Below are 118998 nucleotides of genomic sequence, written 5' to 3' on the forward strand. Positions count from 1 at the left end.
TTATTGTTTTTACTTAAGTTATTTTACTATTTTATTAAGGTTTATATTAAATAGTTTATATATTTTTTTTATTTATTATAGAATATTATTTACTATATTAATTTATTCCCACTTTTTATATTTAATTAATATTTATTTTTAGGTATTATTATTTATTATTATAAAAGATAATATATCTAAGTTTATATTATTTACTAAGCCTTTATTTTCTCTATTATTAATTAATAATAAATATAGTAATAAAAGTTTTTATAAAATATTTAACTATCTTTATACTTAATTCTTTAACTAGTAGTTATATATAATATATTCTATCTTATTATATTTATAATATTTCTTTTAGTTAGGCTTTTTGTAATTACTTTTACTATTATATTATAATATTAATATATCTAGCTTTATAAAGTTATTTTATAGATTAGTACTTTTTAGCTATTTTGCTTTATAATTATAATATTTTTAGTATTTTATTATATTATTACTATATTTTATAGTAATTTATTCTATATATTATCCTTATTATTTATTTTACTTTATATATTATTAATATAACTTATTATTAATTTTAATTATTACTTTTATAAAATTATTAATATCTTTAATTTCTCTATTATATTATATTAGCTTATTTTAAATATTATCTTTTAGTCCTTATTTAAATATAGATATTTAAGCTTTATTATTCTATTTTATTATTACTATATAATATTAGAAAATAGTTATATAATTAGCTATTCCTTTAGTTTATTATAATTATTATATTACTAATTTAGTATACTTTTTTTTATTAGCAAGTCTAAATATTTATTAGATTTATTTCTTAAATTTAGAATAGTTTTTAATTTATTTTTAAGTTTCTATACTAGTAGTTTTATTTATATATTTTTTAAAGTTTAAATTAATTTATAATAGTACTTTACCTTTTATATATATTGCTATAAAAGCTATTTTAATCTTACTTTTAATATTAAATATTAATTTAAAATAGTGATTTAATTAAAATAACTAGTTATTAAGCTTATTCTTTTCCTTATAAAAGAAATTAAGCTTTAAAGGTTTAGTTCTATCCTTTTTAATAGTAGTTAGTTAATATATTATATACTTTTACTAGGAATATTATTTATTTATAGTAGATTTAATTATATTTATTTTAAAAATATTTAATATATTATAACTTTAATATTTAAATTAGTAAATAGTATTAGCTAATTTAACTATAAATTAGTAAATTAGTTCTTTTAAAATATAAATAGCAGTTAGAATATAAATAAAAATAATAATAAAATAAAATTAAGTTATAACTATCTTAAATTTTATAGTAAGAAATAAAACTTATATTAAATATAAAGAAATTTATTTAAAAAAAGGAATAAAAATTTTATATATATAACTTTATTTAATTTGCTTAATAATACTTAACTTTTAATTATTTTAAATATATTTAATTTAGAAGTTACTTAGTGCTCTTAGTACTTAAGTATATTTAAATACTTTAGCTATCTTTTCTTTTTTTAGTTATTTTTCCTTATAACCTAGTATAGCTATAGTCTCTATTCTATAGCGTTTACCTAGTCACACTTATTACATAAGGTTGTAATATATATTTAACTATTCTATTTACTTATAAATAATATAATATAATAAACTTATATTTAATATTAAAATATACTATAAGTTTATTTATATAATTTTTATTTTCTAGTTTTTTATTATTAATAAATATTTTTATATAGCTATATTATATTATTACTTTTTTATAAAAAAATTTAATAATAGTTTTTAAATTATTACTATTAATTACTTTACTTTTAACTTAACTATTAAAATTATTATATATAATAATTAAGTATTACTTAGTAATATATATATTATATTAATTATTATTTTATTTTATATATTAGTAGTTTATATAGGATAAAGCTCTTTATATATATAGTTTAAAATATATTTTTAATAAGTATTATAAAATATAATATAAGATATTTTAAAATATTTTAAAATAAATCTAGTTATTAATATTTATTTATAATATAATAGTAAGTACTTTTATATTTATAGTAACTACTTTAATTATATAGCTTTTTTAGAATTTTTAGCTATTTTTTATATAGATTAACTACTTATTATAAAAGTATATTCTTTTTTACTTTTTAAAATAGTATATATTTATATATTATATATTAAAGGGTATTTAACTTAAAATACTAAAACTTATTTTTATTTTTTAAATTTAATAGTTATTTCTTTATAATTATTTATTAATAGAGATAAAGCTAGCTTAATATATATAAAATAAATATAAATATATTATAATTCCTTAATAATAAAATTATTAATATTTTCTTTTTTTACTAGCTTTTTTTTTTATTTTCTATAATAATTAGTTTTTAAAATAAGCTATTAGCTATAATATACTTTAATTTTAATATATAATAAATATTAAAATTAAATAATTAAAATTTTATAAATTATTTAATTATAAAAGTTTTTAATAAATTTATAGCTATATAATTTAATTATATAACTAATATATTTATATTAATTTTAATAATAAATTTAATATTATATAACTAAAATTATACTTATTTTAATATCTTAAATAAACTATAATATTTATATTTACTAGTATTATATTTTACTTTAGTACTAGTCTATAAGCTATTTTTATATTATAAAAAGTAATACTTTTTACTATTATTATTAATTTATATAAAAGCGCTTCCCTAGCCTTTTAAACTAGTATCTAAAGCTAAAATAATTCTATTTATATTATTACTATAGTTAAATAGTTTAAGAGTAGATACTTTAATTAATATTTTCTTTAAATAATTTATTACCTCTTACTACTTTACTTTCTAAATAAATAAAATATCTTTCTATAATAGTATATAGATTAAATTAGTAATTAAAAAAAAACCTTTTACTTATATATAATAATAAATATAAATTCCTAGAAATATATATATATTAATAATATTAAAGTAATTTAACTATTATAAAATCTTAATAATTTTTATTATATTAGGGAATCTTTTATTTATATTATATATATAATTAATAATTTTAACTCTACTTATATAAAATTATAGTTTTTTATTAAAAATAATTATACCTAAGTATTTAATATTTAATAGTATTTAATTAAAATTTTTAATATATTTTATAATAAAATATTAAATATTAAATATAATTTCCTCTTTATTATATTATATATAAAGACTTTTTATATTAATATTATTAATAAAGTACTATATAATATATAGAATTAAATCCTCTAAAATATATATTATAATATAAATAAATTATATAATTAAATTAGTCCCTTTTTATAGAAGCTAAATTATATATAATAAGCTAAGTAGTATTTATATTATTATTAAATCTTATAATTATTAAGCTAGTTTTATTTAGTTATATTTTAAGAAAAAATTAATTAAAAAAATAAGCTATATTTTTATAAACTCCCTTATAAATTCTTTTATATTTAATAGCAAATTTATATTATATATAGTTATTATATTAATATAGGTTATTATATTTATAATTTAATATTTATTATTCTTCTTTTTAATTAGGAATTAAAAATTATAATATAATTTATAGTATAGCTTTAATAATCTTTATACTAAGTATTCTTTTAATATTTTAATAATAGTTTATTATAGCTTATAAATATTAGAAAACTTGTAATTTATTATATATAATAGTTAATTATTTATATTAATTAAAATAAAGCTATATTACTATAAATATTTCTAATTTCTAAGAAATCTTAAGTTAGTATAGCTTCTTAATTTAATAATATTTATATTAATAAATTTTACTTCTATTTTAAAAGTATATTACTAATATAAAATCTTTATATATACTTAGTTATAAGTTACTATTTATATTCTATAACTAAAAACTTTAGAATAATCTAACTATTATAGTAATTACTTTTTTAAAGAATTTATAAAATATTAATATATATTATTATCTTTATATATTATTATCCTTATACTTATATTATTATATACTACTTTTAATCTATTATCTTACTAGGACTAAATCTATCTATTTTTAATATATTTACTAAATATACTTTATTTATTTTTTATCTATAAATAGTATTTATTAAAACTTTTATTATAAATTTAAAATCTAGCCTTTATAATAAATAAAATCCTTATTTAATATTTTTTATCTTATATAATTAAAATATTTTTACTTTTATACTACTTATATATAATATATATATATCTTTATTAAAAGGATATTTTAATATAATATAATTTAAATTAAATATTACTTAAAGCTTAGCACTTAATTTAATTAGCTTAGTATTTTATATATTTAAGTATATAAAATCTTAATTAGCTATATACTATTTAATAATTAAGCTAATAACTATTCTTTATAATTATATCTAGAAAATATTCCCTTGTAAATAAAGATCTTAGTATAAACCTATACTACTTTACTATATATATATATATTATATATATTCTGCTATTAATATAACTTTATTATTTAGGTCTTTTCTTTTTATACTATCTTTATATAAAGATCCTAATTATATAAGCTAAAGCTTTATAGGTCGAAGTATTTTATATAATAAAAGTATCTTTTAAAGCTTTTCTATTAAAATATTTTTTATTATTAACTATTAAAAATAATTCTTACTATTATATATATTTATTACTATATAATAGGTATTATTATTTATAGTTATCGTTTTTTATAAATAATATTTTATACCTCTATTTAATATTTTAGCTATTATATTATTTATAATTTTAAAATATTATAATTTTATTTTATTAAGCTTTTTTTTAAACCTTACTATATTTATTTTAAATTACATTTTTTTATATTTCTTTTTAGTCTATATTATTTAAATTTTTTTAAGGTTTATTATATATAATAAAATAAACTATTTTTAGATTTTTATAATAGAATATATTAAAAAGTACTTAACTTATATTAATTCTTATAATATAATTTATATTTATTGTTAAGAATATTTTATTACTATTATTATAGATATATTTTACTTGCAAAATTATTTTAAAAGTATTAAAGTATATATTTAAAACTTCTTTATTATTTAAGTTCTATAGTATTATATATAAGTTTATATTTTTAAAGTTGCTTTTTAAAGCTAATACTTTATTATTATAAAAAAATAAGCCTACTTTTATAGCTATCTATCTTATATCTTGCTATTAAAGTATAAATTTATATCTTTTTAAAAATACTTATCCTTAAGTAGGCTTTAGTTATATTTTAACTTTTTATATTTTATTTTTAGTTATATTTAATTAATTTTTTTCTATTTTAGAGTTTAATTAATTTCTAAGTTATATATCTTTTTAAATATTTTTTATATCTTTTAATTTATTAATACCTATTTTATTATTATTTATATTTCTATAATATAGTTATACTATTATATTACCTATATTTATAGTAAACTTTTATTTTTTTAATATTCTTATTTTTTAGATAATAGTATTAAATACTTATTACTATTATTTTTCCCTATAATTTACTATTTATTTAATAAAAGATTTACTAAAGATATAATTATTTTTTAAATTTACTTATAAAGTAATAACTTCTATAAAGCCTTTTAAACTATTAAAGATTTTATATTTATTTTTAAATACTTCTTAAAAGTAGTTAACTTAATTACTAAATTAAATTATTACTTAAATAATTTAATTAAATATTTTATTAATAAGGATATTTTATATAATAAATCTATTTTTAATTCTTTTTATTTTAAGTATAAGGGTATAAATATCTTGTTTTTATATAGTAGTAAGTAATATATTTTTAATATAATTATTATTAACTTTAAAAATATTATCTAGCTAGCTTTCCCCTTTTTTATATTTATTTATAGAATTTTCTTTAATAGTTTCTAATTTTATAGTTTTTTTAATATACTATAAAAAGTTTATTATTAAAGGTAAATTATTTATATTCTTTTTATAGTATAGAAATAGTAAAGTTTAATCTATATTCTATATTAGTATTCTATTATTATTTTTAATGTTAGTTATTATTATATCTCCTTTATTTATTATATTTATTATATTATTTTAATTATACTTAGTAGTAGTTATTTTTTTTTAATATACTTTATATAATAGTAATTTATATACTATAGCTTAATTAGTACTAGAGCTTTAATATATTTAATAAGCTATATTACTACTTATTTAACTTTATTTTTAAACTAATTAAAAATATTTATATTAAATAATAATTAATAAGAAAAAAGTATAAGTTTATTATTTTTAATTAAAATAAAAGTCTTTATTATTATAATTTTATATATTATATAAATAAATAGTAATAAAACTTAGTTATTAAATACTAAGCTATTATATTATATATAGAAATAATTGAAAAGTAGGAATTATATACTTTAAGTAAAAAGTAATTTTAATTTTAAAATATTATTTATTTTATTTATAATTAAAGTCTTTTATTATTACTAGTAAATAATACTACTATTTAATATTATAGTATATAATACTTGTAGGTATAAATATTTAAATAATAGATTTAGCTAGGCAGTATTTACTTATTATTAAATTAATTAAGTTTAACTTTTTTAATTTAATATACTAGTAACTATTTATTCTCTTTATTTAATAACTACTTATCTTAGATTATATTTTTCTAGCTTTAATTATAGTTATAGTTCTTAATAAGTATAGAATATATTAAATATATAATAGTATAGTATAATATTATTAACTTTATACTTACTTTTTATAAACTAGTAATTATAACCTTAAAATACTTTTTATAGCTTTCTAAACTAAGTAAATAAATAATATCTAATATATAAGGTAAAAGCTATATTTTAGCTATATAAGTAGCGAAATTATTGCTTATTACTTACAAAAGCAGTTTAAGAACTATTACTATAGCTAAAAGAAAAAATAAAGCTTAGTAATATATTAAGTATAATAAATTAGTAATGTTTTAATATTATAAATAATTTTAAAAATATTTAAAGAGTACTAGGTTACTTTATAAACAAGATACTTAAAGTATTTTAAATAAGTAAAAAGAGATTAATTTTATACTATTATTATTACTATTTTTATAGGATTATATATATTTGAAAATTCTATATATTAATAGGTTTAATAGGTTATATTTACTATAATAAAAGCTAACTAAAAAACTAAAAAGTATTAAGGAAAGAACCCCTTTAATAATATAATTATAATTTAAAGTAAAAGTAAAAAATAGTAAGGAATTATTTTAATAAATATAGGGTAGTAAATTAAAAAGTAATATAAAATATATTAAAAGGTAAAAAAAATAAGATAAAAAAAAGTAAAAAAAAAAATAAGTTAAAAAAAAGTAACAAAAAATTTAAAGTAAATAGAAGAAATATAAAAAATTAATACTATTTAATATTAAATCTATTATTAAATAAAATTGTTAATTAAATAAGAAAATAAAGTTATAATAAATTAAATAAAAATAGTATTTTAAAGCGAAATTATATACTAGTTAAATAACCTATATAATTAGTTAAATAACTTAATATACTTTATAGAATTTATATATATTCTAATAAATTAAAGTAATAATTATATCTATATAGGGTAGCTTAGTAAGTAATTTGCTAATAGGTTATTATATTCTACTTTAAGGAGTTTTATACTTTAATAATAATTAATATTATTTTTAAAAACCTAGATACTTTATTTAAAATACTTTTAATTTTTAATATTATTTTTATTAATAATAGTATCTACTATATACTAGAATTATAAGCTAATAATTCTAACGTATCTATTAATTTAAGTTAATAAAAGTTTTTATATTCTTATCCTTATTAAGGAGATTATTATAAAAGTTATATCTCCTTTATTTATTAAATATTTATTTTATACCTATTAAATTAATAGCTAGGAATTTCTTTATATAAAAAAGGTTATAATAGTTAAAATTTAAATAGTTATTAATATAATACTATAAAGGTACTATAGAGGCCCTTTTAAATATAATATAAATATTTTATAATAAGTTAAATAAATAAAAATAATAAATATTAAAAAGGGTTTTATTATATTTTATTAATAATAAATTATACTATTATAATTTATATATACTATAAATTTAGTAAGGTTAACTTTTATTTTACATTTTAAATAATTAGACTAAAACCCTAGTATATATTACTATATTTCTATTTTTATTAAGATAGTCTAGATTAGTAACTTTAAAAATTAAGTATAATTAACTTATAAATTTATTATTTTAAAAACCTAGATTTTTCTTTTTTAACCTTAATTTTTATATAAATATAAAGTCTTACTATAGGTGTCTTTTTTATTATTAATTATTAATATATCTATATAAATCTTTTTTTAGTAATTTAACTATTATAATTAATTACTTTATTTCCTACTATATTATAATATTACTATATATATAAATTAAAAACTACTTTATATTTTATATTCTAAAGTTATTTATTAGGTATATATAGCTACTTACTTTAACTTTAATAGCTTAACCTAAATATCTTTTTTATATAAAGTCTAATAATGGCGCTTAAAAGTCATTTAAATTAAAGGACTCTATAATAGAAAAGTAAAGATATTACTTTAAAAATAAAAGTTATAACTATTATAATATTTTATTTAACTTTATAGTTAAAAGATATTTATTTTTTCTTTATATTCTAGACTTTTTTAAACTATTATAATATATATACTCTATGCAGTTAATATTAGTATACCTGCCTATATAAATATAATTTTCTATATCTTTATATATTAAGACTTTTATATTATAAATATTTAACTTTAAAATCTAGTTAAGCTAATCTTCCTATTTATTAGATAATTAATAAGGAGCCTTTATTTTATCTTTATAATATACTTTTCTTATCCTTATTAAAATATAAAATAAGCTTTTAAAATCTTTAATATAGTCTATATAATATATTATAATATACTATTTTAAGAAATAGAAATTTAGAATTTTTTATTTACTAAGTCGAAAACAATATAATATCTTGCTTATAAGCTATAGTTAGAGTAAAGCTACTTTTATATACTTTAATATATATTTAATATATAAATAGTACTAAGCTAAAAGTATAAAATCGAAAATTACTTTAATATAAATAAAAATATTATTTTTATTAAGTAGGAAAGGTATAATAATAAGTATTATCTACTAAGCTATAGCTTTAAAGTTAGCTTTAGTTTACTATTTCTTATTTAAAAACTTATTAATTCTACCTAGGTTAAAATAGACTAGTACCTAATAAAAAGCTTTATTTAAAATATTCTTTAAAAAGTCCTACTTTAAGGTTTATAATATAGTAGCTACTTGCCTTTATAATATTTTATTTTTTATAGCTATATTAATTACCTTTTTAATATAAAATATAAGATAAGAGCTAAAAACTTTTTTATATAACTAGTATAAAATATTAATAAATATACCTTTATAGATATTTATTTTAAGTAATTTCTATATAAAGTTTAAAATAGCTTTCTTAATTTTAGACTTAGTATTATATACTATTTCTATAGACTTATAACTATATAAATATTAATCTTTACTATAATAAATATTATAGTCTTGCCTCTCTTAACTAAATAGCTTTTTTTAATAATTTAATTACTTTTAATTTTACTTTAGTTTAATATAGATAGGATACTTTTATAGGTTAGCTAGCTATACTAGTAATTATAGCCTATTTTTTATAGTTTTTTATAATTTTAGCTAAGATAAAATAGCATTTCCTCGCTAGGCTATTTATATATATAATAATAATATTATATTCGCTAGTATTCTTTAGCGCTGCCTAACTACTTATTAATATACCCCTAATAATTAAAAAAATTTAAGTTTAACTTATAGAATATAATCTATATTAATATTTAATAATATAATACCTTTTTAACTAATATATTTATTACTTTTAAAATAGATATTATCTTTATAAAGACTTAGCTTAGATAGCTTTATTAAAGTTAAGTCTTTTTATTTAGGTTTTTAATCATTATATAAACTAGCTAAGTAGAGATATTACCTAATAATATTATAAAAAGTATTTTATTAGAATAGAAAATATATAGAATAAATATTACTTTTAATAGTAGTTCTTTCTGTATTTTTTATTATTAATTCCCTATATATATTTTACTATATACTTGCTTTTTAGCTATACTCCTATTATAGCTTAATAAATATTAATAGACTAAAGTATAGGCAAAATTTTCCTAAAATAGCCTATAGCTAAGCAAGTATTTTATTATATTTAAGATATTTTAAAAATATATTAAATAAAAGTCTATTTTTATCTTATTTATAGTATTAATTATAATCCTCTTTTTATAGAAGTTATTACTATTTAAGCTACTTTTTATAGATACTACTATAGCTTTTATTTCCTCTATAGTTTAATAGTTAAAATATTAAGTTATATTATATATATTTAAATTTTAAAGTAACTTATTTATTTAGCTATTAAATAATTTACTTTTTATTAGCTATATAGCTATTAATTTACTATATTTGCTTTTAAATAGTTAAACTTATCTATTTTAGTTATTAGTATTATTATTTTTTAAATCTTAGCTAGGTAATTTACTTTTATTAGCCTTTTACTTATTATATTTTTCCTTTTAAATAGTTATTATATTTAAATTAAATATTAATAAATAAATATTAGTATAGCCTATAGATAAACTTATTATTTTTTTATCTAGCGCCTTTATTCCCTATAGTATTCTATTATCCTTATTATAGTCTTTAATATCTAATACTGCTTTTATCTTTTATTATATTAAATTTTCTAATTTAGTCTTAAGTTTATAAACTTTTAACCTTATTTTTCTATAAAGTTTATAAGGTAGTATTAAAGTAGAAGAATCTAGTAAATATAATTATTATGTTTAATACTTTAGCTATAATTAAGGTTTAAATAATAATAGACTTTATTCTTTTTTATATTAGTATATAGTAGTATATACTAATATACTATACTAGCTTAAAAGTAGGTTACTACTATATATAATATACTTATAAGTTATTTTAGTAGGATATAATATCTTTTAGTTTAGTAATTAGATTTTTTATCTTTATAATACCCTCTAAAGGCTTTATAAGCTTGTTTTTAAATTTCTTAAGTCTATTATAAGTATGCTTTACTATTATAATATAGATACTCTTATATAAAATAAGCTATATGGTTATTAAATAATACTTAAAGTTAAGTTTAATTATATTATTAAGAGGAAAATAAAAATAACTTTTAAACTTCTTATAAATAATTAATTAAATATATATAGCTTAGTATAACTTTTAGATAATTATTATTATATACTATATTACTACTTATACTAATCTATTATATAATAACTATTTAGGTCTAGCTATTTTAAATTGACTATTTAATATGTTTTTTAACTTGTTAAGCTAAGTTACTTAGATATTATAATAAAAAAACTTTATAAAAGTTATTATTATATTTTATCTAGCTAATACTATTATCTATTTACTAAGTTTAAGTAATTATTCTATCCCTAGGTAGCTTTTAATTAATTAGATTTTTGCTAATACTAGTTTTTAAATAATTATTAAGGTTGGAAAGGCTATCTTAAATATTATTTAAGGGATATATTATAATTTATTTAATAATAAGTTATTTATAAGTACTGCGCCCGCCTATTAGATACTAATAGCCTTATTCCTTATTATTACTTTAAATATTATCTCTTTTAATAAAAGTCCTTACTATAGAAGATATAATAAAGTATCTTATAATATATTACTATATTATAATAATTAGTACTATTTAACTTATATTAATTAATTCTTTTATAATAAATATTAAGTTTATATAAATAATATATAGTTAGTTAAATATAATTATCTATACTATAAGTATTTTAATTAACTATATAGTAGAAGTCGCTCTAAAAGTAATATAAAAAAGCTATAAAGCAAAGTAAATATTATAAAGTTACTTTAATTTAGAATTTATACTAATAAACCTATTTAATAAGTACTATAAGCTCTATATATTCTTTATATATAATATATAAAATAAACTAAATAATAAAAAATATATAAATTTTCCTTAAGTATTTTATATATTTTTATTACTAGAAAATAGCTAATATAACTTTTATATTAATATTAAATTTATATTAATACTAATAAATTAGATTCTTTTTTTAAATATATTAATTAATAGTAAAGTCTTAGTTAAATATAATTAAAGCTATTTTATATATTCTTTAAATATTATTTATATTTTAAAGAAAACTAAAGAATATATATTTTACTTTTTTTAGCTTATTAACTAGTATATATAATTCCCCTCTATTTAAAATTAAAGCTATACCCCCTATAAATAATAAGTAATTATTTTAAATAAATTAATATTATATAATCTATAGTTAATTTGAAAGTTAAATATTATTTTTAAACTAAAGTAAATAAAGTTTATATATAATTTTTATATCTATAACCTTATTTTATAATCTTTTTTTTTTACTACTACCTTTTTACTTTTACTTATATTAACTTTTAAGCTATAAGTATTTATTACTTTTATTTTTATTTAGAATTTTAATTTAATTACTATTTAAAACCTTTTTTTTATTTAGTATCTTTTATTTAGTATTTATTACTAGAAATACCCTTAACTTACTAAGAGACTATAATACTATTAATAGGTTTATATAAGTTTAAAGTTTAAAATACTATTTTTTAGATTTTAATTACTTTACTATCGCTTATTATAAGTATATTTGCTAGCCCCTTTTTTATATTTTAATATAAATAATTTAATAAAGATAAGACGCTAAATTAAGTATTTTATTAATTATTAGCTATATAAAATTTTAATTACTTTATATTTATATAATAGTTAATTAAATTTCTAGTTAAAAATTATAGCTATAGCTCCTTTATTAACTATAAAATATACTTAGCCTACTTAGTTATATATAAAGGAAAATAATAGTCTTTAAGTTTATATTAAAAATATAGAGAATACTAATTTTTTTAAGACTTAAATTTATAAAAATAAACTTTTACTTTAATATTTACTTTTTATTAAAAAGGGCCCTTATATTAGTTTTTTATTTATATTAAATAATATTTAACTTAATAATTAATTTATTTAAATTTAATAAATTATACTTCTCTTTAATTAATAGTTTACTAAAATAAAAATAAAGATTAAATATATTAAAGCTTATAAAAATCGCTAGGAAATAAACTATTATATCTTCTATATTTTATATATTATTATTTATTTTAAAACTAAGTATTTTTAATTAATAATATTCTAGTATTTAGAAAGCAATATTATTGTCCCTAATTAAAATATAGAGAATTTTTATATTAAAGCTTTTATTTTATAGAAAAATAATATATTAATATTTAATAAGAAAACTAGTAAAATATAAGCTTTTAGCTAGCTAATTAATCTTAATTTTAATATTTTGCTTTTTATAGTCTATAGTAAAGGTATTATTAATAACTTATTTATTAATTTATATTTTCATTTTTAATTACAATATTATTAGCTATATAATATATTTAATAGGGATACTTAAATCTATTTAAATATATTTTTTATTATATTAGATCTATATTTTATAAATAGTTAAGTAACTATATTCTCTAATTATATTATAGTAAAAAAATAATTATTACTTTTAAAACCTTTTTATTTTAATAGCTTATATGCCTACCTTAAAGCTAAATATTAAATAGGATAATTTATAATACTAAAAGCTAAAATTATAAACCTTTATATATAATTTTTATTCTATAATATTAATAGTATATTTATAATATTTATAGCTAATATTAAAGGCAAATAAATATTTAAAACTACTTAAGCTAAAGTATTTTTATTTATTAAATATAAACTTTACTTATTATACTTTAAAGTAAGAGGTAGGAATAAGCTACTTAGTTTTTTATAGTTATTTAATAGTAGTAACTATTGTTTCTAGGAAAGCAATCTTTTTAAAATTAATATTAATAAATATAAATAGGAAGTAGTTATCTCTAGCTATTAGTTTATATAAGCCTTACTTATAGATATAACTATTATACTTTATTATCTATATAATAAAGAAGGCAATTTTATTATATAAGAACTTCTAGTAAAAACCTTTAAAGCCTATTAATAGAAGATAATTAAGAAATATAAAGATATTATAGACTTCTACTACTTTAGTAGCTTTATAATTATTTATATTAAACTAGAAATTAAGTATAAAATATATAAAATTAAAGGCGCTGCTTTCTAAATACTTAATTTTAATTATTAATTTAATAAAAATTATTAAAAAAGAAAAGCAAAATTTAAAAAAGATAAAAATAAAGCTAAGATACTTTATAATAATAAATAAAATAGACTTTTACTTAGTTAGAATCTCTATATTTAGAAAAAAACTAATATTTTCTTTTTATTAACTTTTAACTAAATCTTATAAATCCTTACTTAGTAAGATCTTAAGCTTTCTATAAACTAGTAAAATACTATATAATATTTTATAAAAATACTAAATAATTTAAAAGTTATTATTAGCGGTTTTAGCTATAAGAAGTCTTAGTTTAATCTTATAGTTAGCTTACTATTTATATTATAAAGCAAAAAGGTTCTTTTTCTAACTATTATAAATACTATAGCGGACAACTATATCCTATAACTTAATAAAATAATAAGAATAATTTTTAAATAGCTTAGGCAATTGGGCAAATTAATTTTAAAATTATTTAAGCTATTAATTATTTATTTTTATTAATTTAGAGCAGAAATAAAATATATTAAAATATATAAAAAAAATTAACTTTAGCTAATAAAAATAAAGTTATTTCTTTTATAAATACCTAGCTTTATTTAAATATTAATAGTAGTACCTTATAAGTAGCTTTTAGTATAGCTCTTTTATTTAATAATACTTATCTATAAATAATTCCCCTTTAAGTTATTTTAACTAAAGCTTTATATAAATTTTATATACTTCCTATTAAAACGCATAGAATTAAATAGCTTTTAAAAGCTAAAAAAGTTATTTAAAAGTTATTTTCTATAGACTTTATTTATAACTTATATATTTAGAAAATTTTTAATAATACTTTACTTATCTATCTTAGGTTTTATATAAATTAAAAATTTAAATTATAGAAAGCTAGTATAGGCTACTAAATTCTAAAAGAATCTAGTTTATTAAATAAGGATATTACTAGAGTAACTTTATTATTAAGTATATATTTTTATCCCTATCCTCTATACTATTTGCTTAATAAAAATTAAAAAAAAATATAGTTAGTTTTAAGTATTTCTCTAGCAATCTAATAGGCCTAATAAGACTAAAAAATAAAGCTTTAGCTATTTATTATAAAAAGACTTAAAAGCAGATATTAGATATAAATACTATTTTTAATACTTTTAAGTAGGCGCGAAAAAAGTATTATAAGTATATCTATAAAATAAAAGCTAAAGACTCTATAGATAAAGTAGAGCATTAAAAGCTTATTATTAAAAATAATACTTTTTTTAATAAAATTTTAAAAATTAAAGTTAATATTATTATTTATACTATTATTAATTTAGTAAGCTAATATATTTAGCTATTTAAACTATATTATATTATTTTTATTAAAGGGGTGTACTTTATATAAAGCGAAGTCTATATTAGACTAATATACTATTAAAATATTATTTATTTTTCTAAAAATATAAAGTAGCTAGCTAGCTAGAAGCTAAAAGTAAGTTAGACTCTAATTTATAGTTAAACTATAATTAGTTTAATAAAAAAACTTTATATTTAAAGGTAGCCTTATATATAATTAATAAATTAGTAATGCTTAGTTAGCCTAATAAGATAAATACTTTTTTTTATATTTTATAAAAAGAAGCTATAAAATTTAATATTAGTTTTTAAATAACTAAACTATTAGATAGTAAGTAAAGTTCTATTAAATTATATTAATATTAAGTAACTATTTATTTTCTTTAATATATAAGGAACTAAGTTAAATAAAATAAATTTAATATATTTATATAGGAATATAAGTAAAATAAAGATTATATATTATTTTACTTATTAGTATATTTAGAAAGGCTTTAAACTAAAAGATATTATTATTTTAACCCTTTATAGTAACTAAAAGCAAATTCTTAACTATAATTTTATTTAGTTATTTAATAAATTAAGCTATAAAGAGATAGTATATATAAAAGCCTTTATAATTAAAGTATATTAAAGTTATAAAAAAAAATTTTTTTATTATTTATTAATACCTTTTCACTTAAATAGATAAAGGACTTTAAATACTAGTTAATAAGGTTTAGCTAGTCGAGGGACTCTCTAGTAATACTATATATATATAATAGTCTAGATATTAAAAGTTATAAAAAGTAAGAAATAACTATTCTTAAAAATATTAAAATAGAATTTTTAAAACTTAAAGCTTATAAAATACATAATAATTATTTAAATATTTTTTATTAAATAGATAATAATATTATTAATAATACTTTATAAGCTAATAATAATATTACTAGTTTAGCTAATCTTTTATCTTAATTAGCTTATTTAATAGCGGACGTAAGTATATTAGTAGCCAAAGTAGCTATATAGTCTACTTTATAAAGCTATAGCTAAAACTTATTATAAAGCAATAGTTAATAGTACTTAGAATTATAGTTTAAAAGTTTCTTTTAAAATATTAATAAATAAAGCTAACTTATAAGCAACTAAAGCTTATAAATCCCTATAAAAGCTAAGCCCTTGCTATATTTAGCTATATACTTATTTAAATAAATAATAACCTAATAGTTTTAAAAAATCTTAATAAAATTAATTTTAATCTATATTTTATATATAGGGCTTTAAAATAGGAGAAATACAATAGATAATTAAATAAATAAGAACTTTTCTTTAAAGTCTTCTACCCTTTTTATATAATATATATTTCTTAGTTTAATATATTTATTCTCTTTTTTTAATAATACTAAAATTAAGTACTATCTAGCTTAAATTAAAGATATTTTAAATTAATCTTTTATAGACTTTACTTTAGGCGCTATTTTAAGTTATTATAGTATTATTATTACTTGCTTATTTATTTTAAATTTTATATAATATTTATCTATTACTAAGTATATATAGCTAAAATAATATTTTTTATATAAATTTATTTATATTAATCATAATAATAACTATACTTTTAAAAAGCTTAGAGCTCTTTTATTTAATTTATTAAATAAAGTAATTTAATTAAAAAAATTATTATTATTTAAAAATAATATAAAAACAAATCTTCTTATTACTTTACTTTTAATCTCTTATTAGCTAAATAGCTTTTCTATCTTCTATTTTCTATTATATTTATTTAAGTTATATATTATATTAAATATACTAGAATAATATTATATAAGTATATTACTTTTTAGCTAGGATTTAAAGATAAATACTCTATTTCTAATATTGGATATTATAATAATATTAATAGTAAAAAGCTTATAAAAAGCAAAAATAATAGACTAGCTACTTATTTTATATTATAATAATAAGTATTAAGGAAAAAATTAAGCTAGATCTCTTATTTATTAATATTAATATAAAAGATAGTAGCTAAGTCTTTCTTATATCCTTATTAAAAAAGCAAAGCTTAAATATTATAGAATAAGAGAATATTAACTAAAAAATTATTTATTATAATTTTTTAAAAATACTTTATAATTTTAATTTTTTTAATAGTAAAAAAGAACTATTTAATATTTATAATTATTCTATAATACTAGTTAATAAAAGCAACTTACTTTATCTAAATTCTAAATATAGTTATAAATAATAGTTATTAATTAATACTAATAATATAATAGTATATATAAAATAAAAATACTTTAATAAAAAAAGTAATAAATAAGTATATAATCTAATAAATTTAGGTAAGTTAATTATAACTTTTTTTAACTTTTTCTCTATTAATTATAGCTTAAAATAGCTTTAACTATATTAATAACTATATTATTAAGTTCTATAAATAATAATATTATAGAAAATAAATATTTATATAACTTTCTAATAAAGAAAATATAATTTAATTAAATAATATTAAATAAGGCACTTACTACTTATTAAATATATTTACTTTTAAATAAAGCTACTATAATAGCTAAAAAGCTTATACTAGGCAATCTAATAAAATCCTATACTATATTTATTAATATATTAAAAGTTTCTTTAACTAAAGTAATTAAAAGTAAATTTATATATACTTTTAATTAAATATAGTATATTAATATTAATAGAAGCTACTAATAAGTAGAAAGCTAGTATTAATATTAAGTACTCTATTATAAAGATATATAATTAAATTGCAAATATAGATAAATTTATTATTATCCTAGATAATAATTAAAATATTATAAAAAAGGATTTCAACTATTATATTATCTTATATATTATAAATACTAACTATAGTAGTATATTTATTAAAGTAAGCGGAAACACTATTAATATTTTAAAGAAAGAAAGATTAGAATACTAAAAACGATATATAATAGCTTATATTACGCTAGAGATTAAAAGAACTATATAATATAAAGTATTATAAACTAAGCAGCTTAAGAAGCTTAAATAATTTGAAGTAAATAGGTTTTAATTAAAAAAAAATATAGATTTTAAAGTAAATAAGAAAAAGTAAGTTACTCTTATCTTTATAAGCTTTAATAGTATAAGCAGATACTAAAAGTTACTACCTAGGTTTTAGTTTACTAATATTTATAATATAGGTATATAATATATAATATTCTACTTACTAGCTACTATACTATTTAAACTAGATTTAGATAAAAAGCGTAACAAATACCTTAAAGCTTATATAAAAATTAAAAAGCTTTTATATAGAATTTATATATATTAGTTCTATACTATTATTACTATAATATTTATAAAGATTATTCTTAATAGCAGTTATATAGTAGATAATATAGGAATTAGTAAAATTTATTTTTAAAACTATATAAAGGATTTATACTAACTATCCTTAGACAACTATATAATAGGTCTATAGTATATTATTACTTGCTAAGCTTATAATAAAAAATAAAGTTATAGAAGCTTAAAATATAGGCTATTTGCATAAGTATCTTTTTAAAAGAACTAAAGATAACCCTTAGCTTAATAATATACAATGCCTTTCTACTACTTATTAAAAATAGGGATATATTTATTTTTATATTAATAATAGCTTTTTAAATAAATTTAACTTCTCTATTAATCCTAATCTTATTATTATCCCTAAATATATAATAAAGTAATAGTTAAGGGAAACTTAAAAGATCCTTAACTAGAATAACCTAGATTTTAATTAGAAAGTTAGTTTCCTATATTATAAAGCTAATAATATAATTAAAAAAGTAATTTATTTTAATATAAAGATTTTTAAAAAGTAAAGAATAATATATTTTTATAAGGAAAATAGTAGCTAAAAGTTTACTATAAAATAGATAAAATATTATATTATTACTACCCCTAAAATAATAATTAATTAATTATATTTATACTTTTTTAACTATAAAATTATATATACTTTTAATAGTATAACTATAGATAAAGCTTATAATATACTTAAAAAAAAGACTTAAACTTTAAAGATAATTTAGTTAATTAATTTAAAACATATTATATTAGCTATAATTAAAATACTATTTAAGTAGAATATAATAAATATAAGTATATAAGTTAAAACTATCTAGGATAAAAATTAGGAAATACTTACAAAAAGATTAAATTATATAGAAAAAAAAAATATTTTATAAAATATTACTATTTTTATATTTCTTTTAAGCTTACTAAGCTTAATAAAAAGAGGAAAATTATATTTAATCTAAAAGGTATACTTTCTAATATCTATATAATTAAAACTAGAATTATTAATACTATATTTATATTATTTACTAGGCAGGATAAAACTATATTTTATAATAGTTATTTTATCTTAAATACTTTAAATTATATAAATATCTATATAGGAGTAAAACTAAAAGCTATTAATATTAAAATATTATAAGGAAAGATAAATAAAATATATAAAAATATAAATATTATTAAGAACTACGCTATAAATATAGTTAGGATTATATCTATTATATATAATATATATATACTTAATATTACTCTAAGATTAATAAAACTAAAGTAAAATAAAAAGCTTAAAAGTTTAGCTACTAACCTAGCTATAAAGAAAAAGTAATTTAAATAAAAAGATTATAATAACTTTATAAAAAATAAAAAAAGAAAACCTAGCAAACTCCCTCTTTATATAAGTAATATATTATATTTCTCTATAATATTAATTTAAATCTAAAATAATATATTATAAAATAGCTTATTAAAAATTTTATTTCCCTTAAGAGTAAAGTAGTAATTTATAACTTCTTACTAGTAACTTATTTAATATTATATTAAATATATTTTATAATCTCATTAGAGTAAAGTAAATATTTATTAACTATATATATTATAGGATATTATTTTAATTTTTAAATAGAAAGTAGTATTAATAATATTAGATTTCTTTAAGGATTAACTTAGTATTAATATTATATATTTTATAGCTAAGAGAAAAGGCTTAGTATTAAATTTATATTTTATTATTAATATTATTAAAATTTTTAAAAAAAAACTTTAACTTATAAAAAACCTATATATATATTTAAATAATATTAAAATAGATATATTATAATATAGTATAAGATAAAAGGTATATTAACTATAATTAATAGAAAAAATATATTTTAGTCTACTATTTTTTAGTTAATTCTAAAATTAAATAATTAACTATTATATATTATAAAAAATATAAAAAATTAATATAAATAGTATTTAAATTAAAAGCTTATTAAAATAAATTATTTAATAAAGAATTATTAGCAAATAAAAGGTTAAATACTTATAACTCTAATATAATTAATATTTTATTAATAATAAAATTATTTAAAAAAAGATATTAAATTAAAAATTAAAAATTTAAAATTATTTTAACTTTATAATAGCTTCTAATAAGCTTATTATATTTATTTCTAAAGGCATAAATATATATTAATTATAATATAAATAAAGAGTATAAATAATAATATTGAAAAGAACTAAAAAAAGCTTAAAGTATATAATATATCTTTCCTAAATAAATTTAATTGCCTTAATTCTATATATATTTTAGTTTAGTTTAGTTTATATTTATATCTAACTTCTACTAATAAAATAAAACTTTATATATTAGAGTTTTTTTTATAAATTTCTTATAAAGACTTAGAATAATAGCTAGATAATCTGCTTTAAATAATTTAACTATTTAATTTAATAGATTTTAAAGTCTAATTAAAAATATAAGTAATTAGTATATAAAAGCTTTTTTAACCTATTTTTAGTTAGCTTATAATAATCTAATATTAATTTTATAAAGCTTTTATATTAATATAAAAATATAATATAACTTCCAACTTTTATAGTAAATAATAATTCTATAAACTTTAATTATAAATTATAAAGAATAAGCTATTTTATATAAAAAGAGGGAAATCTAGTAAGATTTAAAAATAGAATATTAAAAAGATAAAGTCTTTATATATAGTTTTAAGTATAATAAAGAAAAGTTTAAGGCTATTATAAATATAGTTAATAAAAAATATATTTATTTTAATCTTTTTATTTATTAATTAAATAGGAAAATATTAAAAAATATTATTAATCTTATTATTAACTCTATTTATAAATAATTCTTTACTATTTTAAGCGACCTACCCTATAGCTATAGCGCTAGTTTAAAAGATAATATAAAATAAAAATAGATTATTTAAAAGGAATTCTATATATAAAAGTTTATTATAAAAATAAAAATAAATAAAAAATAGAAAAGGGGTAAAAAAAAAGATAAAAATAATATAAAAGCAATATTAAGCCTTAGCAAAGACTAATAAAACTATATAAATATAAAAGTATTATTAATAAGGAAAAAAAAGAATTTAAGAACAAATAAAATTTTCTTTATAATAAGCTATTTTTATAGCTAGGAGCACTTATTTAGGAGATTTTTTACTTTAATAAAAAAAGATATTAAATTTAATTAAAGAACTAAGTAATTAATATATAATTATAGTAATAGAAATCTAAAAATCTTTAATAATAAGTAATAATAGTATATAATAATAATAATAATAAATAATAATAATAATAAATATATCTTTATAATAGAATATATCCCTAGCTGCGCCCTAGTAAAGCATAAGTTTACTAACTAGTTTAAAGACAATTTAATTTTTTTTACTATATAATTTACTATTAATTTATTAATAGCTAGTTATAAGTGAAGGCAAATAGATAATAGAATAATAATAGAATATATATAAGATATTAATAAAAAAAATAGCTTTTAATAATAAATAAACTTTAATAATTTATAAATAATTATTTCCTTTATCTCTATAAATAATTAGATAAGAAAATTAAGTTTCTAAACTTAATAATAGCTATAGCTTTTTATAAATTTACTAATATATATTATATTTTATTACTTAGATCCTATATAACTAGATTTAAAGACTTTTTTATATTAAACTCTTATTTATTATTAAATATATTATTATAGGTTAAAGTATTTAAATAAATATAGTTAGGGTTAGATTCTACTTTACTAATTTTCCTTAGCTAGTTAGCTTGCTAAAGTATTATATAGAGTAACCTCTTTTATATTTAATTTATTAAATTTCTTTAATTATATAAGTTTTAGTTATTATTAGAAATCTTATTCTATAAGTATATAAAATATTAATATAGAATTTAAATATTATAATTAATATTATAAAGCTTTATTTAATACTCTACTATTATTTTTTTATTAGCTTAAGCTTTTTAAGCTGCCTTTAGGATTTTATTATAGAGAACACTCTTATTATAAGATATTATTATAAAGTTTATTTTATTTTTTAATCCTTAATCTATATCTTATTTAAATCTTTTAATAAGATACTTAAAATATTATTAAAGTTCTAATTATAAAGCTAAGCTAAACTATATATAATTAATAAATAAAGTAATCTACTTTAAATATTAATATTAGAAGTATAGTTAATATTAATTAAATAAAATATTTAAAGCAAATAAAGGACTTAGCTTAAAAAGTAGGTATCTAGTAAGCTAGTTAATAATAATATTTTAAGTAATAGTAGACTTAGCTAAATACTACTTTTATATATAAATTTAAAAAATAGATTTTAAGTAATAAAAAAGATTATTATATTACTAGATAGGTTTATAGAAGCTAAAAATGCTATATAAAGGAGGTATATATATTTTAATTATATATTAATAAGATATTAGGGAAGCAAGTCTATTTAGGATAAAATAGGTAAGAGCCCTAAAAACTAACTAAGATAATTAATATAGAATAGTTAATATTAAGAGTAAAAAAATATTTTTATTAAAAGTTAAATAGCTAGTAATTTACTAAAACTTTAGATTATAAATATTAATATTTAATAATATTTAATAAGAAAAAATAATAAAAAAATACTTAATAATTAAATATAGCTAATAGCATTTAATAGAAAATTACTATTATTAGACTTATAAAGGAAGAACTATAATCTATAAGGGTTTAATATATTTTAGTAATATTAATAACTATATTAATATTAAAGTAGCAAAATTATAATTAAAAAATTCTATTTATAATTATATTTACTTTTAAATTTATATTATTTTTTATTTTTATAATAGGGAATTAACTACTTTTAAAAATAGGATTTAATTTAAATTTTCTATATTATAACTATCCCCTAAGCTATATAAATATAGTTTTAAAAATATACTTAGATTTATTATACCTTTTCCTTAGTAGTATATAAAGGATTTAACTATTAAACTAACCTATAAATAAAAACTAAGTAAACTTTATAGACTTTTAAACTTTTTTTATTTTATAGGACTTATATCTTAGTAATAATATTATAAGGAGTATATAGTAGTTAATACTTATAGTCTATTAATATTAAAAAGTAAATAAGTACTTTAAATTAAGTAGTATAATAGTAGGGTTAACGCTTTTAATATAAAAAATATAAAAGTTAAAGTTATATAATTGCTAAAAATAATTATAGGTTTTTAGACTACTTTTATATTTACTACTTATATATTTAAAACTTAAATATTAATAGTCTAAAGTTATAAAGTTTAAAAGCAGCGAAACGCTTTTTAAATAATTTTAAAAATAATATTTTAAAAGATAATAAAGAACTTATTAAGTTTTAAGGTAGAAAATTAAAGAAATAAATAAATACTAAAAAGAAAGGTAAAAAAGCTTAGCTAATAAGAAGTATATATAGCAATATTTTAGTCCTTAGAAAAGTAGTTATAATTATATTTTACTAAATATAATATTAGGTAATTACGCTTAAAACCTATTTTTTTTATAATCTTTAGAGTATAGTAGAGCTATAAGTAACTTTTAATTTAAATTTAAAAATAAAAAGAATAATAATAATATAATAAGCTTTATATAGGGAGATTGCTAATAGCGTAAGTATAACCTATTTATATTAGGGTATAAATAAGTAATAAAAAAAGCTATACTTTATTTTATTATATTTATTTTAAATAATAAAATAAATATTATTAAAGATCTTTAACTAAAAAAAGTATTATATAAGCAAATTCATAGGTATTTTATATTTAAATATATATGCGATAATAGTACTTAAAGAAGAAGCCTAACTTATTAATAAAGAATATATCTATATAACTAGAAAACTATAAAGTAAAAAAAGTAAATTACTTAAATAGTTATAGTATTAGTTTTTTATCTAATAAGGATAAGATATTAAATAGTATAGGAAATAATTATAGCTATATAATAACTAAAATAAAGACAATTATAGCAATAGAATATAAATTCTATTTATATAAAAAAATATATAATAAAATTTAGAATTTATTATAAAATTAGAACTTTACCTTAAAAAACTTTTAAAACTAAATAATAGATATTATTAAACTCTTTACTAGATACTTATTGCAATAGTCTTAATGTATTTAAAGATAAAAACAATTCTTAGCTAATATTATAATAACTACCTTAGTATTATAGACTATTTCTTTAAAGCCTTAAGTAAGAGTTTTATATATATAATAATATATAAAGGTCTTTTTAATCTATTAAATCTAAAGTTAATCTACTTTATTATAATAATAATATAATATATAATTAAGGAATAAAGTAGTAATATTTATTAAACTATAAACTTTAAAGGCTAAGATATAGAAAATAAATTAATTTAAAAATCTTAACTCTTACTAATAAGGAAGTATAGACGCCTATAATTTTATTTGTAATTACTAGAGCAATTAGAAAAATAGTTACTAAATAGCGCTATTAAAAATTATTAGAGATTAGGTAATAGCGAATTAAAAAAGGTTAAAATACTTTAACTTTAATATTATAATAAGTATATAATATACTAATTATATAGATAATTTTAAAAATATTATATATATAATTCTAAAGGCTATAAATAAAGAATAAAAAAGCTTTAAAATTAAATAAAATAAGATTAGCTTTATTAAGTAGTTAGATACTATAATAAATAAAGAAATATATAAATAAAATTATAGTTTATATATAGACCTAGTAGACAATAATAAGAGAAAACTATTAAAAATATTTTTATTATATAATATATTATAAGATAAATAATATAAAATACTTAAGATAGAAACTGTAAATATAATATAAATAAAATAGAAAAGTAAAAGTTGTTTAAATAAGTAACTAATAAAGGAAAATTATAATAATTAGCTAAAGAAAATAGAAGCTAATAGTAAATTTTATTTTATTAATATTAAAATTAAAGAATAAGTAAAAATAGTATAAAAATAGGGAATTATATAATTTAAATAATAAGTATAAAGTTTTTATTATATTAGTTTTAATTTATAATTATTTAAGAAATACTTTATAGCTAATAAATAATTATAATACTTAATTATAGTTAAAATTAAAATATTTTAAATATATATTTATAGTTAATTAATAAATTATAATAAGCGCAATAAATTTTATATATAAGTATATAAATTATATAATAAAAGAGATTAGCTATATAGAATATATAAATATATTTACCTAAAATATATTAATATTTATAAATATTAAATTTATTAATAGTTTATATATACTATAATATTATATAGTAAGAGTAGTATTAGCCTCTATATATATATAAACTTATTAGATATAACTATAATATAAACTTTAAAAAAGCTTTAAAAATAGACTATAAAAGATAAGTCTATTAGCTATAAAGGCTAGCAAAGATATAAAATATTAAGTAATATAAACTAGAAATATAGTTAAGTAAACTACTAAGTATATATAACCTAGGGGTAAAGTACTTATATTTTACACTAATTATATAAGAAAATATTTTATAGATATATTAATAAATATAAAGTTTTTAATTATTACTAAGTAATATTATAATTAATTATTTAGCTAGTTATTTAAATAATTTTTATAAAAGATCTTATAGTTTATTTAACTTTATTAGCTATTTTTAATAATATTTTTAAATCTAACTTTAATTATATTATTATTAGAAATAATAATATATTTATAAGTTTAATTATTTATATATATAATAATTAATTTTAATTTAACTTGCTAAGGCTATTTAAGAATATAATCTTATAAAGTATAACTTAATATAAAAAAAAGAATAATTATTATAGTTTTACTAACTTTTATTATTATTTTTTTAATAATCTTAAGCTATTATTTATACTTTATATTTATAGAAACTATATATAAGTATATTTAGTTTTTATATAATTAAAATATTAGTTCTATATATAATATTTTAATTTATTATATTAACTTCTATATTAGTATTTACTAGTATATTTATTTATAAGCTATTAATTTTAATAACTATTATTAAGTAAATATTTATATATATATTATTATAAAAACTATAGGTTTTAACTATAGAAACTTTAATTAGTACTAGATTTTATTTATTATATTACTTATTTATTTCTAAATATATATTTATTAAATTTTTATATAAAAAAGGTAATAATTTAATTGCCTATTTTATTAATAAGTTAATATTTTTATTTAAGATTATATTTAAACTTAAATATAATACTAAACTAGTAGTCTTTATCTTTTAATTATTAGTTTTCTTCTTTTATAACTTTATAAAATATATTAAAATTATAAATATATTCTTTATTTTTACTTCTATAAATTTATTAATAATTATAAAGCTAATATTATTATTATTCCTACCTATATTAATAATAAATTTATATTCCCTAGCTTTTAATATTTTAAAAGTGCCTTTATACTTTATATACTTATTTAATTAGCTTATTAATATATATATATTTATATTTAGCTTTTACTTCTTTTAATTATTTTAAACCTTATATAAATAAACTAGATTTTTAAGTTTTACTTCTAATTCTTTATTTATCTCCCTAACTTAACTATAATTACTTTTAAATTAAATAAAATTAAAATTAACTTTTAGACTCTTTTATATAATAATTTATTTTAATACTTCTATTATATAATTATTAAGCTTTTATAAAAAAATAAGTTTTAGTTTTAAGTTTTTAAGTATTTTAGTATTTATTTAGCTATATTTATTTTAATATATATAATTAGTAAATAGCTAGCTAATTATAAATAAATCTTTTTAAATATTATAAAGTATATTATAAATAAAATACTTTTTAATAGGAATTATATTTACTTTTATTTTATACCCTATTTACTAAGTAGGTATTATATTTATATATATACCTCCTTATTACTATAAATAATAAAGGCTAAAGTTTTATTATATAGCTTTTATTTTTACTAAGTTAAAATATAATTTTTAAAACTAATAAAATAAATTATTAATTTAGCTTAATATAGCTAGTATTTATAATAATAACTTAATATAATATAATATATAAGTTAATTTATTTAATATAATTTAAATAGTAAAAGTAATTATAGCTATAAATATTAATATTAAATATTAGTTTATTATTAATAAAATAATAATTATAAATATAATTATATTTATATTTATTAATCTTATTATAAATATTAATATAGAAAAGTTTATATACTATAAGTTTAATTTAAAATACTAAAGTTACTTCTCCTATATTACTAGCTTATTTATAAACTTATAAATACTTTAATAGTTTATAGTTTTAAGATTATTTAAATTATATTTTAACTTATAAATAATATAAGTTCTTATACCTTTAAAAAGCTTTTTTGGAAATAATTATATATAATTATAGTTATTTAAGAGATTTTTTATTATAAGTTTATATATAATAAAATAGAAATAATAATAATATTATACTAGGCTTTTAATATACTTTTATATAATAGATCTTTTTAGAAACCTATAAATAAACTATTTTTACTTATTATTTTAAATATAATATTTTTATTTTATATTTTTATATATACTTTCTTAGTTACTATATATATTATAGATTATAATAAGAGTAGGATAAGAATATCCTAATTAGGCTTAGCTTAGCCTTAACTAGCTTAGTATAAGGCCCTACTTTTATCATAGCTTATTAGATAGCTTTTAATTAATTTATTATTAACTAACTATATTATATATATTACTTATTAAGATTTCTACGTACTACGTTTCCTTATAAATAGTAGTAATACTAAAAAATTAAGTATTATTATTATCCTATTAAAAGTAGTATCTAGAAATAGCCTTAATATCTTAGTTAAATAACTACTAAAAAACCGCCTTTTTTTTAACCCTTTTACTAGGCTAGTTAGCTTAAAATAATAGAAAAAGATAATTATCCTAGTATAGCTTTAAAGCCAATATAAGGAGTAATAATATACTTATAAAACAACTAATTAAAAGCTCTTCTAAATATAGCTTAGCTTATAGAAATAATAAAAGTAATTAATAATAAGTTATAAGAGTTTAAACTAATTAAAAACTAGTTAAAGGAGCTTAAACTAATTAAAGATAAGCTATAAAAGCTAGATATAAAAGCTTTAAAGTATAAATTATATAAGCTATTACTTAAATATAATTCCTAGGGTTAAATAGGATAAAAAGAGATAGAGAAAATAGTTATAACTATTCCTCTAAGCTTATTACTTTAAAATGTATCTTCCTAAGACTAAATATATATAAAAGAGATAGAGAAAATAGTTATATTATTAATAGACTACTTTTACTAATTAGATATTAGCTACTTTAATAGAAATAATTATAATAATATCTATAGCTTTATTAAATATATTAAAACTATAATAAAAGTTAAAAAAATAAAAGTAATATTAGATTATATTATAATTTTATTTTTAAATAAAGATCCTTTAATAAGTAGCTTAAATAAGGTTTATATTTAATAGTAATATAAGCTTATAAATGAATATAGACACTAGGTTTTAAATATAAATAACTTAAGTATCTTAGTTAAAAATTTATAAAAATACTTTAAGTAGACTAATAGCTAGTTTTTAAATAATTTACTAAAGAATCGCTATATAAAATAGGATACCACTAGTAATAAAGACGCTATTAAGTAGGCTAACACTTTTATAGTTACTATTAAGTGCTTTAAACTCCTAAATTATAATACTATTATAATAGTTTATAATTGCTTTAATAATAAGCTAAAAACTAGCTTCTAGCTTTTATATTCCTATATAAATTATATTAATTTCCTAAAAAAGTTAGCTTATCTCTAGCTAATTTAGTATAATATCTATATATATAAATAATAATAATAATCTAAGCCTAGTCCCCCTAGTAACCAACTATTTTATTATCTATTATAGTAATAAAACTAGTTAATAAAAGTTCTTCTTACTCCTTCTACTTATTTTAACTAAAATTAAATATAATTGCAAAATTATCCTCTTCCTTAAAATTAAAATTTCTAGCTTTAGTATTAATAATACTAATTAGCGCTATTATATTAGTAGATATAGCTAGCTTACTATATAAATATAAAAAAAAGAATACTATTTACTACTATTTATTTTATTAATAGATTTAGATAAAAGTAGAAATATAATATAGTAATAAATATATATATTAATATAACTAGTTTTATAGCTTATAGTCTTAATTATATATTATATAATATAGGAAATATATATAATAATAAAGAATATATATCTATAAATACTTAGTTTACTATAAGGAACAATTATTGCTATAATTATATAGGCTATATATACTATTATAATAATTAATAGCTTAATAATTTATATAGCTCCTAGCTTATTAATTACTTTTAAACTATTTTTAAATAATTTAAACCTTAGTTTTTTAGTTATATAGCTATTCTATACTATTTTCTAGCTTTATTAAAATAATAATTTTCTACCTCTAATTTTTAATACTTTTTTCTAACTAATTAGCTTCTACTTACTATTACTCCTTTTATATATTTAGATACCCCTTTAATATAATCCATAGCCTAATTAGCTTAACTTTACTATCGCTATAGCTTTCTATAAAATAAGCTTTTTTCTTAATATAATAAGATTAAATCTTAGCTAAAACTTAACTAAATCTTAATAAAATTAAGCTAAAATAGTTTCTTTTAAAAGCTAGAATATAAATAGATAAAGATAAGGCTATATATATAATAAGGATGTTATTTTTTATTATTTTTAGTAGTATACTATTATAGATTATAATAAGAGCAGGATAAGAATATCCTAATTAAGCTTAGCTTAGCTTTAACTAGCTTAGTATAAGGCCTTACTTCTATTATAGCTTATTAAATAGCTTTTAATTAATTTATTATTAACTAACTATATTATATATATTACTTATTAAAGTCTTTATATACTATATTTCCTTATAATATAGGTACTTTATTCTTATTTATACTTCCTTTATAATTTATAGTCTATAATAATAAAAGAGCTAATTAAAGTATTTTATATCTAGTACTTAATAATTTTTATATATTTAGATATATATATTTAAAAACTTAGTAATATTTATTTTATTAAAGTATAATATATTAAATATTCTAAGAACTAATATTTAATTAATTATATATATTATAAGTATTTTTCCTATAAAAGAAAATAGAATTATTATTTAAATAGCTATATTGAAGTTAATATTATTAATAATTATAAAAAGTTAAATAATTAGCTATTTTATTTTATTAGCTTATTATCTTTTATCTATAATATTCCCTAAAAAAGATAAATTATTATTAAGTATAATAAGCTACTAGTAATAACTATTCTAAATAAGGATCTAGTTTAATATAATTAATATAAATATTAATTATAAACTAGAAATAAGCTATATAAATTATATAATAAAAAAAATATAAATATTAAAGAAATTAAGCTATAAAGTATTTAATTAATTAAAAACTTAATTTATAATTTAATTCTTTTTTTTCTTTTATATATATAGTTTATAGCTTTTATAATTATAATTTACTTTCTAATTTTTATATTACTTTACTTATTAAGTTTATTAAATTCCTTAAAATTATTAAAGCTTATATTATTATAATTACTTCTACTTTATTAAATATATAATATATATTATAGCTATTTAACTAGTATAACTTTTATTTTCTAATTAATAAGCTATTAAATCTAAGAAATATTTTTAATATAATTACTTACTTAATTTTATTTATAAAAATAATTTAATTATATATTTAGCTTCTAACTTCTAAGCTTATTATATTTTTATTAACTAATTTAATAATACTTTCCTTAAAAGTAGAGTTAAAATTATAAGCTTCTTTATTTTTACTTTTATTATTTATAACTTAGACTAGTATTCTATATAGCTACTTTTCTTAGTATTTTAGTAGCTTATTAAGATTTCTTAAGATTATACTTTAATATTTTTTTAGAATCTTTATAACCCTTATAATTATTTTTATTTTATATTTTATTATAAATTAAATAATAAGTTAATATAATAAAGTATACTTATTTTATTTTTTTTAAGAAAAAAGAAATAAAATTTAAATAAATAAATAAGCTATTTAAATAATAATAGAGAATATATTAATAATAAATATTAACTATTTACTATACTATACTGTTTTTTAACTTTAACTTATATACTTATATTACTTTTTTTAAATACTTTACTTTTAACTTTATTATAAAGGTATAAAATATATAATATAGCAGTAAAGCTAGCGTAGAGAAAGTAGAAAAGTATATATAATAGTTTATCTAATTAATAATAATATATATATAATAAAAGAATTATAATATACTTAAATATATACTTTTAAAGATATTAATTTTTAAAAAAATAATAAATAATTAATTCTTTACTACTTATATTAAGTTTATTTATATTCTATAAACTAATTAAATCATATACTTAAGGGGCTATATTATAATAATATTATTTTTTATTAATAAATTTAAATATTTATTAGATTTATTTTTTAAATTTAAAATAATTTTTAATTTAATTATAAGTTTCTATATTAATAATTTTATTTATATATTTTCTAAAGTCTAAATTAATTTATAATAATATTTTATCTTTTATATATATTATTATAAAAGTTATTTTATATTTATTTTTAATATTAAATATTAATTTAAAATAGAAATTTTATTTAAATAACTAGTTATTAAGTTTATTCTTTTTTAATAGAAAAAGTTAAACTTTAAAAGTTTAATTTTATCCCTTTTAATAGTAGTTAGTTAATATATTATATACTTTTATTAAAAGTATTACTTACTTATTATAAATCTAGTTATATTTATTTTAAAAGTATTTAATATATTATAATTCTAATATCTAAACTAGTAAATAATATTAATTAATTTAATTATAAATATATAAATTAGTTTTCCTAAAATATAAATAATAATTAAAAGATAAATAAAAATAAGATAATAAAAAAGAATTAAGTTATAATTATTTTAGATTTTATAATAAAAAATAAAATCTATATTAAATATAAAAAAATTTATTTAAAAAAGGAATAAAAAGTTTTATATATATAATTTTATTTAACTTATATAATAATATTTAACTTTTAATTTTTTTAAGTTTATTTAATCTAGAAGTTACTTAATATCTTTAGTACTTAAATATATTTAAGTACTTTAGCTATTTTTTCCTTTTTATAATTATTCTTCCTTATAACCTAGTATAGCTATAGTCTCTATTCTATAATAATTATCTAGTTATATTTATTATATAAGGTTATAATATTATAGTAGTAAAGTAAGGTTAGCTAAGTAAATTAATAAAGTATTAATAATAAATAATTATTTAAAGAAAAAATATTTAAATAATAATTATTAAAGAAGCTAGTATAAGAAATAAATATAATAAATAAAATATCTTTTACTAGTAAGTTAAATTAATTAATTAATAAAAATAATATAATAAGTAAATACTTATAATAAATTAATAATTAATAAAAAGAAACTAATAATAAAGCTATTAACTACTTTAGTAGAGGAAGACTAGTAAATTAATTAAAAGAGTTAATAGTTTTTAATAAAACTAGTTTTAATATAAACTAGGTATTATTACTATTAATATAAAAATAAGTACTAGAGTATAGTTATAAAAGAGATATTTTTTAATTATATAATAATTAATATAATAATAATAAGAAAGTCTTCTTATTTTATATAAAAGCTATTTACTTATATTAAGATATTTTTACTAGCTATATTTATATTAATATTATTTCTTAAAAAGAAAATAATAATTATATTATAATTTATTATATATATAATAATATAAATTAGTAATTTAATTTATTAAAAAATAGAAAAATATTCTAAAAACTAATTATTAAAAGTAAAAAAGTTTATATTAAATAATAAAAATCTTTACTTTCTTATAATAAAAGTTAAGTTTTTTTTTAAAATTTTTTTAAAATTATTATAAATTAAATACTTATTAAAAATTTATTAGAATCTAGTAAAAGTCTTTTTTAAGTATATTTTTAATATTATTTAATATTATATATTTAAGTTTTAATTATAAAAATTAAATATTATTATTAAAATTATAAAGAAATTATAATAAAATATAATAATAATATATAAAAGTTTAGAATTATAAAATATAATCTTTTTTTAATAATTAATTAAATTTAAAGTTAATTATTAAAAAGGAATTTTATTTTTCTATTAATATTATATAATAATTTTAATTTTATTATTATATAACTAAAGTATATTTTTAATTTTTAAATTACTTTTATTTTACTATAAAAAATATTATTATATAATATAAGTTATTAATATTAAATACTATATTAATAAATATATTAATCTTTTTAATTAAAAAAAAACTTTAATTATTTAATATTTTATTTACTTAGTTAAAAATAACTTTAAAACTAATAAATAGTATTTAATAAAAAGTTTTTATAATTTATATAAACTAGTATAAGAATATAAAAAAATTATAGGAAATTACTTAATTATTAATATTATAATTAAAAGACTAATATATAATAGATTATTCTTATTTTATTAGTATATAGCTAAAAGCATTTTTAGACTAAAACCATGTAGGCGTTGTCTCTCTTCTTCTGTTGGGATAGTCTATCGCAGTATAGTCGTTAGCGCGGTGCATATTAATACTGCAAGCTACATAGATTCCTACACAATCAAGACAACATTCACGCATTGCCGTTTTCACTCCTTTATCGCTTTGGTTTGCGACAATGTGTTTGTCTATAGACACCGTGTCCATACTTGCTCTATTGGCTCCGCCGACGGAAGTTTCTGCTATGGATTCTCACCGTGTAGACAAAATGGCCACCTATACGATAGTTGCAATAGACTTGCAGGCAAACTTAATGAGATGGCCTTGGCCAAGGTGCGAGACCTTTTTGAGGTCGATGATGAGAGGCTACTCTTTGTTGCGAGCGATCGTATATCTGCGTTCAACGTTATCATGAAAAATCTAAGCTTTACCCAGTTTTTCTCCTAGCATATGCCTTGACTAAGTGTGACTAGCATAGTGATTGGAGGAAGTCGGCCTAGCTTGACTGTTGATGGCGAGAGTGATGGGCGATTTTGACCTATCGCATGATCTCACTATCAATCTTAGGGAATCCCGGGAAAGGCGCTCTACTTACTAAAATGAGGTAAGAAGACTTCACCATTCAGCAGGCCCGGAAATGGGTCCGCTTTTCACAAGCCAGACATCTGAGATGGTGCAAACACCATAGTCAGCTGCGCAGTGTCGAAGGAGTCACTGGACAACTACCGTTCATGTCTTAACATCCTAGGCTTAGATCTAGAGAACCCTGCGAGATGCTGTATCAGTATTCCTCCTTCGGGCTCACTTCCGGGCATCAAGGCCCTAGACTATCACATCGACAGACAACTGATATATTTTTCCACAGCGTATACTGCTTTGAGTATCTTCAGGATAGAATCGGGAATCTGAAAACTCATCCTTTGAGCCCTAATTTACCATCCAGCCCAGCCTGCTTGCCATTAGATCTTCATGATTCCGTTCGATCATGTAGCATACTAGTCCGGAGCTTGGAAATGTTCCCCATCGAGTCAATTATGCGAGGAAATATTACTGGGATAGCCTGGGTAGAGTACAGTAAATCCAGGACAGTCAATGGCATGCCTCTCCCAGCTGGCCTTGTATATGAACAGAAGTTACCGACTCCACTGTGGAATCCATCCACTAAGGCTGCGATTAGAGATGAGGATGAGAACTCCACAAAAGAACAAGCCTATGAGATTCTAGGCGAGAGAGTCGGGAGGAAAATCGAGAAGCTCAGCCTTGAAATCTACAGCATAGCGGCGAAACAGATAGAGGAAGCTGGTATCATTCTTGCCGATACGAAGCTTGAGTTTGGCACGGAGGAGGAAATGTTGTGCTTGCGGCTAAGGCGCTAACAACCGATAGCAGTCGTTTCCGGGTCAAAGATATTTGGGAGCAGAGCCTTGGACAAGCGCAACCTAGCGTCGATAAGCAATATCTAAGAGACTGGTTGTTGGCGAATGGGTCGCAGGGACAGGAGCCCATCACGATTCCCGAGGTTGTCGTTATAAAGACTGACGCTATGTATCACGAAGCGTGTAAGAAACTCATGGGATAAAGTCATTTACCACAGCCCACCTAAAATCTTCTCAGAAGGAGAAGATTGCCTTTGTTGAGAGATCTCATCAACAGAAGTGCTGGTAAGGAGGAGCACTAACTAGGATTGAACAATAACGATGTGAGCTCCATCCCGAGTGTGACTAATTATCACGACCCGAGCCGGTGAAAGGGCCACTGAGCTATCGTGAGCTTTCTGAATGAGGTGGAGGAGTTGCAATGAGATAGAGTATCACTGCCAGGACACAGACAGTGACGGCTTGGGCAAAACGGTAGGCGAGAAAGCTCGTAGACACACAGCCTGGAGCAAGCATACTAGAGCTATAGGCATTGTTTGGGGCATCCTACAGTCCTTTTTCCGCGCCGAGAAAGAAATAGAAAACCACGCAGTGTACTTTTCAATCTTTTGGCGCAAGAGATCTTGGACTGTAATTGCCCTCGACATAACAAAGATATTGCAGAATGCAGAGGTGACTAGCTTAGAACCCGAGACATGTCCCGGACTCGCGCATCACTAGCGGCATGCACATGAGAGCAAGAGGTTAGCGTAGGAGGTTTGGCTCGGCTGAAGTGGCAAGTCAGCTGTGGGCCGGTGGACTTGGGCTGAAAAGGGGAAAAGCGAAAAGAGACGAGGTGTTGCATGCGGGGGTGAAGCTAAAGGCGAACCGAGGGTCAGTAGTACGGTAATAAGCTTGGTCACTGGTCAGGTAAGGGTAAGGAATTTCCCCCCCCCACCCGGTATTTTCCTCTCCCGCCGCTTCCCCCTTTTCATCCCTTTGGCACCAGTTGGTGCTTGTACTTATCCTCTTTCGTTTCGAATTCTCGATGAGCACATCTTTCCCCAGTTACACCTAACCCAACCCAGTAACTCCCCCCATTCTATCTCTAAAACAGTAACCAGAAGGCATACATCCACCCCTTACCGCTTTGGGTGACTTCTTCACTTTGCCTTCCCTTGTACAACCTTTGTTGACTCCGAAGCAATGGCCGACATCACCGACCCCAACAATCACTCTCCGGACCTTGGCGACGCGACAGGCAACGGCAATGGGGCTGAGGCTCGCGGCGTCAAACGCCCTCGCGTCAGTGCTGCCGCCGATGACGACGACGACGATGATGACAAGCCGGGCCGCGAGAGAAGGAAGATTGACATTAAATTCATACAAGACAAGTCTCGCCGACACATTACCTTTTCAAAGCGCAAGGCCGGGATCATGAAGAAGGTACGTGCAACTTGCTCAGGATAGTTGCGCATGCATGCAAGCGTGCGAAATGCCACCGCCATCCAGGAGACTAATGTTGTTGCCCCGTAGGCCTATGAGCTGTCTGTCCTTACCGGTACCCAAGTTCTCCTGCTGGTCGTCTCCGAGACTGGCTTGGTCTATACTTTCACCACTCCCAAACTGCAACCACTCGTCACGAAAGCTGAGGGCAAAAACCTTATTCAAGTATGTGTCTTATTGAAACCCAGGACCTAGGTGCTTATGCTAACACGATCTTTCAGGCGTGCCTGAATGCGCCCGAGCCAGCTTCAGGAAATGAGAATGGTGTTGACGCCGAACAAGAAGATTCAGCGGAAGACGTGAGCCACGCCCAGATGCAAGCGCCTCAGGCCAACATGCCTCGCGGTGGATCAGGAGGGATGCCTCAATACATCTCGCCAGCCGAGCAACAACAGATGGCCTACCAGCAGTACATGCAGCAGCAATCACAAGGCATCGGCGGACAGTACCCCATGCCCCCCAGGGTACGATGTCCCAATAAATCGCCGCTTCGCATGGATTGCTGAAATGACCCGACCTCAGAGTAATAGACGACTCTATGTTGCGACAAGTATTGTGGCGCACACAGAGAACATGACGAAAAGATTTGAGAAATAACGGCTAGCTTTTTTAATCGGAAATGATTGATCGTGCTAAAACAACCATAATCCCGACCTTGCGTGTGGCTTTTGAAAAGCAGGATATATTTAAACATTGGGGCGGGACGGAGGAATGGTGTTTGGGAGTAGATGCAGGATGTCAGCCTTGACTTTGCTTTCAATTCTTCCAGCATATTCTGCGCAAAGATCAATGAACATCAAGCGGGTGGGTCATTGCGGGGCCGATAGCCACCGACCGGCATCGTGAAGATGACCGCTTGCACTCGCTCGTTGGGCCTATTTGGTGCTGTATGATAGAGGCTTTAGGTAACTTGCGGGTTGAAATCCATATTTGAAGCGTGCGAGATAGCTATCAGCCCCTGTCATTCCTTTCAAGTCTATTGATGGTCCATGCTATCATACAAGGTCTCGCAAGGCGCATAGCTCAGTAACAAATCCCCACATCTCTTGTCATTCGGCCTAGGTCTGATCTTTCAGACACCCAAAAATTCGCTCTCATATCTCGAGTGACCCTGCGCAAGATGCTGACAAGAAATGACGATTTGATCACCTGATCTAGTATCAATCCCTATCTGGATCAGCATCGACGATGACGAGGCTGGCTCGCTCTTGCTTATCCCACACCTTCCAACCCGACCGGTCATTCAAAATGCCCTCAGTCCCGAAATTTTCGGTTTTCATTTTGTCCGAAGAGTGTCCTTCGTACCAATGGTAACGCATCCGTCTCCGACAGCTTCAATCGTTCTTCGAGCGTGTTGTTGATATCAATCTTGCCAGATCCCCCAATAATGAAGACACCCCCGGCACTTTTGAAAACTCGTTAGAACATGTAGGGCTAAGATAGAGATGTTAACAGCTTACGAGCTTTCCGGTAGTGGATTTTTCTCGTCTAAGATGATCTCCACCTTTCCCCCAATATTCTCTGTGTACTCTTGCTTCGCGCTCTCCGCTGCGCTCTTCACCGTCTTAAAATCCTGCTGTCGCGCTCTAAGCGCTACTTTGTTCTCATTTAACGCGTACAGTCCTTCAAGCACTAGGCCCCGGCACATTTCCTCGTACTTGCTTGCATCTTTGCTGGCAGAACTTAATTCATTCCTCACTTTTTCGAATAAGTCGTCCAACAATTCTTGCCCTCGCCCGAGAACCTTTAGGCGAGTCTTGTTGGCTAGTGTACTGCGTGTAACTTGTTGGCTCATGGATGCCTGTTTGTGCTTTTTGGCATAGGCAGAGTCGATTGAGGCTGTCTCCTGGCGAACGAGCTTAGACTTTTCGATGGCGAATTCTTCGTCTGCTTTTATCTGGATCTCGCGCGCTTTCTCTAAGGCTTCTTGACGGATGAAAGCTGTCATCTTCTTGAGCTCTTCCGCGACCTATATTTTGTGGGCCGTCGTTAGACACTCGGTCGCAACATGCGGAAGGCTCTGAAGTACCTGGTCATCCGACATGGCGTGAGACATTCTTGAAGATTTATACGGTAATGTTTAGTGCAATAGACAAGGTGAAAGATCTTTGGAGGAATTGCAGCTAGGATAGCAAGTGTTCTAAGCATCTAGCGAGCAGATAAGGAGAGGAAAAGGTGAAAGGGAAACCCCTGCTTGGCAAACGAGTGACGTGTGAGCTCTTGATACAGTGATACCGTCTTGAAAGGCGGTGGTAGCTCCTGCAACTTTTGGTCCCTCTAGCTGATTGAATGGTTCTGGACTGCGGCTAATATCAGGTATCACCCGGAGAAGCCCTACCGGAGATCCTAGCGTCGAATCTAAGATGCCAAGCATGCGTGTTTTCTACTAGGGTCAGAAACATGGAGAGACCGTTTTCATCGCAAGTTCTGCAACATACGAGCTAGGTCGTGTGTATACCTTTGATGTTAGTTGGTCATAGCTCTTTCCCATCCTGCCTGCTGTCGGACTGACGCGCCTTCCGTCTTTCATCCAGCTGGTCCTCGAATGACTTGTTCACTACCATGAACTCCCTGACGCTCTCCTGTGCTCAAACATGTCCTCACGTCGCATCCCTCTTCTTACACAAATAGCATGTCGCCAATTGGGAGTCTGTCCCCAAAAGGAAGCATTGCAGTAAGTCCCCTCAATCTACATACTGGCAACTCATCTGCTCATCATCCGAATTGCCCAGCTCGGCATCTTCGTTGGCCTCCTCTCGACGTCTGTGCAGTCGCTAGGCCTAACCTTACAACGGAAGTCTCATATGCTAGAAGACGAGAAAGACGTGACTGAATACAGACGGCCGCCGTTCAAGCGGAGAAGATGGCAGGTCAGCAGAGCAAAACTCTGGAGCCTACAGCGAATAACTGGATTGAAAAGCTGAAACGCTCTTTAGCTCGGAATGCTCATGTTCATCATCAGCAATCTCGTCGGAAGTTCAATCCAAATTACAACCCTGCCACTTCCGGTCCTCTCAACCTTACAGGCGGTGAGGATGAGAGCCTTCCACGTGAAAAAGGGTATTTTGGCTAAAGTCCATTGCAGTCGGGCCTCGTGTTCAACTCGGCATGCGCCACGGTCATCTTGGGCGAACCATTCACACGCTGGTCCCTCTTTGGCACGATATTGGTTTGCGCCGGCGCAGTCCTCATTGCTATATTCGGAGCGATTGGTGAACCTGCCCATAATTTGGATCAGCTGCTTGCATTACTACAACGTCAGCAATTCATTCTGTGGATGATTGGAACAGCCATGGTCGTGATAGCTATAGTGGCTAGTGCTAAACTCACCAAATACGTCAGACCCTGGGCGAAAAATAGCCCTAGCATGCGCCTATTCAGGGGAATGTCTTATGGCGGTGTCAGCGGTATACTTTCTGCGCATTCTTTGCTGGTTGCAAAGTCTGCGGTGGAGCTACTGGTACGGACAATCGTGGATCAACATAATGAGTTCAATCGCTGGCAATCCTGGGTGATCTTACTCGGCCTGCTTGGACTTGCACTATCACAACTGTATTACTTGCACAGAGGCTTGAAGCTCTGCTCGACTAGCGTTTTATACCCCTTTGTATTTTGTGTTTACAACATTATTGCTATATTAGATGGTTTGATCTACTTCCACCAGACGGATCGAATTTCTATTCTGCGCGCTCTTTTGGTAGGAGTTCAGATATTGATCTATCGAGGCCTGTGACACGCTAACAATCACTGACAGATCGCTCTAGGGACGGCGATTCTCCTTGCTGGCGTTCTGGGACTGTCCTGGCGTCTCCATGGCGATCCAGTGTCACGTCCCTCTGCTGCTCAGGCACCTCTAACACCGGGTGTTCACTTTACTGCCGAGGACATCTCGGAAACGGAAAGTCTGTCTCCAACGCTTCCGGCGGAAGAAACGGAGCTTCTGGACAAGGAGTCACCTCGTTCAAGCCAGGAAGCTCATACGCCCACCCTTCAACATACTGATGTTCTTCGTGCTCACAGACTTCGACGGAGGGGTATCACAGAACAAGAGGAAATATGGCAAGAGCTTGAAAATGACACGCTGCCACCGCTATCGCCTTCTGCCAACCGACGTGTCAGCTTTCGGACTGTGTCGCATCCGTCGTCTACCCGTCAATCGCAGATGGAACTTCCCGTTATCGACGATGACGCGACGACAGAGGCGACAGCTTTGCTAGCACGGTCAAGTACTGGGAGGACTTATCGTGACCGTAGAAGGCGGAGCTCGGCCCCAGGCTTTGAGGCACCGGGAAGGGAAAGCAGCCGAAGGTCAAGTTCCGCTCAGCACAGCTTCACCGGCTGGCTGAGGGCCAATTTGTGGAAGATATATCCAACATCAAGGGGTGAAGCAATAGACGAAGCGTCAGTCGAAGGGGTGCGGAGGTAAGATTCCGCCTAGGTATCATTTGGTCCCTCTCGAGCCAGTCATTAGATCCTTAGAGCTACAGAACCTTTTCGGAACAAGATGAGCATTACCTCTCACCCATGACATGCCAGGGAAGAGCATCACACTCCTGACAAAAACTCCAAGCTCTGATCTTTCTTTAATGCCATTTAGCTCTAGTGTGTTGATGTGTCTTTGAGGACTTGACCTGAAGTCTAAAGAATCAACCGCCAGCATCCACATGAGATGTCCGAGCGTCGCAAGAAAGAGTGTTCTTGTGTGCCGCGCCAATCCAGCCATTCAAAACCTCCTTCTCGCCCATGTATTCTTCAAAGTCATTGCCAAACACGTTCTTCCTTCGCCGCGGCTTCGTTCGTACGGTGTACAGTAATCTAGACTGCAACCCCTCGAGAACCTCCTTTGCTTCTGTGCGGCGCATGTCGCTTGCTCCGCAATCAATTATTTTCATAAACATACCCTTGACCATAGCGGCAAGTTCATCAACTGCATCGTTGAATGCCTTCTCTTTGTGAGGACTTATCGTGATTGTTGGATGCAGTCGACTGCAACTGTCTAGAGCGAAATCCAAGATCTGAATAGATGAGGTGAAGAGTGCAAAGTCGGTAGTTCTATCGAGGGCAAAGGTGGGCGTTGAGAGTCGTTTACAGACGTCGTGAATCGAGAATTGATTTTGATCACTAGGGCGAATGTATGAATCGTCCTCGAAAAACCAAACGAGTGCCAGTTGGCGCCGAATCATAAGCCAGTCGGGGGAGAGCAGAGGTAGATTGCGGAGAAGTTGGACACGGAGCTTTGGGTGTTTGGTTGTTTTGCGAAGGCTGCACAATACAGTCGAGACTGGCGAGGAATCAGATGATGCATTGGGGCTGTCCAAAGCGTATGCTAGGATCGCTGTGAGTGCTGGCTCTAGAACGCCATGAAAGTGTCTGTTGCTTGCGAGACTTGTGTCCATAAGCAAGCGACAGAGAACGATTATGGCTCGGATCTGTGCTGATAGGCAAAGATTTGGAGCAAGGTGATGCATTATATCTACCAGAGATTCGAGACTTAAGCTTTGTTGCTTGGTACAAAAGCTTTCTGGACCGGACCGAGCTTCTATGCATGAATCAACCTGTAAGGCCTCTTGACTTGCACCTATCCATGTGAACAGAGCTTCAATTCGGTTGGCAGTGATTCTCTGTATCATGTCGGGCGATACTTTGCTAAGAATCCCCTTATAAGCCTGTCTGAGATCGTCTCTTGGTTCTGTACAGGCCGCTTCAATTGTCCACGCTAGGAGCTCTCGAGGAAGGCAGCCTTTCATCGCGTAGTCGTCAACCAAACCACCGAGAAATGCCTGCTGTTGGCTCTTCAAATCTGATAGGAGTGTACATAGACTAGGGTCTTCTGTGAGAGGACACAGGGCTGTTTGTGGGAGCTCAACATCTGGAGCAAACCAGGACCAATGTACATCGTGGAGAAGTGCCTCCGTCCTATTGATTGCAGCCTTAAGTCTAGCTATGTCTTCGTGATCACCACAGTTCTGCATGACGTTCTCCAGGACACCAGCATCATCAACCGTCCGTCGCGCTTCTTCGCTTGAGCGCTCTTCTACTACCTGTTTCGTCCTGACAATATCCTCTTTCGAAGATTCATACGCCTTTCTCTGCTTCGCTAAAGTCTGCAGTGAGAATTTGTGGACTTTTTGAGGTTGAGGTGAAGATGTGTCCCTCTGTGCTACTCGTTTCGGCCTCTTTGGCTCACCGTTTAGATCGAGTGACGTGACCGCTAGGCAATGGTCCCGTGGGGTTGAACTTTGGGGGACATGTCTTTTCATGAGTATTTCGTCAAGATCCTCAAGAGATGAAGTGTCAGATTGTCTCTCGTCGTCAGAGTCCAATATCTTGACTTCGCCATTTTTGACAACCCGTTGGCTGCTAGGTAGGGTAGGTGTTGACCCTGGCTCCTCGCCGAGGAAGTCTTGCCCCTTCATGCTCCCTACTGGTTGATATGTGAGTCGCTGGGGCAAGCCCATTGGAGAAGGACTAGCTTCGCTTCCTTCCCGTGTCGTGGAATTCGGTGCCAGTGACGTTTGTCGGTCTAGAGTCAACACAGAGAGACTCCCTGGAGCTGGAGGGAGAGCTGTACACCCTTCGTGATTGGACACATGTCGCTTGGGTGGGGACCTCGAATACGCCTTGAAGAAATCCGTTATGGTGCGACCTTTGTATTCTACCATAATTCCGAGGTTCGATTGATTAAATCATGTCGAAGCTCAAATATGGGTGATGTCCAGCCTCCTTTCACAAGCAATTCACATCAATTTGAATTCCGCCTGGCTTGGATGGTCCAGGCAAGGTGCAGAGCCATAGGCTCGAGACTAGATGGTAGCAATGGTGGGAAGGTACATGCTCTCAAAAGCAGATTCTCAAAACAGCGTAGAACCATCGAGAGTCGCAACAAACATAGCCGACAGGGGAAAGCGTGTGTTCAGCTTATTACAGCCTGGTGCAGCTGATGGGTAAGCAAAAAAGGTAGAACTAGTCCTGCCCTGCGCCGCTGTAAGCTGTGGCCACTGATCTTACGCCCAATTGATTCACCTCGTAATGCTTTCGCCGATGGGTGACGATGATGACAGGACAGATCGACTCACTATATGTTTGGCAGCCTATCTGTTTTATGAAAGTGACTCCGTCATGAAATTTGAGTTCGTCTAGGTCCTTTATTTTTCTGTCGGCATCTCGCCGGAAAGCCCGAAAATTTGGGCCGCTGAAAATCCGCCCGAGTCCGCCGCCGCTCAAACTGTTTGTCTTCCTTCCTTGTCCCTTTCACGACTATAACTACTTAGCTCTACCGGCGAGGAACCTCCTTTGCGCATTCTCAAAAGCTGCCCAAGCCTCTGCACGATCAGGCCTCTACAATCCTTCCGCTACGGTCCGGGCCTCAATCTTCACCAGCCCCGAATGCAACCTGTCCAGCAACTGTGCTATCATTTGGTATCGCTGCCATATTCCGAAATCATCGACCACATGGTCTTAGTGAATTGTGGCTTTGAAGTACAATAAAGCTTGGGGCTCGAGATCGAAACCAATGTCATATATCAGTCCAGCTGAAAGATCCTCAGCCCAATCGTACTCGGCTTATACAGAGGTATTGGTGCTCAAACGAGGTAGGCCGAGCCGAAAACTGAGTAGGTAGCGAAAGCTTGTAGAGCTTGTGCGCATGGGACCTTGAAGGGAAGACTACACGACTGCCGGCATGGCGATCCAGCCGTATCAGGAAGATTCCAATGTCTCGAATCCAATCAAAAGGATGCGGTGGGCAACGCAGAGAGCCAGTGGAGTTACGGGCCAGCGCAAGCGCCACAGTATCATGAATCGCTTTCATCATAAGCGTTCAGGCTCAGGCGAAAAGCGGTCCCAAGATGCTGGCTCACCCACTCTAGGTGATATACCGGAGGAGGCGGAATTTTCCAGAGATGATAGAGAAGGGCAGGAGACAAGGCGGCGCATTTTCTTCAATATGGCCTTGCCAGACGACGCAAAGGATGCCGAAGGGCACCCAACCCAGAATTTTGGCCGGAATAAGATCAGAACAGCAAAATATACGCCATTGAGTTTCATTCCGAAGAACTTATGGTTTCAATTCCATAATGTTGCGAACATTTATTTCCTGTTCGTCATCATACTAGCGGTGGGTACACATTCAAATTCATTTTAGAGTAGCTTCTGATATCGAGCAGTTCTTTGCTATCTTTGGGGCTTCAAATCCTGGTCTTGGGAGTGTACCTCTCATTGTCATTCTCTTTGTCACAGCGGTCAAGGACGGGATTGAGGATTGGCGAAGGACCGTGTTGGATAACGAATTGAACAACTCACCGGTCCATCTTCTAATTGATTGGAACAACGTCAACAGCTCGGCAGACGATATTTCCTTATGGCGGAGGTCGAAGAAGGCCACAACACGTGGCATCATCTCCAGCTACAAATTTTGGAAAGCCAGGCTTTTTAAAAAGGAGCGCTTGCATAAGTCTTACACGGAACGTGCTCTTGATGAGCCCCGCCTGTCTCAAGAAACCATCAAGACTCGCAATTCAATGATGACGTCTCGTACCTCATTACATGCAGACAATACTACTGCTAGTGACATTCAGATGACGCCAGTGCCCTCACCGCAGCCTCAGCAGACCGGGGCCCCTACTTCTGGAGTCAATAGCGGTGGCGAACGACCTGCAACTGCCTTTTCGTACGAGGAGGAGCGTGCTTCGAATGGTGACCTGCAGAGTTCCAAAAATACCGAAAGCCACGGCGACCCGGCTCCTGCAAAATCTTATGGTAGCTTGATCAACCCTCTGAAGACTATACCTCAGAAAGCAAGGTTTAAGAAAGGCTATTGGAAGAGTGTACAGGTCGGAGACTTCGTGCGTATATATAATGATGATCAGATCCCGGCCGACGTGGTCATATTATCCACGTCCGATCCTGACGGTGCCTGTTACGTGGAAACTAAAAACTTGGACGGTGAGACTAATTTAAAAGTCAGGCAAGCGCTACACAGCGGACGTCGAATCAGACATGCCAAGGATTGTGAACAGACCGAATTTTTCATCGAGAGTGAGCCTCCTCATGCTAACCTTTATCAGTACAGCGGAGTGGCACGTTGGTCTCAACGGAATTTGAAGGAGCCTCAAAGCTCACCGACCTCCATGACAGAACCCATCTCGATCAACAACTTGTTGCTGCGCGGATGCAGTCTGAGGAACACCGAATGGGTTCTCGGCGTAGTCGTCTTTACAGGTCAAGAGACCAAGATCATGCTCAATGCAGGAATCACACCTAGCAAGCGAGCACGCATAGCAAGAGAGCTCAACTGGAACGTCATCTACAATTTCATAATTCTTTTCTTCATGTGTCTGGTATCTGGCATCATCCAAGGTGTTGTATGGTCTCAAGGCAACAATTCCTTGGACTACTTTGAGTTCGGTTCTATAGGAGGATCTCCTGCACTGGACGGCTTTGTTACCTTCTGGGCATCGGTCATTCTTTTCCAGAATTTGGTACCAATTTCGTTATACATTTCTCTTGAAATCATCAGAACTGCTCAAGCCTTCTTCATCTACAGCGACACCTACATGTATTACGATAAGCTCGACTATCCCTGCACGCCCAAATCATGGAATATTTCAGACGATTTGGGGCAAATCGAGTACATATTTTCCGACAAAACTGGCACGCTAACTCAGAATGTCATGGAATTCAAAAAGTGTTCAATCAATGGCGTGCCTTATGGCGAGGCGTATACGGAGGCTCAGGCTGGACTTCAAAGAAGACAGGGCATTGACATCGAAATAGAGGCTGCAAAGGCACATAAGCAGATTGCAGAGGATCGCGTTAAAATGCTCGCAGATCTCCGAAAATTGCACCCAAATCCGTACCTATCTGTTGATGCTCTGACATTCGTAGCGCCGGACTTTGTCAGTGATTTGCAGGGCGCATCTGGAAAAGGGCAGACCGAGGCGAACGAACAATTTATGCTTGCTCTTGCTCTATGTCATACAGTCATCACGGAAAGGACGCCTGGCGACCCTCCCAGAATAGAATTCAAAGCACAGTCGCCCGATGAAGCTGCTCTCGTTGCAACGGCGAGAGATTGCGGCTTTACCGTTATCGGCCGATCAAACGAGGGTATTATACTGAACATTCAAGGCCAGGAGAAGGAGTACACGGTCCTCAACACCTTAGAATTCAATTCATCGAGAAAGCGTATGAGTGCAATCATCCGGATGCCTGACGGCAAAATCTTGCTCTTCTGCAAAGGAGCTGATAGTGTTATATATTCCCGTTTACGGAAAGGCGAGCAACAAGAGCTCAGGAAAAGTACTGCGGAACATCTCGAGATGTTCGCCCGCGAAGGCTTACGTACATTATGCATTGCCCAGAAGGAGATCGACGAGGACACCTATCAGAAATGGAACATCGAGCACGATCTTGCGGCAGCAGCCATCGAGAACCGCGAAGACAAGCTTGAGACGGTATCTGACGCAATCGAGAGGGACCTCATCTTGCTTGGAGGGACTGCAATAGAAGACAGACTGCAGAATGGGGTACCGGATACTATCTCGCTTCTCGGTGACGCTGGTATTAAGCTTTGGGTTCTTACAGGTGACAAGGTTGAGACGGCCATTAATATCGGGTTCTCCTGTAATCTTCTGAGTAATGATATGGATCTTATCGTGCTAAAGGTTGATGACGACAGTATTGAATCAGCAGCAGCAGAGCTCGACAAAAATCTCAAAACCTTCAACATCACTGGTTCTGATGAGGAGTTAGAGGCTGCACGTAAAAACCATGAAGCTCCTGCGCCAACCCATGCAATCATTATTGACGGAGACTCCTTGAAATTAGTGCTAGAAGAAGAGCTTCGCCAAAAGTTCCTTCTGCTCTGCAAGCAATGCAAATCTGTCTTGTGCTGCCGAGTTAGCCCGAGTCAAAAAGCAGCAGTGGTGCAAATGGTCAAGGATGGTCTGGACGTGATGACGCTTTCAATCGGCGATGGGGCTAACGACGTAGCCATGATTCAAGAAGCTGACGTCGGCGTTGGTATTGCTGGAGAAGAGGGAAGGCAAGCAGTAATGTCTTCTGATTATGCTATTGGGCAATTCCGTTTTCTTCAACGCCTCGTTCTGGTCCATGGGCGCTGGTCCTACCGCCGCCTAGCAGAGACTATAGCGAACTTTTTCTACAAGGTCTGTTGGTCAACTTACGTTACTCTTGCACTGGATACTAAAATCTGATAGAACATTGTCTGGACCTTCGCGCTTTTTTGGTACCAAATCTATAACGATTTCGACTGTTCCTATCTCTTCGATTACACCTACATCCTACTAGTCAACTTAGCCTTTACATCGCTACCCGTCATCTTCATGGGCATCCTCGATCAAGATGTCAACGACAAAGTGTCTCTTGCGGTACCTCAGCTTTACAGAAGAGGCATCGAACGCAAAGAATGGTCCCAGCTTAAATTCTGGTCAGTGAATTGGTCACGATTAAAGTAAGAAGGCTAATGTTTACAGGCTCTACATGTTTGATGGCATTTATCAATCTCTAATCTGTTTCTTTATGCCCTATCTCCTCTTCAAAGCAGCTACATTTGTCACAAAGGACGGGCTTGATGTGAACGACAATTATCGGATTGGCGTGTATACCGCCTGCGCCACCATAGTCGTGGTCAACATCTACATCCTGATGAATACCTATCGATGGGATTGGCTAATGCTTCTCCTGGTGGCTATTAGCATCCTCCTGATCTGGTTCTGGACTGGTGTTTACACTGCTTCGTCTTCCTCGGCTCTCTTCTACAAAGCAGCGCCTCAAGTCTATGGACAGCTTTCATTCTGGGCGTTGACACTGTTGACTACAATTATTTGTTTAATGCCGCGCTTCTTCATCAAAGCCTTTCAAAAATTGTATCTACCACTGGATGTGGATATCATAAGGGAGCAAGTTCGTCAGGGAAAGTTCAGCTACTTGAATAAATATGAGGCATACGTCCCTGCTGGAAAGATCGCGTCACTATCGTCATCGGACATGTCCCAGCCCCCGAAGAAACCTCCAGAACGAAAAGCCCACCAAGATGATGAAGAGCGTCCAATCTATCCTCCTTCACTTGCGGCAACGGGTACAACACACAATCCGCGGAGCCAAAATGGCAGCGACGGCACTGACTACACTCGACACTCTCTGGAGAGGCCAGTCAGACCGTCTTTCGACCGGCCCCGGCCTTCCTTCGATCGATTGAGGTCATCAATGGATCAAATTCGGCCAAGTTTCGAGGCAACCAATGATTTCACGTCCGCAGCTCTGCTAACGAGAATGGAGTCTAGTCATTCGGATGTACCTCAGCGCAAGCTGCCCCACGGTTCCTCATCATTGCGATAGCACATATATCCATCAGACTATCCTGATACATGTACATACAAATCTAGCATCCTAGATACGAGGTGTCTTCCGTCTACGTATGGGAACGACTTACTCAACGACTTCTAAGGCGCTGGCGGAGTTGTTGGACCGTCTATGACTATCTAATAGAGCGATGAAAGACGGCGCTGGGTCCTTATTTGCCCCTGTGCCCCAACAAGGTGTTTAGTAGGCTCCATGTGGGCTATGTGGGCAAGCGTACGCCGGGTATATCTTTTATTTAGATTTGCACAGAATTTACCGAGAAATCCAATTTGGCTGGTTCATCGTAGTGCTAAGGGCTGAGCCAGGACCACCGTGCAGCATTGACAGGAGCCTTAAGACAGAATTTTTCTAGCCAGATAGACCTCATTACGCGTATCCATGATCAGAAGTACGCACTGCCCGGCGGGAATTCCAGACTCGTCATTCCATTTGGCATTTCTGAAGAAGTTCTGGAAATCATGTAAGAAGTAAGTCACTTATTGACGTGACTTCACGTGTCAGACATGCCCTCAACACTCAGGACTTGGCATCACATGTTACCTGGCTCGAACAGCATAGGCCCCCTAAGACTTTGCATTCGTTAGATCTTGGTTCTACACAAGACCTTGAGTCGCTCACATACCTTCCAGTTCCTATTTTGACTTCACCATTCTCCCACGCTCGTACTGCGAGATTTTGCCTACGTACTTCTAGGCTCTGCCTTAGCTAACAATAAACATGAACTCGAATGCAATTAGTAAGATTCAGACCAGTCTACCCTTACTCGCCAGTGCAAGATGGCTGAGCTGGTAGCTAAGCTTCAGTAAGTGTTTTAAAACTCTGCAAGGATTCCTCCTTCTGACTCGATATGACTTTTAGGGATCTTCAGGCATTACCTTCCGAGCTTCATTGGTTTTGTGAATCTTGGTCACATGACGATGGGACTACATCACTTGGGTCTCCCATCATCCTTGATAGCGCCCTTGGAAATGATGTGGAGCTTCGCCGTAGCCAGGCAACCGAGTGTTTACTGCTCTATTCGTATGACGACGCACAGCACTTTCAAATTCGGCTAGGGCAAGCGATAGATCTACATTTGGGGAGATGTGACATCTGCATCGAAGAATACTACAAAGCGAAACAAAGACAGCTAGAAAATCTGCGCCACGATTACGAAGAAGATGAAGTACGTTCACTAGAACATGTGTTCAACGATCGAGATTTAGAGAGAATCAGCCGAGGGCTCGACCATGCCACTCGAACATTACAAAGATTAGAGTCTGCTCAACGGCACAAAAACTCGTTAAAGCTGCATTCTCAGCTTGCTCTCTTTGAAGCATTGTGCAATGATGCATTTTTAGCAGACGAAAATGCGCTCAGCTCCTACTTTCAAGAACCTTTCAAATTGGTTCAAACTAATAAGAGATTGAATATTACCCGGTTCACACCTGCAGTCACTGCCTTCTTGTTTGACGCGAATGATGATCGACGCTCCTGGGCGACAGCAACATGGCGCAGGTATCGGCAACCACCTTCGAAAGAGGACTTTGATTATGCTATTAGAGTCCCCTTGTCACGAAACATGCAAAAAGTTCACGGGTCTGTATCTGGAGAAGAGGTCTTTCAAAGGACGTGGTTTGGAATCGGTCTTATCATCGAGAACATGAACAACGAGCTCGTGACACATTCACTTCGAGCTATGGAGATTGACATATTCAAGCTAGCATTGGATCACTTAAAATACGAGTTTTCAAGCTTTCGGTGCCTCGTTGAAACCATCCAGAAAATGCTTGAATTGGCGCCTAAAGACTTCTGGGAAGCTATGGGAGCTATGTCTCCGACCACTTTTGTCGAGCAGATATTCAGCAACAAACAATATGACCGCTTCATAGAGCAGTCGAAGCCCGCTGATGTCGAGAATCCATCTGCCCTCAAGGACATGCTCTCTTGGATCAAACCGTTCATGACGTCTCTCGATCCTGCCCATCAGGCTGGTGTTTCTAGATTCTTGGCTTCTCAGCTCCTGAACCGGTTACAAGCAGACCGCTTTCCGGAGTCTGCGAGGATCGAGTGCTACAGGACCGGACTTGCTACCCTCGCTTGGACCCTTAGTGTCATTCACGGGGAAGGTGAGATCATGAGCTCGACCGGCCGTTTTGCCGCGAAAGACGCATTAGAGGTTGTTGGTGAGCATGTCAGCGAAATTATAAGGATAATCACATTAGCCAACGACAATCGCAAGAAGTCGTCATGCTCCGAGCTCTGTCTACGAATAGTGAAATTTGCACTTGCACTCGAGTGCAAATCTGTCAAATATGATTACGAGTTGCTCACCCAAGCAAAAGCATCAAGTGAAGTGTCTGCTGGCTACGGATCGTATGTTGCTGCACTTTGGGATGCTGTCATTCAGAGCATGGATTTTGGCAACGTGGAACTCGCCAAAGCGGCCTTGGTCGGTATCAATGATCTGAATGGGCTGGAAAGGCTTAGAGCAAGTTCTGAAGAGCCATGTTGGAAGGAAAAGAGCGCCTATAATATCAAATTAACTCGTCTTATCCACTTGGTATGTCAGATACTGGAGCGAATAAACGACTTCAGTCCACGCCATTTAGATGGTCTCTATGGAACGCCAGATTCCGCAAACGCTTTGATCTCTTCTCTCTTATCTACAGATGCCAACCTACATGAAGCTAGTGTCAACCTCGTAAAAACCATCAGTCACGAGACCGCAAGAAGAGAAGCGCTGGGGCACTTGCTCAAGAGTTTCTTTGAGCCGACCGCTAATGCTTTCTCATGGGCTATCTTTCGAATTGCGAAAAGCAGGTCCTATAATTATTGTCCAAGGATGTTGAAAATTGCTTCAGACGTACTCAGTGTACTTTGCGATTCTCAGGATGGGACATTTCGTACGAAAGAGCTGATCGTAGCCACAGAGATCAAAGCAGCCGAAAATCTTTGGCAATCATTCTGGAAAGCGCTCCAAATGATATTCCAGATGACAGAACAGTGGGGGAGAAAAAGGTAGACGACTCTAACGCTCTAAAAGAATTTTGCCGCGACACCATGCAGTTTTGCGAGAATTTATTTGATCAATATGGCATCTTTGCCAACGCCATGAAGTCTCCGCTCTACATCAAGAACGAAGAGCTTTCGGATTTCGTAAGTGGATCTGTCACCGGTGTTGAGCTGTTGAAACCTGCTGCTTCGACTTTACAAGTCATGGTTAAATGGCTTCGACTGCGCGATTCGTTTTTGGTTGAGATTGCGGTCAAATTGACAAAGAAAGTCTTGAATCGCTTGACAGAGCTGAATATGGCCGTAGAAGAAAGCACCTCAAAGGTACTTGAGCACATCATCATTGGCGGCAGTCAAGGTCGGACGCACCTTACGCCTCAGGAGAAAGCCGAACTTGCCCAGTCACTCGAGGCCAACCTGGGGCGTCCAGTAAAACAAATTCTAGACGTAGACTCAGAGACTCTTTCGGATCTTAGTAACGATTCGTATACGGCCCACAAAACTACCAAGAAGACTAAATTAGCATGTCTTGATATCAGTGCTTGGAGAGCAAAGGCAAAATCCTCGACGCTGAGGCCTACAGGTGATGCTGATGAAGTCTTCAAGAACGGAGACTTCGTACACCAAGATGCTATGGATCATGAGCTACTGTCTGTCAGTAGATCGGTGGACACTATGCAAAAAATGATGAAGCAGCAGGCTCATTCATCAACACCGAAAAACGGTTTGCCACAACACGAAAAAAGAAAAGTGGAAGCTGCAAGCCAGTTGAAAGAGCCAGGCAAGCTCGGCAGACCCTTACAAACAGATATTGAGAGAATCCAGTTTCGTGAGAAACGAGAACGAGAGAGAGAAGCAAAAAAGAGGAGAGATGCCGAGAATCTTGCCATGGTCAAGAAGCGAGCCAACGGGCAAGCGCTGGGCGAAGGCTCTGGTCTAAATGGTATTGGAGTCAAGGGCAAGGATCATCGGCCTCAAGGTCCAAGTATGATGTTCTCATCGGGCTCGGAATCTACATCTGAAGATGAATTGGATGCGAAACTTTTTAGCGGAAATGCAAAGCCTTCCAAGACATCTGCTAGAATACTTGATATTCATCCTGGTAAGAGTATAAAAGTATTGAGAGGGCCGGTCAAAAAATCGAGACAAGTTAGATCAGCAAAAGATATGCGAGCCAGACTGGTCCCAGATCTCACAGCCTTGCACAACGAGATTCTGGGCTGGGATTTCTTTCATAATGATGAATACCCCCTGGCCATAATCAGGTACATTATCAGATCGTCGCTAACGAATTTCGAAATCCTCAAGAGTACAGAGAGACATTTGCTCCCTTGTTGCTTCTTGAAGCGTGGCGAAGTTTTTGTCAATCCAGGGAAGAGGGAAATTTTAGGGTTTTTGAAGTAAAGGTCGCGAACAGAATGAATGTTGATGCATTCTTAGAAATCAGCGCTACCATTGCCACTAATGATGCCAGGGAAGCTGGGATCGGCGAAGCAGACATCGTGCTGTTGTCAAAGAGCGAGTCTCCAGCCAGAAACGCCAATCAGCCGCATTGCTTTGCTCGGGTATGGAAGATCAATAGGAAGAAGAACACTGTTGAGATTACCTGTCGTGCCAACGTCAATAACAATCTCGTACCTTTCACCATCCCTAATACGACATTTCACTGCGTGAGGATCTTATCGATTACGCCACTAGAAAGGGAGTTCGGGGCGCTCCATGGCCTTCAATATTTCGATTTATGCGAAGAGATCATCAAAGCAAGACCCTCACCTTTGCTTGATTATTCTGAAAAGCAGCTTATTCTTCTTAAAGAGTTGTATACAATCAACAGTGCCCAGGCCAAGGCTGTCAAGTCTGCAATTGATAATGATGCCTTTACATTGATCCAAGGACCGCCTGGATCTGGTAAAACCAAGACCATTGTGGCCATCGTTGGGTCTTTGTTGACAGGGCAATTTGACAGTCAGGGGCACGCAATCTCTCGTCCTCACGGGGAGACTCACGGACCACGCATTGCAGCGTTCGCCGCGAAGAAGCTCCTCGTTTGTGCTCCTAGCAACGCTGCAGTCGATGAACTAGTGATGAGATTCAAGCAAGGCGTCAAGACTGCCGATGGTCGACACCAGACTCTTTCCGTGGTCAGACTAGGGCGTAGCGAAGCAATAAATTCGAATGTCAAAGATGTGACGCTTGAGGAGTTGGTCAATGCGAAGATCAACGTCGCCAGCAAAACCAATTCGGCAGGAAAAGATGGAATGGGTAGTCTGATAGAGGCACATAAAGCTACTTGTGATGATTTTAACCGTCTTCGAAACCTTGTCGATGAGTGGAAAGCTGTTGGTAAGCCCGTCAATCCAGAGCAAAACCGGGACATGGAGCTTTTGAAAAGGAAGAAGCAGCAAATCAGTAATCAAATCGATCAAGCGCGAGATCAGGGCAACATTGCCGCTAGGGACGCCGAAATCAGCAGACGACAAATTCAGCAAGAAATTCTTAACAACGCTCATGTCATCTGTGCTACACTCAGCGGAAGTGGCCATGAGATGTTCCATGGTCTAAATGTGGAATTCGAGACAGTTGTTATTGATGAAGCTGCCCAGTCCATCGAGCTTAGTGCACTGATTCCGCTCAAATATGGCTGTTCCAAGTGCATCCTCGTTGGTGATCCAAAACAATTGCCACCGACGGTGCTTTCCCGCGAGGCTGCCAAGTTTCAATTTGAACAGAGCCTGTTCGTACGCATGCAGGCAAATCATCCACATTGTGTCCATTTATTGGACACGCAGTATCGGATGCACCCTGAGATAAGTGTGTTCCCAAGCAATGCCTTTTATGATGGACGCTTGGTGGATGGGCCAAGCATGGCGGAAGAGCGCATCCGACCGTGGCACCAGAGCAGCATTCTAAGCCCTTACCGCTTCTTCGACGTCAAGGGTTTCCATCAAACTGCACCTAAAGGTCATTCTTTGATAAATCATGCAGAGATTGATGTCGCTCTCAGACTCTACGACCGTCTCATCAATGACTGCAAGCAGTATGATTTCCATGGTAATGTTGCAATAATCACACCGTACAAGAGCCAGCTGCGAGAATTGCGATCTCGATTTAGTAGACAGTATGGCGATACAATCTTGACCTCCATTGAGTTCAACACTACAGATGCATTTCAAGGTAGAGAAAGTGAGGTTGTGATCTTTTCATGTGTCCGAGCTTCCAACGGAAGTGGAATAGGCTTCTTATCAGATATTCGGAGAATGAACGTCGGTATCACTCGGGCCAAGGCATCGTTATGGGTGCTTGGTAACTCGCATTCCTTGATGCAGGGGGAGTTCTGGCGCCATATGATTGAAGACGCGAAGCGACGCAACCTATACTCTCAGGGTGATTTAGTATCGCAATTGCAAAAACCTTTACTTGTTGCTCCAGCTCAACGCTCTTCTCGAGAAGTCTTGCCACAAGGTGGAGGTCAAGACATAGATACGTCTAATGCTCCACCAACATCGGAGCCTCCAGCCATTAGCATTGATATCCTTGAGAGACCAAACAATAGCCCCGGAGATCACGATCTCAACAATGCCAGTCCAGAAAAGAAAACCCCTCTGGCGGGGGCAATGGCCTCAACGACAATCTGAAGTGTAAAGCTTGTGGTGGCTTCGACCACACAACGCCTCAGTGTGACAACACTGACGCTGTGAAGATTGCACAAGGCTGTTGTCATCGGTGCGGCAACATAGGTCATCTGAAGCGAGATTGCACCGCAGAGCGTTGCATGTCATGCGGTGGGATTGGTCACATTCAAGGACAATGTAAAAGCACAAGAAGATTATCAAAAGCAGATCAACGCAGCCTTGAAAGACAAGAAGTTAATCATAGAACTATCAGAAATACGCTACCTGAAGCGCAGCGTAAGCGGCAACTAGGTGATCATGATATTAAGGTACCAGCGGTAGTAACGACTACTGATAACCGTTCAACGCGTAAGTCACATAAACGGAAAAGGGCAATATCGCCTGCATCACATCTCCAAGTAACTTCTGAGCATGTGAATTTTAACACAATAGACAATCCTCCAACGAGGGTCAGCGATGAAAGAATTTCTTGGAAGGTCTCTAACCAAACCCCGATGGCAGCGTTAGTCCCAACAACAAATTCTGACAGCACAACGATAAGGCACCCTGCTACAACACCGGCTCCCCAAGGTTCTCGCTTGCCCAACAATGATATCAGATCAAAGCCCTCGGATATAAGCAATGGATCCTCCAGTAATATCATCCAATTAGGCGAGAGTAATCCTAGCAAGAAATTCCCACCGCAGCCCTCGTTCGCAACGCCACACATGGTGAGACCTCCAAAGAGAAAGAAGGAAGCTAGCCTGTTCATTAAAGCTAAGAACAAGCGTTGATTATTTCTACTTTCGAAAGTTTAAGATCGTACGACTATGTTTTTCGACTTGCATTTGGAGCGTTGTCGCACCCGCATTTTCCCGGTCGAATAGTTCTATGTGGTACCCTAAATACTGATGAAGATTACATGTTATATCACAAGTAATCACTTCTCGGAACCAACATCATATCATGTGGCATCACGAAATATCCAGACCACCTCTTGTGTGCCCGCTCCGCTTGCTTTTTTAAATGGCTATCAACCCCTCATTACTCTTCATTTTCTCTTCGTTACCTAACAAGGCTTGCGTTGATCTTTGCTCATTTCTTATTCTGTTCTAGAATAGTTTGAAGCGGTCTTTCCTTCCCTGGCAGTAGCCATATCCAGTCAGTGTCCAATGATGATTTGGTGAATCACGGAAGAGAGTGTCTATTGACTTCTGCCACAACCATTCCAGATTTAAGTCATGTTCAATAACTTCCCTGTATGGAGCCACGTGCTAGATGGTCAGCTTCGAGTAAGGTAGCCAAATCAAAAGTCCATAGAAGAGATCCTCATCTACTATGATGATGCTTGCAGGAGATTTAGGACCATTTGCTGTCTTCAAGCAGCATGTGATGGGAAGATTTCTGGTACTTTCAAGAACCGGCTGAATTCGAGCTGCCAGGCAAAGTGTAGGCCACAAATTGTTGGACCGCTGGTACTTCAAGCCAAGCAGCTACTAGATTGAAAGAGGTGTTGCAATCAATGGAGGGTTGGTCCTCCTAATGAACCATAAGTAGTTCCAACGGCTTCATTTTTGGAGGGTTGGTCTACTTCAAGGGTCGAACCGACTGCTAGTGGTCCAAATAAACCTTTGACCCAATGTCGGTCTTGGGCCAGTGATAATTCATTCTGCCTACGTTGGTCAGGTATTTGAAGAGGATAATAGGCGCAAAGGCAGTCTTATAAAAAGAGTCTAAGACTATCACGGTGGTATTTCTTTTCCTTGCCAATCCCAACATCTACCTCTACCGTTTAATCCCTTTGATCGAACAACCTCACATATCCTCTCCGCCGCGAACTCGGGGCTGAACAGCTTCTCCTTTGGCATGCTTTTCCAGAAGTCTTTACTTAGATCTGTCATTACAGACCCGGGATGTAGTGCGACACAGGTTGCTTGATCACCACATCGTTGCTTCAGAAAAATATCAACACTTTTGGTAATCGAATTCAAGGCCGCTTTACTTGCTCGGTAAGAATACCAGCCCCCAAGGGCGTTATCTGTAATGCTCCCAACACGAGCGGACATAAAAGCTAGGACTGCAGAGTTTGGCAAAGTGTCGATAGCTTCAACTTTCGCAGATTTACGTGGTAAGAGTGGCAAAAAATGTTTGGCAAGGAGTAAAGGCCCCATGGTATTAATCCGAAAGCTTGTGATTGCATCCTCTAACTGAACCTGCATCGGAGACTTTTCTGGGTACAGTACACCAGGAATGCAGAATGCAAGACGAAGATAAGAGTCCGAGAAACGGGATTTACAAACATTGGCTACGTGAGATATGGTGCCCTCATCCATCACGTCAAGTGGTAGGACATCTAGCCGGTCGTCATCGACATTCAACCCTTCTAAAATGCGTGCTCTGGCGCTGGAGATATCGGTTCTGGCAGTTGCAACCACAGGAAAATATGTGGTCTTCAGTAGGCGTCGAGCCAAATGTAGCCCAATTCCTCGAGAGGCAGGTGTTACTAATATCCATGGCCTCATCATATTAGACTTGGTCAGTCCGAAACACTGACACAAATCCGTTGTGAAAGATGTGGCTTAGGTTCGTTAGAGATCACCCCTGAGAGGTCTTGGCGAATCTTCAAAAAGTAGTCTAAACTTCATTCTAAGGTTTTTCCGAGTGCTTAGTGACCTCTTATACGCTACTATGATTACGTCTGCGCTCCTTGGAGAGACTAACCCCTCTAGAAGAGAAAAACGTCCTAGCATTTTGCATTGATTTGATCATTGCCTAGTGTAGTCAGTCGCTGAGAGGCTTAGTAAAACTGACATTGCACAATGCCCTCCGTACTTTCGGATGCTGACAAGGAGACTGTCAAGAGGACTGTTCCAAAAGCAGCCAACAAGATCCAAGCTGTGGCTGTCGCCCGCTTGTACGTTGCCTACCCTGACAGGCAAAGATGGGCTTATACGGGCTTACAAGGCGCTACGGTGCTCGCCAATGACCTCGTCGGAAATACGTATTGGGTAAAGATGGTAGACATCTCGGTATGTCCTTTACCTGAGATGGAGAGTGTCGAGTCTGGAGCTGATTGAATGACGAGGGCTCCAATCGTGGGGTGATATGGGATCAAGAGATATACGATCCATTCTACTACAACCAAGATAGAACGTTCTTCTTCTCCTTTGAGCTCGAGGAATGTCTCGCCGGTCTTTCATTTGTCAACGAGAAAGAGGCAAAGACCTTCAAAAAGAAGATGGACGATCGAGAGAAGAATGCAAGTAAGGAGACAAGGGCCACTCCGTTCCAGGGTGCTGGGCAAGTAGGTGGTACTGCCACAAATAACAAAACTCATGGTCGTTTTGGACTTGGGAGTCTGTTACACGGCAGTCAACGCCATTCTTCAGCTCCGCAAGTTACATTATCTCAACAACCTTCATCGATCATACCCCGAGAGCCTGCCGTGCAACTTCCAAAGAGCCCAACGAGAGATAGAGCGTCATCTCTTGATGATGTCGATCCCTCATGGCGAGGCATTTTAGGGGAGCTTTTGGAAATGGGCGTCACTGAAGATCAAATTGCACAGAACCAGGATTTCATCAAGAGCTACATCGAGCAGAGCAAAACAAACGGTGATCAGAACAGTGCAAACATTACTCCTTCATCCAATGGTTTCGGTAACGACCGCCGTGCAAACCCTCCTCCGCCGCCACCCCTGGTCCCATCAAATGGGCGATTCAATTCCATCAGCCCACAAACCACAGGCAATAGCTTGTCGAAAAGAGGTCCAGCTCCTGCACCTCCTCAACCACGTAGAAGTCGTCAGGAGAACCAGTCGATTTCATTAACCCGACCCAGGTCTCCTTCTTCGCTTGAGGAGCGAACCCCTTCTCCACCACGGCAGCAGTACCAATTCAGAGCGCCACCTCCAATTGCAGATGCAGGCAAGTTTGCCCAGGTTCCCCCGCCAGCAACACCCGCACGACCTAGGAACGTTTCAAATGTTGCCAATCCTGGCCCTCCACCGCCGCCTCGACCTCCGAAAACACCAATCGAAGATGGAGACGAGGCTAGACCTAAGTTTGGGGTGCCTCCTGCGTTCCTCGGTGAGAGAAGCGCCTCAGCAAAACCTCCACCTCCTCCAAGTCGAGCACCGTTGGCTTCCACATCCGCACACTCAAAAGAAATTAGTCACGGCCACGCTGTTCCACCGGCTGCTGCAGCTCCTCCATTACCTCCGAAACAAACATCCGCTCCAGCTCCCTCTGCAGGTCCACCACCACCGCCGCCAGCGAGACCAAATGCCGCCCCACCACCTCCTCCCCTACCTTCGGCACCACGACCTCTCAACACTCAGCCACCATCATCCATGTCTGGAGTGCCTCCCTCTCCGCCTTCAATACCATCGAACAGCGCACCTCCGCTGCCTCCATTGCCAGCTGCTGGGCCACCGCCACCGCCGCTGCCACCAGGTGGACCCGGCGCGGCTGTACCACCCCTACTCAAGCCTTCCGGGGGCAGGACGATGTTCTAGCATCGATACGTGCTAGTGGAGGCATCGGAGGAGCCGCGCTAAAAAAGTCAATGACAGCGAGAAACGAGACAGAAGCGCCGCAGCGGTCCCGGGCGCAGAAGCAAGTGTCCCCAGTGGTGGCGCTCAGGTACCTTCCTCTGGCGGGGCTGGTTTGCAAAATGCGCTCGCAGTGGCGCTGAGCAAAAGGAATAAGAAAGTCAGTGCAAGTGGTACGTATCTTTTACAAATTTAACTACTGAAGTACTCGTCTAACCTACGTGCTGTCTAGATGACGAAGACGATGATGAAGATGAATGGGACGATGACCCAAAGCGCAAGTAAAGCCACATCGAATTGGAGAGGCGATTCCCCTTCAGCTATGTAATATATGACTGAGCGATGGCGCCTGGCGTTGTGGAAGCAATAGGGACGAGGGTTGGGTAATCGGAAGGTGGCCACGCCAAATCTAGCTAGGCGCCAGTTTTTAGGGGACTGGTCCCCGGGGAGAGCCCTATAAGGCTGGCCTCTTAGGTAGACCATGCCCCAATCTTCTCCCTATAAATTTAGCGTGGCCACCTTCCGATTACCCAACCCTCGGGAGGAGTTTTGCACCTTATCTTATCTGTAAGAACTGACGCCAAGACGACTTAATCTTAGCTCCAAACCTTAGAATCCTATCGACGCCGCGAGTCTTGGCTCGAATCGAGCTTCAATGGAAATGTTTCTGGTGCATGAGTCCAAACTTGCCTGACTTGCGTTGTACCCACCTGAAATGCGATTGGCTACAGTGCCGGCCGCCCCTCCATCCATACCATTACTGCGATATCTCACGCAACAGGCTGGCGAAGATTGGTTCTTTACATCTAGTCCTACTGCTCGCCTCTGTCCCAAATCCCCCAACCGAGCACCGGCAGTACATGGTAAGCGGAAGCTCCTGGCTGCCGCCAGATATAGAAACACCAGCTGCTCTCGCCATGTAGACATCATCCACTCTTCTGTTGGGCCTGAAAATGATTACACTGCCCAACTCGCCACTTGCCAGAGCAGGATACTCGGAAGCTTTACAACGGTGAGGCCTCGCTCCATCATAGCAAATCGCATATATATATCGCGTCAAGCATCGAACGCCTCTAAGCACCTGCTCAAGCGGCTATGGAAAAGAAGTGGCGGAAGCGATGATGATGGAGACATCACGGCCCACGGGCTTCCGCCTCTCCCAAGTTTCCTCGATGATGCCGCTGGTACTAGCCTAGGTAGAAGTAAGGCGGGCAAAGCGAGCAGCGAGTTGAAGCTTCGATGTACAGAAATAGATGAGAGCGGGAACGTTACTACTGTGAATGGTGAATTCAAGAAAAGTGAACTGATCGCTAAGGTGTGTGGGACTGCCGGAGCCGCTTCAGACCTCGCAGGAAACTGATGAGGCAAATAGTATGGACTGCTACCTCGCGACTTACGAAAAATTGATTCGTCTCTCCTTCCTCACATGTTGGTCCGCCCATCGGCGATACTCATCAATCTTTTGCATCTTCGCGTTTTGATCAAGCACAATCGTGTCCTTGTTCTTGATGCCTATGGATCTACAGACTCGTTCACGCAATCTCAATTTATGTATGACCTCTCGGGTAAATTAAGTCAGAAAGAAACTCGACAAGCCGCAGGGCTGCCGTATGAATTCCGGGCTTTGGAAGCCGTCCTCGTCAGTGTCACAACTGGGTTAGAGGCAGAATTTGAGGGTGTCTCGGAACCTGTCGTAAGAGTTTTAAGGGAGCTCGAGGAAGATATTGATAGAGACAAGCTTCGACACCTGCTGGTCTTTTCAAAAAAGCTAGGCACGTTCGAACAAAAGGCTCGACTTGTACGAGACGCCATCGATGATTTGTTAGAGGCTGACGATGATCTGGTGACTATGTACTTGACTGAGCGTTCGCAAGGCAAGATCCGAGAGGAGCATGATCATACCGAAGTTGAGATGTTGTTGGAGTCGTATCACAAGTTGTGCGACGAGGTCGTTCAAGTCAGTGGGAACTTAGTCAATAGTATTCGCAACACCGAAGAAATGTGCGTTGGACTCCCTCTTTTTCGAACCCGCCCGTTTGTTATATTGCTAATGGTTCGATGCTCCCTTATAGAGTCAAAGCGATTCTAGACGCCAATCGCAATTCCCTCATGCTACTGGACCTCAAATTCTCGATTGGTACTCTAGGGATCGGATCGGGGGCATTCGTTGCATCACTTTATGGCATGAATCTCAAGAACTTCATAGAAGAGTCTGATCTTGGTTTTGTCGGAGTCACAGGCTGGTCGCTTGTCTTTGCAATTGCGGTTTGCGCCTACGGATTGAAAAAGCTGAGGAAGGTGCAGAGAGTTAGTATGTGGGGAGAACGGGGTAGAGGTGAGAAAGGCAGCTGGAGGGACGTTAGCGGTCCTGTCAGATCAAGGATGGAGACAGAGGCGAGGAAGGAGAAAATGGAAAGGCTCAAGACAGGGTACAATGTTGGGTATGAGGACAAGCCTACAGAGAGCCTATTACCGCCGCTCAAGGAGTGAGAGCTGAATGGTCCAGCTCTGATGAATGCACAGCATTGGCGTTTTTGGATTGCATTGCTGGCGCATGATGAATAGATACCCATCTTCATACAATCTAGGTGACAATACCCCACTCAAAAGATGTGAACAGTTAGTAGCCTGGAACAAGATACTGCTCATTCTGTTTGAACATGCAGCTCGGCCTGGAAAAGGTGTCTGAGTGTTTCCATTCTATGCTTGCATTGGTAAAAATGCCACCCCCCGGTACCGGTCAATGAGATCTCACTGATCCTGTATCTGCCGTATGATTGCAATCGGTAATCCTCATCCGCACCTCTTTCCGTAAGATAGGAGCAACAAAGCCTCTAGAAATGCGCATGCGTTCAAGAGCGGGAGCATCGTCTTACGATTTCATTTGCCAAAGCTTGGATCTGACACTGCACAGCCTCCCGCTCAATTTGGCAAAACCTCTCGAGAAGCAAGACTTGAACAAAGCCTTTAATTTCGCTTTGCCTTGAGACAGGTCGTTGCGGTTTCTGCGACGCCGAAGTCTCTACCGATAGTAGTCGCTGTTCAAGAACCTGAGAGGGTTTTCCTTCCGCATTAAAACCCCGCCTCCCTAACTCCTTGACCAACAACTGTTTGACGCGTCGCCTGGCATTATTCCTTACGACTTTCTTGTACTGCAAACCCATCGTATTTCCACTCACACTAAGGTGAAGACGGTCTGCATATCTTGACGAAGGACTACCGAGCATTTTCGCTCGGAACCGTTCCATGCGAGGCCGAAGTACGTGCGTAGGATCGGCCAAAATGTGACGCACGGTATGAGGAAGCTGAGGGCCGGGCGAGATCAACAAGGCAACACATTTCAGTGGCCGAGCCTTCATAGATCTGGAAATTGGATATGCTCAGAGCATGAAAAGCGTCCGTTGCGGAAGCGATGTCCCTTAGTGACAATGATCTTACCAAGAACGGTCGTCAGGCTATAGAAAAGAAAACAAGTGGATGATGAGTCAGCGTGGCTGTAGGCGGTCTTGGCGCCCCGCCAAAGCGACCTTTGCCCCACTGGTTGCAAGAATTCTTGGATTTGAAGCAACTAGACATTCCAGACCGAAGCCGCAAGCCTTTTTAAAGTCTGTTTGAAGCTCACTGAGTCAATATGCCGAAGAATAAAGGAAAAGTAATACACGAGCAACCTCCATTTGCTGTGCTTTCGTTCTGACCGTAACTCATTAGGGCGGTAAAAACCGACGTCGTGGAAAGAATGAAAATGACAACGAAAAACGAGAGCTGACGTTCAAAGAGGACGGGCAAGGTAATATCAGACAAAGTCAACAAAGAATGTAAATGAGTTCATCTTACCTCACAGAGTACGCACAAGTCGTAAAAATGTTAGGCAACGGTCGGCTAGAAGCTCTCTGCTTCGACGGAGAAAAGCGTCTTGCGCACATCCGTGGAAAATTACGGAAGAAGGTCTGGTCAGTATACACCAGAACTGGTCACGATCTTACGCTATTTCACGTTGAACTGATCCAAAGCTCTGTAGGATAAACCAAGGCGATATCATACTGCTCTCTCTCCGGGACTATCAAGACGAAAAGGGAGACGTTATACTAAAGTATTCGGCGGACGAGGCAAGAAGTCTGAAAGCGTACGGAGAATTACCGGAAAATGCCAAGATCAACGAGACTGATACGTATGTTACACGGCTGCTTTCTTCAGTGTCCGGCGAGTATTAACATTGTGTTGCAGGTATGGTCATGAAGGGGTAGACGACAACGTGGAATTCGACGAGGACCGAGGCAACAGTAGTGATGACAAGGAGCTTGATGTGGACGAGATCTGACGGAACAATGCCTTGCAAGCGTAACAGCGCGCATCGCGATATGCATTGGCGTACAAAGAGCGTAGGGTCGGCGGGAGACCGAGTGTCAGGGGGCGATCTGCGTGCCTGTCGTATGCACTAGCATCGTGGGAAAGCGGCTTCAAGTCTGCAGGCGGATTCAAATGGATTCACGACCGGGTCGAAGGGAAGCCATGCACAAAGCACTAGAGCGTGAACAGATCAATGAATGAATGAACAAATGAATAGAATTGTATGTTTACGTACATGCACCTGGCATTTATGTGCGAGTCTGGAGGGGTCTAGCTCGAACGTATAATTTAGGTAATTCTCTAAAAACACCGTATTGCTTTTTCCAACCCCGCCTGATCTGCTCGTTAGACATCACCAATGCCCTCCGCAAGCACATCGACTCCGGTCAAATTGTCACTACCACTGGTGAGGACGCATGTTCCCAAGACGCATCGCATACAAAAACACTAAGATTCCGCCAGGAGTACCAGCAAGATTTGTATGCGGAGCTTGACGATGAGGATGAACTTATCATCCTTGCACGTGGACTGGGTCTTCTTCGAATCGTCACGAATGTTTTACACTCCTATGACGCAGCAGGAAACAACCTTGTCGTTATTGTTGGCGCCGATGAGAGGGAGAATGGGTGGATTGGAGAGGCTCTCGCTGAACATGCCGCCGTGAGCGGCAGCCCAGCTGCGAGAGGCCTAAATCTGGTAAATACGGACATGGTAAGCGTAGGCACACGGTGGGTGTGAGGACAGAATTGATTTCAGCACACAATACTTACGGCTGGATAGTGAGAAGATGTATGTACAAGGAGGTGTTTTTAGCATTACGTCCAGGATTCTAGTTGTCGATCTACTCTCGAGTATGTGATCAGCGAAAGGGGATGGGTATCACGAAGCTGACTTCACAGAGCTCCTGAACCCGGAAGCTGTGACCGGACTGATCGTCTTGCACTCTGAAAGGTAACTCCTTACGTCTCCATGGTTATTAGACTAGGAAATTCACATCACGCAGGATAGTGGCTACATCCGTCGAAGCCTTCATTGTGCGCATCTATCGGCAAGGGAACAAAGTTGGCTTCCTCAAGGCCTTCTCAGACAGCCCGGAGCCATTCATTGGAGGATTTGCCCCATTGTCGAGCATGATGCGCAACCTTTTCATTCGAAAGACATCCCTATGGCCACGCTTCCACGTCACTGTGGCTAAGTCGTTGGAGGGGCGTAAGAAAGCCGAAGTCATTGAACTCGACGTCCCAATGACTGATACCATGCGAGACATCCAGAACGCGATCTTGGAGTGTGTCGAGGTAAGTATTGGTGAACTCAGGAAGACAGGTACGGGCCTGGAATTGGACGACTGGACGCTTGATAGTGCACTTCATAAGAATTTTGATGTCATTGTCAGAAGACAGTTGGATCCTATATGGCATCGCGTCAGCTACAGAATCAGGCAGATTGTCAATGACCTCACCGTTCTCCGAAGCATCTTGCAGTACGTAGAAAACTCGCTGTAAGGTTCAAAGATTTTGACCCTCCATAGTGCACTCCTCACCTACGACTGTGTTTCTTTCAACAAATACCTGGACACTATTCTCGCAGCGCATCAGCCTCCTCCAGGCTCGAACCGTCAAAATCAATCACCTTGGCTTTTTCTAGATGCAGCAAATACTATTTTTGAGACCGCTAAGCGTAGAGTCTATGCTGGGAGGCCGACGGAAGGCGACACTTCGGGTCTGTCTAGCAACCTGCCAGGTTCCCTCCATCCTGTGCTTGAGGAGCAGCCAAAGTGGGCGTTACTAGCTGAGGTTCTCGACGAAATAGAACGAGATGCTTACTTCAACCCAAGTCTTCGTGATGACTCAAATAATATAGTTCTAATCATGTGCTCAGATCAGGGAACGTGCCGTCAGCTGCGTGAATACATTCAAAACATGCATATCCATCTCAGACCGGACGGAGAAAGTACCGCAGGAGAAGACGAAGACTATTTCAAACCTTCTGCAGACTTCACGATGAGGAGAAAGCTGCGCAAATACTTGGACTGGAAAAGAGACTTCGCCAAAATTAGTGCCTCGCTTTTCGCTGAAAATCAAAAGGCCTTAGAAGGTTTCACTTCCGTGAGTGATCAACGAGGCTCAAAAGGCTATCGGGGCAAGGGTCCCCCAAACAAGAGACGCCGCGTTCGAGGGGGAGCTGCTACGGCTGCTGGTGGAGGAAGACCACTTTCTAGTGCGATGCAGGTTGCTGAGGAAAAGGGATCCCATGTTGCTACGTTGATGGCGGAAATACAACCAGATGAAGCAGATCGAGAATTGAAAGATGAGACTGTGATCGATGACCTTGACGATTTGGAAGACTTTTACGAACTCTATGATATGAGCGAACTTGTTGTGATTCACCCATATGATGGAGACATGGACGAACACTTGCTTGACGAAGTGAGGCCAAGATACGTCATTATGTATGAGCCTGATGGGGCGTTCATTCGGCGCGTTGAAGTTTATCGGAGCTCGCACAACGATCGAAACGTGCGGGTGTACTTTCTCTATTATGGAGGCTCAGTCGAAGAGCAACGGTACTTGAGCGCAGTCAGGAGGGAGAAAGACGCCTTCACAAGGCTGATTAAAGAGAAAGGGGCAAGTATCTGCCGTTCAGAGCTGCAAACCAACGCTAACAAGGTCTTTAGAACATGGCAATCACAATTACCCATGATCCGACAGCTGATGATCCTCAAGAGGCTTTTCTGCGCACGGTGAATACCCGTATTGCTGGGGGCGGCCGAATTGCAGCTACTGCTGAGCCACCACGCATTGTGGTAGACGTCCGCGAGTTTCGCTCGTCACTGCCCTCTTTATTGCATGGGCGTTCCAACATCGTTGTACCTTGTATGCTCACTGTGGCGGACTACGTCTTGACTCCCAGCATCTGCATTGAGCGAAAGTCCGTCCGCGACCTCATCTCCTCCTTCAAAAGCGGCCGCCTATTCAACCAAGCGGAGACAATGCTCCAGCATTACAAATTTCCAATGCTTCTGATCGAATTCGACCAGAACAAGTCGTTCACGTTTGACACATTTGGCACCGACCATACGACGGCCTCGCTTAAGGCCGACAATCCATCCGACTTGCAATCCAAGATCACGCTGCTCACATTAGCCTTCCCACGACTAAAGATCATTTGGTCCAGCAGCCCATATCAGACAGCTGAGATCTTTGAGGAACTGAAGAAGCAGCAAGAGGAGCCTGATCCGATCAAAGCCGTCCAGATTGGCCTTGTTGCAGGTGAAGATCCTAGTGACCAGAGCTTCAATCAGACACCGCAGGACATGATGCGCGCCATTCCTGGCGTCACGGAGAAGAACCTCAGCAGAATCACTCTAGAAGTGCAGAGTCTCCAGGAAGTCAGCAACCTGACGGAAGATGAGCTGGATTTGATCGTTGGCAAAGAAGCAGGCAGGCAAATCCATCGATTCTTGAATCGAAGCGTATTAGATGACTGATGGACAATCTATACTTTTCGGCAACCTCGTGAACCGACTGGTTAGGGAAGTCGGTGTCCTACTGCGCTCTTTGGTCGGCTGCTGGAACCCCGCAAGGAGGCCCCACCAAGGCCCAGGCTCCAATTCTTCTGATGTATGACGTATCCTTCACCCTCAGCAACCGAAAACATCAGAAGCAACAGCATCCTCGACCTTCACTCCTCCACGGAATCCTATCACATCCTATCACACTCTATTGCGTAGTCCAGTACCTTATCAGCTTACAAGGCTTCGCCGATAATCATGCCTGTCCACCCCTCGGAAGAAGATGCACCCTCTGGGCTCACTGAGAAAGTGGCCAAAGATCCCTCCTCTGCTACTAATTCGACGGCCTCCGAGCATCCAGGCCATTCAAACGAACACAGCCCAGGCGGAGCCACGGCTCAGGACTTTATGAGCAAGGGTCCGCAAATTCCGAAAAATATGCAAGGTAAGCCTCAGCTTTTTGGACACCTTTCCGTGAAAATCACTGATCAGTGAACCTTACAGATCTGCCGCCCAAGGCTAGCCGGGAGGAGACGGAGCAGAAGTTGAAGGAATTGAATCAGTAGGAATCAGGTGACGACCAAAGCTATGATGGGATATGAGTAATGTTCTGCAAGATTCTCTTGATGCACACATCATGTGCGGTTGCGACGCCACCGCAATCAAGATCTGTGCTTTGAGTAGTTCAAATACTTGTTACTGCCGCCATTCTGCCCTCGGAAAGAAATACATTTACTTCCTTGCTTCGAAATGCTCCGTCAACAGAGGTGACGTTCACGTTTTGCTTGATTTCTTCCCCAATTTTCCTGGGATGATGGCAAAGATAGCGCTTACCCGGTCGTTACCTTTTTACAGAGACACCATCCCATGTCTCATTGCTGTTCTTTCAATTTCTACCCGAGCAGGCGCGCATACACTGCACCAGCTCCTTTGCCTCCACCTGAGCAAAAACCCCACCCTCATCGTCCACCCCAATTGCAAGAATGACTTCATCATCAAGATAACCCATGTGCATATCCTCACTCCGATCCCCATGACTCGCCTTTCTTGGTTTCCTTCCCCACGCATATGAAATGCTTACCGTGTAGGTGAAGCTGGCCCAATGACCTTTCCCACCATACGGCTCACTAGCATTCTTTGGAATTCGCGCCTTGGTCGCCGCCACAATCTTTGCGTTCTCTGGATCGTCGTCCCAACTCTCAGATGGTGTCCAACCTAACGCCGACTCATTCCGCATCAGGATAGGATGCTGTGATATGCCGATCATATGGAAAGGTGGGGTGGATGACCAAGCGATGAAGAACCGTTCGTACCGCATTGGAAGTTTCAGCGCGTTCGATACTTTGCGGTGGACGAGTGCGAAGAATATCGAATTCTCTGGTGTGTCCTTGCATTTTTGGTCGGACCGATTGCAGAGGACCAAGCGGAGGGCGTTAGTTGCTTGATGCCATTTCATGAGCTTCCGCTTGTCGTGTTCTACTTCGCGCTTAGGCTTGTTGGTGCTATTGTAAGAGGCATGCTGCTTCGCAATCTCCTCCTCGAAGGCGTTGTGCAAGCAAGGACTTTCCAGTGGGTCCGTCAAATTCGGAGTGGTCAGGCCGTTCCCGAGCATTTTGGCGAGAGTACGACCGCGTGTGCTGTCGGATGTGGCGGGAAGATCGTAGTGGATGAAGGCTTCACCGCTGGGTAAGAAAAACAGCATCCAATTCTTCTCGATTGGAGAGCGGGACTTGCGGGGGTTTCGTGTGAGTTCAGTCATGGACGGATAGGACTTCAAAGGCCCCAGTGACGGTTGATCAGGAGCAGATGACAGTAGGGCGTCCAAGGGACTGTAGGTGCTACGAAGGTCAATCACCCAAAGCCCGAAGCACGCATAACGAGACCTATTACATAGTCAATTTGGCGAGAAATCGGCTTAGGCTGGGCGGTGACACACTGAGTATTCATCATCATGAGAGGCTCACCTTTTCCACTCCAAAATATCCTGGGATCGTGGAAACCTGGGATATCGGCGTATGCGGTGAACTTTCCGTCGCACCGCTCGGCCGGTGTGGGTGGCACGCTGATGGAGACTGGACTGTGAACGCATCTTAAACCTCCAGACGGTCCAAGCTGCCTCAAGTCATCAGTATTGCATTCTTTCTCTCCCGTTCTGGCATTCTCCAATCTCCCCACTTGGCACAAATTGGCTTCACAAAGTACGTTTTCTTGATGATTTCCATTCGTAAGGATTCTTTCAACAAGGAGGTATTGGTTAGACGACCAATATGGCAGGGCGATTATGGTTGGATTCCAGAATGTTCGAGTCTCGGATATAGTTGGGTTGGGTGGTATCTGGGAGATATTTCTCAAAATGTTTGGTAATCGTATGTGCCCTGTAAAGCGGTTTGGTGTCCCAGAGCATTGAAACAAAACCTGCAGATGTGGGTCATCTTTGGATGTCGGCCTGAAATTATAAGACGCGTGCTTATTGCTGAACTTGTTGGACTGGTGGCTTGGTATTGTTAAAGAAAGCTTAGAAGCATTTCTGATGGAAAGGATGTCGTAGGAAGGATGCCTCACGACACGCACGCCTTGAGACGAAACTCGCTCTGGGTGGAACGTGAAAGTCGGAAGGTCTGGAGACGGAAATGTGCGGTAGAGAATAGTGAAAGTGACAAAGACCAGAGCGGGAAGTAGGAACCTCCGGAAGGGAGGGAGGTAAATCATTCTTCGTTGGCATTTGATAGAATGTTTATGGCTGTGGGAGCTTAAAGTGAGTGTCAAGGCAACAATTAACAACACTAGACAAGACGCAATGACGATTGCCACATACCATCCCATCTAGGCCGAAATGAAAGAGATTAAGGAGTCTGGTCATGTAATGAGGACTGTCAAACGGGTTATATGCTTACCAGAGCCATTCGTACTTAATCACAAACATAGCCAAAACCATTGTATGTCTCTAAAATCCTCCAACGCCACGCTTCGGCAATACGCCAACTTTTACAGCCAATTTACAGCCCTTCCTTGCGCCGTCACTGATCATCTAAAAGTGGCGTAATGTTTCATCATCACTATGGTCATAGCTGTCTTGTCTGTCCAGACCTTCTGCTTCAAGCGTCTGACCTCGAATACCAAAACTTAGGAGAAACCCAAGAAAGGCAACGCCAGCGAAGACACCAAATGCGACGGCCTCACCTTTCGGCTCGACGTGCGTAGTCAGAGAGAAGAGTCCTCCCGCCAAGAAAGGGCCAATAGCACGACCAGCTGCTGAAAGTGTTTGTGCTAATCCATTCAGAGTGCCTAAAACAGAGTGCGTGGGCGCGGAATTTGTAAGCTAGTACGAATAGAAAGTTAGGTGCAGTCCTCAAAGGAGGCGCGCAGGACTCACTAATAGAAGGAAACTCGTCAGGCAGCCTACAGCGGCGAGTGATTTGATTAACAGGACGACTCCAAGCTCGACCCACAACCAGCCTTTGCCACTAGGTATGCCTCCGTCGCCGTTTCCTATCTTCTTGTAGCCAACCCAAGGTGTTAACAGAAAGGCGAGGGCTATGCCAGCAATGCAAACACGATATGTGACCTTGTTACCCATGTTGTCTCTCACTCTCCCAAAAACTCCGAGTTGAAAAACGATGGTTGCAGCTCCCGCAAAAGCGAGCGTGAATCCGATTTCTCCAGGTGATAAATCACGTCCGCGAGGGGCAATGCTTGCCCGAAGATAGGATATAAAGCGTTGTATGATATGTTTGAGAACTGAAAAATCAAGTACGTAGTTAACAATAAGACAGTATCGCGACGGAAAATATGGGAGGACGAATGCTCAGAGTTTCGATGCGGTAAAAATTCTGGAATCGACTCTTCTGAGTCTGCGTCTGAATCAGTATCGTCTCCCAGAAGAGCCGAATCCTCGCCGTACGATGGCTTGTGTGAGCCATTTGGCGCGTTGACAAGACTTGTCCTTGACGATTTTGCAAATTGCCACACCTGCGAGAAGCCATTGACCACTCGTTTGCCCAGAGGTGGCAGCTTCCTGGCTTCTTCTAGACTTTCGTCGAGAAATATCATGCTGACAATTAGGTCGACGACCAGAACACCAACAGCCACCAGATTTGGCCTCAGGTAAGGATAGGGGTTTCTGGTGGAAAAATGTGCGTCCCTAGCTACGAGCAAGCCACCCAGCACGGGCCCTGTGATTCCACCCAGACCGTATATGATAGGAAGGTATATGAAGGCACGACTCTGATTACTTCGATCCGTGATCTCTCCCAAGCACGTGCTCACGACTCCTTGATTTCCGTTGCCCAAGCCCATGATCACTTGCACTACTACCGCCTGCCATAAGGTCCTAACGAAGCCGAAGGCCAAGAAACAAGCAGCTGTGATCAGAGTTCCCAACAGAACGACGGGTTTGCGGCCAATCTGATCCGAGAGCCACCCCCAGAAGAAATTGGTGGTGAATTGGGCAAGAGCGAACGTCGAAGCGATGGTACCAACGTAGAGGCCAACCTGTCCCGGGCCTACCTCTGGGAATGTGGAAGCCATTTTTGGAAGATAGGGGCCGATACTATTCAAGGCAGTCTGCTCACAGAGCGAGATAAATGCCAGGACACACAATTGTTTCACTGGTAATGGGGAAGCATCCTCTGACTCGTGAGAGGACGCTCGTTGGTGGCGGTACAATGCATCTGTTGAGGAAGCGTTCGAAGGAGGTTGTCCCTTGGATTTTGGAGGAGGGGTGGGGAACGTTTGGTAGTGAATTGCAGAGGGTTGACGGCGAAAGTCATTGATGCTGGGGCGAACCATGGCTCGTCCAAGGGAGGACGAGAGCAAATCACGAGTCTCTGGTGAGGGCGCCGACACCGCCCCAGCAAATAAATTTATGGAGGGAGTGGCGGCACACGGATACTGAATCGACTCATCTGTGTTGTCCGTTGTGCCAGGCTACGAACCCAAGAAACTGGCTCGCGGAGAAGGTCGCTGCTCATTGTCCAGAAAACCACTAGCTCTAAGCGCGGAATCTTAGCCCTAGAACTATGCTGAACCTATCTGACGAAGCCTACCTACCATCAACCTCAGACTTCGTTTTCACATAGCATCACTTATGTCTCCTTTGGTCTACGACTATACGAGAGCTCGTTTTTGCATATGCTGCATTCCACCCAGCCTTTGTACCCTACGAATCCGCGTATCAGCCGTCCCGCGTCCCTCAGCATCACATTGAGCGGATATCTGCCGCCGATGCTTCGCTCTCCTTTTTTTCTTGCTGTCCAGTCAACCAGAACAACTCTCGTAGTCTTTGTTCCTTCTCAGCCTCTAGGTATCGATTAAAATTAGCCTCTTCTTGGTCGTACGCTGTGCCCTGGTAGACCTCCTGCGGGAGGAACGCGCATTCGTCTCCAACAGACGCAAGGTGCTGGCAAACGTGAGCGTGTAGGAACATTGCTACGCGTTGATTTCCGAGCTCCGTCAGTCGCATTCGTGCCGGGTCCAAGCTTTCATCGAGGTACAAGTCCCCTGCAACTTCGTGGGTCACGTCCGAATCGAGCCAGCCAGAAGTATCTACCCAGAAGACTGATCGGTCTCCGTGCGCTCTAAGTCTGTTGACTATGTTTTGTGTTGCGTGCTCAAGGCGCCCAGTCAGGGGACGCATGATAAATATGGGTACCGAGGCCGGTACATTATGAGGAATAACTCCAGGGAAGCCTAGTCGCTCGCTCAGAACTATGGCTGGATGTCTCTCGTAGCCTAACCTTCGGATTCCCTGGACCAAAGAAATATAAGTATTTTCAAAGGACTCCGATAGCTGCCACATAGTTTGATTGTATTCGGCCTGATATCTTTTGAATGAGAAATGATCGGACTCGCCAAGATTAATAACCTGTGAATGATGAGCATCGACCGTAAAGCCTACAAAGGGAGACTTTGTACGTACTAATACGTCTGGAATGTAGCTTGTAAACATCCAAGGAAGTTTAAAGTATTCGGTGCTATATGGTCCACTGCGTGGTTGATCAGTATTCGAGATGATTGTGTAGGGCTTGACAGACAAGACCTGCGAAAGAACACATCACCAACCCCTACTGGGAAGCCGTTGCCTCCAATGCATTCTTGAATCAAACACATACCGTCCACCCAGATACCAACGTGATCTGCCTTGAACATCTCTCCAAGTAGATACTCCCATCCTGTTACGCCAGCCAGCAACCTTTCTGTTGCTCCTGTGCGGGCGGAGGAGCCAGGGAAATCGGTCACAACCTCCAATATCTTCTTCCTATCTTGGTTGGCGACCACGAGATCTGATTCGATTTCGTGAGTTTGATGGAAATGCTTAAGTCGATTCGTCCCGTCATTTTCAAGCTCACTGAGCCCAGCTCTATGCTTTTCCCCAACATTAGAATTCTCGGGTCGCAGTATGTCTTCATCAATGTAGACATCGTCCAACATCGATCCAGCGACCTTGATCAAGAAGCCACCTTTACTGAGCCAAAGACCTTCCAACTCCACAATCCCGCGCCCACCGTCATCGATCATTGGTGCTACTATACGGATATGGTGCTCATGATGTCGAGAAAGAGTGTTGAAAGAAACAGTCACGAGCTTAGATGCATTGGATAGGATTACATACTCAGCGTCATCAATACGAGCTAGGAGGGATACTGGTGGAGATGGCGCCTGATTTGCAGCTAAAGGGTGAAATGAGAGATGGTCCGGAGCTTTGTAGATGGTTGGTGATGTTTGCGCAGCAGTTGAGGTCGCTGAGTTCGACGTAGGTCCAACAGGGGCATTGTGAAGCGCGATAAAGAGCGAAGTTGTGTTCTTTACCACGATGTCAAAATATACACCTTAAAATTGGTCAGAGCGGCAACTTTTTGTGAGATCGTAAGTAGGATGTACCCGGAAATGTACCGTCTTTGCGCAAGTGATTTGGTGTTGCCGTCCAGCGGCCCATGAACTTGTGTGCATTAGCTAGGTCGATCTCACGTAGAGGTCGCGAGCATACATGGATTTTGGGATTCGTAACAGGGTAGAATTGGTAATTGTGCATCCGTCTCTCGGTCAACAGGCCTTTTCCTAGCCCGGCAGCATTCAGTTTGACCTCATCCAATTCTTGTCTCCCACCATTGAACCACCAGATTGTCAGTACTAGAGCTGCAAAGAACAAAAAAATAGATTTGTTGCCGATCCGTTGCATTCTGCGGTGCCAACTAATCCGATTTCTAGATTCGCGATGACGAGACGGAAAGGGGAATGGAGTCGGAACTTTAAGACTTGCTGAGCGAAGGGGAGAATAGCTGGTAATGCCAAAAGGTGTCTCTGAACCAAAGGGCGTCCCTCCCGGTGTTGATGCTGGAGTACATGCATATGGGGTCCTGATCGGGGTGGCTGAGCCTGAATGGCGAGGGGAGCCGGTGCTATTTAGGGCAAGGGCAAGTTGTAGATTCGGCCGCTGTCGAAAAGGTGGTGGTTGCGACATTATCTCACACTTACTCCACAAATCAGTCCTGGATGGTGTGGGGCGAGGAGTTGCAAGTTAGATGTGATGAAATTTGATGGCGAAGCGCGATTTGCCTGGACTGTCAACACTCGGGAAGGGACCGGCCGCGACACTTTGCTAAGGTAGAACATTGAGAAATGGCTTCGAGCACACAGATTGATCAATTGATCGGATGTCTCAGACAAATACCAGCACCAACGCTCTTGCCTTACCGTCAGAGTCTCCAACCAAAGTCGTACCTGCCTCATAACACTTGCGGCAGATGCTTCTCCTTATCACGGATTTGAACACCCTCTGACCTCACTACACATAATTATGGCGAATCTCCACTTGCATCATCTTGCTGCCTTTAAGGCGAGAAATGTTCCCCACCCTAACCCGACAAGGCTTCCAGCCACGGTCCTGTATTGGACAGGCAAAAGAGAATGCTGGAGGATGTTGACTGCTGGCCACAATTTATAGCCTGCAAGCATGATTGGTACCGTTTGCTATTGACGTCAGGCCTCTGTTCACGCAGCAATCGTACCAGGACCCACCTCCTTTACAGCAGCCCAACACATCTTTGGAGGGACACCTCTTAATAAACGAGTGACTCCAATGTAACCAACAACGTTCGGAAGGGCAGCCACAGTCTGATCTAGCACGACCTTAATTAAGGTGTTTTTCGCACTCAATTTTTTCTCCACTTCAGCGCCGTTGCCTCCCTCGTCAACCTTGACCTTCTTCAGTTTGTAGGATGGAAAGATTTGTTCTATTTTCTGCTGCCAAAGAAAGTTTGGAGACGTGGCGAGCAATCCATAGACAAGGAGTGAGAAGTAATGGGGGGGATCCCCGGGATTCAGATAGTGGGCAATGAAGCATGAGCAAAGCGTAATGAAGAAAGATTGAATGGAAACTGAGACCAACGGCGAGGGCATAGCTGTTGTGGTATGGCTCATGGATTAGAGGCGTAACATGTAGTACTCAAGCATCTAGACGAGGCAGATTGAATGCGTCGCACTTTGCAATTGGAGTAGACTTCGCTGATGTTCAGGTACCATCTGCCTCCAATTTTTCCGCGCCTAAACCGCAGGTCGGAAGAATGCCAAGATGCAAGGCTCAGGCAGCTGCATATCGATGGGAAAGCGAACAATTTATCGACAAGGGATGATCGATCTAGAGTACACTACTTCTATAGTCTTGTCTAAAATATAAATGCTTTGAAATGTTGGCCTAGGCTTAAATAGCATTTATTAGCAAATAATCTACAAGGCGCCTCACTTGTCGTGTACAAAACGATCGTTGTCGGCTGTTTTAACCAGGCATCGAGAGGTACTACTCTTCACAGGGCACAGTGAGTGCCTGTTCTTGCCGAGAGCTCTAGCGAGTATCTTGGTCAGCAGTGAAACTTGCAGAAGTACTGACAGGATGAGATAGATCTTTCCCCTCAGTGATCTTGGTGTAAAACAGTGAGATCATGCTCTTGAAGAGTCACGTACTATCTAGTGCATTTGTTGTTTAATCATAGGGGGAGACAGATAAAAAGCATGGTACCAACCTCTGAAGATTTTAAATGTTGTAATAGCCAAGAATCAGCACATTCTGCAACGTGAGATTCTACTCAAGAGCCTGGTAAGTCAACCTGTTAGCGGTGGACGTCTATTTTCGTCCATACGTGCACTCAGTGACGCAGAGTATAAGAAAATTCATATCAGAATATGTAAGTTTAAATATCATTCGTCTCCCTCCCGTGTGAGCCTCCGGCGAGAGACCCCGAGCGAAAGTGTCAACCGCAAATTATGGCATCATGAGATCTCAAATCCATATAAGAGAACGTAGAAGTGGCACTCACGATGTCTACCCGGGTAGTAATTACAAGCGTATGACCCACATGATCACTGATCTTGCCCAACATAGACGGTGCAATAGTCTATGAACTTGTAAAGTCGAAATGAACGTGAAGCAAATTCCAGAGTCTTGAAACAAATTTTGTTGCCAAGCTTCAAAGCGCTAAATTAGTGCGCAATCTTAGCCGAGCTCCCACGTCTGATTGCAAGCCCTCTGCGCTGCGTCAGATTATCACCACTTTCGACAAAGGCAAGTATATGAGTTGTGTAGCATGTTGATTTGGGTGCTGACAAGATGCGCAGAACAACCTTTTCGCTATGGCAGACATCAATATTTCAGCCTCAAAGTGGAGACTCATTGAAGTCGGTCGTGTCGTGCTTTTCACTAACGGCCCCAACAATGGACGGCTGGCAGTCATAGTCCAGATCATAGACCACAAGCGAGTATGTAAAATTGTCTCTCAATGATAGAGACAATGCTAAGAGCCGCAACAGGTTCTCGTCGACGGCCCGTCACACAAATTCGGGGAAGTCGTTCGCCAGTCTGCGCCCCTCAACCACATTTTGATCACCCATATCGTCATCTCAAAGATGCCGAGAGCAGCTGGACGTGGTCCTGTGGCGAAGAAGTGGGAAGAAGCTAAAGTTGATGAGCAATGGGAACAAAGTGCGTGGGCAAAAAGGAGAGACCAGCAGGACAAGAGAAAAGCTCTATCGGATTTCGAGCGATTCAAGGTCATGAGGTTAAAGAAACAGGTTAGTTACCAGTTCATGGGGCCTTTGAGGACCTTACTTTTTGCCCCGTGAGGCGTGTTGACTGATTTGGTTGATTTCCAGACACGATTCGAGGTTCGAAAAGCGCACGCGAAGGTTCGAGAGGCTGCGAAAGCATGATGGCGATGTATTTGTAGATGTCGAACGATCCATAGAGCAGGAAATCTGTGAAGTGCCATTCAAATGACGCGTCAGATGCCGCTCTGAAGGAATGCTCGTGGATCAATTCGCATTGAGCATGAGAGCCCCCATACCGCACAAATCAGGTACTCCAAGAGCCACAAGGCCACTACCTCATCCGTCCGATCCTGATCAATCCTTTAGGTTTTCATGCCTTCCTGCAATGGGGCAAATAATTAGCACGCAGATGTCATCTACTAAACGACCCCTCGCGGTTCTACGGCGACGCTTAACATTTTGACTCTCAACACAAATTAGAGTCCGACTGTCCCGTTAACCCATCAATGCCTTATGTAACAAGAGAGAGTCGTGCCAGCATCAGCTTTATATAGACAGTGCCATGATACTATTCACAATATCGTTGTCGTTTTCTTTCAGAGCTTTGACAGCTTTCTTTCTGGAGACGTTGGCTTGGCCCATGACTAGCTCAATGTCCTTTGCCTCTAGACCCGTGTCGTCCACTTCCTCCCCATCGTCTTCCTCCTCTTCTTTCTTTGCCTCTCCGCCCTCAATTGCCTTGCCCTTGTCTGCAGCGTGGTTGTGTCCGGCGTGGTCACCTGCATTGTCTGTTGGGGCCATGTTTTTAAGCGCACTGTCAGAGATCTGGGAAGATAAGTCTTCAATCTTGGCTTCACCGAAAATACTGTAGCAGCATTAACGCATTTCAATGATCATGGAACACTTGACGACGCACATCCAGGTGTTGCTTGATGGTGACTTGTAAACGTCTGGTTGATTGATGACGAACAGGATCTATGGGTCAAAGTTAACAACTTTTATGGGTCGTCTGGTGAAGCAAGCGAAAGGGTTTCAAGTAATAAGAGATTTTCGCACATTTTTCGGCCTCCTTAATGTGACCCTCGTGATACCTGGCACATGCTTCAAACCCAATTTGGCAATCGACTTCCGAGCTTTCTTTTCGTTGCGAGAATGTACTGTGACGGACGATCCTCCTGGTATGCTTTCTCCACCTTCGCCTTTTTCGGCCTCTCCTTCTTCAGAATCCGAGCTGCTTGATGCATCCTCAACATCGGCACCCTTTTTGCTTGGTTCATCATCAGGGAGCTCCTCAATGCGAGGATTCGACATCGTCTACAATTACTACGTAGACCAAATTTAGTACATGTTGTTGAAAGCCCTCGAACAATCCGCGGACGCAATCACGCATATCGCTGGGTACTACGTGAAATGCAAGGAGTTGGAGTCGATAGCAGAAATTCTGCTAGATTCAAAGATGACAGTGAAAGTTCATAAACTTACAATAGAGGCGCTGATTCTTACGCAAGTATCGACTGGCAACCTTTATGAAGACTTCCAATTTGCCAATTACCAGAACTTGTGCGCTAGTGGTTTGTTTCTCAGCCTTACGGCGGGCTCCTAAACCCTGTCTTGGCTTCCGGTCCTCTTCTCCTTCATCCAGCAGATTACGCCAGCATTAAGCAATTGGGATCTTCAACATGGCCGCCGCTGCAGTACGTATCCCTTACTTCCATTATAACGCTCACATACCCTCCGAGCTTGTCACTGACGCATCCGTAGCGCCCTGCGGCTATGAAAGTCGACTGGAACAGAATCACGTCCTCCCTCGGGCTGAAAGGTCAAACAGCAGCCTCTCTTCAGGCCTTCAAGAAACGTAATGATGACGCACGGCGAAGAGTAAATAACCTGTCGGCTCTACCTCAAACAGTGGATTTTCAGGCCTACCGCGATCAGCTCAAGAATACCACCGTGGTTGACAACATTGAGAAGGAGATGAAAAACTTCAGTCCACGAACGTATGACGTGAATAAGCAGATCAAGGCAATCGAGACTTTTGAGGTGCAGGCGGTGAAAAGCGCAGAGGAGACGAAGGAGAAGGTCGACGAGGAGTTGAAGAGTCTGCATGCTACGCTGGACAATATTGACAAGACGAGGCGATGGGAGGACATCACCACTGTAAGTGTTAAAGCTGATGATAGGCGTAAGATTAGCCTGCTGAGAGCTTGGTGATATAGGACGACGTTTTCGCGGCTAAACCAGGATGGGAAAAGAGATTTGAGAAGATGATGGAAAAGGGTATTTGGATGCCTCCAGGCTACAAAGTAAGTTGATATGCGGAAAAACCTCTGTTGTTGATTACTGACACGCTTTCGAAGGAGAAATTTGGCGATTTGTCTGTCATGTAGGCCATATTGTGCGCTTCACTTAGGGACGGGAATATCCTGAAAATACATCTCTTTGCTTCGCTCGTCTGCCTTTCGAGCTGTGTGCATCTACGGTCGAGAGTACCAACAAGACGTTTGTTCCCACAAGGAACCCTAACCAGGTTGTCACAAACAATAGTCGTTGACTATCCTTGCAATTGGGGATGGAATTGCAACACATCCCGGGTCTCCAATCTATACCAGAGAGGTTGCAACAGTCGCAGACAGCTCATACTACGGACATGATTCAACCAGCACAAGAGCTCATCGAAGGGTAAGTACAATTGCTTACATGGAATTCGTTGCCCGTCACAATTGTCACGTTGTGTACTTCAAAACCGACCAACGATTTCTGCTTCAATATCTGTTCAAGATTAAAGGCCTTCTCTAAGGTGGACTCACCTTTTTCTTGAATCCACTATGTCTTCAGTTTTCGACTCAGTAAGACATCAAGTCAAGATTCTGTTGCAATTCTTTTGAATGTGGACAGAGATAGCTATTGTCTGATTGACCAAACCAAAATAGGCTTCAAGACTGTGATTGTGGAACGCAAGTCGACCATTGCGAGCTTGCTAAGATCATCGGATTTCTCGTGCATCTTATGATCGGTATCGAATCTCATTGTCGTCCTTTGCAAGCCACTACGATCTAGACTTACACTGAGATAAACAGTATGAACACTATCGCAGATACTTTGGTCGTCTTTGACCTTTTGCGTCTAGGAGAGATACTCTGCCTACAGTATTTTCAGACAAAGTTCTTGTATCAGGACGAGGCACATTGCCTAGAATATCGTCTTGGTGGTTGAATTATATGGCACTCTGTCAGACGAGGCTGCTTTTTGCGTCAGTTTCCAGGTCAAAGCGTTTTCACCAAGGCTTCATGATCTCGAAATCTACTCTTGTTAATGTTTCGTTTGTAATATAAATGTTCACAAAATTTAGCTTGGAGGGTGGTGCTTGCCAAATGTAAAATTACAGAGTCCTAATCCTATTACATTATGCGGCATCTGGCATGTAAGGTTTCGACAGCCAGAGTTCCTAGAGGCGATCAGCCATAGAGTACATGGACGGTCTTCAGTCGCGACTGTTTCGTCGAGGAAAGCAGAAGGGCTCCACTCAACTAACTTCCTTCTTTGATTCATAATCAAATATTTGATATATAAACCACTCTATCTTGTGACTGAATGAATTGCGACATTTAGCCATCAAACGGTTGATCTGTCGCCGGCTGTTCAAATTGATTTTATCGTCCTCGGTCGCTCGTGTGAGCACAAGCATCATGAGGTCCCAGATTCTTCATTACTTTGTGACACAAAGGGGGTTTCTTCCTACCTTTTCAACCTCCAACCCGAATGATCTGGTTTTACGAAAACATCGACGAAGATGTCCGAGCAACAAATCTGTTTAACATCAAGCAAGGTTGAAATGGTCTCTTCCAACACAGTCGTGGCAATATTCTTGACTCCTCAGTACACGCACAAATACCCCAACCTTATACACTTTATAATCTTAACGTACACGATCGTGACTAATCTGATAGCCTAAATGTACAAGTTGAAGTTTGCCATATTTCTCAACACTTTTCGACATATGCAGCTCTGTCGTTCAGGCCGACAGTTACTACAGCCAGTGGTAGAATCGAGAGGGAAAGTGGATATCGAAGCAAGACGTCATGCGAAGAGCAGTATGTGTATTCTTCAAACTTACTTTCCCAACAAAAGCACTGGGTATCTTGAGGACAGGTGGCTTAAAGAGTTTGGATTGAAGAAAGGGGTTGGAAAGACTGGAAAGGTCTAAGAACTCATTGATTCCTTTGGCTTCTGAAAGCCTGACTTGATGTCGTCCAAAGGATGAGGCGACGTGAAATAATCTTTCAAGTCTTGGTAAGCGGTATGTCAAGACATTCTTAAAGAAGTAGGCTTCAATAAAAATGGAATACAGAGAAGGGGAGTAAGGGAAGGCGCTCTGGATGTATAGGCGACGAGGAAGGATCAAGATCACGCAATAAATGCATGGAACTGGCAGACTCAGCCCATGGGGCTCTTGAACAAAATGGAACTCATGGTTTTCATGAGACAAGTCTAGAGAAGCACAGTAACAGCAAAAAGGCACCGGGGTTTCCAGGCATTAGAAGTACGACAGTCATGGTTGACGTGCGACAAGGAAAAGGCGTGAGTGCTTTTGACCTCGCCAAGGTATACATATTGAAGTTGAGACAAAAGCATGACTTGGTCCCGGCACTTTGTAGTCCATCCGTGTGGCGGCTTGTCACGGGGATGTTGAGTTCACAGTATTGAAAAGGATAGTCTCTCGACCGATACCTGGCTCCGTATCGATTGAATCCGACGATAGGAGTGCTCCGGTTGTCTCTATGTGTAGGTGGTATGAGATTCGGAAGCCTCCAGCATATGAAGCAGGGTTACATCATGGAAAGGTCCCTCATCGTATGAGCAGCACCCAAGCTGTGGTGTATCATCGAAGCCAGCCGTGGGCTAAACCTGATTAGAGCATTCCTGCGATCCTGCCGCAGAATCGTCACCGCCGGCCTTAAGTCCAAGACGGCCATTGCTGAGTGCTGGGGTGGGGTTTAGTAGCGCATAAAGGGGAAAGACTTGATGACGCGCGTGGCTGGCTAGAGTAGGGTCCGATCTCATGGCTCAGTCTCCCCATGACACTGTGATCCTACTTTCCTCGCTTATCTAAGTCTACACCCGTCACTAGACTTGGCTTGGGTTAGAGACCACATACCGTTGGCAGCTGTGAAAGTTTGAGCTTGTGGATTCGTTCTGGAAGAGATAAGGTTCAACAGATATGAAATATCAAATGCAAATAGTCTTGCGTAGCTGAACATCTTGATCATTCCACTGAAGAAGCAATTGATGCAGACTTCAACAATACCTTGCAGGTGTCTTGTAGCGTGCTATTGAAATTCGAGCTTAAAATGAGCGAATGAGAACATCACATCCGAGGCCAGCCCTGGAGAGTCTCACGATCCAGCTATGGTACACATGCCAAACGAAGGTTTTCTTCCACCGCTTTCCATCCAGAAGACCAGGTGCTGGAGGTCGTCGGATAATCTATTGATACATAATCCCAATACGCGCAAAAATGCACAAAACAAACACCAACCGCAAACAGGCAAGAAGGACTTGAACGCCGTCCATATGCTTTTCCCTTCCTTCGCAATGCATCGCTCAAACCACTGTTACTTCGGCCATGACATTTAACCAAAAAATGACTTGGCCGTTATTTGCCGGGGGTCTTTGGTGGTGCTGTCCACTGCTTCAGCATGTTGTCGATGGCCCTCGTCCACTCGGCCACACATGCGGTGGCCAATTTGTCCACGTTAGCGGTGTTCGGGGTCTTTCCGCCCCACATAGCAGGCTTGGTAGCTAGCTGACGCGCATGCTTTTTGATGAGTGATCTGTTCCAGAAATTTCGTTAGTATCTGAGGGCGACAGAAGCGTTTCTTGGAAAATAAGAATGGCCACCGATGAGGATGGCCTTCGGACTTACTCATTCTTTATCTTCGACAGGATGAGCCAGCAATAGTTCCAACTCTTAGTACTCGCAGGATCTCCAATGACTTGCCACTTGGCCTCATCAAGGCATTCAGAGCTGAAGGGGTAATTCTTGGTCATGCCTCTCAGCTCGCTGAGTAAGTTGTTGGAGTTGACGTAGTGTGCCCAGCCGGTGGTTAAGGCTTCGATGACATCTTTCGAGCCATCACCGTTGAGTGACTTTTCGATCCGGCGAAGTTCAGTCAACGTGTTGACGCGGTGGGTGCGCAATGTACGGAGCATTTGGTCTTTGTCGGCCTAAGAGATCAATAACCCGATTAGTAATTGTGCAGGTTTTCCCAAGTTCTGATAGTGAAGAGATAAGACGATCGTGGTAAAGCGCCGGGCTACCAAGCTTCTAGCGTAGGGTGGCTGCTCGGGAACAATTTGGAAGCGAATGGTACCCTCACAACATCACGTTGTAAGCTTGCTTCTACCAGACTTGCTGGCGCAGGCTCCCTTCTTATAATGAAAAAAAAGACGCAAATGCCAATGACAAATAATTGGTAAAGACTTACCGAACTAACCCCCTTTTGATTACTCATTCTGAATGAAGCCGTGTTCTGTGCCGACCTTGGTGAACTGTACGCTGAACTGCTCTGTGATGACGAAGAGTACGTTGACATATTTTCCTCAAGAGGTGATGGAGGATTTGCAGTAGAAATGAAAGGAGCTGACCTTGCCTCTGCGCGTGATGCGTGTGAGGATCGTTGGCGTGGTATGGGGTTTTCTTCTTGTGCGTAGGGCGAGATGTATGCCTTTTCGGTGTTCGTCAAGTTCGAGAAGTATCTGGTACTTGGCGTCTCTGTTGTCTGCAAATAAAGCGAGCTTGTAGAGGTGTAGGTTGGGGAATTCGAAGTCGACGTGGTAGGTGAAGTCTCTGAAGATTGATAGTCCATTTTGAATGGGAAGATAGCCAGATATATATCTTCAATCGGCAAACCCAGAATATTCGGAAACAAAGATGAATGTGCTAGCGGCGAGCTTAGAGCGGTTCAACAACTTCGATTAGCGTGAATCTTCCCAAGATCTTGAGATGCGTAGGGCAGGGCCTGCTGCCTGACAAACGATTGCAAAGAGACTGATTGAGATAGCTTAGAAGTAGAGAAATGTTTAAAAAGTTGAAACTCGAACCGTAGGAGGTGTGATATTAATGATTACTATGCATGGAAGAAGCGTAGCAAGTGAGGCATTGCAAGATGCTGTAACTCCAAGGAACGGACTCTTGACCCTCACAGGACTGACAGGTCCCTTATACTGGGTCATGAGTATCAGTGTCAGGTTAAGCTCTGACATGACTCCGTGGTTTTTGGGATAAGAAGTGAAGACCCCGTCTTGGAAGTAAACGGTCATGTCAGCACAGCTCTCACAAGCTACAAGCCACAAGCACCGTATTGCATTACTCTTGCGATCTCTCACTGATTGGGCAACGATTTAGCTGCCGAGATCCCTATGGAGGTGAGAACGCTGATGAGGCGCGCAGCCGCACACGTGGCTAGGATGTCGAGTAGAGGGTGAGCCCTATGACGGACGTCACCCACGGGCTAGACCAAAGGCAGGCCCGGCGAGCTCTGTCTCACGTGCTGTAAAGTAATCTGATATTTCTAGGGCTGACAACTAGAAGGAGACTTGCAGATTCCCATGAGGTAATCCGGAAGGATACTGGATCTGGCAGGCGTAAGCCGAGCGGCGCCGGGACTAGCTTCATCGAGCACAGATGACATTTCAAAAGGGGTAATTCTGATACTCCTGCGTCCAAAACTGTCGTCAGGGTTGAGCAATGTGTGTCTGAATAAGTTAGAAAGAAAAGATCCAAAATTTGTCAAATCGCGAGCGGCCTTGGCGCGGCTGCGGCTCCACCCAAAAATAGCCCGTACTCTAAATCTTTAGCTTGTTTAGCAAAAATTCAAAATAGCAATCTGCTTCCCAAGCTTTCCACACCTCAAATGTCAGCATACATTTTCGTCCTTCAACCAAGTCAATCCTTTCCAGGGCGCAGTCGTTCCTTGCCTGTTCACTGACTGAATATTGAAGGTGTAAGCAATGATCATGATCATAATCATTGTTGCGACGATGAAAAGCTTGGAGACAGACCGTGCGGCGTGTGATGTACTTGTCTAATGAGTTCACCAGTGCTTACCCCTGATGTCTGTATGAAAAGGCATCTGAGCTCTCAACACCCCTGTCGGCTCATAGGTACTGCAGCCGCAGAACCTAGAGGCGTTAGCTTTGTGGGCTGGCGGGTTACAATATGCGGATCTGACGTTGGATCATCCATGATGAAGCGGTGCTTATACCCATAGGCGATAGCGCGAGGTCATTGGCTAAACATTGTTCTCTCCTTGATGCAATTGGCGGATGGCTTGAGACTACTTCGGTGCTCCGGGCGCGAACGCAGAAGATTGGGGTACAATGATGATACCCTAACCTGCAACGCAACCTTCACCGATGCCAGGAAGACCGTGGCCTGTCTCGACGTCCTGCACTTGCCCCACAAGATCTAATGCAGAGCCACCACCTCGACTGAGCCTCCTCGGGTTGAAAACAAATAATCTGTTGAGAGCCTGGTTTGCCAGCGTGGCGACGCCATCTCGAAAGGTCTCAAAATCAGCACAAACGTTGTCCCAAGCCGCCGTCAGTACTTCACCAGCAACTTCGAAAATGCTCCATATAGCATTCAGCACGAAAGCCTGTACGTAAGAGATATAGCCGTTTGTCTGCAGTCGGAAGATTGTTGTGACAGCAATGTATTCAGCTACCGCAGTTGCTGTCAAGATGTAGACTTGCTGGTCTACTGTGATATTTGCTGCTGACCCCGGGTGCGCAACACCAACGTGCAAACCAGTCCACCCAACAACAGCGGTACTCACTCCAGCTAGGATATACGCGACCCAGAACCCTTCCAAGTCTTGACTGTGCCAACCATCGTACGTGAGCACTCGTCCACCATTTGGTGTAGGCTTGCAGAGAATGTTGTTTAATTTGTCGCTGATCGAGCGTTGGAAAATATCGGCTCTATACACCGTATACTCAGCCAATCTATTTGGTGGAAGTCGAAGTTGTTGAGCAAGATCACCAAGGGATCCATTGGTGATTTCTTCGCCGCTGGGAGCCGTCCAGTCTCCAAGCAAAATGTCCGCGCACAGCCATGCAGGGAGCCTGAGGTCATATCCATATCCACTGTTATTGTAGAATGACTTGAATTCCCTTTGTGAAAGACCACTCATGGGTTTGGAATTACTGGGCACGATTCCAAGCTTTTTATTGTTAGTGTTTACACCGTTCTGTCCAAGACTTGGTTATTACCGGGTGCGCCGCTGCGGGTTCCTCATAGTAGGATGTCTGAATGGAGACCGTCTCATCTGCAAAGGTGTTGTCCTTCCCCATGAGATCACCGATCGACATGCCATAATTGCTTGCAACGGCGACGGATGAGAGTCTATAGACTATACTGATAGCTGTCAAAATTCGCATCGTTAAGCGATCTGTGATTGATATGTTATTTGAGAGACTCCTTCGTTACAATCTGAGTCTAAAGAGACTACGACATATCAACAAGCACTTCCCCTTTTCCATCGTCATCCAGAGCCTTGCTTACGATGGAGCTTAGGTAAGTAGTATGAAAACGACAAGGCCTATAAGCGATCTTCCGAGATCTGGCAGGCAATCGTGGAGCAAATGAGACTTTTCAATATAGGGAACGACGTACGGGGCAAGGCAATTGATTTTTGAATGAGATATTTCACTGGTCTAACATGGGTCTAGTTCTCAATCTCAACCACATAGAGACACCTCAAAGGATGCTTGTAAGCCAAATGAGAATGTGAGACGACAACGTATCGCATATCTAAGATTTCAATAGGACGTATCTGCGATCCGTTCCTCTCAAAAGTAAGCCACGAGATTTGATGTTGCGGTCTCTATTTTGTATTAGCTCTATATTTTACGATGCAAGATCGAGCGTTCACAGCTTTGCAAAATGCCGCAATCCGAGAATCAGAAGGGCATGGCTGATCAAGTGGATGAGATACAAAGACAAGCGTTATGACAGTCACCGCGCATAAATGTCGTTCAGATGGCTTTACCGTCTGACACGCACGTTGACTAAGGTGCTTACATGTCAGCGTATCAAATCAGAAATGATTTAGTCTTCGAGCCCCACATCAGCTTTTGAAAGAACATTGTCACATCTTCTACGGACAATTAGACAGAGAACATAACCTGTGCTCTGAGTGCGTCGACCGCTCTGAGCTCGGACCTTGTCTGCCTCCTGCGAGCGATTGGGTAACGCCCATCCTACGGTCTCTCCGAGCCTCACAATATGATTCATACAGTCTTAGCCGCGCCTCATGTTCACCAGATCTCGCCAAGTCGTCGATCCGATTCGGATGAAGGGCATTGATTCAGATCTGGCCATTTGGATTTGCTGTCATTTTCAAATACCATCAGAAGCCAAACTCTAGCCACCTGAACCCTTCCCCCTGAATCTGAATCATCATGTAAATGGCAATGGCGAATAGTGAAGGAAAGGCGAAGGCTAGCTTGTTAGGAAAGCCTTCTTTCCTTGGCGAGTGATCGATGTCATCGTCCAAGAAGCAGTTGACGATGGCTACCAGGCTCAAAGCCTTGCCTCGGGACACTTATCCTGACTCCCTAGGGACTATTCATAGCACTGCCAACGTATTAGATTCGATGTCGACTCGCGAGAAAAGCATCGTTGCCCACTCGACATGGCGATGCAGACTGCTCTGCTAGCCCTCTTGTCGGATCGTAGCGCGAGTGCTGCAATGAGATCAAAGTTTACGGGTATTGCAAACAAGACATCTGGTGGACTGGTGGACTGGAACTGGTAGTAAGAACTCCATACGCTTGCACTATCCAGCATACCATCTCTTCACCCATCCGACCTACTCTCTCCTCGTCCTTGAAATCGAGAATTAGCCAATCTTTCTACCGAGTACCTGGTTTTCATCCACTACCTATTATCTTGGCCTGCTCTCTATTATTCGCGCCCTCTTATTCGCTCAATGTAGCCGCTAGAACCGTCGGCAGGCAAATGTATGTCTCTATGTTCTAAGTTTAGTATAAATCGGAGCATTGCTTCATTACGCATTTGGGCGTTGTCCTAAACGCTCTAAAACACATAGCGATCAGTGCTACTAATAATTACCTTCTTATGATTTGAGACTCAACATTGGCTTTTCACAGTGTGGTGGTTTAGCTTTGCTGCGCTCTACAATCCATGAGAGAACAAGATAAGGTTGCAAGTCATCAAGAGTCTATCTATAGGCAGTAGTAAGAGACTCTTCAATCATGCTTTAATGTAAACCATCAATACACAGAGTTGACCACTGAAGTTTCGTGGTCATTTGAATCAAACAATTCAAAGGGAACGAATATTTGATGAGGATGGGGATCGTGAACGTTGTTTTGATCTACTACCGACCTTCCATTACCTTACAAAGTTATGACAGATCGATCGATCTATGAAAGCCAAGGGCCAGCAGGTACACTCTGTTTCGAAGTCTTTTCGGATCTCGCGCGCATGCAGCTCAGATTTACCGAGCGGAATTCTTGGGTGGCTCTGTTCCTGGTCCTTCAGGTGTGACATACGCCTATAAAGTCCCAGTGTCAATCAGGTTTGAAGCAAGGAAGGCCTCTCTCGCTGGATATGACATCGAAGAGGAGCATTCATACCTTCGTCATACCTCCGTCGACAGTGAAATCAGTCCCATTAACAAAGCTGCTCTCATCGCTGGCAAGGAAGAGAACAGCCTGCGCCTGCTCAATAGCCTCACCAAATCGTCCCGTGGGAAAATGAACCTCCCGTCGATTTCGTTTGGCGGCATCATCACCGAGCCAATCCTGTAGCAGAGGTGTACTTATACATCAACAATCATCAGCATGACTTCTCACAGGACGTATTACGATCTATCGGGACATTGGAAAGGTAAAGCTCGGAACACTTACTTCAAAGGCGCCGGGCAAAGTGCATTGAATCTGATTCCCTCCCTCGCATGCACAATTGCCAGTTCTCTGGTCATCGCTAAAACCGCCCCTTTACTTGCTGTGTACGCCAATTGAGGCGTCGCACTGCCTACCATCGCAACAACGCTTGCTGTGTTAATAATACTGCCCTTCCTCTTCCCATGCTTCCGCATGCTCAGTACTGCATGCTTGCTCCCAAACCATACGCCTTTTACGTTGATATTGTGCGTGAGGTCCCAGATTTTCTCAGGTGTTTCGATGGCGTCAGCGTCGTCGGCATGCATTATTCCAGCGTTGTTGTACATTATGTCGACGCCACCCCATGATTCAAGATGGGAGACTACGGCTTCAACGTCCTTCTCCGATGACACGTCGCACTTGACGATTTCGAGCTTTGTGGTGAGGGAGGGGAATATGGAGCGGACTTTCTCAATGGCTTTCTCAAGAGCGGGTGGAGAGATATCAGACATGAGAACATTGGCGCCTTCTCGTACGAAAAGAATGGCTGTTTCAAGGCCAATCCCACTGTAGGATCCGTGATATCAGTGTTTCGAAAGAGGGAACATGATGAAGTGAGGCTGCGGGAGATCGCGAACACAATAAAGTCGTTATCGAGAAATAGAAGAACAAATCGACATCTCAATATCTGACACGCATGTAATGACAAGCTACAAGTTTCGGAGTCTAGAAGGTGGCGACAGTAGAATCTAGCCTTTATTTTCCCACGGAGGAAATCATGATCTAGCAGCTACTGAATGATGGAACTACTCACCCAGCGGCGCCGGTGATGATTGCATTCTTCCCTTCAAGACGGCCAGGTCTGGATGAGTTGGACATATCTCACGCCTGCCTCTTCAGTGAGCAGTCGGCAGAGCTAGAATAATGAATGAGAGTGAGCGAAGTTGAATGATGTTCGCAAAGCAGACTTACACTAAACTTTGATCAAATTAGATCCATATGGTCAACAGACTATCGTTAAGGTATCTCAAAAATGGTTCGCTGGCCAGAATAAGAGCGCTTTGGGAATTGCATTCTCAATCACGAATGCGTAGCTGTCAGATTAGCTTTATTATATTCTAGGGATTCCTGGAAGCGACTCCCTCGGTCCTTTGCAGACCCCAATTTGGAAGCTTGCAAATGTTCCAATGACAGCTCAGGGCCGTAGAAGTCCCTTGGGATTGTCGGCAAGCTTTCTGAGTCATTTGTGAGAGCGATAGACCGGCACTCCAAAGACTTGTTGCAAATAGCCCGTAATGGTGTCCTCTACCGCCTTGGAAGTGAAGGCTTCCGACTTGCCACAGATTCTCGAGAATGATACGAAAGTCAAAGTCGCTGGCTTCGACATTGATGGCATACTACGTGGTAAGCTGATGGCGAAGCAAAAGTTTCTCTCCATAGCAGAGGACGGATTCGGCTTTTGCTCCGTTATCTTTGGCTGGGATATGCATGACCAGACCTATTTCAGAGAACTCAAAATATCGAACGCAGAGAACGGCTACCGAGACATCATTGCTGTGCCTGACCTCAACAGCTTCAGAAGGATACCATGGGAAGCTGACGTCCCTTTCTTCCTGGTCAGCTTCATGGATCCTGATCATGGAGGGCCGCTTAGTGCATGCCCGAGGGGATTGTTGAAGTCCGTAACAAATCGCGTGCAGAGTAAGAGCTGGAGAGCAATGGCTGGAGGTGAGCAGTCCCTATATCGGACTGTAGGGTGAGCAGGTGGTACATTTGAGCTCCTGCTCGTTCTGTTGACCGAAGAAGCTGATCTCTGGTGCAAGCCGAGTACGAATTCTTCCAATTCCGAGCACCCCCAGATTCGGATGATGTACCTTCCAAGCAAACACCGCCGTCCGCAGCGAAATACTTGAAAAACAATCCCGTCAACAGTTTACCGTCCTTGACAGAGGGTATGTTTGGATACAGTCTGACCCGCCCAGTGCACAATCAAGACTACTACTATGGTGTCTTTGATACGTGTGGAAAGTTCAAATGCGGGATTGAGGGGTGGCACACCGAAAGCGGGCCTGGTGTCTTTGAAGCCGTATGCTAGTCCCATAGCCTCGACGAGTATGTTCACGACTGAAAATCGTACAGGCACTAGAGTTTGATGAAATCCAGCAGATGGCTGACAAGGCTGGGCTTTTCAAGTTTGTCTTCTCGGAATGATTTCACTTGGAGCACGCGCTAATGAGTGAAGGTACGTTGTGAAATCAGTAGGAACTAGATACGGCATCACACCTTGCTTCATGGCAAAGCCTCGTGAGGGGTTGCCGGGTAATTCCGGCCACATACATGTATCTCTTGTGGACAAATCCGGCAACAACCTCTTTTATCGCCGTGAGAAAGATTTGAAGCCTCCATTTGAGGGCCTGGCATACGTTTCGGATATTGGACGGCAATTTCTGGCTGGACTGCTTGATGGGCTGCCGGACATCATGCCTATCGTTGCACCAACCATCAATTCTTACAAGCGACTTGTCGAAAACTTCTGGGCCCCCGTGACGGTATCCTGGGGTCTGGAACACCGTGCAGCGTCGATACGGCTCATTGCACCACCCACAGGTAGCGCCAAGGCAACTAGATTTGAAGTCAGGGTTGCTGGCGCAGATGCTAATCCCTTCCTCGTCTTAGCTGCAGTACTCGGGCTTGGATGGAGAGGGGTGGAAAAGAAAATGGCGATCAAGACGCCCCCCTTAGGCAAAGGAGAGGATGTAGGAGGGGCATCTGATCAGGGACTGAGACTGGCCAAGTCATTGAAAGAGGCAACGACGCAGATGATGCGGGAAGGCAGCGTGGCCAGGGAAGTCTTTGGGAACGATTTTGTGGAACATTTTGGAGGAACAAGAGAGCATGAGATTCGTCTGTGGGATGAAGCTGTGACGGACTGGTAAGACAGTACCTCCGAGCGATACTGCTGATTTGAGGTAGGCTAACAATTTTTAGGGAAGTGAGGAGATATATTGAGACCGTTTAGGCGATACATGACACAGACCTGTACTCATACGGTGGCGTCCCCTAGAATCCTTCATTGGCTCGAACAGCATTGCTCCCAAGGTAGTCTACAATGGTGAAGCTGATCCTACCTACACGGAAAGGGCGCCATTGAAGCAGTGTTCTTACTGGATCCAATGTTCGCTTGTGAGTGCAACATGGACCTCACCTACCGCAGGCTACTCGAAGCTTCTAGTGGCACTAACAAAGAACACCGTAACGAGTCTGCGGTTGCCTGCACTGTCTACCGATCAATTTGGAGCATCTTTCGCAATATTGGCAGACTTCATCTTCCGGCTTGCTGATCCGGCTGCACGAGCCGACCAATCACCACTATGACATCACTGTCCCTTCGCTGGCGTCCCCACCATTTTTGATATACTTATTTCCTCTGTCCGTTTCTGTCATAGAAATCCTTTCAATGCAACCTTGTGAGGCTTTTTGAACACAGCTGTTGATCTGGAAAGACTGTGACATCTAGACAACCAGAGACTTCACCAGATTTCAATAGGCTATCTTCAAAGATACAATGGCGCAACAACCTAGCGAGGTTGTCCTCGCTGAACAATTCTGAATTCAACGACTGACGTTTATCGCACAGGCCTGCTGCACTGTTCCTCCCGCTCAAGTCGACAACTACAAAGCGAAAGGCAAATACTTCGATCTCAGTGACGGAATGAAATGCTGTGCGTGCCCCTTTTCGTCAATTGAACCTTGGGTGCCACACTCATGCTTATGTCGTAGACGCGACTGGCCCCTCCGACGCCACCTCTGCTATCCTTATCATCTATGATGTCTTTGGCTACTCAGATCAAGCGATACAGGGAGCTGACATCCTCGCACATGCCGATGGGCCCGACCATCAGTACCGCGTCTTCATGCCCGACTTCTTCTACGGTAAACCGCTAGCCTTGGAGGTTTTCCCTCCCAACACGGAGGAGAAACAGAAGCAATTTGGTGATTTCTTTGCCGGACCAGCGGAGCCTGGGATGACTTCCAAAAAGGTTCTAGATCTGGTCAAAGAGATCGGTGGCACTTCTGAAGGGAAGGGTATCCAGAAATGGGGCAGCCTGGGAGCGTGCTGGGGAGGCAAGGTAGGCGCAACAAACAAATTTATAGAAGTGCAAAGCTGAATAGCGCGCCTTCGCGACAGATCGTTTCCCTAACCGCCCAATCTGGCACCCCCTTCAGTGTGGGCGCCGAGGTACATCCGGCGATGATTGATCCCAATGATGCCAAGGGCATTCAGATTCCAGTGTGCATGCTGGCGTCTGGAGACGAAGATAAGGAGGCCGTGCAGAAGTGGAAGGAGGCGCATCCGGGGGAGAACCATGTAGAGACTTTTGAGGATCAGGTCCATGGCTGGATGGGTGCTAGAGGTGACTTAAAGGACGCGCGGGTGAAAGCAGAATATGAGAGAGGCTATAAGACTTTGTTGGAGTTTTACCATAAATATCTATAGTCCTACGGGCGTTTCTTTCGCAGCAGATCTGGACCTGAAGCGCAAGAAAAGGGCAGACGATTTTTAGCAAATGGGAAATAAAATTCTTAAGATTCATTCTGCAAATCAAGTTGGTAAAAGATGCACGCCGCATACATCATTAAACGCTCTTGCTTGCACTCCCATCCAAATACGCAATGGGCTGACCTCCATAAAAAGTTGCCGAAGCCTTACTTTCCGCCACCGAAGTATCCACCGCTGAGCGTACTTGTCCAGCTTCCTTGGTTCTTCTTCTGTGCTTGCTGCGCATCCAAATTTCCCTTCTCCACCCTCGTCACACCTTCTTTGCTACTGGCATCCCCGACGCTGCCCAAAATGCCACCAGAGGAGAGTGTACCACCCACACCTTCAGCCACGCCACCTTGGATAGCGTTGATGTTCTTATCGCCGGTCACGTCTGTAGAGAGCTTATCTGAAAGGGAAACATCAGCGAGTGTTGATGGGAAAAGGTACTTAGAAAGGCCAGAGCGATGGGGGGAGCAAGGTGTGGAGACAAACCTTTCGCGGTATACGACGTCTTGTTCTCACCCCAGTATCCGAGGACCTTGTCCTCGACCCATGGAACGTAGTTGTTGTAGGCGTTGTTGTACTTTTCAGATACCCAGGAAGTCATGTTGATGGGTATATTTGGCGGTGGGGTTGTAAATTAGTCGGTCTTAGGAAGATTGCCTGAAGGTAAGACGGAGTCTTCAAGATGGCTGGTTAGTGGGCAAAGAAGAAAAGCTTTGGGAGGGCCTGGAGAGTATCACGACTTCAGGGCAAGCCTGATCCATCCCCATGACGTAGTCTCGCGCTAGATTCACGCGACGTGGAGGACATGCGTCACAGGCCACATTGATAGGCCAGCAGCTCCTAACAATATTCGGAATAAATACTCTAGACACTTCATATCAAGTGCGGCTTCACAGGTATATACACATTGCCGTCGTTGCTTCTAGGCAGTTGTTTGTAACAATGGCTTTAGACAACTCCATAGAGGGTCACCTCGAGAGGTACAGTCATACACACAACAGCGACAATTACAGCTCTAGACTTACAATCATGAAGGCGTTCAGCTCATCAACATCTTTACAGCCCATGATACGTTCTGTCAACGGTCAGCATTACGATATAAGCTTCTGTAACAATGACAGGACTCACCAAAGTTCTGAGATCCCCATAATGCTGTCCAACCCCCAGAAACACCACCGGAATCCCAGTCGCATGCACCATGCTAACCAATGTCCCAACCATCTCTCCAACCGTGTCGCATTTACTTATGATAAATCCATCTAACCGCCTTCCTCGCCCGAATGCAGTGTCAAAGGCCCTGGCCTGCGCCACGCTGTCGGTACCAACTAATGCCTCGCCGACCATGAGGATCTTATCCGGCTTCGCGAATTGCGCAAACTTTTCGAGGGAAGACATCAATCGAGTGTCATTGTGCCGCCTGCCCGCTGTATCTATCAGAACCACATCAAAGCCTTGCGTGTCCGCGTAGCTGATGGCGTCTTTGGCAATGTTCGCCGCGTCTTTGCCGTAACCACGCTCATATAGCTCCACTTTGCCAAGATGCTCTCGATCGCTGAGTTCCTTCAGGTTACGGGCATGAACTCGGAGCTGCTCGACCGCGCCCGAGCGGAATGTATCGCATGCTGCAACTAAGAGAGAGAATTTGTTCTGGAGAAGGAAGAAAGCGAGCTTGCTCAGATTCGTCGATTTTCCAACTCCATTGACTCCAACTATAGAAATCACGTAAGGTCTGCGTTTAACTGCGAACGGCGTCCGAGGCGGTTGGGTGATGGACGTGATAGCACGGAGGATATCAAGTGAAGTCGTTGGAGTAAGCAGCTGGCGAAGGGAGTTTGACAGAGATGTTCGGACTGTGGCTTCAATGGCTGAACATGCGATGTTAGTGAGGCAAAGATGAAGGGTAAAGGAAAGGGAGGCTACAGTACATTCAAAATTCCCAGTCCTCACTCCTATCAATTCCCGCTCAACGCTCTCACATAGTCGCACGGCGGCTTCTCGAGCCACGTTCTTCTTGAGTAGATGCTCTTCCATACCTCTCATTGGTTTCTCAAGGTCAGCCTTGGTCAAAACTTTCCCCCTACAACATTCCTGAACAATCCGCTAATCGCTCCAAATCCTGAGCCCAGGATTCCTCTTGGCTCGATTGGATCTTGTTGCGCTTTTCTTTCCTCGGCATCTTGGAGCATTGAGTGTACCTCGCTATCAAGATCCTTTAAGACGTATTGGCCCTGCTTTGTTCTGGTGCCAGCATGCTCCACACTCACTGATTCTTGGGCTAACGATGTTATTTCATTCTTATCTGTTGTGCCATTTCTCTGTGTGGAATAATCTAATGTCTCGCCGTCATCTTCACCAGCTGCGCCAGTATCATCCCATCTACGCATTCTCTTCTTGGTGTCTTTCTTGGTCTTCGATTTGGTCTCATCGCCCGAGGAAGCAACATTCTGAATATTCGAAGCAGCTTTTCGGGCTCGTCTCGATGTACCTTTAGGGTATTGGCTCCCTGACAAGACTTGGCCTCCTGGCGTAGAGGGCCGTGAAGTATCTGGTGTAGACGTTACGGATAAATCTTCGCCAGCGACTAAGTTTCGATCATCCTGTTGGTGGAAACTAGGTGTGTTTTGTAAAGAATCGTGAGGATTATCAGCTTGGTGAGGGGGAGGGGCGGATCTTGAATGTTTATCTGTGGCACTTGTTCGTTGAAGGACGCAGAGCCTTCTAATTCTCTCCTTTGTTGCTCAAAATAATCGCCAAAGTCACACTCGACAACGCTCGTATGTGGTTTCCTTAATTGATCACCATACAAGTCTGTGAATATGACTCGAACATTATCGAGTAGCTGGTCGATCCATGTGAGATGTAGCAGCGACTGGTAGACTGCCTAGCACCACATCAGAACACCCTTCGTACCAGATGCATACCAGATGCATACGACAAAAATTAAACCTAAGTCTTTGACACTTGTCCATCGTAATGTATATTTCTCTTTCTTGTAACTTGGATTCTGCGTAGCCGACGCTTCGTTGGCCAGATTCCCTCCGGGCACCGTCTCTTCGATGAAGACATCTTTGATGAAACCATTGATCAGACCGTCCTTCACAGGAGCGTATGATTTTGACCAAAGGACGACACCCGAGGTAGTTAGGATCTCGAAACTGTCCAGCATTGTAGAAGTTTGAGTGTATAGAGTGGGGAATCCGAGGCGCATGCGAACGGTTTTCGGCTGAGTTTCCTTGGGTGGATTTTCTTGGAGACAGCAGACAAGATTTGTTTCCCTCCTACAACCGCAGCAAGAAGGCTATCGCAACGCTTTACTGGCGCATTGACAGGTGAAAACCCTCATATTGGAACACTCAACGTAATGCAAAGACCTGGATATGGCCCCCCTCCAGCACAGTCCCCCCCTTTGCACCACCCTGTCCCTCAGCATGTCTCTACAGTACCCATGATGCGCTCTCCTCCTCCCTCGCAGTCCCAAGGCAGTAACTATGCTGGCTCTCCATATGGCGGGCAACAGCCAGCACACGGAGCTACAGGCCAATTCGCGCCCAACTTCAATTTCGGTGGCATGATGAACGACCAAACAGCCCAAATAGGCCTCCAAATCGGTCAACAGGCTATGACGAAGGGAGGAGCGTACATGGAACAAAGCGTAGTCCTCCCCTTTCCCCATTCTTCATGGTCTTACCCACTTAGCTAACTCCAATTTGACAGCTAAACCGCTATGTCTCCATTCCAGCCCTGAAACACTATTTCAATGTATCGACCCCCTACGTCCTCCGCAAGCTCCTCCTCGTCCTCTTCCCGTGGAGGCACAAACCTTGGACGCGAGCTCAACGCTCCGCCTCTTCCGCCGATGATGTTGGGCCCGTCCCCAACACTGAAGGAAAGCCAGCTTCAAACAGCTACCAATACTACTTCCTTCCTCCGTCCGCCGACCTCAACTCCCCCGACCTCTACATCCCCACGATGGCTGTTGTGACATATATTCTTCTAACGACCTTACTGGCCGGGTTGCGAGGGCAATTCAAGCCGGAGATCATGGGCTTGACCGCTACGACGGCATTCGTGGTTGTAGCGCTAGAGATCCTAGGGCTAAAATTCGGGACGTACATATTGAGCATCAGCAATGATAGCCAGCTTATGGATCTAGTCGCCTATTCAGGATACAAATTTGTTGGCGTGATTGTCACTCTCGTGGCTGCGGAATTGATCAATCGTGGACAAGGGACCGGGGGCTGGGCCGGCTGGTTGCTATTTGGCTACACGTTTCTCGCAAATGCGTTTTTCTTGCTTCGGAGTCTGAAATACGTCCTTTTGCCAGACTCTGCGGGAACGGGGAGTGGGGCGGGTGGAGGCAGCATGACAGTGGCAAGGAGCCAACGAAATCGGAGAACGCAGTTTTTATTTCTGTACAGTTATGTGGTGCAATTTCTGTTTATGTGGATATTGAGTCGAGCGGACTCTGGGGCCGTCAAGGCAGTAGCACCAAAGGCATAGTTCTCAATCGATGACACAATCAATTGGTTAGACTTTATTTATTCAAGTTTATACATTAGCCGGACGTTATGTAGATCTGGCCTTCTTCTTTCACAACCACATCTAGTCCTCTGTCATGACAATGATATGACGGACAGAATTTTTCCACTTCACAAGGTAGAACGTGCCACATAGCCAAGCTACCTTCATTCATATTCCAAGCAATAATCTGTGTAAAGAATGGTTATCCCAAGTCCTAATGTCTCGTTGAACCCTTTCTGTGCATCCACCTGTCCAAGGCCAGCGAGATTATCAAGAGTCGATAGCTATATCAAGAGCTGGGGTATCGTAAGTCTAGATTTGCAAAAAAACCCGAAAATTAATGACAAGAAGCAATGTTTCCGTTCGCTGACTCAACTCCTTGTATGGAAGATTGACTATGTTTAGACACCTTTACATAGACATATTAGTTTTCAGAATTTGATGTGGTGTCACCAGACTTGTAACCAATGCGTATACTAGGGCTGCGGCACTAGAGCGGTTTTATACTGGAATGGAAGCCCTTTTCCCCTGGGCGTTGTAGCGTTGCCAAGTCCCGCTCCATACCATGAACTTGACACTCTTGAAAGCTGCGTCAAAGACATGGGAATTGAATTCAGCAGGGACCATATAATCCGCAAGTGGGTCGTCCAAGTCATGTAGTTGTCTAGTTGTCACAATAGCCTCCCTGCTTTCGTTGTCGCTCGATTTGCGTGTCGTCGCCTTCATTTGATAACTCTCTGCGCCTTTCATGGCGGTTGTCTCGTCAAGCTCGTCCCAGGGAGTAGCATGGGAGCTAGTCAAGGAAGCTGTTCGCCCGTTGTGGCCACGAAGTAGGTCCACCGCTTCCCCGAACGTGGTTTCCAGCCGCTTGTATAACAAGCTTTCGATGTTAATGGGATATGGTGAAACCTTCTCCTGTACCGAGCCAAGATAGATATTGAGAGCTGCTTTGAACATCAATCTTCGAGCTGCAATTGCATCGATGCCCCCAGATGAGAAGACAAACTTCCACTCTCCCAGAAAATGCATCACTCGGTTGAGGAAGAGGATGTTTTCCCCGTTGAATTCCACCTTGGAGGCATAGGCCTGAAGTTCGACGGCCCCTTTCTTGAGGCATTGGTCAAGGGAGTCCATCGTGGACATCTTTCCCTTTGAGCCAGTTGAGCCAGTGGTCATCGACGTGGCATCGCCTTTTAGGAGGCGCTTTGCGTCGAATTCCGCGAGATCTAGTTCTCGTTGTTTTGCGTTGGCAGTTTCTCGGTAGTGTTTCAGTATCTGATGAATAGGAAAGACCAATGTGATGAGTTCCATGGTGACCAAGCCTGGCACAAACCTGACAGAGATCTTAGCATGCTCTCTCCAGAGTATCCCTATACATACCACATAGCGGGCGCCCAGTATTTGTTTACGGGAGCGAAGGAATCGGTATAGACTCCGGCGAGCCAGAGGGGTGTGCCTGGCAATCTTCGTAGTGTTAGTATGTTACATTGTGGGAAAAAAGTCTGCCTTGACTAACCCAGCAACAACTGCTAAAGTCGTTTGAAGACGCCAATGATAGATGTCATGGATTCCACGAATTTTCCATAGTAGATACGGTCCGAAGAAATAATTCCACAAGAATTGCCAGAGAATGGAAGGGGCCCTATCGACTGTTAGTAATTCGGAAGGAAGTCATGTTATTTGGCGTAGTCCTACCATTCCCATCCTCGACGACATAGACCTGGCGATTGTGCCTCGCCAACGATGCCGTAGCTGTTGAACTTTCTCGAGATAGTATAAAGTACCAATGAAACAATGAACTGATGGTTTCAGTCAGTGGCCAGGGTCTCGTCGATGGGTACTCACCTGGACAACGATGCCCGCGAGGATGAAAGCTTCATATTTCCCTTGCATTGTCGCGCCACTCCACCACAGCTTGAAGCGGAAGAGCCAATATGACGGCGTTCCAACGCCATTGGCCTTCCCAAGATTTCCATGCAGAGGCTTGTAGGGCGCAGAGAGGTGCTTCATCTCGTCCTGTTCCTGGCTGACGATCAGAAGCTGTTGGTTCTGCGCTTGAAAGAGTCCGATGCCAATGGGAAGATAGACGGACATGATCCAGAACTCGACTCCGCATGGAAAAGCGCCGTTGAGCGGATAGACCATGAATACCATGAATTGATATACATGAAGAACGAGAATGGATGCTAGTGCAAGATTGATCTTGCGCATCCGAATGACAGGGAGATGGCGGTGTAGCCATACGAAGACACAACCGGCCAGGAACAACAGTGTGTAGGTCACTGCCACAACGATGAAGGAAATACCATATCCATCAAGGTTGGGTTTGGCCCAATTGTGACCGCCAGGGTTCAGGTACCGGACCATGGCGATCGAATGAGCGGTGTCGCTGGCTTCGCGTCTGGGAGTGTTGTGGGCCTTGCTCGATAGAATAAAGGATGCCGTCTGTGACGTTCTTTCCAAAAACGAGCGTGGAGGGTAAAGAGAGAGCGAGAGAGAGAGAGAGAGAAAGTAAGAGTAAGTAAAGGAGTGAATGAAGGATTGAACGCGCAGTGTCGTCACCGAGTGTTGATGGCGAAAGGGGGGAAACGGTAGGCCTCCAATTGAGCCTGCTAGATTTGTTTGCGCAGTTTCGGATAGGTTTGGTGACACGTCCTTTTTCCCAGTCACCGCATGATGGCTCTACAGGCAGGTTTGCGTGGGCAAGAAACGAAGAAATTGACGGGGAAAGAAGAGCCCAAGCATATGTATGAGATGGCACGGCATGAAGCTAGGTTGAGCCTCCTTGCACGGTCCAAGCTACTACCCCTTGATTGGAATTCCCAAAGTCTCTTCTCCTAAGACTGAAGGTGATGGACGGCACGAGTAATCCAGAACGCGACCATCAAGACAAATGACACGGGCGAGAGACCCGTACCAGACAAACAAACACTGACTTATTATTTGCACTAGTGAAAGGCAGAGACCCTGGATTTCTGTTCACATCATGTTCTGCACCGTCCCACGATTTCAACGGTTGGTCTAACCGTGTTGAGGCAAAAGCTCAGGGGGAACATCTGGGAAATCTGGTCAGAACCTTGACCGTCTTTCCGAATCTTCCGACCCTTTGCTAGGCTAGATTCCTTCATCTCGCTATTTATTGCGAGCATGGGACTGAGGATCCTGATCGTGGCTGGCTGAACGGTATGGTCTAGATGCCCTTTGCTGCCTTCAAAGTTCAGACCAATCAATTACGCACCAGGTGAATAATGAACGTCGGTATAGCAGTCGGGTTGATACTCCGTGAGGTACGCACTGCCGTGCCCCTTGCACGGAGGCATACTTGTGCAAACTGTCTTCAAATACCTTGCATAACCATTGCTCCGCCCACCAATACCAGAATGAGGTGTCAGGAGTAGTAGTATATGCTGGCGAGTGGGCTGCTGGCCGGCGTGGCCGCAGCTTTGATGTGTGATTCCACTACTGCTGTGAGTCTGTGAGAAGGTCACAGGAGGTGTGGACGCTGGCGATCGGCACTACGGCAACGATTTTCCTTGGCTAGCGCGGTATGTAAGGTACCATACTAGTTCGAACTCTTAGTGCAATCTGCATGTGGCTGGCCCTCTTTCTAGAAGTGGCCAAGTATAGGGCTGCGATGGAAGTCAATTTTGACTAGCTTCCAGCTTTCGACGCTCCAAGGTTCCAGTGAGTATAAGGTAGAGTAATAAATGGAGGCAGGAGAAAGATTTACTTACTCTTAAAATGCTCGTGTCCCTCACCGTCGGCAAGGTCGATGCCGGCGTTGCCGTGCTCCTCACAGAAGACAAACGCCTGATCGAATTTCCATCCATCCTCCTCCCATCCTCCATCACTTCCGGCAGCATAGTCGACATAACCGTCTCGCGCAATCCTTCGCTCGAATCCGACAACACCGCATCCTTTCAAAACCTCCAAGCCTCCATTCTCGACACCTACGGCCTTCGATCTCCCTCACCGCCTGTCCTCCGCCTTCGCAATGCCACCCAAACCTCTATAGTCCTCGAATGGGATTCCCTATCACTTGAAACAGCCACCTTACGGTCCCTCTCCCTGTTCCGTAATGGCGCCAAAGCAGGTCTCATCCCCCGCTACTCCCGTGATGGGGAAGAAGTTCTCGCCACCAAGGTCTCTGGTCTCGCCATCGACACAGAATACACATTTCACCTCGTAATGCGCACTAGCGCCGGTACATACACCTCTTCTCGCCTCACCGTCTGCACACAGAAGATGACAGATTTGACCGGCATCACTGTCACACCCGGACCCCTACCACCACCTCTACGCTCCTCCCTCTCCGGCGCTGTCGAGCGTATAGGCGCTAAGCTAGTCGACGGTGTCCGGATCGACACTACGCACTTTGTCTGCACCGAAGGCCGCGGTCGGGAATGGGAGCGCGCAGTTGAAATGAACATTCCTGTCGTGCGGCCCGAATGGATTGAAGGCTGCGAGCGAGAAGGCAGGATTGTCGGCGTCAGAGCTTACTATCTTGGCGCAGACCCGAAATTGAGACAAGTAGGTCAGGGCGTAGCTATGCAGCAGCAGCCACCGACGCCCCAGCCACAGCAGAGGGACAGTCCGAGGCAGCAACCGTTGGCAAGGGAAAGTCAGCAGTCATTGCCCATTAGGGAACAGACGGAAAGACCAAGGAGCCCGATTACGCCGTTTCCTGGGGCTCAACAACAGCAGAGCGGGGAAAGGGACGCGGATGACGCAAGTGGGCTATCAGAGGGTGAAGAGCCGCCACCGCAGCCGCCGGCAAAGGATCAGCCAAGGGCGGGAGAGGGAGCGAGGGAAAGAAGTGTCAGTTCGGAGTCCTCGGAAGTGGAAGACGGGCACGCGGGGGATGACGAAGATCAAGCAAGTGAGGCTGTGAGTCCGAGAGACGAAGGTGCGGGTAGTATTGTGAAGCCGCCTCTATCCAGCAACAAAGTGGTAGGTCAGAGTCAGCCGAACTTCAGCGATGTACAACTGTAGACTACGAGAGCAGAAATTCTAGGACTTGATATTGGCATGGATGCTCCAGGGACTTTTTGCTATGAAGCGATAGCTGATAGCTTAATCTTTCAATAAAATCTTCTTCATCCAAGCGTCTGCTGCGATACGTAATGTCTTCTCAGAAATATGCCTGTGACCTGTTAGCCTTACGTGCAAGTCGTATATATGTTGAAGCTCCACTGAGAACAGTCGAGTTCAAAGACCTTTTCATTTGACTGTGCCATTGGTTCAGTACGTTCTTAGGCTTTTCACTGTTGAATCTGGATGTTGAACTCCCTCCGACTTGATGGAATGACAGAACAAATTTAGAAGCCACGAATGGGTTTGAGGATAGAGTAAATCTCCCGTATCATGATTGACGATCTTCTTGGAGATCAGACACTGTGAGCCCGTCTGCTTTAAACAAGGCTTTCTTGATCTCCTCTAATAGGATGCTGGAGAAAAGGGGCGGCACTGCATTACCAATTTGCTTCTTGACGCCAAATTCGCCAAACTTATGACACAAAGGAAACCCTTGTATGCAAGCCAGCTCACGGTGAGTGAAGTCTCTCTTCCCGCTAGGATGGTAAGTCTTGCCCTGAATGCCGGTCGTAGTAACGCAAGTCGCAATTCCGTCACCCGAATACGAAGGCTTATCGCGGAAGATGGCTCCATGCACATCGTGATCTGGCCAGTCGTTTGGAATGTTAGAGATGGATGTATTGATAGAGACCCATGGTTTCAGACCTGTCTCGCTAGGGATTTTGGTATGTGTCGGCTGCGGAAACTCTGGTAGCACTTCTCCTGAGCTTCTATTGTTAGTCATTAATAAGAGCAGGTATACATTTGACTCACCAGGCGGCAATAATCACAAGACGGAGACGCCTCTGTGGTAGCCCATAGTTTACAAAGTTGATGAGCTTCCAGCGAATACTGTAGTCCAACGTGGTAAACATATGAATCAAGCTGTTGAAGTAGTGACGGTGCTTTTCAAATTGTACGAGCCCAGCTGTCTGCTCCAAAGTAACCACTCTTGGTCTTACCTTTTGAAGGATATCAAAAATCGCGAATTGCGAGGCTGTATTCATCTCATCATTCTTTCCCTCGCGAGTGTGAGCTGGCGAAAAGGCTGGACACGGGGGAGACCCATGTAGGACATCTACTCTGAGATCCACGGGGAGGGAGACGAGATCATTCGCCCATAGGCTGTAAACCCTAGTCCCGAAGAAGTTGTAGCTATATGATTCACAAGCTGAATTAGAGAAGTCGAATGCCCAGTTGACTCGATAGCCAGCCATGACCGCGCCGCGAGAGACACCACCAGCTCCACAAAAACAGTCCGCAAATGTGTAACGTTGTTCGTTTGACAGCGACGATCTTTCGACGGAAGGCCGCTTAGTCGTTGCGTACGATTTCGAGGAAGTATTAAAGAGTCTCGGATGATACAAGCTGCTCTGAACTTGAGGATCCGTCAGGTCTATGACATCAACCTGCGCGCGAAGACGTGCAGGATTTTCTTTGCCTGGAATTTTCTGATCACTCCCAGTAGTACTTGGGTCCTTAGCTACAATAAGACGTCCTCCGTATTCACTTTGAAGTACTCTGGCGTTGGTACGGCTACCAGCGTATTTCTGCGACTTGCAGTCATTTTCAGTGATCAATTTGCCGACGCATCCGCGCTCCATTGGGTCCCCAAGGGGCCATTGATCGGTACTAGTCTCTAAAGACTGCCAAAGTCTGAGACCCTCATCACACTGTTGTTCCTGGCTCAAGAACAACTTTTCATTAAGCAGCCAATTCTGGCAAGCTCCACCTCGAATCGTCTTCCCTCGCCAGAGTTGACGTAGATCGTCATCCGGTTGACTGCTGTTCTGACTTGAATCGCACTCTGATTCACGGAGGCGTATTAAGGCTCGCTCGCTCCATTTCCCGTTAGTCCTAGCCAACGAATTGGTATAGAGTGTAATATACTTCCACCTGCAAACAAGAACCCGAGATTCATATACTGTATCGATGTCCTCTTTTGGATCATCGCGAAAACTCAGATCTGGCCATTGCCTGTTAGTCAATCGCAGGCCACGCCGTCTTAAGACTTCAGACATTTCAACTGCCTCTATGGCTTGCTCACGTGGCTCACGACTGTCATCGATGTCCACGTCCACGATCCAGCAGGTCTCATTAACCTTATTAGGTAGAAAGCCATAGACTTCCTTAGTCCGAAGAAATCGCCAGCCCCATAACGTGACTTCGGAAGACATAGTGTTTCTGATGATCTTCGAGACTCTTAAGAAAGAGCCGTCTTGCAGCTCGACAGCGGTTCCGCGGTAGATCTTAAAGCTTAGTACATCACAACTCTCGATTTCGGCGAGTGGGCTCAAGATTGGAGGGTTCCGTGGAGGTATGTTGGCCCTTTTTGCTCGTCTGAAATGGGACCGAGAGTCTTTGGACGAGCTGGTAGATGCAGTTTCTGCGAGCCAAGCGGCAATCGCATCATCGTCCATGAAGTCACGCTCATGAAAGCGGTGCCCATCTGGTGAGAAGCCTGTATTGGATAGCTTTGTCTCACTAGAGTCATCATCATATGGTACTGATGCGTCCATTATGTCGCTCGATGCTGATTACTTTTCAGAAACGCACTGAAGACCACAACGTGGGAGCTCTGGTCTCGCACTTTGAATATCAATCTAGCGTGGACCCTGACAGATACGGATTCCTTAGGCTTTTCAGTCAATCATTACACCTTGCTGACACTCGAGGTATAGAGAAAATAAGATAGATTCTTCATCACCATAGCTCCGTGATGAAGTGTTGTAATATAAGGAAAATCCAGAACGATGAAAATGTGCCCCACCATAAACGACTATTCACGGAGTCATAAATGACTTGCTTGAAATCAGAGTTGGATAAGACTGACTGTCTTGAAATGTCAACAACGAGAATCACGCCGCCAGACACCTAAGGAGAAAGGAGTTTTACAGAAGACATTGACCACAGAAGCTGCCAGATGTAACACATCTCGAAGTAGCTACACCACAGCCTGGAGACAGTAGAAATAGCGTTGAAAGTGAAGGCTATTCATTCACTTGACTATTTTGTCACTTCTCTCACGATCTGTTGTATCAATTAGAACTAGGCAAGCAAATGGGACTTCTCTCTCATTGAACGCTAACACTGATACCCTCAAACGTGGGGCTAGCCAGACGGAAGTGCATAGCCCCGAGGACTTCTATCCTCAGGAAAGCCGCGAGGCTCAAAGCAGCATGCATGCAGTGCCGTGGGCTGCGAGGGGAGCACCTTCAGTTGCAGAAACGCGAAATGCAAGCAATTCGTAGCGGCTTGGCGTTTAAGCGGCGCCACTTCTCCGTCTTTCGGCAGTGGGGTTGAAAAAAAGTTTCATGAGATGCTCTTCCGGTGTTGCAATGATCCAAAAGATGCCTCCTTCAAGCTTTTCCGCAATTCGCTTGTCTTCATCTTTTCGAGACCGCACGAGCCTCTACCTACTCAGCCACATCAGCGACTGGCCAACCTGAAGTCGAATGATAGCTAGTCAATGGTGAATTACGCGGAGAGCCAAGTGAGTAGAAAAGTTCCATTGGTCGTTGGCGTGATAACGTATGATGTTGGGATGAGCAATACTTTAGGTGTTAGACTGCTGAGCATACCTTGCGGACAATCAAATTCTGAACATCACCCTTCTTCTTCAGCACACAGGCTTCAATCTGACGATTATCGTACTAACAGCGGCCTCCAGCTTGTCTAAGCCCCAAATGGCGGCTGTCTAGCTTGTTTGTACGAAGAGACAAAAGAGGGTACACAAAAAATGTGCGGCATTCTGGCTGTTCTCCATGCCCGGGCTGAAGGTAATGCCGTTGCTGCTGAATTACAGTAAGTTGTGTCGATTTCAATGTGGTAATTGATATCATTGACCGTATTGTAGTGAAGCGCTTTATCTACTCGTTAGTCTGAAATGATATTATTTTGTCGACCACTACCTAAAGCAAAGCAGCAACACCGAGGGCAGGACGCTTGTGGGATCTCGACCTGTGCCTCTGAGGGGAGAATATACCAATGCAAAGGCAACGGTCTAGCTGCAAAGGTTTTCAGGGATGGTGCCCGTGTGCAGGATCTGCCTGGTTATATGGGTACAGCAGGTCATGTCGTTGATATGCAATTGCTGAGTACGCTTTCAGGTCTGGGACACTTGAGATATCCTACGGCTGGTACCAGTGCCAACGCAGAAGCTCAGCCCTTTTTCGTGAACTCGCCGTAGTCAGTGCTGTTCTGGGCCTCGGTCCAGTCAATCAACACTGACCCTATGCCGCTCTAGTGGAATATGCTTTGCTCACAACGGCAACCTCATCAACGCCCCCGAGCTGAAAGACTACCTTGACCGTGTAGCGCACAGGCACATAAACACGGATTCGGACAGCGAGTTGATGTTGAACGTCTTAGCCAGCGAACTGAATATTACAGGCAAAGCTCGAGTCAATTGTGATGTAAGTACAATGTTGAGCTTTCAGAACATTACTTTACCTCCCCAAACAAGCACCTAATACATAATTCGGACTCGGTGAGTTTGTCTGGGGTCCCACTAACCTCGATGTGCGCTCAGGATGTATTCGCTGCCCTGGGACGCATGTATGACCGTTTGGAAGGAGGATGGGCATGTACTGCAATGATCGCAGGTATGGACAACAATTGGTTCCAACTCACGTAAAATCTAACGATTTCAAAGGATTTGGTATTGTCGGCTTTCGAGATGCATGGGGTATTCGCCCTCTAGTACTCGGGTCTCGGCCGTCTGCCTCGGGACAGGGAGAGGGCAAGGACTATATGATGGCTTCAGAGTCAGTGGCCTTGCAACAATGCGGCTTCAAGAGCTCGGACATGCAGGATATTCTGCCGGGTCAAGCAGTCATCATACCAAAGGGCAAACCCCCCGTGTTTGCCACCGTTCAGACTCAGAAAGCGTACTGCCCTGTAAGTCTTGCCTTGGAGCCGAAGTGTGTAAAGGACAATATTGAGTTGGGACTATTCTCAGGATATCTTTGAATACTGCTATTTCGCCCGGCCGGATACGGTACGGATCCACCTCATCTGAATCTTTTGGGCACGCATCCGTGCTGCCTCAGCAGCCCAGAATAAAATCATGGCTATGCTAACATCGTAAGGTCATGGACGGTATTAGTGTCCATTCCAGCAGAGAAAACATGGGTTATGCGCTCGCGGCCCGTATCAAAAAGATCTTGTCCCCAGAACAGCTCGCAGAAATTCAGGTGGTGATGCCGATTCCAGAGACGAGTAACACAATCGCGCCTTGTGTAGCTGAAGCCTTGAAGAAAACTTATACCCAGGGTTTCATCAAATCTAGATATGTGAGTCATGGTTTTCTAGATTAAAAACATCCTAAAGATTGTGAGGTTGGGCGTAATTGTTCTAAAACCAGGCCATAAAATTCGTACCTCAACGCTTGAATCCGTTACTGACTTCGATCTCCCGCAGGTCTATCGCACATTTCTCATGTAAGTAGGATCCCGCAAGTTCCTCCTTGATTTGAGATGTCTTCTTCCCCGAGGCCAAATTAGATCTCTATCCGAACGAAAGGCTGAATTACACACCGCAGGCCGGGTCAAAAAGCAAGAGAGCGAGGTGTTCGGCGAAAGTTGAGTCTGATAACTCCTCAGTTCACGAATAAGAACGTCCTTTTAGTGGATGAGTAAGTGTAGATCAAAAAGTTCGAGCTCTGAGAAACCAGCCTGACCGTAGGAAACAGCTCCATCGTTCGTGGGACAACGAGCAGAGAGATAGTCTCTATGGCGAGGGAAGCGGGAGCTAAAAAGATCTTCTTCGCCAGTGCTGCTCCTCGAATCAGATACCCTCATATCTATGGCGTGGATCTTGCGAGTCCTTCGGAGCTCATTTCTCAAGGGCGCACCGTCGAGGAAATAGCCAATCACGTGAGTCAAAGTCCTGTAGCCTTATCACACCATTGGGATGTTCTAGCTTAGAATTTTAAGCCCTCTGGCTTTGGGGCTGTGGGAAGTAGAACACTCGTGACACGTTGAAGTGCTTGCTCCCCTTGGAAGGCAATTTTGCTGACTCCAAGGTTTCTTAGATCGGTGCAGAGGCTGTCGTCTTCCAGGATTTAGATGACTTGCAGAATGCATGCCGTCAGGCAGCATCTGACAACAGAGAAAAGCAGGCTTTTGAGATAGGAGTCTTCAACGGTCATTACACAACACCAGTTCCTAGCGGTTATTTTGAACACCTCGAGAGAGTTCGTGGCGAGACGAAAAAAATGAAAGTGATTGAAAGCGCGCGAGAAGCGGTGGCGAAAGGTTCAGCTGGCGAGACAGAATTTCAGATTGCTGCAAATGGCGCCGAAGTCACATTCGATGGCAATATAGTTCCATCATATTCTCCCGCTACGAATGGTGTAGCTCACGGGGGAGGACAAGCTCTTCCGAAGACAAACGACAAGAGAAAGCGTTCAATAGACGGAGGCGAAAGAGCTCCACGTCGTCGGCAAGACATCTCGATACACAATCCGCCTGACTTCGAGGATGAATGATCAGGGTTGACTTCGCAACATGATAGAGACCTTTTCAGTGTACAATCATGTGTCAGCTTTGCAGATGAGCTAATCATTCGATCGATAGCTAGCTATGAGCTTTGTTGCGAGTTCACAATACACGCGTGTAACGCCGTAGCCTTCTCGACTGAAAATCAATAATTGTGAAGCTAATTGACTTTAACGATGCATTGCTTCCACGGTATCTAGCTGCTAAATACCTATCTACGTCATCAGCGAAGCTTTCGGGACTAGTCGCATCAGCCGCATATGTCTTTAGGACTGGTACTGAATGTCGTTCTCATAGTCTCTTCGACGAACTGAATTGAGACTTGTAACCAGTTGATCTCTTTGGCTTGCTGGCGCCGACTCAATGCTATCCTGCATGGCGGCGGTTTAGAGTCAATTGCATCGTCTCGTCTTGTAATCGCAATCCCCTCATATATTCCCCCAGGGCAGTGATTATGACAAGTCGTGTGACACGCGCGACGCTGGCCAAAGAAGCAGCCTTCCTGAACTCTGATAAGGAAAATGCCACGCCAATAGTTTCAAGTCCGCCTCCCACGCCCAAACATCCTGTTCGGTCAGTCCCCTTATCGCGCACCAAGACGTCCAAGAAGCTGCAAGCTCCTCATACGCAGGTCAAACTCGAAGACTCGGCTGCGCCCCAGACGCCATCAGCGTGTGAAGAGAGGAGCGCTTTGAAAGGCAGACATGAGGTTGCGGAACACGATCATTCTTTGGCGGACGGGGAAACGAGTGATAGCTATCCATCAGGGGAGTCGGTTGGACGAAAGCGCAAGAGAGCAGTGAAGCACGAGGACAGCGATGAATACCTTGGCGTACCGCACAATCTCGGTCCTTTGGCCACAACCAAACGAGGAAGTAGCAAATCTGAAGACGACCAACCCATCAAAAGCCCAGGAAAGAAAAGCGCAGTACAGAAGAGAACGTCGAGGCTTTCTGATAAGTCCGTCGTAAAAACAGCAAAGGACGAAAAAGACGCGGAGAGGGCTGTGCTCCAGCTGGCCCAGGTGAAGACAAAATTTACGGATGAAGCTGAGCGAAGGCAAAGGGCGATCTCCAGTGGAAAGAAATCCAAGAGCGAGACCTATGGTCTTTGCGAAGGCGAAACTCCGTTTCCGCGATGGCAGCACCCTACTCCGGAGGAATGTCAAGAAGTTCATGAATTACTCTTGAAGCATCATCCAGACACAAATCCGCAACCTCAGACGATACCACCCCCGTCTGAATTTGTTGCTGGTTGTGGCGAAGTCCGGTCAATACTTGATGCCTTGGTTCGGACTAGGCTGAGCGCGTCAACAACAGGCCGGAACTCCAATGCAGCGTATCAGGGCATGGTGCAAAGATATGGACTTTTAAAGTCAGGCGTCGGCAAGGGCAGTGTCAACTACAATGCAGTTCGTATAGCCCCAGTGCAAGATTTATTCTATGCAATCAAGGGCGGCGGCCTTGCCGTTTCGAAAAGTGCAGACATTAAAGCCGTCCTCGATATTGTGTTTGACGAAAATCAAGCTCGGCGTGAAGAACTGCTTGCTGCTAAGGACGACAGCATTTCATACAAGGGCCCTAAAGGGGCAAGTGTAGAGAATGAAAAGCAGAAAGCGACGGAGATCAAGCTAGCAGAAGATGAGAACCTTTCCCTCGATCACTTCTATACTCTACCTACATACGATGCTATCTACAAATTCATGACATTCCCTGGTATTGGTGTCAAGACTGCTGCCTGCGTAGCCATGTTTTCCATGCAACGGCCTGTATTTGCAGTCGATACGCATGTATTTCGCTTGGCCAAGTGGCTTGGCTGGGTACCTCCCCCAGAAGAAAAGCAGAAAGGCGATAAGTCCGTGGACAGAGACACGACTTTCTCCCATCTCGAGATACGCATCCCGGATGACTTGAAATATATGCTTCACCAGCTGTTCATTAAACATGGCAAGACCTGTCCAAGGTGCAGGGGTAACACCGGAGAAGGCAGCCAAGGCTGGGCAAAGGGATGCCCAATAGACCATCTGGTGCAGCGATCAGGACCGCGGAAAAGTAATATAGACAGTCCTGCAAGTACGAAAAGCCTGGCGAAGAAAAGGAAGACCGCGGAGGAGAGTGAAGAAGATGATGAGAGCGAGGAAATGCCGGATCTCGATGACCAGGACGAAGGCGACGGAGGACCGATTCCGATGAAGAAAAAGGCCAAGGCGCCAACAAAGGCGCCAACAACATCAGCGGCCGCTGTTCGAAGTACTCGAGCAAAGGACACGGCGGATGTGCCTTCTCCAAAGGGGCCAACGATGGCGACCAAGCGGAAGCGCAAATCTGCTCCCCGGAACGGGTGGCGAGGTGGGAAAGCGATCTCCTCTCGCGAGGCTAGCACAGACAGATGACAACATCGCAACGTGAAAAGAGTACATTGTTTTGCTTTGCATATATATGGCTGGGGAGAGCGGCTGGCTTTACGCTCGACTCACTCGATTATTGTATATGAATAGGCCACTTGTAAAAATACTTGCTGTGTCGGGTGGCGAGAAGATTTAAATGTGTTGACATGATTAGCTTGAGACAAAACCCAAAGTGGCTTTTGAAATAGATGTTGAGCGAGAATGGGACCGAAGGCAGCCATTGAGTGAACAACTTCGGCTACAAAGCTATGATTGCAGTGTCTCATGACGTCTTGACCGCTTACAATCATACGGCTAGTACCACCTAGACGACATGCAAACCTCACCTTCGTGAGTCCTTTACTGCTCACGGACTTTTAAAAGCGACTCCAACCATACTCCCTTTTCATCCCCTAGGCCTTTTCGCTGATGAACCCAACCCCAAACAGCCTTGTCTCTCCGGTCCATATCACTCGACTCAACACGCAGTAGACATTCCACTATTTCATGATGGCAACCGGCTCTCAAGACTGCAGTTTGAAGGTGCTCTGAGGTAGGCTGAACCCCGCCAGCAGCAGCAGGCGCCTTTTGTAATCCGTCAATACGAGCGAGGCGAGGAACGGGAAGTAATGACCGAACAGCAGACACATCACTGTCAAGTATCGCATGTGTCAGGCTATTGCATGCGATCTCATAGTCAGTCGAGTCGGTTTTGTCAATGTAGGCGTCAGAGCGAAAGAGCAGGCCAAGGAAACGACATTTATCATCTGTCCACGGCGGTTGTAATAATTTGACTGGGATCCGCACAGTGTCGAGATAAGGCTCCCCTTCCTTCATACAAACGAACGCTTGCGGGTTGCGCTTTAGAAGAGCCATGATCCAAGGATACGTTAGCCATTTGAGATTTAATAGCGCTGCTTGCAAGTCAGAGACGTCTGTCGAGGAACCAAGGTGGAATGAAGACACGTTGCCAGTTACAGCCTGTTGCATCCGTCTGGAGAACACATCGATGAAGACTGTTGACTGTAAGCCATCGTTTGATAGCTTTTTGCTTAGAGGCAGTGAAGCTGCTAGAAGCGCGAGGTTGTTGGCGCTGAGACGGAAGATGTACTGGAGCAATTCAGGAGGTAGAGCTTCCAACAGCGATTGCCGATGTCTTTCGGCGGCCTGTGACTTCTCTACATTCAGGACGAGGGGAGTCGCGGAAATGCGCTTGGGCTTTAGCTTGGACCGTGTCTTCCTCAAGTCTTGTGCCGGTTTTTGCCCATGTGCGTAACGCTTGCCTCGGATTTTCACAGACGTAGGATCCATACGAATGCCGATCACTCTTGTTATACCTGATCAATGCATGTGTTGTTTGGTCCGGCTATAGCATCGTAAAATGGTGCGGTGACCATCTGCGACAACAAGGACCCACGGACGCCACATATACAGAAGATCGGCACCGCTAATCCTAAACAGGCTTAGACTACCTGTGGCTGTGGTGGCTTGAACTGCCGATCTGATTTAGCTTGCCAGTCTGTGATGCCGCATGATGCTTGCTCTTACACGTCCTTTGCCTTGGCTACCACTCGGTCCCATGACTTTCAAAGGAAAGCGTGTGATTTGCGCAAGATTGTGTTGCGCGAGCACCGATATCCGGATGAGTGACGTCCGTTGCAGTCGCCCAAGTGATCCTATAAGAAGGTAGGCTTTCCCAGATTCAGAAAGGGAAATTGCACCTTCCGTACCCTGCGCGCTTGAAACCTTGGAAATCTGTTCCCATTCTCAGAAGGAAGGGACAAAGCATCTTCACTACATCAACCTCCCAATACTATTACAAGTCGACATCTGCATCACGTCCTTCATAAGCTGTAGCTTCTTTTGGCTACGGGATTCCATTGTTTACTTTTCATAAATCCCAATAGTAACAGCTCAACAACATTTCCAGCACCTTTCACCTCACAATCCGCAAGCTACTAGACATCTCTCATCATGGGTGCTGTACTCTCCTGCGTAAGTATACATTTATTGTTTCGACGATAGCGATGATGCTGACTGTCAACCGTCATAGATTCAAGATGTCTTCCGCTCTATCGGCCGCTGCATTATGGCTGTCGTCAACGCCATTGCCTCAGGTCTTATGGCCATCATCAATGGCATAGTCAGTGTCTTCGGCATCATCATCGGCTGCCTCACTTGCCAGCGCTGTGGAGGCCGACGCAGGAAAACCACGAGTGCAGTCTAATCCCTCGAGTGATGAGCAGCCAAGGATGATGGAGCAGATATCGTTGGGCCTTGCTCGAGGGAGTGCGTGGGAGAAGCGAGAGTGGAGAGTGGAGAGTGGAGAGTGATACCCCGTTGAAGATAGCGCTGCATGGACAATGGAGTCGTTCTACATGAGACGGAAGCGTTGAGATAGCATCAGTTCAGGGACGTGCAGGGCACTCAGGAATACGTTTTCCCTAATTAATGGTAGCATCCTAATCAAAATCATTTGAAGATCGGATTCGAATTTGAGATGAGAACTTTTGCATTTTGTTCTACTCCAATACGTTGGAAATTATGCAAACCCTTCACCTGCCAAACGGACTTCTTCCGCTTAAGCTGTCATGGACCCTTTTTACCAGCGCTCGATTTTCCAGCATGGCATACCATTACTGGCCCTTGCCACATTTGTTATTTCCGTCACATTCGTAGTTGTCGTCTTCAAGCTGGTAGTCCTGAACAATGGAGATGAGCGCGCAGTAAAATTCATAATACCTATCCCAGAGCAATGCTCTCCAACTTGGAAAGGTGAGACCTTGAAATTTCCAAGTGTGAAGGTGCGACTTTGCCAATGAGAGGTGTGACGTTCATCTGATTTAAAAAGCAGATTTCCGGTTCTACTTCCATACAATGCTATTGTCCTGCTCGTGGACAACTTCTTGGTCGAGTGAACCCTGCATCCCTTGATGGGATCGATAGGGCCGTTGCTAGGGCAAAAGATGCACAAAAGCTTTGGGCGAAGACTACATGGACGCAGAGGAGGAAGGTGTTGAAGACCCTACTGAAGTGAGAGCTCATGGGGATCACAGCGAACAGCAGCTTGTGCTAATCGATCGCTCACGAAGATATGTCCTCGAGAATCAAGAGTCTATTACAACTGTAGCCTGTCTAGACTCTGGAAAAACCAAAATAGACGCCTCATTGGGGGAGATACTCGTGACGACTGAAAAGTTGAAATGGACTATCCAGCATGGAGAGAAGGCATTGAGCCCGGAAAAGAGACCACTGAACTTTCTTATGATGTACAAGCATAATGAGGTCAGATGGGAGCCATTGGGCGTTGTCACCGCTTGCGTTAGCTGGAAGTAAGCTATATCTAGTACTCCAGATATGACCCTTGCTGATATCGGTCGTAGCTATCCCTTCCATAACTTCATCTCGCCGTTCATATCAACGCTCTTCACTGGCTCAGCCTTGATTTTGAAAGCCTCCGAGAATACAGCATGGAGCACACAACATTTCGCACAAATAGCCAGAGGGGCTCTCAAAGCCTGCGGTCATTCTCCAGACCTCATCCAACCCATTGTGTGCTGGCCACAGAATGCCAACCATCTCACTTCCCACCCAGACATTGCTCACATCACATTCATCGGCTCTCGCCCCGTCGCTCACCATGTGGCAAGCTCAGCCGCAAAATCTTTGACACCCCTCTGCGTTGAATTAGGAGGCAAGGACTCCGCTGTAATTCTTGATGACATCAAAGACGTCTCCAAAGTCGCTAGCATACTCCTCCGAGGGACTTTTCAATCGGCCGGCCAGAATTGTATCGGCATTGAGCGCATCATCTGTTTGCCCAATATCTATCCACAGTTGGTATCCGTTCTCGAGCGACGTATTCGCAACCTTCGCGTCGACACCTCTCTTGACGATGATAATATAGATGTTGGTGCTATGATCGACTCAACTCGCTTCTCGCACCTTGAAAGCCTCATTACCGAAGCCGTTAATCAAGGAGCCCGATGTCTCGTTGGTGGTCAGCGCTACCGTCATTCCAAGTACCCTTCAGGCCATTACTTCGCTCCCACGCTCGTCGTAGACGTTACCCCCAGCATGAAGCTAGCACAAGAAGAAGTCTTCGCGCCAATCTGCACGCTGATGCGCGCCTCATCACTTCCTGATGCAATCGAAATCGCAAATTCCACGCCCTACGCTCTTGGCGCTTCTGTCTTTGGCGCCAGTCGCTCCGATCTCGAAACCGTGACTTCGGGTGTGCACGCGGGTATGGTCAGCATCAACGACTTCGGCGTTACGTACGCGGTATCTCTGCCATTTGGCGGGATGAAAGGAAGTGGTTATGGGAGATTTGGTGGCGAAGAAGGACTGAGGGTATTATGTAACCAGAAGGCTGTCTGTAGAGACCGTTGGCCTGCTTGGGTGAGCACCAGTATCCCGCCCTCGTTAGATTATCCAATTAGAGGTGCGAGGAAAGGGTGGGAGACTTGTGAGGGAGTCGTGGAGCTGGGGTACGCAGAGGGATGGAAGAGATTAGGGGGTTTTGTTGAAGATCATGAGGAACGCATAAGCCGAGAGCAAGCAGTGCCTGTTTACGTGACGACTTTGAGGGAGGATATTAGAGAAATGGAGAATCAAAGAATGGACTTAGCTGTACAATAGAGACCTGCACTCGTACATGGGAGATGGATCGCTTTCATAGGAGGGAAAACATCTAGCTTTTCCTGATTCCGCTTGATGGAGTGTAAGCGTTTCCTCAGTTATGAACGATCGCTAGGCTAAGTTTGAATATTGTCTATATTTCAGTCATATGTATTGTTCTCGCAAGGAAGTTGAGTCCCACCTCGCACTTTGTATGTATTTCTCTATTTCGGGGGTCTTGTCTGGTCGAGGATGTCTGTTGCCTTTGAGAGTGGACGCTAACTTTCCTTTTCCAGCTTCGCACACAAGACACCGAGATGAGATTAGGGAGAGATATCTTTGCAAGGAAATAGAGGGGGAAAGTGGTCCACTCATGGGTAAATCACTACAAAATGACGAAATCTACATTCCTATACTAAGCGTGTTCGTCTTTGCTTCGGGAATCACTCAGAAAGAATTTGGTGAACATTATATGAGACAGGTGCGACACGGACTCCTCGAAACATAGATAGCGAAGCCTAAT

At 38.6% G+C, this 118998-nt stretch overlaps 33 protein-coding genes across 33 annotated transcripts; 17 read left to right on the top strand and 16 right to left on the bottom strand.

Moving 5' to 3' along the window:
* Nucleotides 1-35649: 35649 nt before the first annotated feature.
* Nucleotides 35650-36194, top strand: KY384_006414 (uncharacterized protein; the record flags this gene model as incomplete). The annotated part of the gene is made up of 2 exons (XM_044814910.1): nt 35650-35969; nt 36005-36194. 2 exons carry the CDS (start codon nt 35650-35652, stop codon nt 36192-36194), a joined length of 510 nt encoding a protein of 169 aa, XP_044668010.1.
* Nucleotides 36195-37176: 982 nt separating this feature from the next.
* Nucleotides 37177-38073, top strand: KY384_006415 (uncharacterized protein; the record flags this gene model as incomplete). Its single annotated transcript, XM_044814911.1, has 3 exons — nt 37177-37416; nt 37698-37940; nt 37999-38073. 3 exons carry the CDS (start codon nt 37177-37179, stop codon nt 38071-38073), a joined length of 558 nt encoding a protein of 185 aa, XP_044668011.1.
* A 657-nt stretch (nt 38074-38730) lies between these two features.
* VMA4 (V-ATPase V1 sector subunit E) lies at nt 38731-39532 on the bottom strand (the record flags this gene model as incomplete). The annotated part of the gene is made up of 3 exons (XM_044814912.1): nt 38731-38881; nt 38937-39445; nt 39506-39532. The coding sequence occupies 3 exons, from the start codon at nt 39530-39532 to the stop codon at nt 38731-38733; spliced, it is 687 nt and encodes a 228-aa protein (XP_044668012.1).
* An 807-nt stretch (nt 39533-40339) lies between these two features.
* KY384_006417 (uncharacterized protein) lies at nt 40340-41051 on the top strand (the record flags this gene model as incomplete). Its single annotated transcript, XM_044814913.1, is given in 3 exon segments — nt 40340-40536; nt 40552-40733; nt 41044-41051. 3 exon segments carry the CDS (start codon nt 40340-40342, stop codon nt 41049-41051), a joined length of 387 nt encoding a protein of 128 aa, XP_044668013.1.
* Nucleotides 41052-42122: 1071 nt separating this feature from the next.
* Nucleotides 42123-44138, bottom strand: KY384_006418 (uncharacterized protein; the record flags this gene model as incomplete). The annotated part of the gene is made up of 1 exon (XM_044814914.1): nt 42123-44138. The coding sequence occupies one exon, from the start codon at nt 44136-44138 to the stop codon at nt 42123-42125; it is 2016 nt and encodes a 671-aa protein (XP_044668014.1).
* A 1019-nt stretch (nt 44139-45157) lies between these two features.
* Nucleotides 45158-49836, top strand: KY384_006419 (uncharacterized protein; the record flags this gene model as incomplete). The annotated part of the gene is made up of 4 exons (XM_044814915.1): nt 45158-45592; nt 45642-48644; nt 48696-48925; nt 48972-49836. The coding sequence occupies 4 exons, from the start codon at nt 45158-45160 to the stop codon at nt 49834-49836; spliced, it is 4533 nt and encodes a 1510-aa protein (XP_044668015.1).
* An 800-nt stretch (nt 49837-50636) lies between these two features.
* Nucleotides 50637-56489, top strand: KY384_006420 (uncharacterized protein; the record flags this gene model as incomplete). Its single annotated transcript, XM_044814916.1, has 4 exons — nt 50637-50662; nt 50719-52402; nt 52714-54119; nt 54272-56489. The coding sequence occupies 4 exons, from the start codon at nt 50637-50639 to the stop codon at nt 56487-56489; spliced, it is 5334 nt and encodes a 1777-aa protein (XP_044668016.1).
* Nucleotides 56490-59284: 2795 nt separating this feature from the next.
* Nucleotides 59285-63507, top strand: KY384_006421 (uncharacterized protein; the record flags this gene model as incomplete). The annotated part of the gene is made up of 8 exons (XM_044814917.1): nt 59285-59494; nt 59551-60936; nt 60998-61190; nt 61250-61298; nt 61799-61880; nt 62108-62332; nt 62390-63018; nt 63090-63507. The coding sequence occupies 8 exons, from the start codon at nt 59285-59287 to the stop codon at nt 63505-63507; spliced, it is 3192 nt and encodes a 1063-aa protein (XP_044668017.1).
* Nucleotides 63508-64648: 1141 nt separating this feature from the next.
* EIF1AY (Eukaryotic translation initiation factor 1A, Y-chromosomal) lies at nt 64649-65335 on the top strand (the record flags this gene model as incomplete). Its single annotated transcript, XM_044814918.1, has 5 exons — nt 64649-64669; nt 64726-64804; nt 64859-64967; nt 65036-65185; nt 65242-65335. 5 exons carry the CDS (start codon nt 64649-64651, stop codon nt 65333-65335), a joined length of 453 nt encoding a protein of 150 aa, XP_044668018.1.
* A 387-nt stretch (nt 65336-65722) lies between these two features.
* On the top strand, nt 65723-68851 carry KY384_006423 (uncharacterized protein; the record flags this gene model as incomplete). The annotated part of the gene is made up of 7 exons (XM_044814919.1): nt 65723-65770; nt 65827-66092; nt 66145-66215; nt 66264-66315; nt 66368-66844; nt 66893-67940; nt 68039-68851. The coding sequence occupies 7 exons, from the start codon at nt 65723-65725 to the stop codon at nt 68849-68851; spliced, it is 2775 nt and encodes a 924-aa protein (XP_044668019.1).
* Nucleotides 68852-69761: 910 nt separating this feature from the next.
* KY384_006424 (uncharacterized protein) lies at nt 69762-70634 on the bottom strand (the record flags this gene model as incomplete). Its single annotated transcript, XM_044814920.1, has 1 exon — nt 69762-70634. The coding sequence occupies one exon, from the start codon at nt 70632-70634 to the stop codon at nt 69762-69764; it is 873 nt and encodes a 290-aa protein (XP_044668020.1).
* A 1269-nt stretch (nt 70635-71903) lies between these two features.
* Nucleotides 71904-72452, bottom strand: KY384_006425 (uncharacterized protein; the record flags this gene model as incomplete). The annotated part of the gene is made up of 2 exons (XM_044814921.1): nt 71904-72194; nt 72249-72452. 2 exons carry the CDS (start codon nt 72450-72452, stop codon nt 71904-71906), a joined length of 495 nt encoding a protein of 164 aa, XP_044668021.1.
* Nucleotides 72453-72460: 8 nt separating this feature from the next.
* On the bottom strand, nt 72461-73663 carry KY384_006426 (uncharacterized protein; the record flags this gene model as incomplete). Its single annotated transcript, XM_044814922.1, has 1 exon — nt 72461-73663. The coding sequence occupies one exon, from the start codon at nt 73661-73663 to the stop codon at nt 72461-72463; it is 1203 nt and encodes a 400-aa protein (XP_044668022.1).
* Nucleotides 73664-74072: 409 nt separating this feature from the next.
* On the bottom strand, nt 74073-77272 carry KY384_006427 (uncharacterized protein; the record flags this gene model as incomplete). The annotated part of the gene is made up of 5 exons (XM_044814923.1): nt 74073-74859; nt 74913-75702; nt 75755-75812; nt 75861-76009; nt 76882-77272. 5 exons carry the CDS (start codon nt 77270-77272, stop codon nt 74073-74075), a joined length of 2175 nt encoding a protein of 724 aa, XP_044668023.1.
* A 1227-nt stretch (nt 77273-78499) lies between these two features.
* KY384_006428 (uncharacterized protein) lies at nt 78500-79075 on the top strand (the record flags this gene model as incomplete). The annotated part of the gene is made up of 3 exons (XM_044814924.1): nt 78500-78625; nt 78677-78937; nt 79019-79075. The coding sequence occupies 3 exons, from the start codon at nt 78500-78502 to the stop codon at nt 79073-79075; spliced, it is 444 nt and encodes a 147-aa protein (XP_044668024.1).
* A 384-nt stretch (nt 79076-79459) lies between these two features.
* On the bottom strand, nt 79460-80224 carry EGD2 (GAL4 enhancer protein; the record flags this gene model as incomplete). The annotated part of the gene is made up of 3 exons (XM_044814925.1): nt 79460-79778; nt 79830-79888; nt 79970-80224. The coding sequence occupies 3 exons, from the start codon at nt 80222-80224 to the stop codon at nt 79460-79462; spliced, it is 633 nt and encodes a 210-aa protein (XP_044668025.1).
* Nucleotides 80225-80686: 462 nt separating this feature from the next.
* Nucleotides 80687-81300, top strand: ATP7 (ATP synthase d subunit; the record flags this gene model as incomplete). The annotated part of the gene is made up of 3 exons (XM_044814926.1): nt 80687-81070; nt 81130-81216; nt 81271-81300. The coding sequence occupies 3 exons, from the start codon at nt 80687-80689 to the stop codon at nt 81298-81300; spliced, it is 501 nt and encodes a 166-aa protein (XP_044668026.1).
* Nucleotides 81301-84566: 3266 nt separating this feature from the next.
* Nucleotides 84567-85123, bottom strand: KY384_006431 (uncharacterized protein; the record flags this gene model as incomplete). The annotated part of the gene is made up of 2 exons (XM_044814927.1): nt 84567-84744; nt 84837-85123. The coding sequence occupies 2 exons, from the start codon at nt 85121-85123 to the stop codon at nt 84567-84569; spliced, it is 465 nt and encodes a 154-aa protein (XP_044668027.1).
* Nucleotides 85124-86484: 1361 nt separating this feature from the next.
* On the bottom strand, nt 86485-86943 carry KY384_006432 (uncharacterized protein; the record flags this gene model as incomplete). Its single annotated transcript, XM_044814928.1, has 2 exons — nt 86485-86668; nt 86903-86943. 2 exons carry the CDS (start codon nt 86941-86943, stop codon nt 86485-86487), a joined length of 225 nt encoding a protein of 74 aa, XP_044668028.1.
* Nucleotides 86944-87303: 360 nt separating this feature from the next.
* Nucleotides 87304-88354, bottom strand: KY384_006433 (uncharacterized protein; the record flags this gene model as incomplete). Its single annotated transcript, XM_044814929.1, has 2 exons — nt 87304-88164; nt 88187-88354. The coding sequence occupies 2 exons, from the start codon at nt 88352-88354 to the stop codon at nt 87304-87306; spliced, it is 1029 nt and encodes a 342-aa protein (XP_044668029.1).
* A 2492-nt stretch (nt 88355-90846) lies between these two features.
* KY384_006434 (uncharacterized protein) lies at nt 90847-91705 on the bottom strand (the record flags this gene model as incomplete). Its single annotated transcript, XM_044814930.1, has 2 exons — nt 90847-91393; nt 91641-91705. 2 exons carry the CDS (start codon nt 91703-91705, stop codon nt 90847-90849), a joined length of 612 nt encoding a protein of 203 aa, XP_044668030.1.
* Nucleotides 91706-92121: 416 nt separating this feature from the next.
* KY384_006435 (uncharacterized protein) lies at nt 92122-93037 on the top strand (the record flags this gene model as incomplete). The annotated part of the gene is made up of 3 exons (XM_044814931.1): nt 92122-92554; nt 92650-92912; nt 92966-93037. 3 exons carry the CDS (start codon nt 92122-92124, stop codon nt 93035-93037), a joined length of 768 nt encoding a protein of 255 aa, XP_044668031.1.
* Nucleotides 93038-93117: 80 nt separating this feature from the next.
* KY384_006436 (uncharacterized protein) lies at nt 93118-95324 on the top strand (the record flags this gene model as incomplete). The annotated part of the gene is made up of 3 exons (XM_044814932.1): nt 93118-93730; nt 94607-94956; nt 95016-95324. The coding sequence occupies 3 exons, from the start codon at nt 93118-93120 to the stop codon at nt 95322-95324; spliced, it is 1272 nt and encodes a 423-aa protein (XP_044668032.1).
* A 209-nt stretch (nt 95325-95533) lies between these two features.
* On the bottom strand, nt 95534-95976 carry KY384_006437 (uncharacterized protein; the record flags this gene model as incomplete). The annotated part of the gene is made up of 2 exons (XM_044814933.1): nt 95534-95775; nt 95862-95976. The coding sequence occupies 2 exons, from the start codon at nt 95974-95976 to the stop codon at nt 95534-95536; spliced, it is 357 nt and encodes a 118-aa protein (XP_044668033.1).
* Nucleotides 95977-96431: 455 nt separating this feature from the next.
* On the bottom strand, nt 96432-98541 carry KY384_006438 (uncharacterized protein; the record flags this gene model as incomplete). The annotated part of the gene is made up of 4 exons (XM_044814934.1): nt 96432-97463; nt 97640-97972; nt 98068-98256; nt 98308-98541. The coding sequence occupies 4 exons, from the start codon at nt 98539-98541 to the stop codon at nt 96432-96434; spliced, it is 1788 nt and encodes a 595-aa protein (XP_044668034.1).
* Nucleotides 98542-98820: 279 nt separating this feature from the next.
* KY384_006439 (uncharacterized protein) lies at nt 98821-99875 on the top strand (the record flags this gene model as incomplete). Its single annotated transcript, XM_044814935.1, has 2 exons — nt 98821-99027; nt 99090-99875. 2 exons carry the CDS (start codon nt 98821-98823, stop codon nt 99873-99875), a joined length of 993 nt encoding a protein of 330 aa, XP_044668035.1.
* A 291-nt stretch (nt 99876-100166) lies between these two features.
* KY384_006440 (uncharacterized protein) lies at nt 100167-102263 on the bottom strand (the record flags this gene model as incomplete). Its single annotated transcript, XM_044814936.1, has 4 exons — nt 100167-100208; nt 100461-101360; nt 101592-101648; nt 101742-102263. The coding sequence occupies 4 exons, from the start codon at nt 102261-102263 to the stop codon at nt 100167-100169; spliced, it is 1521 nt and encodes a 506-aa protein (XP_044668036.1).
* A 1374-nt stretch (nt 102264-103637) lies between these two features.
* KY384_006441 (uncharacterized protein) lies at nt 103638-104888 on the top strand (the record flags this gene model as incomplete). Its single annotated transcript, XM_044814937.1, has 1 exon — nt 103638-104888. One exon carries the CDS (start codon nt 103638-103640, stop codon nt 104886-104888), a length of 1251 nt encoding a protein of 416 aa, XP_044668037.1.
* A 370-nt stretch (nt 104889-105258) lies between these two features.
* On the bottom strand, nt 105259-107488 carry KY384_006442 (uncharacterized protein; the record flags this gene model as incomplete). Its single annotated transcript, XM_044814938.1, has 2 exons — nt 105259-105697; nt 105744-107488. 2 exons carry the CDS (start codon nt 107486-107488, stop codon nt 105259-105261), a joined length of 2184 nt encoding a protein of 727 aa, XP_044668038.1.
* A 1220-nt stretch (nt 107489-108708) lies between these two features.
* KY384_006443 (uncharacterized protein) lies at nt 108709-111459 on the top strand (the record flags this gene model as incomplete). The annotated part of the gene is made up of 11 exons (XM_044814939.1): nt 108709-108773; nt 108826-108844; nt 108895-109157; nt 109216-109384; nt 109501-109526; nt 109574-109868; nt 110060-110263; nt 110391-110410; nt 110512-110604; nt 110662-110845; nt 111004-111459. 11 exons carry the CDS (start codon nt 108709-108711, stop codon nt 111457-111459), a joined length of 1794 nt encoding a protein of 597 aa, XP_044668039.1.
* Nucleotides 111460-111923: 464 nt separating this feature from the next.
* KY384_006444 (uncharacterized protein) lies at nt 111924-113861 on the top strand (the record flags this gene model as incomplete). Its single annotated transcript, XM_044814940.1, has 1 exon — nt 111924-113861. One exon carries the CDS (start codon nt 111924-111926, stop codon nt 113859-113861), a length of 1938 nt encoding a protein of 645 aa, XP_044668040.1.
* A 354-nt stretch (nt 113862-114215) lies between these two features.
* KY384_006445 (uncharacterized protein) lies at nt 114216-115166 on the bottom strand (the record flags this gene model as incomplete). Its single annotated transcript, XM_044814941.1, has 1 exon — nt 114216-115166. One exon carries the CDS (start codon nt 115164-115166, stop codon nt 114216-114218), a length of 951 nt encoding a protein of 316 aa, XP_044668041.1.
* Nucleotides 115167-116446: 1280 nt separating this feature from the next.
* On the top strand, nt 116447-118496 carry KY384_006446 (uncharacterized protein; the record flags this gene model as incomplete). The annotated part of the gene is made up of 3 exons (XM_044814942.1): nt 116447-116659; nt 116814-117187; nt 117239-118496. 3 exons carry the CDS (start codon nt 116447-116449, stop codon nt 118494-118496), a joined length of 1845 nt encoding a protein of 614 aa, XP_044668042.1.
* Nucleotides 118497-118998: the final 502 nt, after the last annotated feature.

This window comes from Bacidia gigantensis (assembly GCF_019456465.1).
Source record: "Bacidia gigantensis strain McMullin 20006 chromosome Unknown contig_249, whole genome shotgun sequence".
Taxonomy (NCBI): domain Eukaryota; kingdom Fungi; phylum Ascomycota; class Lecanoromycetes; order Lecanorales; family Ramalinaceae; genus Bacidia; species Bacidia gigantensis.